General features: G+C 39.4%; 1 protein-coding gene across 1 annotated transcript; it reads left to right on the forward strand.

Annotated features, from left to right (window-relative positions):
• The first annotated feature begins 57,882 nt into the window (after window positions 1-57,882).
• On the forward strand, window positions 57,883-105,280 carry SRD5A2 (steroid 5 alpha-reductase 2). The gene is made up of 5 exons (XM_044262526.1): window positions 57,883-58,163; window positions 93,556-93,719; window positions 97,747-97,848; window positions 100,469-100,619; window positions 103,805-105,280. Exons 1-5 carry the CDS (start codon window positions 57,883-57,885, stop codon window positions 103,869-103,871), a joined length of 765 nt encoding a protein of 254 aa, XP_044118461.1. The 3' UTR covers window positions 103,872-105,280.
• Window positions 105,281-132,556: the final 27,276 nt, after the last annotated feature.

Below are 132,556 nucleotides of genomic sequence, written 5' to 3' on the forward strand. Positions count from 1 at the left end.
GCTGAGGTCGGAGAGGTTGCTGCCAGTGTTCTCCTCAAGGATTTTGATGTATTCCTGTCTCACATTGAGGTCCTTCATCCATTTGGAGTCTATTTTCGTGTGTGGTGTAAGGAAATGGTCCAATTTCATTTTTCTGCATGTGGCTGTCCGATTTTCCCAACACCATTTGTTGAAGAGGCTGTCTTTTTTCCATTGGACATTCTTTCCTGCTTTGTCGAAGATTAGTTGACCATAGAGTTGAGGGTCTATTTCTGGGCTCTCTATTCTCTTCCATTGATCTATGTGTCTGTTTTTGTGCTAGTACCATACTGTCTTGATGATGACAGCTTTGCAATAGAGCTTGAAGTCCGGAATTGTGATGCTACCAACTTTGGCTTTCTTTTTCAATATGCCTTTGGCTATTCGAGGTCTTTTCTGGTTCCATATAAATTTTAGGATTATTTGTTCCATTTCTTTGAAAGAAATGGATGGGATTTTGATAGGGATTGCATTAAATGTGTAGATTGCTTTAGGTAGCATAGACATTTTCACAATATTTGTTCTTCTAATCCAGGAGCATGGAACATTTTTTCATTTCTTTGTGTCTTCCTCAATTTCTTTCATGAGTACTTTATAGTTTTCTGAGTATAGATTCTTTGCCTCTTTGGTTAGGTTTATTCCTAGGTATCCTATAGTTTTGGGTGCAATTGTAAATGGTATTGATGCCCTAATTTCTCTTTCTTCTGTCTTGTTGTTGGTGTAGAGAAATGCAACTGATTTCTGTGCATTGATTTTATATCCTGACACTTTACTGAATTCCTGTACAAGTTCTAGCAGTTTTAGAGTGGAGTCTTTTGGGTTTTGCACATATAGTATCACATTATTGGCAAAGAGGGATAGTTTGACTTCTTCTTTGCCAGTTTGGATGCCTTTAATTTCCTTTTGTTGTCTGATTGCTGAGGCTAGGACTTCTAGTACCATGTTGAATAGCAGTGGTGATAATGGATATCCCTGCCGTGTTCCTGACCTTAGTGGAAAAGCTTTCAGTTTTTCTCCATTGAGAATGATATTTGTAGTGGGTTTTTCATAGATGGCTTTGATGATATTGAGGTATGTGCCCTCTATCCCTACACTTTGAAGAGTTTTGATCAGGAATGGATGCTGTACTTTGTCAAATGCTTTTTCAGCATCTATTGAGAGTATCATATAGTTTTTTAAAAATTAAATTTATTTATTTTCAGCATAACAGTATTCATTATTTTTTCACCACACCCAGTGCTCCATGCAATCCATGCCCTCTATAATCCCCACCACCTGGTACCCAACCTTCCACACCCCCACCACTTCAAACCACTCAGATTGTTTTTCAGAGTCCATAGTCTCTCATGATTCACCTCCCCTTTCTATTTCCCCCAACTCCCTTCTCCTCTCTAACTCCCCATGTCCTCCATGGTATTTGTTATGCTCCACAAATAAGTGAAACCATATGATAATTGACTCTCTCTGCTTGACTTATTTCACTCAGCATTATCTCTTCCAGTCCCGTCCATGTTGCTACAAAAGTTGGGTATTCGGCCTTTCTGATGGAGGCATAATACTCCATGGTGTATATGGATCACATCTTCCTTATCCATTCATCTTTGAAGGTCATCTTGGTTCTTTCCACAGTTTGGCGACCGTGGCCATTGCCGCTATAAACATTGGGGTACAGACAGCCCTTCTTTTCACTCCATCTGTATCTTTGGGGTAAATACCCAGTAGTGCAATGGCAGGGTCATAGGGAAGTTCTATTTTTAATTTCTTGAGGAGTCTCCACACTGTTCTCCAAAGAGGCTGTACCAACTTGCATTCCCACCAACAGTGTAAGAGGGTTCCCCTTTCTCCACATCCCCTCCAAGACATGTTGTTTCCTGTCTTGCTAATTTTGGCCATTCTAACTGGTGTAAGGTGATATCTCAATGTAGTTTTAATTTGAATCTTCCTGATGGTTAGTGATGATGAACATTTTTTCATGTGTCTGATAGCCATTTGTATTTCTTGATTGGAGAAGTGTCTGTCCATATCTTCTGCCCATTTTTTTGATATGATTGTCTGTTTTGTGTGTGTTGAGTTTGAGGAGTTCATTATAGATCCTGGATATCAACCTTTTGTCTGTACTGTCATTTGCAAATATCTTCTCCCATTCTATAGGTTGCCTCTTTGTTTTGTTGACTGTTTCCTTTGCTGTGTGGAAGCTTTTGATTTTGATGAAGTCCCAAAAGTTCATCTTCGCTTTTGTTTCCTTTGCCTTTGGAGACATATCTTGAAAGAAGTTGCTGTGGCTGATATCGAAGAGATTACTGCCTATGTTCTCCTCTAGGATTTTGATATCGGAAGATAAACAGCTGGCTAGAACCTTGAGAATCGTCATTCTGAACTCTAGATCTGACATATTACCAATTTCTGTATTGATTAAGTCCTTAGCCTTCGGTACTGCTTCTTGTTCTTCTTCTTCTTTTTTTTTTTTGTGGTGAATTTTTCCGTCTTGTCATTTTGTCCAAATAAGAGTATATGGAGGAGCAAGTAAAATACTAAAAGGGTGGCAAAGACCCCAGGAAAATACGCTTTAACCAAATCAGAAGAGATCCCAAATCGTGAGGAGTGGAGAAGGGGGATAAAAAGAGGCTCAGAAAAAAAAAAAAAGAAAGAAACAATTAAGAAAAGAAGACGAATAAAGAGAAAATATAAAAAAGAAAAAAATATATATATTTGATAAACTAGTTAAAAAACGTTAAAAAAAAAAGAAAAGGGTAAAAGTTTAAAAAATTAGCAGAAGAAGAGAGAAGAAAAAAAAATTGAAAAAGAAAAAAATTAAATTAACTGCAAGACCAAAGAGTCATGGGGAGAAAGCCATGAGTTCCATGCTTTGTTTTCTCCTACTCTGGAATTCCGCAGCTCTCCTTGGTATTGAACCTGCACTCCTTGGTAGGTGAACTTGGTCCTGGCTGGATTTCTTGTTGATCTTCTGGGGGAGGGGCTGTTGTAGTGCTTCTCAAGTGTCTTTGCCCCAGGCGGAATTGTACCACCCTTACCAGGGGCTGGGCTGAGTAATCCGCTCTGGTTCGCTTTCAGGAGCTTTTGTTCCCTGAACGCTTTCTGTAGAGTTCCGGAGGACAGGAATGGAAATGGCGGCCTCCCGGTCTCCAGCCCGGAGGAGCCAAGAGCTCAGTGCGCCCTCAGAAAATAGCGCCCATTTACTTCCGTCTCCCTGGCCTCCAGCCACTCTCCAAGCTCACTCAGCCTGCGACCCGTTCAAGGTAACCCCGAGCTGGGAGCTCACTGCTTGGCTCTATCTCTGTAGCCGGCTTCCCTGTTCTAATACCTGCAAGCTCTGTGATACTCAAACACCCCCGATCTTTCTGTGACCCTGCAGGACCTGAGGCCATGCTGACCCCACTTGGGCTTCACCCTGGTTTAGCCTCCGGAGCGATGTCCCTCAGTGGAACAGACTTTTAAAAGTCCTGATTTTGTGCTCCGTTGCTCTGCCGCTTGCTGGGAGCCAGCCCCTCCCCCCGCACTCTATCTTCCCGTCACTTTGGATTCACTTCTCCGCCAGTCCTACCTTTCATATAGTGGTTGATTTTCTGTTTCTAGAATTGCTGTTCTTCTTCTCTTTGATCTCCCGTTGGATTTGTAGGTGTTTGCAATCTTTAGATAAGCTATCTAGCTGATCTCCTGCCACCTGAAGGAGTCTCAGCCTGCTACTTCTCCACCATCTTGACTCCTCCCCTCAATTTTTTGATACTGGTTGAGACCTGATTTATGGCCCTGGATGTGATCTATTCTGGAGAATCTTCCATGTGCACTAGAGAAGAATGTGTATTCTGTTGCTTTGGGATGGAATGTTCTGAATAAATCTGTGATGTCCCTCTGGTCCAGTGTGTCATTTAAGGCCTTGATTTCCTTGTTGATCTTTTGCTTGGACGATCTGTCCATTGCAGTGAGGGGAGTGTTAAAGTCCCCTACTATTATGATATTATTGTCAATATGTTTCTTTGATTTTGTTATTTTTTTAAAGATTTTATTTATCTATTTGACAGACAGAGACCACAAGCAGGCAGAGAGGCAGGCAGAGAGAGAGGAGGAAGCAGGCTCCCCGCTGAGCAGAGAGCCCGATGTGGGGCCCGATCCCAGGACACTGGGATCATGACCTGAGCCCCAAGGCAGAGGCTTTAACCCACTGAGCCACCCAGGCACCCCATATTTGATTTTGTTATTAATTGGTTTATATAGTTGGCTGCTCCCATGTTAGGGGCATAAATGTTTAAAATTGTTAGATCTTCTTGTTGGACAGACACTTTGAGTATGATGTAGTATCCTTCCTCATCTCTTATTATAGTCTTTACCTTATAATCTAACTGATCTGCTAAAAGGATTCCCACCCTAGCTTTCTTTCTTTTTTTTTTTTAAAGATTATTTATTTATTCATTTGACAGAGAGAGAGATCACAAGTAGGCAGAGAGGCAGGCAGGGAGAGAGGAAGGGAAGCAGGCCCCCTGCTGAGAAGAGAGCCTGATGTGGGACTCGATCTCAGGACCCTGAGATCGTGACCTGAGCCGAAGGCAGTGGCTTAACCCCCTGAGCCACCCAGGTGCCCCCCTAGCTTTCTTTTGATGTCCATTAGCATCGTAAATTGTTTTCCACCTCCCCATTTTAAATCTGGAGGTGTCTTTGGATCTAAAATGAGTTTCTTGTAGACAGTATATTGAAGGGTTTTGGTTTTTTATCCATTCTGATACCCTATGTCTTTTGATTGGGGCATTTCACCCATTTACATTCAGGGTACCTATTGAGAGATATGAATTTAGTGTCATTGTATTGCCTGTAAGGTGACTATTACTGGATTTTGTCTCTGTTCCTTTCTAGTCTAAATCTAGAAACTTAGATTTAAAATCTAGAAACTTAGATTTAAAGAGCCTAAACTACTTTTAGGCTCTCTCTTTTCATAGAGGACACCTTTCAGTATTTCTTGTAGGGTTGATTTGGTGTTTATAAATTCTTTTAGTTTTTGTTTGTCCTGGAAGCTTTTTACCTCTCCTTCTATTTTCAATGATAGCCTAGCTGGATATAGTATTCTTGGCTGCATGTTTTTCTCATTTAGTGCTCTGAATATATCATGCCAGTTCTTTCTGGTCTGCAAGGTCTCTGTGGAAAAGTCTGCTGACAATCTAATATTTTTACCATTGTATGTTACAGACTTCTTGTCCCTGGCTTCTTTCAGGATTTTCTCTTTGTCATTAAGACTTGTAAGTTTTACTATTAGGTGACGGGGTGTGGACCTGTTCTTATTGATTTTGAGGGGGGGTTCTCTGTGCTTCCTGGATTTTGATGCTTGTTCCCTTTGCCACAGGAGGGAAATTCTCTCCAATAATTTTCTCCAATATACCTTCTGCTCCCCTCTCTTTCTTCTTCTTCTGGAATCCCAATTATTCTAATGTTGTTTCGTCTTACAGTATCACTTATATTTCGAATTCTCCCCTCGTGGTCTAGTAGTTGTTTGTCTCTCTTTTGCTCAGCATCTTTATTCTCTGTCCTTTCATCTTCTATATCACTAGTTCTCTCTTCTGCCTCATTTGTCCTAGCAGTCAGAGCCTCCATTTTTTATTGCACCTCATTAATAGCTTTAAAAAATTTCAATTTGGTTAGATTTTAGTTCTTTTATTTCTCCAGAAAGGGCTTTTATTTCTCCATACAGCATTTCTCTAATATCTCCCATGCCTTTTTCAAGCCTGTTTAGAACCTTGAGAATCGTCATTCTGAACTCTAGATCTGACATAGTACGAATATGCAAATTGATTAATTCCCTGGCCTTCGGTACTGCCTCTTGTTCTTTTTTTTGTGTGTGATGAGTTTTTCTGCCTTGTTATTTTATCCAGATAAGACTGTATGAAGGAGTTTATAAAATACTAAAAGGGTGGCAAAGTCCCCAGGATATTGTGCTTTAACAAAATCAGAAGAAACCCCAAATCGTTGGGGGGAAGAAAGGGGTAAAAAGAAGTTCAGGAAAACAAATTTAAAAATGAAAACAAATAAAGAAAAAATATAAAAAAGAAAAAAATATATATATTTATATATATTAGACTGGTGAATAGAACAGGGTCACCAACTTAATTTAGGGAGTATTTTGGTCTCTTAGAAGAAACTACTTCCCAAAATTGTAAAGAATGAAAAACATATATAAGGGTAAACACAATGAAGGGATGCAATATGAGTATAAAGATAAACTTTTTTTTTAATTTCTAAAAAATGAGTTGATAAGATAAGTTGGTTGGGAGATTAAAGAAAAAGAAATTGGAGAGAATTTGCTCAGGCTGTAGACTAGAACAAAGCCCTGTGCTAGATTTAGGATATGTTTTGATCTATTAGAAGAAGTTTAACCCCAAATTTTTTTGGAAGAAAAAATCTCATGTGTATACAAAAAAATAAAGTTAGATACAATGAAAGATAAAATAGGACTATAATAATGATGGTTCAAAAAAGACTTTTTTAAAATGAAAGGTATTGTTAAGATAAACTAGTTAAAAAACATTAAAAGAGGTAAGGGTAAATGTGAAGAAAAAAAATTTAGCAGAGACAAAATAAAATTTAAAAAATTAATTAACTTTGCAAGACTAAAGAATCATGGGGAGAAATCCATGAATTCAATGCTTTGCTGTCTCCTCCTCTGGAATTCCGCTGTTCTCCTTGGTAAGTGAACTTGGTCTTGGCTGGATTTCTTGTTGATCTTCTGGGGGAGGGGCTGTTGTAGTAATTCTTTTTTTTTTTAATTTAAATATTTTTATTTATTTATTTGACAGAGAGAGAGATCACAAGCAGGCAGAGAGGCAGGCAGAGAGAGCGGGGCGGGGGGAGCAGGCTCCCTGCTGAGCAGAGAGCCTGATGCGGGACTCGATCCCAGGACCCTGGGATCATGACCTGAGCCGAAGGCAGCGGCTTAACCCACTGAGCCACCCAGGCGCCCCTGTTGTAGTAATTCTGAAGTGTGTTTGCCCGAGGTGGAATTGCACCGCCCTTACCAGGGGCCAGACTAAGTAATCCCCTCGGGTTGGCTTTTGGGAGTTTTTGTTCCCTGAAGGCTTTCCATAGAGTTCTGGAGGATGGGAATGAAAATGGAAGCCTCCCAATCTCAGGCCCAGAGAAGCCGAGAGCTCAGGGCCCCACTCCTCAGTGAGCCCTTGGAGAAAAGCGCTCAATCACTCCCATCTCCCTGCCTCCGGCTACACTCTGAGCTCACTGAGCCTGTGACCAAGAGTCTCTATCTCTGACACATGGCCCCACCTGGAGTCTCTGGACCCTGCAGATCCCTGAGCTCTTCCAGAGGAGTCTCCCTGGGTCTTGTGGGGTCCCTGCTCACAGAGCAGTGGTCTGTGCCATGGATCACGATAAGGTAACCCCGAGTTCAGAGCTCACTCCTCGGCTCTGTCTCTGTAGCTGGCTTCCCTGCTCTAATGCCTGTGAGGTCTGTGACACTCAGAAAGCCCCAATTCTTCTGTGACACCGTGGGACCTGAGGCCACGCTGTCCCCATGTGGGCTTGACCCTGGCTTAGCCTCGGAGCAATGTCCCTCAGTGGAGCAGACTTTTAAAATCTTTTTTTTTTTTAAATTTATTTGACAGAGAGAGATCACAAGTAGGCAGAGAGGCAGGCAGAGAAAGAGAGAGAGAGAGAGGGAAGCAGGCTCCCTGCCGAGCAGAGAGCCCGATGCTGGACTCGATCTCAGGACCCTGAGATCATGACCTGAGCTGAAGGCAGTGGCTTAACCCACTGAGCCACCCAGGCGCCCTGGAGCAGACTTTTAAAAGTTCTGATTTTGTGCTCCGTTGTTCTGCCACTTGCAGGGAACTAGCCCCTTCCCCGTGGTCTATCTTCCCATCGCTTTGGATTCACTTCTCTGCCAGTCCCTCTCTCAGAAAGTGGTTGATTTTATGTTTCTAGAATTGCTGCTCTTCTTCTCTTCGATCTCCTGTTGGATTTGTAGGTGTTCAGAGTGGTCTGATAAGCTATCTAGCTGATCTCCTGCTACCTGATGTCATCTCAGCCTGCTACTTCTCCACCATCTTGACTCATCCTCACCACATCTTCTTTATCCATTCATCTGTTGTTGGACAGCTAGATTCTTTCCATAGTTTGACTATTGTGGACATTGCTGCTATAAACATTCAGGTGTACGTGCCCCTTCAGATCACTATATTTGTATCTTTAGGATAAATACCCAGTAGTGCGATTGCTGGGTCATAGCTCTATTTTCAACTTCTTGAGGAACCTCCATACTGGTTTCCAGAGTGACCACACCAAGTTGCATTCCCACCAATAATGTAGAAGGGTTCCCCTTTCTCCACATCCTTGCCAGCATCTGTCATTTCCTGACCTGTTAATTTTAGTCATTCTGACTGGTGTGAGGTGGTATCTCATCCCAAGGTAATTTTTTGTTAGCTTACAAAAGTAACATTTAGACCACTAGCTCCCTGACCTTTTCTTTGACTATCAGAAGCTAATCTCCCACACCACAAGAGGCAAGAGGTATAATCTCTGGAGGAATAGAATCAGAGAGTCTCTGGACATGAGGCAAAGTGGGGATTCTGAACTGAAAGGATAAGAAGTGTTTTTAAGCAGTGAAACCATCATTCCCCTTTCTTTAACTGACTCTGAGAAAGCATCCCTAGGCAAGAGTTTTGAAGATACTTCTCTGGAAATAGTAATATCTTCAGAGGAAATATATACAATACAAACATACATGAGTGAGTCTCCAGGGAAAAGTGGACTAATTACATGATCACTTTATGAAGAAGACTTCCAGGAGGCATAACCTGCTCACACACATAGAACTCTTTACATTTTTTAGTGTGCCCCTCTTAAATAAAAATGGAAACCCAAGGATCACCAGACATTTTAAAAGAAAAATTTTTAAGAAGATTTCATTTATTTATTTGAGAGAGTGAGAGAGAGCAAGAGTGCAGGAGCTATGGTAGGGGGAGAGGCAGAGAGAAAAGGAGAAGCAGAGCCTGCTGAGTCAGAGACATCCTGACATGGGGTTCAGTCCCACAAGCCTGGAGTTATAACCTGAGCCAAAGACAGACGCTTAACTGACTGAGCCACCCAGATGCCCCTTTAGAGATTTTTAAGAATTTTTTTGAGATCTCAGAAAATTTACTTGCCACAGACATCTTATCAGGAATTTACCAGAGCATGTGATCCACCAAAATAAGTGAATAGACCAAGAAAGAGAATATACAGGATCCAAGAATCAGAGGATCCAATTTAGAATAGCACTAATGGGCAATCCTCAAATAATGCAGCTGTGCAGCTTTCTGGAGAAACAACCTATTCAGAGAGAAGCCAGAGAAGCTGGGCCTCTGGAAGAGTAGAGTGCACTTGACAGAGAGGGAGTGATATATTTACAAGACAGCCAAAGAAGAGTCTCCCTTATAAAATTGAAGACCGTGACAAAACAAAAACAAGTAAAACTAATATGTAAACATTATATTTCAAGAAAAAAATCTGCTGAAATAAAACCTGCATTTACATGTTGAAAAGTACACAGCGTGACTTTGATGGGGGGAGTCTCCTGTGACAGTTAACTCTAGACATATCTTAATAAATTGAGTAGGTCTTGAAGATAAAGGAAAAAAATCTTCCTGGCCTCCAGGTGAAAAACCAAAATGACTTACAGAAGGAAGAATATTAGGGATTCATCAAACTTTTCAATAATTATGTGCAATGCAGAAAGTTGTTGAGGAACTTCTATAGGATACCTAAGGAAATAAATATGAGCCAATGATGTCATAGCCAATCAATCTATTCTTCAAGTATCAAGTATACACAAAAGCTGTTTTGAACATTCAAGTACTTGTTGGCTTATCTTGTGTAATCTGCTGGAAGGTAGGCTTCAGCCAACCAAGTGATGATTGGAGAAATGTAGGCCAAATAATTGATGGTGAGCACTGGATACATTCAACTGTATACCTAACATTAAATCAAAGGAGGAAGTAAGAGTGGAAGAATAATATCTAAATGCTATGTGTATGGGAAAGGATAAAACATCAAAACTATAAAAATATGAGAGAAGCAAGAAAGGAGAAGGAAAATAAAACAAGCTAAATAATTGCCACACAGGCTGAAATAAAAGAATATAATTTAAACTTGTGAAATCTAATAGTATAAGCCAATATAAGGTTAAACATGCTGAGGTATGTACTAAAGATGTTATTCCATGACACCCCAGTAGCAGAGTACTCCCAGTGGCCTGATTTTGGTTTATCAATACCATTTTCCACAAAAAGAAGCAGGACTCCTCCGGGGAGGTGGCTATTTCAGGTCTGGGACAGAGAATGTATGAGATGAGCCAGGAATCACTTGTATTGCAGAAAGCAAGTAAGCATTCAAGTATAACAGAATCATGTCAAAAGGACACAGGAGCCAGCATAACAGAATCATGTCAAAAGGACACAGGAGCCAGCCTGGAGGCCTCCCACTGGCTGAAGTTGGGACAATTTGAAGATCCAAAAAAAGAACCAAAACAAAACCCCCACAAAAACCCCAATGACTGTAGAAGATTAAAACATATTGAATGTATGGGGAAAAAATCAGTAAATCTCTAATCATACTGAGAAAAATCCCAAAGCAAAACCTTGCTTACTAATCATTGGGGAGTGATTACTACAGCAAGTCAGCAAGTTCTTATTTTGGATGTAGGAATTAAAGGGAAAGAATGAAGCACAGAGTAGGGATTTATATCAGGACAACTGCATTATTTCAGTTTTTAAGGGAAAGTTCTTACTGAGAAATGTCTACTAAAAACTAAAAATAGTTGAGGAGCTAAATGGTTACAAAGTGTCACTGTCCAGATCAGAGTCAGGCCCAAGGGCCCAAACAGGAATTTACAGTGGAGGGATCTGGTAATTCCTACCTCACCCCAGTAATCAAATCAGTACCTGACAGTGGGATAACCAGATGCCACATGCTGTTTTCAACTATGATGTACAGTGACATGCATAGTATCATTTGTGATCATCTATTTCAAAAATGTTTATTATTTTTTAAAATTTTTATTTTATTTTTTCAGTGTTCCAAGATTCATTGTTTATGCATCATACGCAGTGCTCCACACAATACATGTCCTCCTAAACAAAATCTCATTAAGCTTTTAGATCGAACTTCAATTTTGAAGATTGGAATTATGATACAGAAGATACAGGAAAAAAATTAAAACCACAAGGAAACAAATAGAAAATCCAGGATGTGGCTGTTCTACAAGACTCTTTGGTCTATTCAGTAACAGAAGAAGAAAGGAAGAGGTGGTTGTTCTCACATAAAAGAGACCTCAGGGACGCACCAAATGTAGTGTGTGGTAGTTGACTGGACATAGGTTAAAATAAACCAGTTAGAAAAGATTTATTTTTTTTTATTTTTTTTTTAAATTTTATTTATTTATTTGACAGAGAGAGATCACAAGCAGGCAGAGAGGCAGGCAGAGAGAGAGGAGGAAGCAGGCTCCCTGCTGAGTAGAGAGCCTGATGCGGGCTTCGATCCCAGGACCCTGAGATCATGACCTGAGCCGAAGGCAGCGGCTTAACCCACTGAGCCACCCAGGCGCCCGAAAAGATTTATTTTTTATTTTTATTTTTTTTGAGGGATGTGGAAGTAACTGGGAGGTTTGAATATAGATTAGGTATTAGTTGATATTAGGAGAGTATTGTGAATTTTGTTATGTGTGAAAATTGCTATCGTGATTATGTAAACAGGTTCTTTCTGAGATGCGTACTTAGATATAGAGGGATGAGAGATTGTGATATCTGTTACTTGGAAAATACTTTAGCAGAAGAAAACAAGAAGAAGCAATAGTTGCAAAATATTTACAATTTTAAAATCTAGGTGATGGGTATATGAGTGTTTGTTAGATCATATTCTCTGCTCTTCTATATGTTTGAAAGTCAAAATAATAAAAATTTAAAAAGCATTTTGCAGTTCAACATGTCTGACAACTGAAATGTCTGGCTGCCTGAATATTCCTGGTTTGTCTTTGAGATTAGTGGAGAGGGAACTGGAAGTTATTGGCTATGGTGATAGCATTGTTCCTTCACTGGCCGTGAGCTTTGAGGCTCTTAATCACAAGGTTGGATAGTAACCAGCCAGACAACTGGCCAGGACATAGATCATAGGGTGTGACTGTCTGTCTGAGGACTTCTTTCTCAGTTCCTGCCTGCCCTGAGGCTTTGAGTACTGTCTTACTGGGGTCAAACTGTTCTGGATGAAGTTCCTTCAGCAGTGGAGCCATCATTCAGATGGACTTTCAACAGCTTGTAGCCTTCCCTGTACCCCTGTAGGGAGGCTCAATTGGGGTCAATTATTTGTTACCTTTAACCCCAAGAGTCATTTATCCTCACATCCTTGTATCTCTGGCTCAGAGTATGAAGCTCCTTTCTAAAATGAAATAACTGTATCTTTTCCTGAAAAAAACAGATTTGGGGGAAATAGAGACTTTGGTAATTAAATAGTTAATGTTCTAGTTTTTAACCTCACCAGATTATGTACAAATCCACAGTATAGATACCTAAGGATCCTAGATGATCCTCTTCCCTTTACTGATGAAGATACTGAGATGCAGAGAAAGTAAGGAATTCATTAGTGGTACTCTGGGGCTAGAACCCAGCTTTCCTCATTTCCAGTTCAAACTCTTTTCAACCTCCTGTATTTCCCACTGAGTTGCTCCAAATTCTTTGCCTCTTTTCGGACCTTCTCTGGTGATACAAGAAGTTTTTTTTAAATGTTTCTGCCCTCATGCACCTTGCAACATACTTGAATAAACATTTTCAGGATGAGATTGTGCTTTACTTGGAAAATTGGGGTGTCATGGCACCTGCAACATGGGGCAGCCTATGGAGGGGGCAAATGAGTAATGTGTGATGTCAGAGGTTGCTGCTGGGAAAAAGGCATAGAGGGAGGTTGGTTGAACCAGGTGATAGCTCAGTGAGATCCTTAAATCATAGTCTTGTAGGGCAAGAAACTTGGTTTTGTTTGTGTTCACAGAGAGCACAAGACTGTCCAGGCCCAATCCACCCAAGTGAAATTTGCAAGAAATTTCTGTTTAAGCCAGAACGCCAATTTTTTGGTTTTTGGGAGAGGACATCCCTCTCCAAGGCCCCAAATATTTGTGTCTGTATTCAGAGCATTCTGTCCTCAAGAGACAATCAAAACCATTACCAGCATTTTGCCTGGTGAATTTTGTATCAGTGCAAAGGATGTTGGGTAGGCTAGGAAGATAGAGTAACTTAATGTGATCAGATCATCAGCTTACCCAGTTCAGTGTCTTTTCTGTACCTCCTTTGGACCCGTGGGATTAACATTTGCTAAAACTTGCTCTTCGGCTTTATTTGTTCACATACATTAATATGATCAATGAGATTTCTTCCCCTCATGTTTTTTCATACCTTGATTTGCTTCCTAGAGCATTCTTCCTGCTTTGACCAAGCAATCATCATGTCCCTTTATGTAAAGATGTCATGAGACTTTTGCTAGCTCAACTGCTGGATGTTAAGTTAGTTCAAAGTCCCAGGAGCATTGCTCTGTAGCTACCAGCCAGACACTGAGCATATGAGGAGTGCTCTTGGCCAGTGGTTCCCAGACAGGAAACCCCACTGGGGCTATGACAGAGAAAGTTTTCTCTGGTCAGAAGTTATTTAAGAAGCTTTTCTTAAGGCTGTGGTGTCTCTGTCAGTCATTCCTCCATGGCTGTTGCCATGCCTCCCTCTCTGAAGGACTATTTTGAATAAGACTTTCATGTCATCCATCACCTTAACAGAGTTGTCTTCTCTCTAGGTGCTCATGTGGAACAAAATTATCCATTAAAAGCACATAGAATAGCATGCACTTTTGGAGCAATGGCTATATCACAAGTGGGCTTCTAGGATTATTACCCTGACCTCACAGACAGCAAGCTTGAGGCACATGGATATGAGGTGAAGTGAAATAGTGTAAGGTGGTAATACCCAAATATAATACCACAGATCAATGGAGGGGTTGACAGTAGAACTTATAAATATATGTCCACATATTTTCAGCTACAAATGTATTTCTAGAAGCTAGGAAGAGGTCAAGGTTTCTCATGGTTAGTTTATGGTCAGGAAAACAGAAATGAGGGCCAAAGCAGACTTATGTGATCTTGACTAAATAACACCTGGGAAAGAGAGGAAACTCCTTGACCATCGTTTAACAGTGGCCTTTACACATTTCCCATCCTGATGCCCAGCATCTGAGCCCACCCTGCCTCTCAGGGGCTGTCCAAAACCTCTGCTGGCCTAAGTGCCTCTCATGTTGGTCCAATGAGATGCCAAAGGGTGTTTGAAACATACCTTCAGTGGGACACCTGCCCACATGCTCTATCTAACTTGTGTCTCCCACTGGTTTATCGCCTATGGTTAGAAGCCTTTCTTCCTGAAAGAATGAGTCACACTGGGAAATAATAGCCACCTTTGTGCTTTGAAAATCCATCTCTCCCTGGGTTCAAGCCAGGCTCTCTCTTTCAGGATAAGAGTTACTCTCCAGGTAAGAACCATCTGATATCAGTCCCTTTCTGGGCCAAGTTCTGCTTGAGGTCTGAACTCACCACAAATTCTGATTAACATCAAAAGTAGAAGTTTAAGGGAAGTCGTATTAGAGAAAGCACAATGAGGCCCATTGTGGAGGTCCAAAATGACCACAGCCCTCTGTTCTAAGAAGCCATAGGGACTCCTCCTAACCATAAAGCTAGTCCAGATTTCTGATGTCAAACATGGCCCCGGGACAGTGAGCCCAGAGTTTGAACTTTGTTCTGGAACAGAGTTTCTAGCGGCTCACTTCCAGTACCATGCCAGTCCACAGTGACGTTTCCATTGGGGTGCCACTAAATGTCAGTGTCAGCTGTTACTTATCGAATGAGAAGGCTCTCCTTTATCATGTAATTGTGTTTCTCTACTTTTTTGATGTCAAAATAGTACTCTGTTATGTGAAATTATTATAATGATAAATATTAGGTTTTTAAAAAATATGTTCAACTGGCAAATTAAGAAGTTGGCAATTCATGTATCCCGATTTAAAAAATTAATTGTAGTCTGTGAAATTTCCAAGTGTAGGAACCACTGTTTTTTGATATTCCAAGGAAGAACTGGTTTTCCTGAAGTTTGGGATTTGAAGTGAGTGTTTTTTAGAAGAGGTGGATTTAAAGCTCTTTGCTTCTAGATTCACTCAGTTCCTACTCCCCATATGCACAATTCCTTTATTAGACCTCATCTGCCCTTACTCTTGACCCAGTTTCCTCCTTATGTGGACCTGCTTCTCCAAGAACACAGTGAACTTGGCCTAGCAGAGCTGTGGTGTGTGTCCACTCCCATAGCTTATATCCTTTGATGTTTGTACTTCTGCCTGACTAATGGCCTGTCCATTCCCCTTCAGGACACAGAAGGGGATATCTCCTGTTCTTTCTAATGATATTTTTGGCTGACTACTGGGGAATGGATTACATTAATTCCTAAAGTGTCCCATGGAACAGATTCTAACTCGGTGATATGATTTGAAAGCCCTGTGTAACCCTTAAATATCTTTCAGAAAGATCTGCTGCCATGTCTAAAAATCCTCACAGAGTCATTCTTCAGAGGTTTTGCAGGAAAAAAAAACCACTAAAACTCCTTGAAGCTTGATATCACCTGGGAGTGGTAGCATATTAGCATATTTTAATATAGCTGAGTAGTTGACTATCATAAAATAATTTATTTACTCATCATTTCTTTATTATTTTGTATTAGTTACTATACAGTACATCATTAGTTTTTGATGTAGTGTTCCATGATTCATTGTCTGCATATAACACCCAGTGCTCCATGCAGTATATGCTCTCTGAATACCTATCACCAAGTTAATCCGTCTCCCCTCTGAAATCCTTAATTTGTTTCTCAGAATCCACAGTCTCTCTTGGTTCTTCTCTCCATCTGATTCCCTCCCCCCTTCATTTTCCCCTTCCTTCTCCTAACATCCTCCATGCTACTCCTTAGGTTCCACAAATAAGTGAAACTGTGTGGTAATTGATTTTCTCTGCTTGACTTATTTCACTCAGCATAATCTCTTCCAGTCCCATCCATGTTGATGCAGAAGTTGGATATTCATCCTTTCTGATGGCCGAGTAATATTCCATTGTATATATGGACCACATCTATATCTACTCATCTGTTGAAGAGCATCTTGGCTCCTTCCACAATTTGGCTATTGTGGACATTGCTGATATGAACATTGGGGTGCATGTGGCCCTTCTTTTCACTACATCTATATCTTTGGGGTTAATACCCAGTAGTGCAATTGCTGGGTCATAGGGTAGCTCTGTTTTAAATTTTTTGAGGAAAGACAATACTGTTTTCCAAAGTGGCTGAACCAACTTGCAGTCCCACCAACAGGGTAAAAGAGTTCCTGTTTCTCCACAGCCTCTCCAACACTTCTTGTTTCTTGCCATGTCAATTTCTGCCATTCTAAATGGTGTATGGTGATATCTCAATGTGGTTTTGATATGAATTTCCCTGATGGCCAATGATGAACATTTTTTCATGTGTCTGTTAGCCATATGTATGTCTTCTTCTGAGAAGTGTCTGTTCATGTTTCTGCCCACTTTTTGACTTGATTATTTGTTTTTTGGGTGTTGAGTTTGAGAAGTTCTTTATAGATCTTGGGTATCAGCCTTTGTCCGTAGTGTCATTTGCAAATATCCTCTGGGTTGCCTCTGTGTTTTGTTGACAGTTTCCTTTGCTGTGCAGAAGCTTATCTTGATGAAGTCCCAAAAGTTCATTTTCATTTTTGTTTCCCTTGCTTTTGGAGACGTGTCTTGAAAGAAGTTGCTGCGACCGATGTTGAAGAGGTTACTGCCTGTGTTCTCTAATATTTTGATGAATTCCTGTCTCATATTGAGGTCTTTCATCCATTTTGAGTTTGTCTTTGTGTATGGTGTAAGAGAATGGTCAAGTTTCATTCTTCTGTTTATAGCTGTCCAATTTTTCCAACACTATTTATTGAAGAGACTTTTTTCCATTGCATATTTTTTTCCTGCTTTGTCAAAGATTATTTGACTGTAGAGTTGAGGGCCCACATCAGGGCTCTCTATTTTGTTCCATTGGTCTACGTGTCTCTTTTTGTGCCAGTACCATTCTGTCTTGGTGATCACAGCTTTGTAACATAGCTTGAACTCAGGCAATGTGATGCCCCCAGCTTTGTTTTTCTTTTCAACATTTCCTTGGTGATTCAGGGTCATTTCTGGTTCCATACAAATTTTAGGCTTGTTTGTTTCAGCACTTTGAAGAATGCTGGTGGTATTTTGATCAGTATGGCATTTAAAGTATAGATTGTTCTGCGCAGCATATTTTTATTTTAACAATATTTTACAATTATTTTTCTTCTGATCCATGAGCATGGAATGTTTTTCCATCTTTTTGTATCTTCTTCAATTTCTTTCATGAGTGTTTTGTAGTTCCTAGAGTATAGATCCTTTACCTCTTTGGTTAGGTTTATTCCAAGGTATCTTATGGTTTTTGAGATTGTTGTAAATAGAATTGATTCTGTAATTTCTCTTTCTACAGTTTCATTGTTAGTGTATAAGAAAGCAACTGATTTCTGTGCATTGGTTTTGTATCCTGCACATCACTGAATTGTATGAGAGCTAGTGATTTGGGGGTAGAGTCTTTTGGGTCTTCCACATAAAGTATTATGTCATCTGTGAAGAAAGAGAGTTTGACTTCTTCTTTGCCGATTTGAATACCTTTTATTTATTTTTGTTGTCTGATTGCTATTGCTAGAACTTCTAGCACACTGTTGAACAAAAGAGGTGAGAGTGGGCATCCTTGATGTGTTCCTGATCTCAAGGGAAATGCTCTCAGCTTTTCCCCATTGAGAATGATAGTTTCTGTGGATTTTTCATAGATGGGTTTTATGAAATTGAGGAATGTTTCCTCTATCCCTATAATCTGAAGAGTTTTAATCAGGAAAGGATGCTGTATTTTGTCAAATGTTTTTTTCTGCATCAATTAAGAAGACCATGTGGTTCTTGTCTTGTCTCCTATTTATGTGTTCTATCATATTATCATATTGATTGATTTGCAAATGTTGAACCACCCTTACATCCCAGGAATAAATCCCACCTGGTCGTGGTGGATAGTACTTAGATCCTATTAGCTAGGATCTTGTTGAGAATTTGGCATCCATAATCATTATGGATATTGGTCTGAAACTCTCCTTTTTAATGGGAGCTTTGCCTGGTTTGGGATCGAGGTAAGGCTGACCTCATAGAATGAGTCTGGAAGGTTTCAGTAAAATAAGTATTATTTCTTCTTTAAATGTTTGGTAGAATTCCCCAGGGAATCCATCAGGTTCTGGACTCTTGTTTTTTGGGAGGTTTTTGATCACTTCTTCGATATCATTACTGGTTATTGGTTTACTCAGGTTATCAATTTCTTCCTGTTTCAGTCTTGGTAGTTTATAGGTTTCTATGAATGCATCCATTTCTTCCACGTTGCTTAATTTATTGACATATAGCTGTTGATAATAATTCTGGTAATTTTTTTTTATTTCCTTGGTGTTAGTCGTGATCTCTATCCTTTCATTCACAATTTTATTAATTTGGATCCTTTCTCTCACTCTTTTTTTTTGGATAAGCCTGGTTTGTGGTTTATCAATCTTATTAATTCTTTCAAAGAATCAGATTCTAGTTTCATTGATGTGCTCTACTGTAATTTTGGTTTCTAAATCATCGATCTCTCTCATTGATCTTATCTTAATTATTTCCCTTCTTGTGTGTGGGTTAGGCTTAATTTGTTGTTGATTATCCAGATCTTTAAGGTATAAAGACAGTTAGTGTATTTGTGATTTTTCTACTTTTTTAGTGATGCTTGGGTGGCCATGTATTTCCCTATTAGGATTGCCTTTGCTGTATCCCATAGGTTTTAGACCAATGTGTCTTCATTTTTATTGGTTTCCATGAATTGTTTAAGTTCTTTGACTTCCTGGTTGACCCAAACATTCTTGAACAGGATGGTTTCTAGCTTCCAAGTGTTTGCATTTCTTCTAAACTTTTTCTTTTGATTGAGTTTCAGTTTCAAAGCATTGTGGTCTTATAATATGTAGGGAATGATCTCAGTCTTTTGGTATCAGTTGAGACCTGATTTGTGATGCAGGATATGTTCTATTCTGGAAAAAGTTCCATGTGTGTTCAAGAAGAATGAGTGTTTTGTTGTTTTAGGTAAAATGTTTTGTGTATATATCTATGAGGTCCATCAGGTCCAATGTGTCATTCAAAGCTCTTGTTTTTTTGTTGGGTTTCTGCTTAGATGATCTGTCTATTGTTGAGAGTGGAGTCTTGAGGTGTCCTACTATTAATGTGTTATTATCAATATGTCTTTTTATTTTGGTTAACAGTTGGCTTATGTAGTTGGCTGCTCCCATGTTGGGGACATAGATATTTACAGTTGTTAGCTCTTCTTGTTGAATAGACCCTTTAAGAATGATATAATATTCTTCTGTATCTCTAATTTCAGTATTTAGCCTAAAATCTTACTTGTCTGATATGAGAATTGCTATCCCATCTTTCCTTTGAGTCCATTGGCATGGTTCTCCATCCCTTCACTTTCAGCCTGGAGGTATCTTTAGGTTCAAAATGAGTCTCTTGACAACAACATATGGATGGGTCCTGTATTTTTATCCAGTCTGCAGCCCTATAGCATTTTATGGGTGCATTCAGGCTCTTCACATTGACAATGATTCTTGAAAGATATGATTTTATTGTCATCATGTTGCCTGTGAAGTGTTTGTTTCTATAGTTTGTCTCCCTATATTTCTGTTCTTTTAAAAAAATTTTCAATTAACATATAATGTATTATTAGCCCCAGGGGTACAGGTCTGTGAATCGCCAGGTTTACACACTTCACAGCACTCACCATAGCACATACCTTCTCCAATGTCCATAACCCCACCACCCTCTCCCTTCTCCCCTCTCCCCGGCACCCCTCAGTCTGTTTTCTGAGATTAAGAGTCTCTTATAGAATGTCTCCCTCCCGATCTCATCTTGTTTCATTTATTCTTTTCCTACCCCTGAAACCACCCATGTTGCATCTCCACTTCCTCATATCAGGGAGATCATGATAGTTGTCTTTCTCCAACTGACTTATTTCACTAAGCATAATACCCTCTAGTTCCATCCACATTATTGCAAATAGCAAGATTTCATTTCTTTTGATGGCTGCATAGTATTCCATCGTATATATATATACACCACCTCTTCTTTATCCATTCATCTGTTGATGGAAATCTAGGTTCTTTCCATAGTTTGGCTATTGTGGACATTGCTTCTATAAACATTCGGGTGCACGTGCCCCTTCAGATCACTACATTTGTATCTTTAGGGTAAATACCCAGTAGTGCGATTGCCAGTTGTAGGGTAGCTCTATTTTCAACTTTTTGAGGAACCTCCATGCTGTTTTGCAGAGTGGTAGCACCAGATTGCATTCCCACCAACAGTGTAGGAGGATTCCCTTTTCTCCTCATCCTCCCCAGCATCTGTCATTTCCTGACTTGTTAATTTTAACCATTCTAACTGGTGTGAGGTGGTATTTCATTGTGGTATTGATTTGTATTTCTCTGATGCTGAGTGATGTGGACCACTTTTTCACATGTCTGTTGGCCATCTGGATATCTTCTTTGCAGAAATGTCTGCTCATGCACTCTTCCCATTTCTTTTTTTTTTTTTTTTTAAAAAGATTTTATTTATTTATTTGATAGACAGAGATCACAAGTAGGCAGAGAGGCAGGCACAGAGATAGAGGAGGAAGCAGGCTCCCCGCCGAGCAGAGAGCCCGATGCGGGACTCGATCCCATGACCCTGAGATCATGACCTGAGCCGAAGGCAGCGGCCCAACCCACTGAGCCACCCAGGCGCCCACTCTTCCCATTTCTTGATTGGATTATTTGTTCTTTGGGTGTTGAGTTTGATCTGTTCTTTATAGATTTTGGATACTAGCCCTTTATCTGATATGTCGTTTGCAAATATCTTTTTCCATTCTGTCTCTTGACTTTTGGTTTTGTTAACTCTTTCCTTTGCTGTGCAAAAGCTTTTGATTTTGATGAAGTCCCAATAGTACATTTTTGCCCTTGCTTCCCTTGCCTTTGGTGATGTTCCTAGGAAGAAGTTGCTGCGGTTGAGGTCGAAGAGGTTGCTGCCTGTGTTCTCCTCAAGGATTTTGATGGATTCCTGTCTCACACTGAGGTCCTTCATCCATTTGGAGTCTATTTTTATGTGGGGTATAAGGAAATGGTCCAGTTTCATTTTTCTGCATGTGGCTGTCCAATTTTCCCAACACCATTCGTTAAAGAGGCTGTCTTTTTTCCATTGGGCATTCTTCCTGCTTTGTCAAAGATTAATTGACCATAGAGTTGAAGGTCTATTTCTGGGTTCTCTATTCTCTTCCATTGATCTATGTGTCTGTTTTTGTGCCAGTACCATACTGTCTTGATGATGACAGTATTGTAATAGAGCTTGAAGTCCAGAATTGTGATGCCACCAACTTTGGCTTTCTTTTTCAATATTCCTCTGGCTATTCGAGATCTTTCCTGGTTCCATATAAATTTTAGGATTATTTGTTCCATTTCTTTGAAAGAAATGGATGGGATTTTGATAGGGATTGCATTAAATGTGTAGATTGCTTTAGGTAGCATAGACATTTTCACAATATTTGTTCTTCCAATCCAGAAGCATGGAACATTTTTCCATTTCTTTGTGTCTTCCTCAATTTCTTTCATGAGTTCTTTATAGTTTTCTGAGTATAGATTCTTTGCCTCTTTGGTTAGGTTTATTCCTAGGTATCTTATGGTATTGGGTACAGTTGTAAATGGGATTGACTCTTTAATTTCTCTTTCTTCTGTTTTGTTGTTGGTGTAAAGAAATGCAACTGATTTCTGTGCATTGATTTTATATGCTGACACTTTACTGAATTCCTGTACAAGTTCTAGCATATTTGGAGTGGAGTCTTTTGGGTTTTGCACATATAGTATCATATTATCTGCAAAGAGGGGTAGTTTGACTTCTTCTTTGCCAATTTGGATGCCTTTAATTTCTTTTTGTTGTCTGATTGCTGAGGCTAGGATTTTTAATATGTTGAATAGCAGTGGTGATAATGGACATCCCTGCCATATTCCTGACCTTAGCGGAAAAGCTCTGTTTTTCTCCATTGAGAATGATATTTGTGGTGAGTTTTTCATAGGTGGCTTGGTGATATTGAGGTATGTACCCTCTGTCCCTAAACTTTGCTGAGTTTTGATCAGGAAAGGATGCTGTACTTTGTTGAACCAACCTTGAACCCCTGAAATAAATCCCACTTGGTCGTGGTGAATAATCCTTTTAATGTACTGTTGGATCCTATTGGCTAGTATTTTGGTGAGAATTTTCGCATCTGTGTTCATCAAGGATATTGGTCTGTAATTCTCTTTTTTGATGGGATCCTTGTCTGGTTAGGGGATTAAGGTGATGCTGGTCTCATAAAATGAGTTTGGAAGTTTTCCATCCGTTTCTATTTTTTGGAACAGCTTCAGGAGAATAGGAACTAATTCTTTAAATGTTTGGTAGAATTTTCTTGGGAAGCCATCTGGCCCTGGGCTCTTGTTTGTTGGGAGATTTTTGATGACTGCTTCAATCTTCTTACTGGTTATGGGTCTGTTCAGGTTTTCTGTTTTTTCCTGGTTCAGTTGTGGTAGTTTACACATCTCTAGGAATGCATCCATTTCTTCCAGATTGTCAAATTTGCTGGCATATAGTTGCTCATAATATGGTTTTATAATTGTTTTCATTTCTTTGGTGTTGGTTTTGATCTCTCCTCTTTCATTCATGATTTTATTTGGTCCTTTCTCTTTTCATTTTGATAAGTCTTGCCAGGGGTTTATCAATCTTATGAATTCTTTCAAAGAACCAGCTCCTAGTTCCATTGATTTGTTCTACTGTTTGTTTGGTTTCTATTTCATTGATTTCTGCTCTGATCTTTATTATTCCTCTTCTCCTGCTGGATTTAGGCTTTCTTTGCTGTTCTTTCTCCAGCTCCTTTTGCTGTAGAGTTAGGTTGTATACTTGAGACCTTTCTTATTTCTTGAGAAATGCTTGTATGGCTATATACTTTCCTCTCAGGACTGCCTTTGCCATGTCCTAAAGATTTTGAACAGTTGTGTTTTCATTAACATTTGTTTCCATGAATTTAATCCTAAAATGAGTTTCTTGTAGACAGCATATTGATGGGTTTTGTTTTTTTAATCCTTCTGATGCCCTGTGTCTTTTGATTGGGGCATTTAGCCCATTTACATTCAGGGTAACTATTGAGAGATATGAATTTAGTGCCATTGTATTGCCTGTAAGGTGACTATTACTGTATATTGTCTCTGTTCCTTTCTGGTCTACTACTTTTAGGCTCTCTCTTTTCATAGAGGACCCCTTTCAATATTTCCTGTAGGGCTGGTTTGGTGTTTATAAATTCTTTTAGTTTTTATTTGTCCTGGAAGCTTTTTACTTCTCCTTCTATTTTCAATGATAGCCTAGCTGGATATAATATTCTTGGCTGCATGTTTTTCTCGTTTAGTGCTCTGAATATATCATGCCAGTTCTTTCTGGTCTGCCAGGTCTCTGTGGAAAAGTCTGCTGCCAATCTAATATTTTTACCATTGTATGTTACAGACTTCTTGTCCTTGGCTGCTTTCAGGATTTTCTTTGTCTCTAAGACTTGTAAGTTTTCCTATTAGATGACGGGATGTGGACCTGTTCTTATTGATTTCGAGGGGGGTGGTTCTGTGTGCCTCCTGGATTTTGATGCTTGTTCCCTTTGCCATAGGAGGGAAATTCTCTCCAATATTTTCCTCCAATATACCTTCTGCTTCCCTCTCTCTTTCTTCTTTTTCCAGAATCCCAATTATTCTAATGTTGTTTCATCTTATGGTATCACTTATTTTTCGAATTCTCTCCTCGTGGTCCAGTAGTTGTTTGTCTCTCTTTTGCTCAGCTTCTTTATTCTCCGTCCTTTCGTCTTCTATATCACTAATTCTCTCTTCTGCCTCATTTATCCTCACAGTAAGAGCCTCCATTTTTGATTGCACCTCATTAATAGCTTTTAAAATTTCAACTTGATTAGATTTTAGTTCTTTCATTTCACCAGAAAAGGTTTTTATTTCTCCAGACAGGGTTTCTCTTATATCTTCCATGACTTTTTTGAGCTCAGCTAGCACCTTGAGAATCATCGTTCTGAACTCTGGTTCTGACATATTACCAATGTCTGTATTGATTAGGTCGCTAGCCTTTGGGACAGCCTTTTTTTTTTTGTGGTAAGTTTTTCTGCCTTCTCATTTTATCCGGATAAGAATATATGAAGGAGTGAATAAAATACTAAAAGAGTTGCAAAGACCCCAGGAAATATGTTTTAACCAAATCAGAAGAGACTCCAAATCATGGTGGGGGGGAAGGGGGCAAAAAGAAGTTCAGAAAAAAATAAAAAAAAAAGAAATATAAATAAATAAAAAATATAAAATATATATATATATATATATATATATATATATATATATATATATATAAGACTGGTGAATAGAACAGGGTCACCAACTTGATTTGGGGAGTATTTTGGTCTCTTAGAAGAAACTACCTCCCAAAATTTTGTAGAATGAAAAACATATACAAGGGTAAACACAATGAAGGAATGGAATATGACTGTAAAGATGAAAAATATTTTAAAAATTTCTTAAAAAGGAGTTGATAAGATAAGTTGGTTGGGAGAATAAAGAAAAAGAAAGTGGAAAGGATTTGCTCAGGCTGGATACTAGAACAAAGCCTTGTGCTAGATTTATGGTGTATTTTGATCTATTAAAAGAAGTTGTATCCCAAAATTTTTTAGAAGAAAAAATCCTATGTATTTACAAAAGATAAAGTTAGATACAATGAAGGATAAAATATGACTATAATAATGAAGGTTCAAAAAATATTTTTTTAATGAAAGGTATTGTTAAGATAAACTAGTTAAAAAACGTTAAACGAGGAAAGAGGAGAAGTTAAAAAGTTTTAGTATAAGAAAAAAATTAAAAACTTTAATTAACTTTGTAAGACTAAAGAATCATGGGGAGAAAGCCATGAATTCCATGCTTTGTTGTCTCCTCCTCTGGAATTCCACTGTTCTCCTTGGTAGGTGAACTTGGCTTGGCTGGATTTCTTGCTGATCTTTTGGGGGAGGGGCCTGTTGTAATGATTCTCAAATGTCTTTGCTGGAGCTGGAATTGCACTGCTCTTACCAGGGGCCAGGCTAAGTAATTCGCTTGGGTTCGCTTTTGGGAACTTTTGTTCCCTGAATGCTTTCTGCAGAGTTCCAGAGGATGGGAATGAGAATGGCGGCCTCCCAATCTCTGGCCCGGAGGAGCCAAGAGCTCAGGGCCCCATTCCTCAGTGCACCCTCAGAGAAAAGCGCTCAATTACTCCCATCTCTATGGCCTCCGGCTGCACTCTGAGCTCACCCAGCCTGTGACCAAGAGTCTCTGTCTCTGGCACACAGACCCACCCGGAGTCTCCAATCCCTGCATATCCCTGTGCTCTTCAAGGGGGGTCTCCCTGGATCTCGTGGGGTCTCTGCTGACAGAGCAGTGGCCTATGCCACGGATCACAAAATAAGGTAACCCCAAGTTGAGAGCTCATTCCTCAGCTCCATCTCTGTAGCTGGCTTCCCTGCTCTAATAACTGCAAACTCTGTGACACTCAGGCATCCCTGATCCTTCTGTGACCCCCACAGGACCTGAGACCATGCTGTCCCCGCATGGACTTCACCCCAGCTTAGCCTCTGGCGTAATGTCCCTAAATGGAGCTGACTTTTAAAAGTTCTGATTTTGTGCTTCATTGCTCCACCGCTTGCTGGCCCCTCCCCCCGTGGTCTATTTTCCCATCACTTGAGATTCACTTCTCTGCCAGTCCTAGCTTTCAGAAAGTGGTTGATTTTCTGTTTATAGAATTGTTGCTCTTCTCTTCGATCTTCTGTTGGATTTGCAGGTGTTTGGAATTTTTTTTTTAAAGATTTTATTTATTTATTTGACAGACAGAGATCACAAGTATGCAGAGAGGCAGACAGAGAGAGAGGAAGGGAAGCAGGCTCCTGGCTGGTCCTCTTTGTTGGGGGTGGCAGTGGTGGTGGCATCCACCAGCCCTGGGTCTGTGGGCTCAGGTCTGTGCCTCCAGCTGCTGGGTCCTACCATTTGCCCCTTAAGCTCCTGTGTTCTGTTTGAGCGCTCTTATCAGTCCCTTCCTGCCCCACCATCACTGATCTCCAAGCTATTGCTGATCCCCAGGCATAGGACCCTTTTGTACTTGGTATTTCTTTCCATTGGCTAGCTTCTGGTGGTGCTCTCTCCCTTCTTTTATCCTCTGACATTTGTCCATGCAATCACAACGCCATCCTTCATACTTCTCGACTGATGATCCTCTGTCTCCATAAAGATCCAGATATATAATCTTATATCTCAGGCTGATTTTGTGGGTTTTCAGAGTGGCTTGGTAGATATCTAGCTAAATTCAGAGGACGAGTTGAAATGGAGGCCTCCACTCCTCCACCATCTTGCCTCCACTACTCATCCTTTTCTTATCGAGCCTCTCATAGGGTCCTGAGGGAATGTCAATGGCAGGTAGGTTTTGATGTAGGGATAATATGGAATGTCAGTTTTCTTTTCTAACTAGCTTAGGCTTGTTTCCATTCCAGGTAGAGTAAGGTTCTGAAGAAAGTCGTGATGCATAGGTGAGTGTGTAGGGGTGTGTGTGTGTGTGTGTCCTCAAGGATAGAGAGTTAATGATGGTTATGAATAAGGAGACAGGAGTTAAAAGAAGGTATTACATCCCCCCAAAATGTACAGATGAAAGGTATTAGCCACAAATTCTGTCTGCTTCACAGTTCTAACTAGGGCTGGCCCTTAGGTGAAGAGCAGGCCCTCCCCTAACATCTGGGCAAGAGTCAAGTTGAAGTCCCAATTCCATATGTCTAAATATTTAAAAGTAATAAATCAAGCCAATGAAGTATCAAAAAATATGTTCTGCCTTCTAACTTGGCAAATATATAGTTGATTCTCATTATTGTGGAGTCTGTATTTTCAAATTTGCCTCCTTCTAAAATTTATTTGTAACCCCCAAATCAATACTTGTAGCACTTTTGTGGTCACTCAAAAGCTTGTACAAAGAGTGGTGAAAAATTTGAGTTGCCCGATATGCATGTTCCCAACTGAGGTCAAACAAGTTCGTCTTCTTCTTTTTAAAAATAAAGATATAATTGACATGTAACTTTATGTAAGTTATGTTACATTATGGATAACATAATTATTTGAAAGTTGTATATATTGTGGAATAATCACCACAATACATTTAGTTAATTTCTATCACCACACATAGTAACAAAAAGTTTTTCTTGTGATAAGAACTTTTAAGATATATTTCTTAATAACTTTCAAATATACAATATTGTAGTATTAACCATAGTCACTATACTCTAGTTTACATCCTTGGGAATTATAAATTTCACAACTGGAAGTTAGTTATCTTTTACCCACCCCTAGATCCTGCCCAAACTCCTCTGTATCCATTAATTTATTGTTTTTTAAAAGAAGATTCCACATATAAGTGAGATCATACAGTTTTGTCTCTCTCTGTCTGGCTTATTTCACTTAACATAATGCCCTCAGGGTCCATCCACCCATGTTGTCACAAATGGCAAGTTTTCTATCTTTTTATGACTGAACAATATTCCTAAATATATAGAGATAAAATTCATTTTCTTAGTTTTCTTCCATATTTTGGCCCTTGTAGATAATGTTGCAATGAACATGGGGGTACATATGTCTTTTCAGGTAAGTGTTTTTTTTTTTACCTTCAGATAAATACTCAGAAGTGGGATTGCTATCTACATGGTTTTCCACAGTGGCTGTACCAATTTACATTCTCAACAACAAAGTACAGGGTTGCCTTTTGTCCACATCCTTATCAAGATTTGTTATTCCTTTATAACAGCCCTTCTAACATAGCTGAGGTGATATCTCATTGTGGTTTTGATTTCCCTGATAATTAGTGATGTTGAGCCTCTTTTTGTGTACCTATTGGCCAGCTATATCTCTTTTATGGAAAGAGGTCTATTCAGGTTCTCTGCCCATTTTTTTAATTGGATGATGATGATGATGATGATGATGATTTTGCTATTGAGTCCCATGATTTTTTTCTGTATTTTGGATATTTAGTCCCTTATCAGTAATATGATTTACAAATATTTTCTCCCACTGAGTAGGTTATCTTTTCATTGTGTTGATGAATTCTTTTGCTGTACAGAAGCTTTTCAGTTTGATGTAGTCCTACTTGTATATTTTTGCTGTTGTTGCCTCCACTTTTTGTTTCAAATCTTTTTTAAAAAAATTTATTCAACAGACAGAGATTACAAGTAGACAGAAAGGCAGGCAGAGAGAGGAGGAAGCAGGCTCCCTGCTGAGCAGAGAGCCCGATGGGGGGCTTGATCCCAGGACCCAGAGATCATGATTGGAGCCGAAGGCAGAGGCTTTAACACACTGAGCCACCCAGGCACCCCTGTTTCAAATCTTTTTGTTTCGGATCATAAGTATGGCTGATGTTAAGGAGCTTGCTACCTGTGTTTTCTTCTAGGGGTTTTATTGTTTCAGGTCTTATGTTCAAGTCTTTAACCCATTTTGAGTTAATTTTTGTGTAAGAGATCTAAGAAAATGTTTCAGTCTCATTCTTTTGCATGTGGCTGTCCAGTTTTTACAACACTATTTATTAAAGAGACTGTCCTTTTTTCATGCTATATGTTTGGCTCCTTTGTCATAAATTAATTGATTGCACATGTGTGGGTTTATTTTTGGAGTCTCTATTCTGTTTCACTGATCTATATTGTGTTTTTATGCCAGTACTATACTGTTTGATTACCATAACTTCATAATATAGTTTGAAATCAGGAAGTATGATGTCTCTAGATTTTTTCTTCTTTCTCAAAATTTCTTTGACTATTAGGGATCTTTTGTGATTCCATATAAATTTTAGGACTGTTTGTTCTAGTTCTGTGAAAAATGCTGTTGGAATTTTTTCTTTCTTTTTTTTTAAGGTTTTTATTTAAATTTAAATTCCAGTCAGGTTATCAGCATAGTAATATTAGTTTCAGGTGTAGAGTTTAGTGATTCAACAATTACACACAACACCCAGTGTCCATTACAGGTGCCTTCCTTAATCCCCAACCTCTATGTATCCCATCCCTCCACCCCTCACCCCTGTGGTAACCATCAGTTTGCACTGCTGCACCAAGAGTGGGGTTTAAGATGAGATTATGATTCAGCCTCTCTTACCCATTTTAATATGGGACTTTTTTTTATTGGTAGCCTGATGTATAGGATTCACTTAGCTAGTTTTGGGGTTTGTTTCAGAGGAAATTATTCTATATGTAGCTATAGATTTGATGTGTCCATGAGAGAAGGCATGTTCAAGATCTTCTATGTCACCATCTTCAACCCTTGCTCTGATCTTTATTGTTCTTTCATCACTTTAGTGACCCAACCCCTTATTCTCTTAAGTTTTCCCTACCCTTTCCTAGTTTTGCCCTTCTCACTACTCCTTTTTTGTTTATTTGTTTGAGCAGCCATATATGCCCTACTAAAAAGCAAGGTTTTTCTCCCGAAAATTTTACCTCAGAAAAGAGTTTACCATACTTAAGACATCCTCTTAATGGCATCATTTTGAATAACAGACTACTGTTCAGGGCCCACAATGAGCTGAAATAACCTTAATCTAGCACTAGTTTTGAATGCTGATAGAGTGTGTTTGTTTAGATATGATTTAAAAAAGAGAAATTTAATACAGTTTTAGTCATTATAATAATACAGTAAAATGTTACTTTGGGGCTTAGAAATATATACTTCTAGGATGAATGCAGGAAAAACTCTCCTGTTCTACATTATGTGATAATTCTTGCAGATTGGGATAAAACTTCCAGAGATAATATCATATACAGATACAAAAGAATTCTAAATCTGAAAAACCTAGAAATGATGATATACTCTGGGAAAATGGTGTTGAGTGACTTAGTGATAATAATAAGAAGCATCAGAGGAATTTAAATAAAGTGGCTTAAAGAAATACATAGAATGAAAATGAACAAATAAAAAGAAATACATACAATGTCTTTAAAAATATTTAACAGTAATTTCTATTATAAATTTAAATAAAAATGTAATAAAAATAAGTCAAGTATTATACATAGATATTTCACTATTTTAATTTCTAAAAGCAAATATATTCATGTGGGCTAAAATTTATTTTTTTAATATTTAAATGCTCTCATTGGAAAAATAGGAGCCTACAGTTGATTATACAAGGCAGTGGGAATTGGGTATCAATTGCGTCCAACAAGAATCATCCTAATATATCAGGAGTCAGTGGTGATGTATCTCTACAATGTAGGTAAGCAATAAGGTACTGAGTCAAGTGATTATCATTCTTTCTCTTCCATGAAATATGGCTGAGTAAAAAAGTCATCCTTGTCTTAAAGTCTTAAGGTCAAGATCAAGGGAAATGGATTAGCCAAGAGCTGCGTAGACTGTGGGAGAGATAGAAACACTGATCAGCAATCCACTCCAAATTAGAAATGTTGTGTACTAGAAAATATGTTGGAGATATGGTTGGGTTCTAGAAATAAGTTAACAGTCAATCTGTGGAATTGATGCACCTGTTTGTTTAGAAGACTGTGAATTCTAGTCGCTGACCAAAGTGGGAAACCCAAGAAAGAAAAGCATATCTAAGAGGGCATCCAACAGTATTTGGTTTTCTGCTAGTCTTTCCTAAGAATGTAGGTGCCATGGCAACTGACACATGTAAAAATGTACAGAAAATATTACACTTAAGTGTTCAGTAATGCTACCTAGAGTGTGAAGGGTATTTTCATGTTGTGAATTAGAAGTTTCAAATAGAATTAAAGCTCAGAAAAGTTTATATGTCTGAAGGAAAGGAATACAGTATTCCTAATGATATTTAGGTCCAAGTTCGTAGGTGTTCAAACCAGAAATGGTCATAAAGCATCCATTAGTTAGCTGCTCTCTTTTGAGGAAAGTGAACTGGAGCAGTATTTTTCTTTTTAAGAAGATTGGCTCTGGCCTAACTGGTGGTCCAATGACTGTGGTATGTGTCAAAGAGAACTCACATATGGGCTGAAAGTAACAGAGTCTGTCTGCCTTTGATGTGGCCTGGCATGAAATTGGGCCCATAACAAGCAACAGAAACCAACTGTGGCTAGTTCAAGGTTCAAACTATGGGTGTTACTCCTATGGTGAAATGTGGTTTCTGGGTGACTTTACTAGAGTCACTTGTTTACTAAGGGAATCACCCACTTGCACATAGTTAGACTAGACCTTTATTGGGTTAACTGTTGACATATATTATGTCTCCTCATACCTGTAATTCAAATAGAAAGCAGTATTGTCACAAAATCTGTAAAGTTTTTATTTTTTTCATGATGATTATTTATTTTTTTTCCCCAATTTATTTATTTTCAGAAAAACAGTATTCATTATTTTTTCACCACACCCAGTGCTCCATGCAAGCTGTGCCCTCTATAATACCCACCACCTGGTACCCCAACCTCCCACCCCCCCGCCACTTCAAACCCCTCAGACTGTTTTTCAGAGTCCATAGTCTCTCATGGTTCACCTCCCCTTCCAATTTACCCAAATTCCCTACTACTCTCTAACACCCCTTGTCCTCCATGCTATTGGTTATGCTCCACAAATGAGTGAAACCATATGATAATTGACTCTCTCTGCTTGACTGATTTCACTCAGCATAATCTCTTCCAGTCCCGTCCATGTTGCTACAAAAGTTGGATATTCGTCCTTTCTGATGGAGGCATAATACTCCATAGTGTATATGGACCACATCTTCCTTATCCATTCATCCGTTGAAGGGCATCTTGGTTCTTTCCATAGTTTGGCGACTGTGGCCATTGCTGCTATAAACATTGGGGTACAGATGGCCCTTCTTTTCACGACATCTGTATCTTTGGGGTAAATACCCAGGAGTGCAATTGCAGGGTCGTAGGGAAGCTCTATTTTTAATTTCTTGAGGAATCTCCACACTGTTCTCCAAAGAGGCTGCACCAACTTGCATTCCCACCAACAGTGTAAGAGGGTTCCCCTTTCTCCACATCCTCTCCAACACATGTTGTTTCCTGTTTTGTTAATTTTGGCCATTCTAACTGGTGTAAGGTGATATCTCAATGTGGTTTTAATTTGAATCTCCCTGAGGGCTAATGATGATGAGCATTTTTTCATGTGTCTGATAGCCATTTGTATGTCTTGATTGGAGAAGTGTCTGTTCATATCTTCTGCCCATTTTTTGATGTGTTTGTCTGTTTCGTGTGGGTTGAGTTTGAGGAGTTCATTATAGATCCTGGATATCAACCTTTTGTCTGTACTGTCATTTGCAAATATCTTCTCCCATTCCGTGGGTTGCCTCTTTGTTTTTTTGACTGTTTCCTTTGCTGTGCAGAAGCTTTTGATTTTGATGAAGTCCCAGAAGTCTATTTTCGCTTTTGTTTCCTTTGCCTTTGGAGACGTATCTTGAAAGAAGTTGCTGTGGCTGATATCGAAGAGATTACTGCCTATGTTCTCCTCTAAGATTCTGATAGATTCCTGTCTCACGTTGAGGTCTTTTATCCATTTTGAGTTGATCTTTGTGTACGGTGTAAGAGAATGGTCGAGTTTCATTCTTCTACATATAGCTGTCCAGCTTTCCCAGCACCATTTATTGAAGAGACTGTCTTTTTTCCACTGTATATTTTTTCCTGTTTTGTCGAAGATTAATTGACCATAGAGTTGAGGGTCCATATCAGGGCTCTCTACTCTGTTCCACTGGTCTATGTGTCTGTTTTTATGCCAGTACCATGCTGTCTTGGTGATCACAGCTTTGTAATAAAGCTTGAAATCAGGTAAGGTGATGCCGCCAGCTTTATTTTTGTTTTTCAACGTTTCCTTAGCGATTCGGGGTCTCTTCTGATTCCATACAAATTTTTGGATTATTTGCTCCAGCTCTTTGAAGAATGCCGGTGGAATTTTGATCGGAATGGCATTAAAAGTATAGATTGCTCTAGGCGGTATAGACATTTTAACGATGTTTATTCTTCCGATCCAAGAGCATGGAATGGTCTTCCATCTTTTTGTGTCTTCTTCAATTTCTTTCATGAGTGTTCTATAGTTCCTCAAGTATAGATCCTTTACCTCTTTAGTTAGGTTTATTCCCAGGTATCTTATGGTTCTTGGTGCTATAGTAAATGGAATCGATTCTCTAATTTCCCTTTCTGTATTTTCCTTGTTAGTGTATAAGAAAGCCACTGATTTCTGCACATTGACTTTGTATCCTGCCACGCTGCTGAATTGCTGTATGAGTTCTAGTAGTTTGGGGGTGGAGTCTTTTGGGTTTTCCATATAAAGAATCATGTCATCTGCGAAGAGAGAGAGTTTGACTTCTTCATTACCAATTTGGATACCTTTTATTTCTCTCTGTTGTCTGATTGCTGTTGCTAGGACTTCTAATACTATGTTGAACAAGAGTGGTGAAAGTGGGCATCCTTGTCTTGTTCCTGATCTCAACGGGAAGGCTGCAAGCTTTTTCCCATTGAGGATGATATTTGCTGTGGGTCTTTCATAGATAGATTTGATGAGGTTCAGGAATGTTCCCTCTATCCCTATACTTTGAAGCGTTTTAATCAGGAACGGATGTTGGATTTTGTCAAATGCTTTTTCTGCATCAATTGAGAGGACCATGTGGTTCTTCTCTCTTCTCCTATTAATTTGTTGTATCACATTGATTGATTTACGAATGTTGAACCATCCTTGTAGCCCAGGGATGAATCCCACCTGATCATGGTGGATAATCTTTTTAATGTGTTGTTGGATCCTGTTGGCTAGGATCTTGTTGAGAATCTTAGCATCCATATTCATCAGTGATATTGGTCTGAAATTCTCCTTTTTGGTATGGTCCTTGCCTGGTTTGGGGATCAGGGTAATGCTGGCTTCATAGAAAGAGTCTGGAAGTTTTCCTTCTGCTTCAATTTTTTGAAACAGCTTCAGGAGAATAGGTGTTATTTCTTCTTGGAAGGTTTGGTAGAATTCCCCAGGGAATCCGTCAGGTCCTGGGCTCTTGTTTTTTGGGAGATTTTTGATCACTGCTTCAATCTCGTTATTAGATATCGGTCTATTCAGGTTGTCGATTTCTTCCTGGTTCAATTTTGGTAGTTTATATTTTTCCAGGAATGCATCCATTTCATCTAGGTTGCTAAGCTTATTGGCATATAACTGTTCGTAGTAACTTCTGATGATTGTTTCTACTTCCTTGGTGTTAGTTGTGATCTCTCCCCTTTCATTCATAATTTTATGAATTTGGGATTTCTCTCTTTTCTTTTGGATTAGTGTAGCCAGTGGCTTATCGATCTTATTGATTCTTTCAAAAAACCAGCTTCTAGTTTCATTGATACGTTCTACTGTATCTCTGGTTTCTCCCTCATTGATCTCAGCTCTAATCTTGATGATTTCCCTTCTTATGTGTGGAGTTGGTTTGATTTGTTGTTGATCCTCCAGTTCTTTAAGGTGTAGAGACAGCTGGTGTGTTCTGGATTTTTCAATTTTTTTGAGCAAGGCTTGGATGGCTATATATTTTCCCCTTAGGACCACCTTTGCTGTATCCCATAGGTTTTGGACCGAAGTGTCTTCATTCTCATTGGTTTCCATGAATTGTTTCAGTTCTTCTTTGATCTCCTGGTTGATCCAAGCATTCTTAAGCAAGGTGGTCTTTAGCTTCCAGGTGTTTGAGTTCCTTCGGAACTTTTCCTTGTGATTGAGCTCCAGTTTCAAAGCATTGTGATCTGAGAATATGCAGGGAATAATCTCAGTCTTTTGGTATCGGCTGAGTCCTGATTTGTGACCCAGTATGTGGTCTATTCTGGAGAAGGTTCCGTGTGCACTTGAGAAGAATGAGTATTCTGCTGTTTTAGGGTGGAATGTTCTGTATATATCTATGAGGTCCATCTGGTCCAATGTGTCGTTCAATGCTCTTGTTTCTTTATTGATTTTCTGCTTCGATGATCTGTCTAATTCTGAAAGAGGCGTGTTAAGATCACCTACGATTAGTGTATTCATATCAATATGACTCTTTATCTTGATTAACAGTTTTCTTAAGTAATTGGCTGCTCCCATATTGGGAGCATAGATATTTACAATTGTTAGATCATCTTGGTGGATAGTCCCTTTAAGGATTATGTAGTGTCCTTCTGTATCTCTGACTACAGTCTTTAGTTTGAAGTCTAATTTATCTGATATGAGAATCGCTACCCCAGCCTTCTTTTGAGTCCCATTGGCATGAAAGATGCTTCTCCACCCCTTCACTTTCAGTCTGCGTGTATCTTTAGGTTCAAAATGGGTCTCTTGTAGACAGCATATGGATGGGTCCTGTCGTTTTATCCAATCTGCAACCCTGTGCCGTTTTATGGGTGCATTTAGGCCATTCACATTGAGAGTGATTATTGATAGATACGTTTTTATTGACATCGAGTTACCTTTGAAGTCTTTCTTTCTGTAGACTGTCTCTATATTTCTGTTCAATGCTATTCTTGGGATTTTTCCTCTTTTATAGAACCCCCCTTAGTATTTCCTGCAGTATCGGCTTGGTGGTTGCATAGTCTTTTAAGTCTTGCCGGTCTTGGAAACTCTTTATCTCTCCATCCATTTTGAATGTCAGTCTTGCTGGATAAAGTATTCTTGGCTGCATGTTCTTCTCATTTAGTGCCCTGAATATATCTTGCCAGCCTCTTCTGGCTTGCCAGGTCTCTGTGGACAGGTCTGACGTTATTCTGATGGGCTTCCCTCTGTAAGTAAGGAGCCTCTTTGCCCTGGCAGCTTTCAAGAGATTATACCTACAATTATAATTTCTCAATTTGACTATCAGGTGTCGTGATGTTTTTTTGGAGTGTATAATCTTGGGTGGAGACCGTTCAGCCTCTAGTACATGAACGCTGGTTTCATTCGCGAGATTCGGAAAGTTTTCATGAAGGACTTGTTCCACGACATCTTCTAGACTTCTTTCTTTCTCCTCCCCTTCAGGAATTCCAATAATTCTGACGTTGGAACGCTTCATGGCATCACTTATTTCCCTAATTCTGCTTTCGTGGGATCTAAGCTGTTTGTTCCAGGCTTCCTCCTGATCCTTTCTCTCTATCTGTTTGTCTTCCAGATCACTAATTCTATCTTCTGTCTCAGTTACCCTAGCTTTGAGAGAGTTTAGATTGGATTGGAACTCATTGAGAGCATTGTGGACCTCCTCCCTGGTAGCTATAAGCTCCGCCCTAACATTGTGAACATCCTGTCTGGTCGCTTTCAGTTCGGCTCTAATCAATTCTGTTTGGTCATCCATGGCTTTCTCCAACCTAGCTATTGCCTGGATAATTGTTAGCCTGAATTCTCTTTCCGACATATTGTCTATGTTGATAGCCGTTAGCTCTGTTGCGGAAGGTCCATCCTCTGTATTTTTCTTCTGTTGGGCATTCCTCCTCCTAGTCATTTTGGTGGGAGAAGACTGAACAGATGTAGCTGGATGTATCAACTCTGGTGCAGTCAAGGTGCACCCTGGAACACTTCCTGATCTCCGTCTCAGAAGCCTCAGTCTGGGTGCAGAAGCTGAATAAATTCCCCCTTGGACGCTGGCAGTGCAGGTTCCAAGTTAAAGACCCTGGGGGCCCAGGATCTTTTGCTCGTCCCCAAAGCCAAGGCAGTGGCGGCTGTCTGGGAGCTCCTGACCGCCAGAGAGGTTCCAAGCAGCGATCGCACACTGAGATTTTGCCGCTGGCCGGGGCTGGGAGTGCCCGGCTTGCGCGCACCTCTTTTCAGAGGCGGCTGTGGGTCGGGCGCGAGTCTGGGGCACTGAGAACGGGGCGCTGGTCCGTAAGCCGCAGGCTGGGCTTTTGCACGCCTCTGTCCGGGGAAGAGTTTCGCGGGCGCGCGGCTTAGACTTTGAAACAATGGCCCGGGTCAAGAAGCGCCCCAGGGCCTTAGAAACCCAGGAGAGCTGGAGCGACGTGCACGCGCATCTCAAGCTTTGTGGTAGGGCTAGCGCGCGTTCTGCAGACCGGCTCCCATCCCCTCACAGGAGCCGGAACCCCGCGCTCTGGGGCACGCTGGCGGCTTAGGGACCAGGAGCCGGTTTCTCCGCCGCACTCTCTCTGCCTCCGCGCCGGGGAGGCCGTCTGGGACCGGGGACTCAAGCCCCTGTCCCTAGCCGCCCCGATTCCCACAATTTGCCCCCGCGATCCTTTGCTCTTTTGGAGTGCTTTCAACCAGTCTCCGAGTTAATGCTGGTCCCCAGACGCAGGGCACTCTCGCTCGTATCGGGGTATTACTTTTGCACCGGTCGCCTCTGGTGGCTCCCTCCCCCTTTTGTTTATCTTCCGATATCAGTCCGCTGTTCCCATTCCGCTTTACCTGCTCACTGGCGTCTTCTGCCCCTGTAGAGATCCAGACGTGTATAATTCTGATCTCAGGCTGATTTCATGGGTGATCAGAGTTCTTTGGTAGGTAATCAGCTCACTTTGGGGTACCAGCTGAAAAGACGCCTCTTCCTAGTACCCCGCCATCTTGTCCCCCCCTCATGATGATTATTTAAATGCATTTTTTGAAAATTCGAATAACAGATTTCTAAAACCTTTTTTTCCCTCATTTTTAAATGCCTTTACTATGCTGGTGCATTTGGCACGTGCTGAATTTACATATTGGGCAATTTAACCCTCCTCACATAGTAGTTTCATAGTGAATAATCCCCATATGTTGCTGAGGATGGGATGTAAATTGTTAAAAACCTGTAAGGAGGGCAATTTTGTACTGTGAGCAAAAACAAAGCAAAACAAAACAATAACACACAAACACACAACAAACAGCAATAAAAAACAAAACAGGCATGCCACTTTGGTCCAGTTCTACTTCTAGGAATTCATCCTACAAACACAGTCATACTTGTGCAAGGTAATATGTACACATGGATACACAAGGTTATTTGTAATAGAAAAATGGCAGAAATGGTCTTCATGTACATTAAAAAAAAATTAGGCACATCCATAGAATAAACCCTGATGCATTTATTAGAAAGAATGAAATAATTCTGGAGTGACATTAGCAGGATGGTCAAGTAAGACATCTCTTACTCATATTCTCCCTCAACAATAATAACTGAACATCCATCTATGGACAAGAGTGCTTTTGTGGGAGTTTTGGGTTCCAGGTAGGAGATTGCAAAACACTGGGGCAGTTTAAGCTAAGGAGAGCCATTTTTGAGAAGCCACGCCCACACCCATATGACTGACTTGGCAACCATGGTTCTGGCTACAGATTCAGAACAGCTCCATACCTCCTGAAAACTCAACTACAATCATATTTGGCTTTTGTTCTGTCACCAGCACCATGTACCTAGGGAACTGGGTGGAGTCATGCCCATCTGTGCATCAGGAAATACACATACAAGCCTTGGTCTCAGCTGTAAACCCTGTAATGGCCTATGAACCAGGTTTGGTCCCACATAGCCATAGTCTGGGAAACCTTGGAAGTATGCCCACTAAACTTGGTCAGACTGTATTTTTTTTTTTTTTTTTTTTTAGTTTCAGAGAGAGAATGAGAGAGAGAAACTCAGTGAAATGCAAGAGAACAGATAGACAACTAAATGAAATCAGGAAATCAATGCATGAACAAAATTAGAGATTTAATGAAGTACAAATCATAAAACAGAACCAAATGGAAATTCTGGAGCTGAAGAATACAATGACAGAACTGAAGAATTTAGTAGATTGCTTTAGTGACAGACTTGATCATGCAGAAGAAAGGCTCATCAAGCTCAACGGCAGATTATTTGTAAGTAGCCACTTAGAGGAGCAAAAAGAAAAAGGAATGAAAAGAGTAAAGAAGGCCTATGTTACCTATGGGACATTAAGGAAATGAATATTTGCATCATGAGAATCCCAGTAGGAGAAGAGAAATCATAAATCTTAGAAGAGCTACCCAGGCACAAGAAGCTAAAAGGACCCTGAGCAAGATCAACCCAAAGATGATTACTCTGAGGCACATTATAGTAAAAAACATTAGAAGTCAAGGACAGAGGGGTGCCTGTCCAACCAACTCAGTTGGTTGAATGCCTGACTTTTGATTTTGGCTGAGGTCCTGATCTCATGGATGTAGGATTGCATCCTGCATTGGGCTCTGAGCTTAGTGTGGAGTCTGCTTGAGATTCTCTCTTCTTCTGCCCTCCCCCCAACTCTACACATTCTCTTTCTCTCTCTCTAAAATAAAAAAAAAATTTTTTAAGTCAAAGACAGAGAATTCTGAAAAAAGTGGAAAAAAAAATGACTCATCACATACAAAGGAGCCCCTATAAGGCTATTTGTGGATTTCTCTGCAGAAACCTTGCAGTCCATGAGGGAATATGATGATATATCCAAAGTGCTGAAAGGGAAAAACCTGCCAGCCAAAAATACTGTACTTGGTAAACCATCTTTCACAAATGATGGAGAAATAAAGACATTCCCAAACAAACAAAAGCCAAGGAAGTCCACTGCCACTAGACCTGCCTCACAAGGAACGCTAAAAAGAGTTCTTCAAGTTGGAGCAAAAGGACACTAAATGACAACATGAAAACATATAAAAGTGTAAAACTCACTGGTAAACGTAAATATATAGTCAAATTCAGAATGTCTTAATACTGTAATGGTGGTTTATAGATCAATTTTATCTCTACATATTTTTCTGGTATTATATATCTCTGGCATATATATTTTATAGTATAAAAAGTAACTATAACTACAATAACTTGTGAATGGGGGCACAATATAAAAAGACATTAAGTGTGACATGAGTAGCATAAAGTATGGAAGGAGGAGAAGTAATAGTTTAGAGTTTTTGTATGTAATGGAAGAAAAAAATATCAGCTTCAAATAGACTGTTAAAACTATGTTTATGTAACCCTATGTCCAAGCTCAGTAATTTTTTTCTGGGAATCCAGCCTACTAATAAGCCTATCAAAACAATTCTTCATTTCTATTTTCATATGTTTTATTGTAGCATTCCATTTAACTTCTTGTAGTTTCTATCACTCTTCTGAAAATTTCCTTCCCATTCATACTTTTCATCTTTTCCATGATAGACTAGTACATTAATTGTAGTTAGGTTAACTTTACTGCCTGACACATTCAACACCTGAGTTATCTCTATGTCTATTTCTGTTGGTTGCACTCTCTCTTCTTGTGTGTTGTTTATTTCTTGCATTTTTTTGTGTGTCTCAAATTTCTTTTTTTTATTTTTTATTTATTTTCAGCATAACAGTATTCATTATTTTTGCACCACACCCAGTGCTCCATGCAATCCGTGCCTTCTTTAATATCCACCACCTGGTTCCCCCAACCTCCCACCCACTCCCGCCACTTCATGTTTGACATGTATGTAGAACACTAGAATCTAAGGTAAATAATATTTATGCCTGGAAATGAGACTATATCTTATTCTGCTTGGCTGTTCATGTTTGTGAGTTGAGTCAGTCTGTTCAGAAAATGAGGTTTGGCTATCGTTGCTATTGTGGCTTCCTTTAGTGCCACTTTAGTGCTATCTTTTCAAATCCCTCAGTGTTATTCTGTGTGTTGAGTGAAGGCTAGGATGTGATTAAGTTTATGCTGATGTTTCTGGTCCAGTCTCAGGTTCTAGCTTTTCTATATGTCTATACCACAGAGCATATCTCTTTATACACTGTTACCCTTTTCCCATTGGTGGACTGCTATTGCTTATAATTCAGTGCTTGCTAGAGTGGTGTTGCGGCAGTCTAGTATAAATAAGTTTTCCCAGCAAGGCTTTTTATTTTTTATTTATTTTATAAAAATTTTGTTTATTTATTTGAGAGAGAAAGAACATGAATGAGAAAGAGAGAGAGCGCACAAGTGGGGAGAGGGGCAGAGAGAGAGAGGGAGGAGCAGACTCCCCACTAATCAGGGAGCCAACACAGGCCTTGATCCCAGCACCCTGGGATCATGACTTGAGCTGAAGGCAAATGTCTAACTGACTGGGTCGTGCAGGCATCCTTACCAGTAAGGCTTTTAATTTTATTTGAAATTGGGCAAGGAACATCACACAATTAAGAACTGTATGAGTTTAAAATATAAATAAAGTATAATTTGAGACTAATATTATCTAATACTAATAAATCCCTTACAATGTGTCAAACCCAGTTCCAAGTACATTAGTTCATTTAATTCTTGAAGTAATTCTATAAGGCAAAGGTAATTTTCTAACTGCAAGTGAATTTGCTGAAATTGTGTGCTTTGGGCTTCTCGATAATAGACTTAGCTTACACAACTGTTCAATTAAGGACATTGGGACATAATGTTGAAAATATAGACTGCTCTTTGGATAATTTTTTGTATATATTTTCACCATGAAGCACAGTAAGTAAATGCTAAGAGGTAATATTTCAACATTATGATCTTGGGCAAAGATTCATCAATGTACTTGACAACTATTTCTAATCAAGAAATAGCATTCAGAACAGATTTGAATTGTACAACAATGTTTGGATGAGCCCCTGACATTTTGCTATTTGTGTACATGCCATGCAAAATGGGTGAAGAAGTAGCATGATTTTTCAAGTCTCATGTACATGTACATGACTCCATGCATTGCAAAATGTTCTTATGTTTATTTAATTCTATTTGTTTTTATTTATATTAGGTTTATTTTGAATATAAGATAGCCACAAGCCACCCAAAGGTTGAAATATTTATGAACAAAATGGTGCAGAGGAAAAAAATGTGCCCTCCAAAGAATCACTCTGTTTTAGCCCCCTTTCTACATCAATTACCACCTCTTACAAGGTTTTCTTTACTTTCTTTAGTAAGTACAATAAATCTTCTTTAAATTTAATTTTATGTCCAAAATTCATTTATTCATTTAAAAATTGCTATGTGTTATGTATACAAAGTTACTTCAGTGTTCAGTAGACTTTTTTGGTCAACTTTTTTCCAATCTTCATTTGGAATTCATCTTGATTTTTCTTGTTAAAATTAACAGAATTTTTACCCATTAACAACTCTTAGCACATTTTTCAGGAACAAATTAAAGTTGTTTTTTGATATTCTGATATTTTGATTTATAATGATTGTTAACTATTATGTAATAATAACCATGGGAACAAAAATGTGAACTCTTCCCCCAAACTGAAAATACAGTAAGAATTTAGAATTATACATGGAAAAAATTAGCAATTATAGTTCATATGTTTCAGCTGCTCAAGTATTAAACTGTGAAGTGTGCATTAAAATAGATACTGCAAACCTGGTATCACTTTTGGTTGCCAGTGTTAAGTGTTATTTATTGGTAGTCAGTTTCCATATCCGTCCCTCCTGTGATCTCCTTGTATTACAAGGAGTAGTCTAACACTTCCTTGCAATTAGGGTTCTAGATGTGATTTAGTTCCTGCTAGTGAGATGTACTCCCACAAGGCTTAGCATGTGAAAGGGAGGTGAAGGTCAGCCTGTTTGTCCTGGTGGTAGCTTTTGGAGTGCTCTGCAGAAGTGAATCTCTTTAGCTGCCAGAATCCACTTTCCTTGGACCACCTAGGTGGCTCAGTTGGTTAAGCGTCTGCCTTCAGCTCAGGTCATGATCTCATAACCCTGGAATACAGCCCTGCATTGGAATCTCTGTTCAGGGGGAGCCTGCTTCTCCTTCTCCATATGCCTTTTGCTCTGCCTACTTGCGCTCTCCAACTCTCTGTCAAATAAATAAAATCTTAAAAAAAAAAAAATCTTTAAAAAATCTTAAAAAAAAAAAAAAAGAGAGAGAGAGAGAGAACCCACTTCCCAGTGTATGTTCACTGACTTTGTGGACCACACTAAGATGCTGATCTCTGCATGTCAGCAGTGACTTTGAAGTCAATGGTGAGGTGAAGCCCAGCAGCAGTATCTTGACTTTAGTTATAGCAGGCCTTCCAACAACTTTGTAATTCCCTGCAAGACAGGCCTTTCTACTTGAACGAGTTTGAATACTATTAGTTTTTGTGCTAAATTGTGAATAACTCCCACGCCTGTATATGTGCACGTGACACACACACACACACACGTGCACACACAACCATGTGAATTCTAGGTTTCATGGGATTATCAATAGAGGCCTCCAGGCCATAGGATGAGCATAAAAATGTACCCCATTAGGAGTAGCCTATACCCAGGGGAATTCTAACAAGCATTTAAAGAAGAATCAGTACCTATTCTTCTGAAGCTGGTTCAAAAAATAGAAATGGAAGGAAAACTTCCAAACTCCTTCTATGAGACCAGCATTACCTTGATCCTGAAACTAGACAAAGATCCCACAAAAAGGAAAATGATAGAACAATGTCTTTGAACATGGATGCAAAAGTTCTCATCAAAAATTAGCCAATAAGATCCAGCAGTACATTAAAAGGATTATACACCATGACCAAGTGGGATTTATTCCTGGGTTGCAAGACTAGTTGAATATCTGTAAATCAATGTGATACACTAAATAAATAAAAGAAAGGGCAAGAACCATACAATCCTCTCAAAAGATACAGAAAAAGCATTTGACAAAGTACAGCAACCTTTCTGATTAAAACTCTTCAAAGTGTGGGGATAGAGGGAACATACCTCAATATCTTAAGAGCCATGTATGAAAAGCCCATGGCAAAATCATTCTTGATGGGGAAAAACTGAGAGCTTTTCCCCTAAGGTCAGGAACATGACAGGGATGCCCATTCTCACCACTGTTGTTCAACATAGTACTACAAGTCCTAGCCTCACCAATAGACAACAAAAAGAAAACAAAAACCATTCAGATTAGTAAAGAAGAAGTTAAACTCTAACTCTTCACAGATGACATGATACTTTATGTGGAAACCCCAAAAGATTCCATCCCCAAATTGCTATAACTCATACAGTGATTCAGCAACATGGCAGGATGCAAAATCAATGCACAGAAATCAGTTGCATGTCTATACACTAACAATGAGAAACAGAGAGAGAAATTAAGGAGTTGATTCCATTTACAATTGAACCCCAAATGATAAGATACCTAGGAATAAACCTAACCAAAGAGCCAAAGGATCTGTAAGCAGAAGACTATAGAACTCTCATAAAAGAAATTGAGGAAGACACAAAGAAATGGAAAAACATTACATGCTCATGGATTGGAAGAACAAAGATTGTGAAAATGTCTATGCTACCCAGAGCGATCTACACATTCAATGCAATCCCTATCAAAATACCATCCACTTTTTTCATAGAGCTGGAACAAATAATCCTAAAATTTGTGTGGAAACAGAAAAGATTCCAAATTGTCAAAGAAATGTTGAAAAGAAAAACAAAGCTAGTGGCATCACAATTCTGGACTTCAAGCTCTAAGACAAAGCTGTAATCATCAAGACAGTATGATACTGGCACAAAAACAGAGACATAGGTCAGTGGAACAGAATAGAGAACTCAGAAATGGACCCTCAACTCTATGGTCAACTAATTGTCAACAAAGCACGAAAGAATATCTAAGGGGAAAAAGACCATCTTTTCAATAAATGGTGTTGGGAAAATTGGACAGTCACATGCAGAAGAATGAAACTGGACCATTACCTTACACCATACCAAAAATAGACTCAAAGTGGTTGAAAGACCTAAGTGTGAGACAAGGCTCCATCAAAATTGTAGGGGAGAGCACAGTCAGCAACCTATTTGACCTTGGCCACAGCAACTTCTTGCTAGACATGTCTCCAAAGGCAAGGGAAACAAAGACAAAATTGAACTATTGGGACTTCATCAAGATCAAAAGCTTGGAGAGCCTGGGTGGCTCAGTGGGTTAAAGCCTCTGCCTTCGGCTCAGGTCATGATCCCACGGTCCTGGATTCGAGCCCCACATTGGGCTCTCTGCTTGGTGGGGAGCCTGCTTCCTCCTCTCTCTCTGCTTGCCTCTCTGCCTACTTGTCATCTGTCTGTCAAATAAATAAATAAAATCTTTAAAAAAAATCAAAAGCTTTTGCACAGCAAAGGAAACAGGTGAGAAAACCAAAAGACAACTGACAGAATGGGAGAAGATATTTGCAAATGACATATCAGATAAAGGACTAGTACCCCAAATCTGTAAAGAACTGATAATCCAATAAAGAACCAAAGAACAAATAATCCATTCAAGAAATGGGCAGAAGACATGAACAGACATTTCTCCAAAGAAGACATCCAAATGGCCAACAGACACATGAAAAAATGCTCAACATTACTTGGCATCAGGGAAATACAAATCAAAACCACAAAACTACCTCACACTAGTCAGAATGGCTAAAATTAACAAGTCAGGAAACAACAGATGTTGGAAAGAATGGAAGAAAGGGGAACCCTCCTACACTGTTGGTGGGAATGCAAGCTGTTTCAGCCATTCTGGGAAACAATATGGAGGTTCCTCAAAAAGTAAAAATAGAGACATCATATGACCCAGCAATTGCACTACTAGGTATTTACCCCAAGGATACAAATGTAGTGATCTGAAGGGGCACATGCACCCGAATTTTTCTAGCAGCAATGTCCACAATAGTAAAACTGTGGAAAAAGCCCAGATATCCATTGACAGAAGAATGGATAAAGAAGATGTGGCGGGGGGGGGGTGGGAGGTTGGGGTACCAGGTGGTGGGTATTATAGAGGGCACGGCTTGCATGGAGCACTGGGTGTGGTGAAAAAATAATGAATAATGTTTTTCTGAAAAAAAATAAATTGAAAAAAAAGATGTGATTTTATATATATATAAAAGCACATCATATATATATGATCACATCTTTTATATATATAAACTATATATTTATATATACTTATATATATACTCTATATATATATATAAAATCACTATATTATATATATAATGGACTATTGCTCAAGCGCCAAAAAAAAAAAAAAATCAAAATCTTGCCATTTACAATGACATGGATGGAACTAGAGAGCATAATGCTAAGTGGATAAGTCAGTAGGAGAAATACAATTATCATATGATCTCACTGATATGTGGAATTTAAGAAATAAAACAGGCTCATAGGGGAAGTATGGGAAAATAAAACGAAAAAACCAGAAAGGAAGACAAATTCTAAGAGACTCTCTTTAAAAAAAATTTTAATTTATTTATTTGAGAGTGAGAGAGAAGAGAGCTTGCGGGAGGAGGGGGTTGGGTAGAGGGAAGGGGCAGAGGAAGAAGCAGACTCTCGCCACTGAGAAGGGAACCTGATGTGGGGCTCAATCCCAGGACCCTGGGATTGTGACTGGAGCCAAAGGCAAATGCTTAACCACTTAACTGACAGAGCCACCAGGCACCCCATGAGGATCTTAATCATAGTAAACAAACTGAGAGTTGCTGAAGGGCAGGAGGGTAGAGGGATGGGGTAACTGGCTGATAGACATTAAGGAAGATGTGATATAATGAGCACAGGGTATTATATAAGTCTGATGAATCACTGACCCGTACCTCTGAAACCAATAATACATTGTATGTTAATTAAAAAAATAAAGTTGGTTAAAGTAAAAAATAAAATAAAATAATATAAAAAGAGTAGCTTTTATCTCTTCCAGGAATATGATCTAAGCAGGGGTAGAATTCTCTTAGTGAAATAACTTCTTCATAGAGGAATCTACTTAGATTGCAAGAAGTAAGGCCTGAATGAATCTGGAGCTGCTAGAAACCCATCCTGAAAATGAAGAAGAAATTAGAGTTAGTAAATGACAGATTGGAAAGTCTAGTGACAATGTTTGAACCCAAGATCCAGTCTTGCCTTTTAACCACTTTTTGAATTGAATTGAATTTCCTACTTATAAACACACACACACATGCACATGCACATACACGCTCACACACAGTATTATTTTGGGGTTTTTTTGGTTAAGATATTTTGAGTTAGGTTTCTGTCACTTTTTATCTTAAAAACTACTGTTCATTGTAGTATTATTATACCCATTCTACTGATGTAGGAAACCATCAGAGAGTTTAAGTCTGATGCTCAGGGTTATACGGCTCTTTATAGTAGAAAAAAGAATCAGCATTCGACTCCAAGCCAATTTTCTTAAGTTATGCACACTACCCTCAAGGGGCTCACATTCTTCAGGGGAAACAGCAATATAAACAGAAACTAATGAAGACTCTTTCACATGTGGCTGTACATTTTTCCCAACACAATTTGTTGAAGAGAATTTTTATTTATTTTTATTTTTTTTTTAAGATTTTATTTATTTGAGAGAGAATGAGTGAGAGAGAGCATGAGACAGGAGAAGGTCGGAGGGAGAAGCAGACACCCCAAGGAGCTGGGAGCCTGATGCGGGACTCGATCCTGGAAGTCCAGGATCATGACCTGAGCCGAAGGCAGTCACTCAACCAACTGAGTCACCCAGGTGCCCTTGAAGAGACTTTCTATAAAAGATTTATTTATTTATTTATTTATTTGAGAGAGTGCGAGAGAAATCAGGGGGAAGGCAGAGGGAGAGATAATCTCAAGCAGACTCTCCTCTGAGTCCAGAGCCTGATGGGGAGCTCCATTCCACGACCAGGAGCTCATGACCTGAGCCCATACCAAGAGTCGGACTTTCAACTGACTGAACCATCCAGGCACCCTGAGACTGTCTTTTTTCCACTCAATATTCTTTCCTGCTTTGTCAAAGATTAGTTGACCATATGGTTGTGGGTTCATTTCTGGGTTTTCTATTCTCTTCAATTGATCTTTGTGTCTGTTTTTGTGCCAGCATCATACGGTCTTGATCACTACAGCTTTGTAATATAACTTAAGGTCCAGAATTGTGATGCCTCCAGCTTTTCTTTTCTTTCTTTCTTTCTTTCTTTTTTAAATTTCTTTTCAGTGTAACAGTATTCATTGTTTTTGCACCACAGCCAGTGCTCCATGCAAGCCATGCCCTCCCTAATACCCACCACCTTGTTCCCCCAACCTCCCACCCCCCACCCCTTCAAGACCTTCAGGTTGTTTTTCAGAATCCATAGTCTCTCATGGTTCACCTCCCCTTCCAATTTCCCTCAACTCCCTTCTCTTCTCCATCTCCCCATGTCCTCCATGTTATTTGTTATGCTCCACAAATAAGTGAAACCATATGATAATTGACTCTCTCTGCTTGACTTATTTCACTCAGCATCATTTCTTCCAGTCCCGTCCATGTTGCTACAAAAGTTGAGTATTCATCCTTTCTGATGGAGGCATAATACTCCATAGTGTATATGAACCACATCTTCCTTATCCAATTGTCAATTGAAGAGCATCTTGGTTCTTTCCACAGTTTGGTGACTGTGGCCATTGCTGCTATAAACATTGGCGTACAGATGGCCCTTCTTTTCACTACATCTGTATCTTTGGGGCAAATATCCAGTAGTGCAATTGCAGGGTCATAGGGAAGCTCTATTTTTAATTTCTTGAGGAGTCTCCACACTGTTCTCCAAAGTGGCTGCACCAACTTGCATTCCCACCAACAGTGTAAGAGGGTTCCCCTTTCTCCACATCCTCTCCAACACACGTTGTTTCCTGTCTTGCTAATTTTGGCCATTCTAACTGGTGTAAGGTGATATCTCAATGTGGTTTTAATTTGAATCTCTCTGATGGTTAGTGATGATGAACATTTTTTCATGTGTCTGATAGCCATTTGTATGTCTTGATTGGAGAAGTGTCTGTTCATATCTTCTGCCCATTTTTAGATATGATTATCTGTTTTGTGTGTATTGAGTTTGAGTAGTTCTTTATAGATCCTGGATATCAACCTTTTTTCTGTACTGTCATTTGCAAGTATCTTCTCCCATTCCGTGGGTTGCCTCTTTGTTTTGTTGACTGTTTCCTTTGCTGTGCAGAAGTTTTTGACCTTGATGAAGTCCCAAAAGTTCATCTTCGCTTTTGTTTCCTTTGCCTTTGAAGACATATTTTGAAAGAAGTTGCTGCAGCTGATATTGTAGAGGTTACTGCCTATGCTCTCCTCTAGGAATCTGATGGATTCCTGTCTCACGTTGAGGTCTTTTATTCATTTTGAGTTTATCTTTGTGTATGGTGTAAGAGAATGGTCGAGTTTCATTCTTCTACATATTAGCTTTGCTTTTCTTTTTCAAAATCACTTTGGCTATTCAGGGTCTTTTGTGGTTCCATACAAGTTTTAGGATTGTTAATTCTAGTTCTGTGAAAAATGCTGATGGTATTTTCTCAGGGATTGCATTAAATGTGTAGATTCCTTTGCAAAAGAATGAAACTGGACCACTATCTTACACCATAAATAAAAACAGACTCAAAATGGATGAACGTATAGATTGCTCTAGGCAGCATAGACATTTTAGCAATGTTTTTTCTCTCAATCCATGAGCATGGAATGTTTTCCATCTTTTTGTGTCTTCAACTTCTTTCATGAGTGTTTTGTAGTTCCTTGAGTATAGATCCTCTTTTGTTAAGCTTATTCCAATGTATTTTGTGTTTTTTGGTGCTATTGTAAATGGAATCAATTCTCTAATTTCTCTTTCTACAGTTACATTGCCAGGGTATAAGAAAGCAACTGATTTTTGTACATCATTGTATCCTGCCACACTACTGAATTGTTACATGGGTTCTGGTAATTTGAGGGTGGAGTCCTTTGCATTTTCCACATAAAATATAATGTCATCTGTGAAGAGAGAGAGAGAGTTTGACTTCTTCTTTGACAATATGAATACCTTTTATTTATTTTTGTTGTCTGATAGCTGTTGCTAGGACTTCTTTTTTTTTTTCTTCAATTTATTTATTTTCAGAAAAACATTATTCATTATTTTTTCACCACACCCAGTGCTCCATGCAAGCCATGCGCTCTATAATACCCACCACCTGGTATCCCAACCTCCCACCCCCCCGCCACTTCAAACCCCTCGGATTGTTTTTCAGGGTCCATAGTCTCTCATGGTTCACCTCCCCTTCCAATTTACCCAAATTCCCTACTCCTCTCTAACGCCCCTTGTCCTCCATGCTATTTGATATGCTCCACAAATAAGTGAAACCATATGATAATTGACTCTCTCTGCTTGACTTATTTCACTCAGCATAATCTCTTCCAGTCCCGTCCATGTTGCTACAAAAGTTGGGTATTCATCCTTTCTGATGGAGGCATAATACTCCATAGTGTATATGGACCACATCTTCCTTATCCATTCATCCGTTGAAGGGCATCTTGGTTCTTTTTTTTTTTTTTTTTCCTAGTGCTATGTTGAACAGTAGTAGTGAGACTGGGCATCACTGTTGTGTTCCTGATCTTCAAAGTGCTAGAACAAAGACACCTAAAGTTTGTATGGAGCCAGAAATGACCCTGAATCACCAAGGAAATGTTGAAAAAGAAAAACTATACTGGTGGCATCACGTTGTCTGATTTCAAGCTATGTTACAAAGCTGTGATCACCAAGAGAGCATGGTACTGGCACAAAAAGAGACATATAGACCAATGGAACAGAATAGAAATCCCAGATATGGACCCTTAACTCTATGGTCAAATAATCTTCGACAAAGCAGGAAAAGTATGCAATGGAAAAAAGACACTCTCTTCAATAAATGATGCTGGGAAAATTGGACAACAATATGTAGAAGAATGAAATTCAACTGTTTTCTTACACCATACACAAAGATAAACTCAAAATGGATGAAAGACCTCAATGTGAGACAGGAATTCATCAAAATCTTAAAGGAGAGCATAGCAGGTAACCTCTTTGACATCAGCCACAGCAACTTCTTACTAGACATGTTTCCTGAGGCAAAGGAAACAAAAGCAAAAATAAACTATGGGGACTTCATCAAAATAAAATCTTCTGCACAGTGAAGGAAACAATCACCAGAACTAAAGGGCAGCCTTTGAAATGATAGAAGATATGTGCAAATCACATATCTGACAAAAGGTTAGTATCCAAAATCTATAAAGAACTTACCAAACTCATTACCCAAAAAATCCAAACAGTTAAAAGATGGGCAGAAGACATGAATAGACATTTTTCCAAAGAAGACATCCAGATTGCTAACAGACACATGAAATGATTTTTATATCACTCATCGTCAGGGAAATACAAATTAAAACTATAATGAGAGATCACCCTACACTAGTCAGAATGGCTAAACTTAACAATACTGGAAACAACAGGTGTTGGTGAGAATGCAGAGAAAGGGGAACCCTCCTGCTATTGGTGGGAATGCAAACTGGTGCATCCACTCTGGAGAACATTATGGAAGTTCCTCAAAAAGTTAAAAATAGAACTACCATATGATCCAGCAATCCTGCTTCCGGGTATATAGTGAAAGGAAATGTAAACAAGATATCAAGAAGATTATCTGCACTCCCATGTTTATTGCAGCATTGTTTACAATAGCCAAGATATGGTAACAATGTAAGTGTTCATCAATGGATGAATGGATAGCAAAGATGTGATAATGGAATATTATTCTGCTTTGAGAAAGAAGGAAATTCTGACATTTGTGACAACGTGGTTGGACCTTAAAGATACTCTGTTAAGTGAGATAAGCCAGACAGAGAAAGACAAATATCGTATGACATTACTTATATGTAGAATGTAAAAAGACTAGACGGAGGAACAAAGAGTAGAACTGTGGTTATCAGGGACTGGAAGGTGGTAGAAATGGGGAGATAGTGTTAAAAGGTACAAAGTTGCAACTAGTAAATAAGTAAGTTCTGGAGATCTAATGTACAGCATAGTGACTTACCTTTTCACTTTCTTGGTGGTGTTACTGGCAGAAACGTTTTTAGTCTTAATGAAACCAGATTGATCTTTTTTTCCCTTTTGTTACTTGTGCTTTGTGTTATATCTAAGAAACATTGCCTAATTTCAGGTCATGTTAATACCTAATAATTTAAGGTCATGTTTTCTTTTAAGAGTTTTATAGTTTTAACCCACATTTATGTGTTTGACCTATTTTAGGTTAGTTTTTGTATATGGTGTGAATTAGGAGTCCAATTTCATTCTTTTACATGAAGCTGTTTATTTAAACCAGCATCAGTTTTTGAAAAGGTTATTGTTTCTCCATTGAATGATCTCATCACTCTTATTGAAAATCAGTTTGCCATAAATGTATGCATTTATATCTGGACTCTAAGTTCTATTCCATATATATATGTGTGTGTGTATCCATATATATATATATAGATATATATATAGATAGATATATATCTGTATCTATATCTATCTATCTATATATATCTCCATATGCTGGTACCACACTGTCTGGATTACTGTTTCTTTGTGGTAAGTTCAGAAATCAGGATGTAGAAGTCCTTCAATTTTTTCTTCTTTTAAAAGATTGTTTTGTCTATTCTTGGCTCATTGCATTTGCATATGAATTTTAGGAACAGCTTTTCCATTTCTGTAGTCAGCTTGGATTTTTGATAGGAATTGAATCAGACTGCTATAACAAAATACCATAGACTGGGTGCCAATAAACTTAAATTTATTGTGATAATTCTGGAGACTAGTAATCCAACATCAGAATAATAGCAAGTTGATGTCTGGTGAGAGTTCTCTCCTTGGGACATAGATGTCTGCCTTCTCACTGTTTCTTCACATGAGAGAGAGAAAGACAGAAAGAGAGAGTGAGAAAGAGAGAGAGAGAGAGAGAGAGAGAGAGATCTTTTCCTTATAAGGCCATAGTCTTTCATCTGATTACAGCCTGATCCTTATGACCTCATTTGACCTTAACTCCCTCCTAAAGACCCTACTTTCAGGTACAGATACAGTCTCATTAGGGGTTAGGGCTTCACTATACAAATTTTAGGGGAACACAATTCAGTCCATAGCAGGGAGTATGACATCTCAACAATATTAAGGCTTCCAATCCATGAACATAGGATATCTTTCCATTTATTTAAGTATTTTTAAATTTCTTTCAACAATGTTTTATAGTTTTCAATGTTTAAGTCTCATTCCTTTTTTTGTTTCATTCTTTTATTTTCTCTAAGTATTTTAGGGGTTTTGGTGCTATTGTAAATGGATTGCTTTTGTAATTTCATTTTGGATTCTTATCATTAGTTTTGATTGATATTTGTATATTGATCCTGTATCTTGTAACATTGGTGCACTCTCTTATTTGTGCTAAAAGCTTTCTAATATTTTACATATAAGATCATGTCCTTTGTGAATATATAGTTTCAGTTCTTCCTTTCCGAGCTGTTACAACCATTTCACATTTCTGTGTTTTGTTATTGTTAATCTCTTCCTGTCCTCTCCCTCTTATTATTTTATTATCTTTTTGGATTTTTATTTTAATTTTACTGTTGAATTTGTAGTTATTCTTTTTTTAAATTGAGGTTTAATTTACATATGACATTATGTTAGTTTTGGGTGTACAACATAATGATTCAATGTTTGTATGTATTGTGAAATATCACCACAGTAAATCTAGTTAACATTCAACCTTGTATGTAGTAGTTATTCTTTATTAAATTTTTTATAGGGTTGCCCTATAGATTTCAACATTCATTCATAACTGCCACAGTATAGTTATAATGGCAATGTACTACTTCACTTAAAAAAATAGAAATCTTGCAACCTTATAAACTTGTATCTCACCAACCTTTCTTTTTATCAGTTATATTTTCCCTTCAGCCACAAGAACTTAACCATTTATTATACTGAAGATATGAATGCTCATAGTTTTTGTTTATTTGCAAATATCCATATTTCACCTTCATTATTGAAAATACTTTTTCTGGATATAGGTAGAATTCTGGGCAGAGATTTTTTTCTTTCAGCATTTTAAAGATGTTCTACTCTCTTCTGATTTACATGTTTCTGATAAGAAGTTAGTTGTTAATCAGATTTTTGTCCTCCTCTATAAATATGTTTTTTTATTGCTATTTTTAAGATTCATTCTTTATCTTTCACTTTTAATAACTTAAATATTGTTTGCTTTGCCTCAACTTGGGCCTTTTTGTTTTCTGCTTATTTCTCATTGAATAATTTGAATTTGTAAATTTCTGCCTTTTATCAAATAATCTATCTTCAAGTTCACTTATTCCTCCTTCCATCTTCTCTGTTCAATTTATGTCTATCCCATAATTTTTTTATTTCATAAATTGCATTTTTGGTTCTGGAATTTCCATCTTTATTTAAAATCAATTAATTAACATGTAGTATACTATTAGTTAGAATTTCCATCTTTTTTAAAATTCTATTTTATTTTTTCAGTGCTCCAAGATACATTGCTTATGCACCACACCCATCCTTTAAAAAATCATTGCAGTATCTCATCATTTCCCATTTCTGTACTGTAATTTCATGCATTGAAAGCATGTTTTGTTTTATACTTTATTGAAGTTAATTGTTGCTGTTGGTTAAATTGTGTCTTCCTCAAAATTTCTTCTCGCTCTCTCTCCTTATTTTTTTTTCTTTTGAGAGAGAGAGAGAGAAAGAGCATGGGTGGGGGGAGGTGTGCAGAGAAAGAGGGGGAGAGAGAATCCTAAACAGGTTTCACACTCAGCACAGAGCCTGATGTGGGGCTTAATCCCATAACCCAGAGATTATGACCTGAGTTGAAACCAAGAGTACAATGCTTAACTGACTGAGCCATGCAGGTGACAGGTGACCCTCTCCCTCAAAACCTCTATAGTGAAGTTCTAACTCCAAGCTCTTAAGAATGTGATCCTATTTGGAAATAGGATCATGGAAGATATAATTAGTTTAAATGAAACTGTGCTGGAGTGGGGTGGGCCCTTAATTCAATATGACTGGTGTCCTTATAAAAAGGAGAATTTGGACACAGATAAACACACAAAGGGTGAAGGCTATGTTGAAGATAACAGGCAGAAATTAGAATGAAGTTTCTTCATGCCAAGGAATGGCAAAGATTTCCAGCAAATTACCAGAAGCTAGAGGAGAGGCATGGAAAGATTCCCCACTGCCCTCTGAAGAACTAGCCTTCATGACACCTTGATCTTGGACTTCTAGCCTCCAGAACTGTGTGGCAATAAAATTCTGTTGTTTAAGCCATCAAGTTTGTGATACTTTTTAAAGCAGCCCTAGCCAACTATTGCAATTATAATAATTAATTTAAAAGCCTTGTTTGTTAATTCTGAGGTGTGGTTCATCTTAGTATTGGACTCATTTGATTTTTGTTTCTCTTGAGAATGTGTTTTATTCAACTTATTTTTCCTGTATCAGGTAACTTGCACATTATGCATGCTAAGTAGTAGAGATTATGGGCTATATTCTTTTCTCTTATGAATATTATTTGGTTGACTTTAGCTGGTAATTTCCTTGGCTGGGAATGAACTTCAGACTTTGTTTCTTGTGTCTGTTCAGAACTTTTGTCTGAGCTGAGTTGCTTTGAGTCTCCTTTGAGTCATCCAGAGATATGGGTAGATAGAGTTTGGGATTCCCTCTCTGGCTCTTTCTAAGACTATAGTAAGTTTTTTTTTTTTTTTTTTTTTTTTTTTTTGCCTGTGTCTCTGCTGCTGCTTTGTACATTATTCAGACTGCAATTAGCCCAGGCTGAAAGTCTCAAAAAAGGAGAACTTATGCCTACAGTTTTCCAAGTTCTCCTGCCATGTGAAGGTGATTTCCCCATCGGCATCTGTTTGCTGCTATTCATTCCCAAGTAACTTCAGGTAGACTTTTTTCCTCCCTGGTTTTGTCATCACCTTCTGCGTGTGTGTGTGTGTGTGTGTGTGTGTGTGTGTGTGTGTGTGTGAAAATCTTAGTCCATCATGTCTGGAAGCCAGTCTCCTCACCATCATTTTTGAGGGATATTTTCATTAGATGTGAAATTCATTCATTCATTTATTCTTTCTTTCTTTCAAGATTTTATTTATTTGAGAGAGAGAGACGAGAGAGAGAGAGAGAGAGAGAGAGAGAAAAGAGGAGCCCTAGAGAGGGGCAGAGAGTGACTCCCCAGTGAGCAGGGAGTCTGAGGTGGGACTCCATCCTAGGACTCTGGGATCATGACCTGAACCAAAGGCAACTGCTTAACAGACTGAGCCCTTTCCCCACTCCAGCCCCCAGGCACTCTAGATGTGAAATTCTTGGTTGAAAAAATTTTCTTCCTTTAGCACTTCAAATGTAGCATCCCATTTTCTTCTGGTTTGCATAGTGTCTGAGAAATCTGTTGTACTTATTATCTTTGTCCCTCTAGGTCTTTTTTTTTTTTTTTCTTTTTCTTTTCTTTTTACTGGCTGCTTTAAAGATTTTCTTCCTTATCACTGGTTCTCAGCAAGTTGATTGTTGAGTGTTAGGGGTGTGTGTTCATTTTGCTTAGGGTTTACCAAGGTTCTTAGACCTATAAGATGGGGTTCTCATCAAGTTTGGAAAGCATCCCAGATATAAGGGGACAACTTCAAATTGGGCAGATGGGACAGTGTGCCTTTCATTGGAACAGCCAGTAGGACAGGCAGGAGTGGATGGGGGAAGGAGTGGGGATCCTGAGGCAGTGACTTGGGGCTAAGAGAGAGGATAAAGAAAGAGCCAAGGAACGGTGTGGTGTGGAAGGCTGGGGTGGAGCCTGAAGTAGGGCCCGGGGGAGAAAAATAATAGGGATAAAGTAATCCCTACTGGCGGGACAGGAAGATGGAATAATGATGCAGAAAGAGAAGGTCGACCTGCAGGAGAGAGCCAGGTCAAAGAAAGACCGAAGAGATTAAATAGGGCACACATCTTCGGAGGAAGGCAGCTAAGAAGGTCTGGATACTGATTCAGAGAAGGGAAGAAGAAATAGATCATGTACGAGTGGGTGAAGGATGAGAGGAGGGTGGAAAAATGGAAGAAAGAACCACGTCTGGATGTTCAGGGCACAGTAGCATCCCCAGTGGGACCACCACGTGTAACCTGACTTGTCTGATCCAGGAGTGGGGAGAGGGAGGGCTTCAGGGGGCAGAAACCGTGGACTTCAGTCTGGGGCGGCTGCCGGGGTCCCGTGTTGGAGGACAGGCGAGGGCGGACTGACAGGATCATTACTAGCCGCAGTACTTGCTCGTGCGCCCGCGTTTAGGGGATGAACCTCTTTGACTCAGGCGGGAGGCCCAGGGGCGCACCCAGCAAGGCAGAGAGAAACGGCGGAGGAATGAGGGCCCTGGGGGCGTGGTGGGGTAGTGGGGGCACTGGCTGAGATGGGGAAGGTGCAGGAAGCCCCCAAGCAGAAGGGCTGGCGGGCGCGAGAAGTGCCTGGATGCCTGGCCCAGGGTCGTAAGAAGAATCCGACGGGGAGTGAAGGAGCGTAGGGAAGCGGAGGGATTGGGGAGATCCAGGCTTGGGGTGGTCTGAGGGTGGAGGCTGCGTGGCGGCCGCGCAGGAGTGTTTTGGGGACGAGAGGTCGACCCCGACTAAATTGTCCCTGTGGCTTTTCTCTTCTGATTTCCTAGTCCTAGAAGCTGCGGCATCAGAGGGTGATGGGTGAGAACAGGTCTTCGAGGAGCAAAGGGGAGACCAGCGGCAGGCGGTGGAAAGGCGGGCGCCGGCAGAGGGGCGGATGTGGTCTAGTCCCAGGTGGGGGAGGGAGGACCCCAGGACACATTTTTGGCCCTTGGATCCTTCCCCACGCCTCGGCTGCCTCCCCAAGCGCCAGCCGAGCGAAACGGTCACTGATGCAGCGCCAAGCCAGGGCTGGCCTCGCCGAGCGAAAGCGGGATGGAAGGGCGGGAGCCAAGGCCGAAGGGGCGGACGCAGGGTGGCGTCTCGCGCCCCATAAAGGGGCCGCGGAGACGGCGCTCTCCTTTGCGCGAGCGGCAGCCACCAGCGGGGAACACGGCGCGATGCCCCTTCCCTGCCAGCAGAGCCCGGTGCTGGCAGGCAGCGCCACTCTGGCCGCCCTGGGGGCACTGGTCCTGTACCTGGCGAAGCCCTCCGGCTACGGGAAGTACTCGGAGAGCCTACTGCCCACCGCTACCCGCCTGCCCGCCCGCGCCGCCTGGTTCCTGCAGGAGCTGCCCTCCTTCGCGGTGCCCGCGGGGTTCCTCGCCCGGCAGCCGCGCTCGCTCTTCGGCCAGCCTGCGACGGTGCTCCTGGGCCTCTTCTGCGCACATTACTTCCACAGGTAGCGTTTGACCCCGCGGGCGCGGCGCCCGGCCAGGTTCCCAGGGTCCAGGAGCGCGGCGCACCCGGGATCGCAGACCGGAGCGGAGCCGCGTTCCAGGGGAGCCAGCGGCGCTGCAGGGCTGCGGGCTGGACGCCGGTCAGGCGGGAAGCCGTCGCGGGGCAGACGCCTCTCGCACTTTCCCGGCCCCGCGCGCCTCTCCTGCCGGCTGCAAACGCTCTGGCTGCTGCGGGGAAGGAGATGGAGCGGGAGGGAGACGAGCCGCCTGGCTCAGGCTGGGCAGACTGTTCCCCTCCCCAATTCCGCCCGCGCCGAGACACCTGCGGCGGCTCGCCATCTCCCTTCCATCTCCCTTCCCCTTTCCTTTGCAGGGCGGGGGCAGGCTAGTTCTGGGAGCCCGAGAGAGTCCACATCTGGGCATCTCTCGGAGAACACCCGGCTCAGACGGTCGAGAACTTAATCTTTGCGGTTCGGAGGGAGGTGGGCAGAGTCTGACACGGACTCCCACCGTGGGAGAGAGAAGGGGATGGGAACCCACGGGCTTGAGCGAGAACCCTACTTCTCAGCACCCCTCCCCGCAAAGGCGCTGCGCTCGCTACCAACTCCTCTACCTGGCGGGTTCCCTGGGACGTAAGCGGGAAGGAGTCGAAGTTAATGTAGAAATCAAATGCTCCTAATTTAAGAATCCCAACCAAGAATCCAGGACAGCTATGCCTTCTGGCCTAAGGAAAGACTGGAAAGAAACCAAAGGCTCTCGAAGAATGACTGTAGACCCTCGAAAAAGACTCTCAGGGGAAGGGAAGAACACCTGAGTATAAGTCGCCTGTAGTGTCCAGGCAGTTGTTGTCGCCCCAGTGTAACCGTGTGAGATCTGTGTTGATGATGCCCGCTTTGTAGACCAAGAAACCGAGGCTGAGTGAGGGTCAGTGACTGAAGGTGATGAGCTAGTGCCCAGCCACGTTCCAATCTAAGCCCGTGAAACTCCACGGTCCAAGACGTTTGCATCGCCTTAAGCAGGCAGAAACTCCTTGCAAGAAGAGTCTATGACAGAGAAAAGTTGCCAAACCAAGTCAAGAAGAACCAGAAGCACAACCTTATTTTGAGTAGAGAATTTTCAAGATCAAAAGATCAAGGAAATCTAGATTAGAAATCAAGGTAAAGAATGCTGGCAGCTGAAAGGCACCGTTCTTTTTCATCAGGATGCCTCATTTCAGAAGTTGTAGAGAAACAAATTTTAACCTGTCTTACTTTCTGGATCTTCTTTATTGGTCAAGATTTCGTATTTATGCAATGTGAACCAAATTTTCATTCTTTTAAAAAGATGAGTATTGGCAAGCAATAAGAACTAAAATTTCCGAAATGGGTGTCCTTTCTGGAAATATATATATCAAAAGTCTGTTGTGGACAAGGTGCAGTCTTAATGAACAACCATATTATCTTACCCAGATTTAAGTGGCTTAATTTGTACAGAAAAGAAAAAAATGTTGGGTGCAGGAATTAAGAGACTAACTTTTCATTTCATAGCTTTTGAAAAAAAACATGATTCTATCAGACTATTAGTTTTACCTTCAAATAACACCTGTCAGTACTATAAACAGTATTTTTATGAGGTCATTTCATCTTAAAGTAATGATTAGTGTTTTCTGATGGTACTATTAACATAATTTTCAGACTTGTTTTTAAAATTAAAAGTCACTGTGTACAATAAATGATGACCAATCAGTACATTAAAAAAAAAAAAAAAAGAAAACACCCAAGGAAGTAATTACCCATAAAATGAGTATCAACATACTGTCCATCTTCTTCAGAGGAAAATTTACAATGTAAGTTAAGGATTTGGGGATTGATTCTGACTGAGGGAAAATTGCCCACTGAATTTAACTGTTTCTGAGACATGAAGATGTGATGTTTGCCCACCTTTCCCCCTTGTGTGAACTCTTTCTTTGAGGCCACTGGAGTACTGGATCTGTTATTTTGAGTGCTTATGGGTTATGATGCTCTGCTGAACAACTTTTTGTGAATTATCTACTAATTCTCATACCAACCTATGTAGATAGGTACTATTTTCATCCCCACTTTGCAGGTGACAAACTACAGGGAAGGAAGGCTAAAAAATCTGCCCAAAGTCACACAATAACTTGGGGAACCATGGTTCAAACCCAGGGGGTTTGAATTCAGATCTCAGGCTCTTAGCTACCAAGATAAACTCTTCTATACTTTTTCTTGCCTCCTTGTCTTTGCCTTTAAAAAAAACCAAAATTGTATATAGGCTTAAAGTTATTATTTTTTTAATTCTGAAAATAATAAATGTTGACTTAATAAAAAGAAGAAAATAGAAAAAGTAGGAAAACACCCATAATTTCAACACCTAAGTATATCAGTGGTTAATGTTTTGGACATTTCCCTCAAAGCTTTTATTTTTCTTAGTAGTTTTTTATATAGGCTTGTTATATGGAATATATTTAGTTTTGTTCTGTTTGGTTACCTAATATTTTATAATAAGTGTTTTCCTTCATTATCATTAGAATGTTTGTAAGTACAATCTTAATGGCTGCATATGATTTCATCTCATGTAAAAACAATAATTTACCTATCCATTAATTTATAGTTGGGCATTTAATTTGCCCCCTTATTTTGTAGGGGGGAAGCTAGGTTAAAGTGCATTTTTGCAACCTAAATTCTATTCAGAAGTTAGGTGTGTTTTTCAGTTGAGATTCCCAGAAGTAGTTCAAAGCCTATGAACATTTTTGTTTTGAGGCTTGAGGAGTCGTGTGGCTTGATAAATGAGGGTACATTAAGAAAAAAGCATCAGGCCCTCTTCTGTAAATTGCTGTGACACAGAGACCAAGATGAAGAGACAAGGGATCAGGGGGAAGGCTGGCTCAGGTGTGGCTTAGACTCCTGCAAAATGTCCTTTCAGGACTGTTCAGAACAGCAGTATGTTCTATTGGATAGTAGTTAAAACTCTGCGCTTTTCTCGGTACCAAGGTGCCTCTCCAGAATTTAAGTTCCACAAGGCCAAGGATTTTTGTGTCCTCTCTTCATGATTGTGTTCCTAGTGTATAGAAAAGCACTGGTGCCTAATTAATACTCACTAAATTTGTTGAATGCATGAATGAATTCTACCTCTGACATCAGTACAGGCGGTTGGATTATGGGAGAGCCAATGATTACTTAGAAATCACCACTGAGATTGCATGGCTGGGTCAACTGACATAATTCTCCTCCCTTCAGAATCTATTGTTGTGAATGTTTGGATGGTTTAGCCACATGAAAATGATTGCTATGTAAGCATTTTTCTAATCCCACTGCCAAAGTTGTTCCAAGTCAGAGTTATCTCTTGTTAGCCTTGCCTGCAGCCCTGGAATGATCCTTTGCTAACACTCTGCTTGATTCTCTTCCCAAGAAGTCTTTGTGTCCTGTGCAATGACCATCACACCACCTATGCCCGTGGTGGTTGATGTCTCTTTCAAGACTTGGATGTGACCTTGGTATTTAGCTGAAGAAGGCAAAGAAACATGTTTTCACACAAAAAAGGAGATTTTATTGTGAAAAGTTGCTTGCGGAGTGACTTTCCATGATGTGTATCCCGAAGCACAGTGTAACACACACATTAGAGTTGGTCTGAATTCAGATCTTTTCTGGGGTTTAGATGTTGAAACAGATGACATTTCCTAATTAGCCAAGTAAAAAGGTGGCTTCCATAAGATGCATTTTTGCTTTATTGGGTAGTTCATTCTTCAGCAGCATGAATTCTTCCTTATTCTTCAAAACTCAGATCAGGATCACTTCCTCCAAGAAGCCTTCTCTGAATCCCTTCTCTGTTGTAAATCCAGGTGTGATACCATTCCTTGGGCTTTCATAGCAGCCAGTGTGGCCTTCTAGGATACACTTCACACTTGGGACCGTAATTATCTGCTCTATGGAAACTCCATCTTCATCTGTCCAGCCTCCTCATTTTACAAAGTAAAGCACCAAGAGGTTTAGTCAATTAGGGGCAAAGAAGAGGTTGGAATTTGAGTCCCCTGATGCGCCTCGTCAGTGCTTCTCCAATCTTGGAAGAGATGCTGATGTCTAAACTATTCAGAAGTAATCAAACCTCATGAAGGAAACAAACGGATGGTTGCCCGAGGAGGAGGTGGGTAGTCGATGGGCAAAATGAGTGAGGAGTGAAGGGGAATGGAAAATATAGGCTTTCCCTAATGGATGACTAAGTCATGGGGTTGAAAAGTACAGCACAGGGAATACAGTCGATGGTATTATGATAGCATCATATGGTTACAGACGGTAACAATGTGGTGAGCGTAGCCTAATATATAAATTTGTCAAAGCACTATGTTGTACACATGAAACTAATGTAACATTGTGTGTCAATAATACTTAAATTAAAAAAGAGAGAGAGAAATGTGTCTTTAAATATAAAACAAACTCATAGAAACTAAAAAACAAACAAACAAACAAACAAAAAAACCCTCCAAAAACCTCATGAAGAAAATTACTCATTAGCTAAGAATCAGAATATTGACTGATGCTTATAACAGAAACCACCTAGACAAATTTCTTTTCTTACAGATTGAGAAGAAAGACCATGCAGGATGAGCCACATTCTTGTGGTCGCTTAATTATGTGTTAAGGACATTATGAGGCTTAATTTGATCAAGTAGGATTAACTGAAAGATTCTTTAGCATGAGAGTTAGCGAACTTTTTCTGTAGAAAAGTCATACAGAGAACTACTGTTCTCTGATACTGTAGCATGAAAGCAGCCACAGATAATATATGCACATGAATGTGGTGTGTTCCAATAAAACTTTATTTACACAAACAGGGAGTGGGTACTATTTGGATTATGGCCCACAGTTCTTGACAGCCCCTCCTTAAGAAAACCGTGAATGGCATAGCTTTCTAGTTAGTAAACTGATGCATTCCTGGCAGTACTATAATAAAATTTTGTTAAATCCTATAACAAAGCAGTGGGCCAATTCTAGAATATTTCTGGTCCATTTAAACAGGAAATTGGTAGTAACATCATTTTCTGAGAATTCTCAGGTTCCAAGTCCTTTCTCTGAACACTTGTGGGAAATAGAAGGAGTCTTGGAGTTTACATTCTAAATGGGACAACATCATGAGCACGTCTTAAAAAAGTAGAGCTCTGTTTGCCAAAAATATAGACAAGCATTAGAGATCTTGGCCATTTCATTTATGCCACATTGAAGAAAAGCTGAAGTTCTTGCTCATAACGTTAAAGTTCTTGCTCATAAAGTTTTACCATAACGTTGCTTAAAAAGAACAAATAAGATGAGGCAACAATGATCCAAATTGGTGAAGTGATGTGTATGAAGTCACATGGCTAGGAAGGGACAGAGTGGGGCTTGAACCCAGTGTCCTGATTCTTTCTCATAGTTCCACATGCTCAGAACCATGCTAGGTCCTGCGCAAGACACCAGAGTACAACACCTTGACCTCCAGGATGAAGGCAAGAAAGAATCATTATGAATCATTATGTGTCTATCATTCTTTCTGGTGTGAAAGTGGGATTTGGCAATGTCAGTCTGAGAGGCATAGAGCAGATGGGAGGATGCAAACTGAGGGGGACCTATAGGGAGCCATAGTCATGCCACTGAACATGCTGTCTGTGGTGCTTATTTGTGCTTGAGTGTGTACATGGACCAGAGGGCACTCCTCTCTCCCACCCAAGTTCAGAACCAATGGAGAGATAAACCTAGGAATGCAACAAATGACCACCCTTATTCGAGTTCTTTAAAGCTGACTTGGGGCAATGTGGCTTACATATGGGCCTCCTAAGACTGTACCTCAGAAATACTCAGCAACACTCACAGCTGAAAAACCTCAGGCCTTTCCCCAGGGGAGCCTGTTCTGAAAAAGACAGCTGAGTGAGAGATGGGCTGAGCTGCACACACCTCTTGAGAGGGGCTGCTTTTAAGTTTACCAATCAGGCAATTCACTTCTCCTTCCCTGAGGAGGAGTGAGTAGGGGACAGTGGAAAGGCCAGGAGAGATACTCTAATGATGGGCCCTCAGCCAGCAGGAGGGCGGGCATAAATGCTTTCTATTTCTAGATGGAACAGAAAAGTTGTCTCCTTATGGATTCTTGCCAGAGCCTGGCAACTTGGTTCTGGAGCCTGGGGCCCCTTCCATTCCATTTCTGACTCTCTCCCACATATGGCAATGGGGTCATCAAAATCTGGAATCAAGTTGTTTAAAAGTCGCTGTGCTCAACCCAAGATCCTTTAATAAGAGCTCAGCATAGGAGCTCTAAATTTAAAAACCCTCTGAACTGGGGCCAGCAGTGCAATTTGCCTTCCATTTGGTTAGAGAAGGGGAAAAGGAAAGGGAAACCAATATTTATTGGGCTCTGGGTGTTCCAGGAATTATGTTACATGATTTACATTGGTTATCTTATTTTGTCTTTGGAGACAACCACTATCATTCATGCTATTTCACAAAAAACTGCACTCCATCTGACCACAGTGATTGGTAGGGGTGAGTGGGAGTGATGGGCTGGCACTTGAGCTGTCCTCAAAGCATGTTCTATCCCACACTTGGGGGTGGGAATGTGATGGTCAGTCAGGAAAAGGGGCCTGATGACCTATGACCTAAAATTGCCCAGTGCTTCAGATACTCTGACTTGGAGTGCTCCTCTTCCTTTTAATACCAAATAGCTTTTGAATATATGCCATAATAGCCAATCCTACTATCCAAACCTTAATCAGGTTCCATGACCTTTTCATAATTCTTCTATTATACTTGGGTTATGTGTTCAAGGCTGATCCTAGAAGTTAGCATGAAGAAAATAGGTAATATGCTTTTGACATTTTTCTATCTGATGTGAAACACCCTGTGTTCCTTTTCTGAGTGTGGTGTCTATTTCTCTCTCATGTCCCTATCTTCTCTCTTTAACAACAGTACAATGCCTCACTTCAGTCTCTCAGTGAATGTTCTTTACTTGCCCAAAGTTACATATCTGATAAACAATTCTAAGTATTAAAGTATTGGATCCTTTGTTTTTATATTATTGAGTTTCAAAAGTTTGTATATTCTGGATACAAATCCTTTACCAGGTATATGCTTTGCAAGTATTTTCTCTCAGTCTGTGTGCCTTTTATTTTTCATTCTCTTGATCATGTCTTTTGAAAAGCAGAAGTTTAAAATTTTGATGCTATCCAAGTTTTCTATTTGTTTTTGTGCTTTTGGTGTCATATCAAAGAAATCTTCACCTAATCTTAGGTCATGAGGGTTTTCTCTTACTTTCCTTATAAAAGATTTATAGTTTGGGGTTTTACATTTATGTATATGATTCACCTTGAGTTAATCTTTTTTATATGGGGGAAGGGAAGAAGGAGATGGAGAGAAAGAATCTTCAGCAGGCTTCACGCCTCACATGGAGCCCGACATGGGGCCCAGTCTCACAATCCTGAGATCATGATCTCAGCTGAATTCAAGTCAGACCCCTAACTGACTGAGACACCCAGACATCCTGAGTTAATTTTTATGTAGTGGTAGAAGTATGAATCAAAGTTCTTCTTTTGTGTATGGGTATCCATTTGTTTCAGTATCATTCATTGAAAAGACTGTTCTTTCTTTAATGAATTTCTTTTGCATCTCATGGTATGAACAGATACTTCAATAAAGAAAACATAAAGGCAAATAAAAGCATGAAAAGATGCTCAACATCATTAGGCATTAGGGAAATGTAAATGAAAGCAAAATGGGATACCAGTATGCAACCACTGGAATGGCTGAAATTAAAAAGTCTTACCATACTAATTTACCTACATCATTGATGGGAATGTACAATGGCAATCACTTCGAGAACACTTTGACAGTCTCTTAAAAAATTTAAACATAAATATACCATATGACCTAGCCATTCCATTGTTAGCTACTATCCCAATAAGAATAAAAGCATATATTTATACAGAGATTTGTATGCAAATGTTTATAGTAGCTTTAGTTGCAGCCAAAACCTGGAAACAACCCAAATGTCTGCCAACAGGTGAATTAGCAAAGAAATTGTGTTGTATCTATTTAATAAAATATTACTCATCAATAAAAATGAATTAACTATTGATGTGTGCTACAACATGGGATGAAATTCAAAATACTCTGGGTAAAAGAAACCAAGCCAAAAAGAGCGCATGCTTTATGATTCCATTTTTTTGAATTCTATGAGCTTGAAATTAACCTAGAGTACATAAAGTATCAGTGGTTTCCTAGGGAAAAAGAAGGATAGAAATGGGATTATGAAGGATATTAGCAAACTTTTGGTAGTGATGGATATATTCATGGTTTGAAACCATGATAGTTTCAAAATTTATCAGAGTTCATATTTTAAATACATGCAGTTAATTAATTGTTCCTCAGTAAAGATTAAAAAAATACTGTAGGTGGACTAGTGAGAAAATTATATGAATATGTGGCCCTGTGTCACTGAGAATTGCTCTAAGTTTTTGTGAGGCTAACCTGGCAACTTCTAATAATAGCTGAAAAACTGTTCACTTTTTTGTTTGTTTGTTTTTTGACTCAGGAATTTCATTTAGGGGAAATCCTCAAGGGAAATAATCTAAAAGAAAGAAATCAGTTTATATAAAGTTACAGTGTTACTATTCAGAACTGTGAAACAGTGGAAGTTATTTAAATGCTCTATAAATAGGTGATAATAATCAATATGATTGAATATCATGTATAGTTAAAAATATTAGTTTTTTGGACATATGATAAAAATAAGTATATAAAAACCTTTAGTGAAAAAAAGAGCATGTAGGTGTGCCTGGGTGGCTCACCATTAGACGTCTGCCTTTAGCCCAGGTCATGATCCCAGGTCCTGAGATTGAGACCCACATTGGGCCCCCTGCTCAGTGGGGAGCCTGCTCCTCCTCTTCTCTCTCCCCCTGCTTTGTTTCCTCTCTTGCTGTCTACCATATGACCTAGCCATTCCATTGTTAGTTACTATCCCAATAAGAATAAAATAAATAAATAAATAAATAATGAATAAAATCTTAAAAAAAAACCCAAACTGTACATGTTAGAATATTTGTTAAAAAAATAGCACATAAAGAGTACACTCTGAAAAATCCACATTAACATGTATGAGTTAGTATTGGTAATGATTGGAATACAAAATGATGGAAATAGCTGAAACTTCAGGTTTGTGTTTTTCTTTTCTTTTTTTTTTTTTAAGAGTCTGATGTGGCGTTTGATCCCAGGACCCTGGGATCATGAGCTGAGCTAAAGGCAGATGCTTAATGGTTGTGCCACCCAGGCACCCCTTTTTAAATAAAATTAAAAAAAAAAGATTTTATTTATTTATTTAAGAGAGAGACAGAATGAGAAAGAGAGAGAGAGGGCATGAGTAAGGGGGAGAGGCAGAGGGAGAAGCTGACTCCCTGGTGGGGGGAACCCAACATGGGGTTCTGTCCCAGGACCCTGAGATCATGACCTGAGCTGAAGGCAGACACTCAACTGACTGAGCCACCCAGGTGCCGCAGTCAGTGATCTTTTAAAGAGGTTTAAATAATAAAAAAAACTTATGTATTTACCCATGTAGTTGCTCCTTCTGATACTTTTCACTTTTGGGGACTGATCCTTATTTACATCTGGTGTTTTTTTTTATTTTGTCTGAAGAACTTTATTTCTTTCAGAACAGTTCTTTTAGATTTTGTATATCTGAAAATGTCTTTATGTCCCTTTGTTTTTGAAGATATATATTTCTAGGATATAGAACTCTAGAATGACAATGGTCCTCTTTCAGTGCTTTAAAGATGTAACTCCATTGTCACCTTGCTTGCATTGTCTATAAGAAGAAATCTGCTGTCCTTCATATCTTTGTTCCTCTGTACAGGTGCCTTTTTATCTCTGTCTACTTTTAGTATTTCTTTCTCATCATTTATTTTGAGCAATTTATTATATACTTTGGTATAGTTCTCTTCACGACTTTAGTGCTGGGGTTCTTTAAACTCCTTAGATCCATGGATTTAAGGTTTTCATTAAAATTGGACTATTTTTATACATTATTCTTCATTTCCCTGCTTCTCCCTCCTATTGTTCAGAAACTGTGATTACATATCTATGGGGCCCACACATGTATAAAACCATCCCAGAGCACACTGATGCTCCTGTCATTTTTTAAATTCTTTTTTTCAGTGTATTTCATTTTGAGTAGTTTCTATTGCTATGTTTTCAATTCATAGTCTTTTCTTCTGCATTATATTATCTTGTTGATTCCATCTGGGATATTTTCAATTCAGATGTTGTAGTTTTAATCAGTAGAAGTGTTATTTTGGTCTTTCTACTGTCTTCCATGTCTCTACTTAATTTTGTGAACATGTGGAATGTAGTTATAATAGCTGTTTCTTAAAAATTGAAGTCCTTTCAGGTGTACAACATAGCAATTCAACCAGTTCACACATTTTGCTGTGCTCACCACAGTGTAGCTACCATCTGTCACCATATAATGTTTTTATAATACCGTTGACTATACTCCCTATGCCATACCTTTTATCTCCATGACTTATTCATTCCAAAACTGGAATAGTCATAATTGCTATTTTTAAAAAGATTTTATTTATTTATTTGACAGACAGAGATCACAAGTAGTCAGAGAGAGAGAGAGGAGGAAGCAGGCTCCCTGCCTGCTGAAGGCAGAAACTTAACCCACTGAGCCACCCAGGTGCCCCATATTGCTATTTTAATGTCATTATCTGCTGATGCTAGCATTTGTATCATTTCTGTGTCAGTTTTGATTGATTATTCTTCCAGTTATGGTGAATGTTTTCCCATGTGTTTGCATGCCTGATAATCTTTGATTGGGTGGTCAGGTGTACCTTCTTGTGTGTTAAATATTTTTGTATTCCTATACATATTCTTGAGCTTTACTCTGGGATGCAGTTAAATAACTTGGAAATAATTTGATCCTTTCAGGTCTTGATCTGATTTTTCTAAGTGGTTTTGGAAGAGTGCTAGTAACAGGGCTAATTAATTCTCTCCTATGAGATAAGGCCTTTATGAATATTCTAACAAATGTCCCATGTATTATGACCTTCTACTTCTGGCTCTTAGGAAAGGGCTCTATTCCTGACCATATGTGAACACTGGGCACTGTTCCCTTTAATCCTTTTCCATAACCCTGTCCTTACATGAGTGCATTAATTAAGGCTCTGCTGAATACTTGAGAAGGATCCTTTGCAGGTCTCTCTGTATTGCTCTCATCTTAAGTACTCTGTCCTGAGACTTCTAGATGTCTTGATCTAGAATCTCAGTTGTGTTTCCTCAGTGCAGCAAGTCTTCAAACTTCGGAGATCCCCTTCCCTGAAAAAAAATTCTCTCAAAGAAGTAACCTGGATCAGTCTTTATAAAGCTTACATCATTTTTGTGTGTCTCTCAGGGTATCTTGTCTTTCATTGCCTGATATTCAATGTTGTGTAATAATATTTCATATAATTCGTCTTCTTGTTTTGTATTTTGTTTTTCAATCTGAAGGGTAGCTTGTTACTCCATCCTTGGTGGAAACAAAAGTTCCTCTGATGGGTTTTGGCATTTATCTTTGCTAATTTGATAATTTGTAGTGCTTGTTGACATGTTGGTTTTAGTAACCTCTGCTTGTACTCAGTGTTATTTTAAAACTCATTGGTTTGTGTTTCTAAACTTCCTACCACTTTGTTCAGAGTGTTTCTGTCTTAGCTAAGGTTGTTATAACAAAACACCATAGTTGAGACAACTGGGTGGCTCATTTGGTTAAATGTCTGCCTTCAGCTCAGGTCATGATCCCAGGGTCCTGGGATTGAGCTCCATATCAGGATCCTTGCTCAACAGGGAGGCTGCTTCTCTCTCTGCTTGCTGCTTGCCCTGCTTATGCTCTCTTTCTCCCTGACAAATAAATAAATAATCTTAAAAAAAATCCCACACCATACTCTGGATGCTTATCAACAATAGAAAGTTATTTCTCACAGTTCTGGAGGCTGAAAGTCTAAGATCATGGTGCTAGCAAGACCAGTTTGGGTGATGGCCCTTTTCTGGGTTTCAGATGACTGACATCTTATTGTATCCTTATGTGGTGGAAACAGGATGAGTTAGCTCTCTGGCCTCATTTTGTAAGGGGACTAACCTGTTCATGAAGGTTCAATCTTCAAGACCTCATTACCTTTAAAGGCCCCATCTTCAAATACCATCACATTGTGGAATAGATTTCAACATACGAATTTTGGGGGAACACAAACATTTAGTCCCTAACAGTTTCTTTCTTTTTTTTTTTTCTCCATTATAACCCTATTGCTTTTTCCATTCTCCGGCTTAATGTACAATGACCTTTAGGTCCCATGTTACAAGTTTCTAAACTTGTGGTGGGCTAAGCATGATAGGAGAATGGTGGCTTCCTTTACAGGAGTTACATGGCTCCATGTCTGTTGCTGGCAAGGTGGCCCTAAGACTTTAAGGTGGGGGATAGCGTGGGAGATATCAACAGGAGCTTATGAATGACAGGTCTGAAACTTTCACATGGTAAATTCTGCCAGAGACCTCAGAAACGAATTTTTCTTTTTTCATTAGTGTGAATAATGGAATGGAGATGTAGGAGGAAGATGTACTGAGGCAGATCCGGCAGATCCAGGGCTACTTAGTCCCAGGACAATATTTGTAGAATATATATATGAAAGTAGAAACTTCTCAGAGGTTCTCAGAATGATGGCATATATAGGCCTCATTGTCATATGGCTTTATAGAATAGTTTTCAAACAACAAGAGAAGCCCTATAAAGCTGGTCTGCAGTATGAATCCAAGGAGCTGGAATTAGAAAACCAGAAATTTCTTTTTGCAAACAAAGAGAAATAGAGACAAATTGCAGCTTAGGGAAATGGTGTGTTTGTGTCCAACAGTGAACGTGCCTTGCCCTGAGCCTACAATAATAGGCTTATTGAACTTTGTGCTTCAAGCTGAAAACCACCCCATGCACCATTTACAATTCGCTTATTTGGTCACGAGCAGTTAAGATGAGTGGTTGAGCTGGTGTGCCTATACAATGCCAAAATCCACCTCAAACTGATCAACTTAAAGAAAATGAAAAGTTAAACCAGTTATTCAAATTAACCTATCAGTTACTCAGGCCAACAGGTTGATCTGATTCTCTTTGTGTTTTTTACCTTTGAGGGTATAAATAGTGGTGAGTGGTAGTATGTCTTTTGAAAGATGTAGTAACCCAATGATGATTATCTTTCTATCACTCAGAGGAACACTCAGAATTCCTTAAAACTTTGGTAATTCATCATATATTCAGATTGAACTTCTGTGTAGGGGCAGAAAGAAAGAGAAGGGAGTTCCAGGGTCTCCTAATACAATCAGGACATAAATATAAAGATATAAAAGCACATGAATAGAATAGTTTAAAAAGAATTTTCTATATTTTAGGTCTTCATGAGCTAATCATCTCAATGTTTTTCATAATTTAAATAGATCTGCTGGATCATGACCAGTAGATAATTCAAACCAGATGACATTCTGCTGGACATTGACAATGGAACCTGACTATCCTCACTTACAGGGTGTCAGAGCAAGATGAGAAGAAGTCACAGTATCCTTGGGGAAACGTCACATTGAATTTTTCCCATGCTATGGCCCTTGATATGAAATGGTCAGCTACTCCCCTGCAGGAGAAAACAATGTAGTATTATTGAATTGGGCCTTTCACTAGGTTTGGCAATCTAATTTCTCTCTGTAGACATAGCTTCTGGAGAAGCCAAACATCTGGTCAATGCTAACTTGAAATAAAATTAGTTAAATCTACAATTGGAGGTTATTATGTCAGTGTTCTTTAGTCCTGGCTGCCCATTAGAATCATCTGGGAGAACTCTTAAGAACTGCTGATGTTCAAGATTCTATGCTGAAGATTATGAACAATTTATCTTCAGTGTGCTTCTTCCTCTTTAGTGCTCCTAAAGCCCTTTGAGTGATTTGAAAGTGCGACCAGAAATGAGAACCTCTGATGTAGACAAATGCCTATACAACTGTGTGTGTGTGTGTTTTTTTTTTTTTCCTACATAGCCAATGCAGTAGGGCAAAGTACTCAAGAGCATAAACTCTGGAACTAGTTCCACCTGGACTTAAATCCCAGCTCTGATATTTCATAGCTGTGTGACCCTGAGCTGCTTAATCTCACTGTGCCTCAGTTTCCTGATCTGCAAAATGGGGTAATAATAATATCTATCTCCTGGGGTATCTATAAAGATTAAATGAGTTAATGTGTACAAAGAACTTAGTAAGCACTATATAAATATTAGCTCTGTTGTCCTTTATTGGTATTTCCCTATCAAATGTCTGAACTGAAATTAATTTCAGTGGCCTAATATTATTCTAACAAGATGTATTATTTCCCTGTAGCTGCTATAACAAATCACCACAAAGTGAGTGGCTTAAAATAACATAATTTTTTTCTCTCACAATTCTAGAGGCCAGATGTCTGAAATCATGGTGTCAGCAGTGCTTTGCTCCCTCAGGAAGCTCTAAAGGAAAATCCATTCCTTGTCTCTTCTGTCTTCTGCTGACTGTCAGCATTCCTTGGCTTGAGGTCACATCTCTGCTCTCTGGCTTCACATTGTCTTCTATGTGTCTTCCTTCTCTTTTTCTGTCCCTTTCTTATATAAGGATACATGTGATAGCATTTAAGGTACACCAAGACTGTCCAGGATAATCACCTCAAGATCCTTAATTTAATCACATATTTTGCCATATAGCACAATCTTCACTCTTTTGTTATAAAGTAGTATTCACAAGTTCTGGGGATTAAGGCATGGACACATCTTTTCTAGGGGCCACCATTCAACCCATGACACAAGGTCCATAAAAAATGTAAGCTTGAATGAGATGCATCACTAACTCATTCCGTGTTTAGTCATCTTTGCTTTTGGCCTGCACATCCCACTCTCTAGTATATCCCAAACCATTATTTACAATAATAGGTATCATCTTTGTATATACAGACAAGTGACTGTTCATTGACAGTGTTTGTTATTTTTTGGGAAGGGCTCTGGGAAGTGAGCCAAGGATTCAGAGGACTAGTTGGCCAATGCCTTTGGCATGCAGAGAGGCTCCAACAAGGAAAGAACCTCTTGGTGGGTTTTACTCCGAAGGGAATAACTGGGGGAAAATTTGTTTTATGATTAAATGCAACCTAAAACCCTCACCAACTCTGGCTTTATATTTGGAAAAGTCTGATGCTTATTTCAAAAGAGAAGAGTGTGATTGTGCTTTCATCAGGTCTCTTTCAATTCCAAGCGACAGAGAAGTCAATTCAAATAGGTTGAAGTAAAATAAATTTATTAATGCTCATGACTGAAAAATTCCAGCTTTAGGTCCAGATTGATAGAGTGGTTCCAAAGATACCTTCAGGACTCGGTTTCTCTCTCTAGCTCTTGGCTCTGCCTTTACTGGTTCTGTTTTCAAAAAGGCTGTCCTTCAGTGGTAGCAAGACTGTAGCATCTAAGAGCTTGTATACTCTCTGATCTAGGACACGTGGAGAAGGACACTTCTCAAAAAAATGTACGTAAAACCTTATTGGGGTTTTTTGGGTCATGTGCCCATCTCTGAAACAACAAGGTTTTGATTGGCTGAGGGACCTGGAGATTGGTCTGAAATTCTTACCATTCAAGTGCTTTGCTTGATTTAAAGCAGTAAAGTTCCAGAGAGCCAGGTAAATGACCAAAATAGATCCAAAGGAGAGACAACACGAAATCCTGCATTCTTGACTGCTCCTTGTCTGCCATCATGGAAGGGATGAGCCAAGTCATCTTGGGAGGTGTTTCTCATTGCCACATGCAAGGCAACAAAGCAAGGCTGAGAAAAATGTCCTTTCACATTCATTTGAGCATTTTTTCTCACTACTCCTCCTGTCCTTCATGTTCCCTGGAGGTATCCAATGACAGGGAATCTCCACATTAAAAAACTCTATCTAGGGTTCTCCTTTTCCCAAGTAAGTCCAGTTTCAAAATGATATCTCTCCTTCATAATCACAATTCTCATTTTCACAGTGAAGTTGATGTTAGGTAGGGCAAGTGCCACCTGATTTGATTAAAGCATTCCTGTGAAGTGTGAATGAGTGACAGCCTCAACTTTCTTTCAGGGGGGTAAGGTTTAATCTTCAATCTTCTATTTTGTTTTAAGAAAAAAAAATTAGGGGGGAGGATAACTTGTGTCACATTTATACTCCTCTAAAATCAATTGCAAATGTAGTCTCAACAGGTTTTAACTCTGCTTCTGAAAGATTGTTGGCCATAGGTATTAGCCATCACTTAGATGGTAACAGGGAGTAGAGCATCCTGAGGAATTGGGACAAAAGAATAGTGGGTTTCATTAAAAGAGTTGAAAAACTGTCAAGATTGGGAAGTTTCCAGGAAAAAGAAATCTTCTGGGGTATGACCAAGCAGGTCTATGGTAAGCATGTTCTGGATCTTGAGATCCTGAGAGAAAGAGTGAATCAAGAGGAAAGGCCCGCATAGGGGGGATATTATGTGAACAGACACAAAGACTAAGGCCAAAGACCATTTCATTGTTTTTCTTATGCTGGTCCCAGCTGTATAGAGAGAAACTGATATATTCCCTTGGTTGGGGGAAAGAAAGAGTCATTAAGTTCTAATATGTATCAGTTCTATTCAATTATACCATTTAATTCTTCCAGCTACCTTCTGAGGTTGGCATCATTATTATCCTCCATTTATTAATGAAAAAACTGAGGTGTGGAGGAATTAAGTTGCCAAGGTCATTGTGGTAGTTTTTTAAACCACTGGTAGTTTTTTAAACATATTTTTAATATGTCCACACATAATTTTGACGCAATTTCCTTGAAAATATGGTACTTAATCACCCTCTCTTTGAATGGGGGCCAGAATTTGTGACTTGCTTCTGATGAATACAATGTGGCAAAGTGATGGTATGTGACTTTTGAGACTAGGTCACAAAAAAGTTTCTCTTGGCACACTATCTTGGATTGCTTGTTCTGGGGGATGCCTACCACAATGTCATGAGAATACCCAAGCTACCCTTTGTTGAAGTGAATGTGGAGAAGACCCATGTGTGGAGAAGATGAGGCCACCTGTCCACACCTAGCCCCCACAATCCAGCTATTTGAATGAGTCATCTTGGAAGCAGATCCTCCGGCCTCAGTCAGACCTTTTATGATTGCAGCCCTGGTCAATACCTTAACTGTAATCTCATGAGGGACCTTGAGTCAGGACTGCCCAGAGAAGCCACTCTTAAGTTCCGGAAACATAGGAACTATAAGTGAAAGCCCATGTTTATTGTTTTTTTAAAAGATTTTATTTATTTATTTATTTATTTATTTATTTGACAGAGATCATAAGTAGGCAGAGAGTCAGGCAGAGAGAGATGGGGGAAGCAGGCTTCCTACTGAGCCCAATGTGGGGCTCGATACCAGAACCATAGATCATGACCTGAGCCGAAGGCAGAGGCTTAACCCACTGAGCCACCCAGGTGTCCCTTTATTGATGTTTTTAACCATTAAGTTTTAAGGTGATTTATTGTGCAACAGTAACAAATAACTAATGTATTTTGGAAGTAGTACATCCACCATCCATTTTCACCTTGCCACAGTTATCCATATAGAAGCAATCAAACAGATGGTTCTATATACTTACAGGTATGTAAAGATAGCAGATATGTGCATGAAAAGATGAAAAGGTAAAACCACAAGGAGATATTATTGCAAACCTATCAGAGTGGCTAAAATAAAAACTGACTTACCTTTAAACAAAATGTCTCTTCATGTTTTTCGTCCACTTTATCTTTGAATTTGTTTTGTTTTTAATATTGAGTTTTGAGAGTTCTTTATATGTTCTAAATTCTAGTCTTCTGTAAGATATGGGGTTCCCCCCAAACATGTAGCTTTACTTTACATCCTTTTAACAGGGTCTTATAAAGAGCAAAAGTTTTAAAAGTTTTGATAAAGTCCAGTTTATGATTTTTCTTCTTTTATGAATGATACTTTGGTGTCAAGCCTAAGACCTCTTTGCTTAGCCCTAGATTATGATAATTTTCCAGTTGAAAGGCTATCTTTTGTTTATTTAATTGCTTTTGCACCTTTATAAAAATTAGCTGGGCCTATTTGTGTAGGTGTATTTCTTTGTTCTCTGTTCCATTGATTTATGTGTGTATCTCTCCACCAACACCACACAGGTTTGATCACTGCTGTTGTACAATAGATCTTAAAATATAGTAGGCAATTTCTTCCACTTTATTCTTTTTCAGAATAGCTTTAGTTATTGAAACTCCTTTTCTTTTCAATATAAATTTTAGAAGGATGTTTTCTATATTTATAAAAAAAATCTTGTTAGAATTTATAGGAATTTCACTACCAGTTTGGGGAGAATTGACATCTTAACTATGTTGAGTCTTTCAATCCATGAACATAGTATGTCTCCATTTATTTAGCTCTTTGATTTCTGTCATTAATGCTTTGTAGTTTTCACCAAACAAGTCCTTCTCATATTTGTTCAGATTTGCACCTAAGTATTTTATTTTTGAACTATTGTAAATATTACTTTGTATTTTTAATTTCAGTTTCCTATGTCCATTAATAACATATAGAAATATAACTGAATATAGTGTATCCTATAAACTTGCCTTATCTTATTGACTGACTAGAATTTTCAGCATTTTGTTAAATAAGAGTGGTGAGAATAGATATCTTTGTCTTGTTCATTATCTTAAAGGGAGAACAGTCATTGACCATTCAGTATAATGTTTCCTGTTTATGTGCTTTATTAAGTTCAGGAAGCTTTACTGTATTCCTCCTTTCTGAGTTTTTATCATTATTGGGTGTTGAATTTCATCACATATATGTATTTTTTACAATGACTGACATGACCACAATATTTCTCTTTTTGTTCTGATAATATATTTGATTCCATTGGTTGATTTTTGAATTTTGTTTATTTATTTGTCAGAGAGAGAGAGATAAGAGAGAGCGCACAATAGGTAGAGTGGCAGGCAGAGGCAGAGAGAGAAGCAGGCTCCCCGCTGAGCAAGGAGCTCGATGTGGGACTCAATCCCAGGACCCTAGAATCATGACCTGAGTCAAGGCAGTGGCTTAACCAACTGAGCCACCCAGACGTCCCTGATTTTTAAATTTTGAACTAGTCTTGCATCCCTGGAATAACCCCAATTACTCCTTCTGCATGGTTATTTATATATATTGCTGAATTCTATTGCTGAATTCTGTTTGTTAACAATTTGTTAAATATTTTTGTGTTCATATTTATCAGGGTTAGTGATCTATAGTTTGTTTTTTTTTTTCTTTGTACTATCTTTGGCTTTTGTATCAGGGTGATACTAGCTTTATAAAATAAAGCAATTATGTAGAATTGGCATTAATTCTTTAAACATTTTTTAGAATTCCTCAGGGAAACCATTTGGACGTGGGCTTTTTTTTTTGAGGGGGAGTTTTAAAATTATGAATTAAATTTCCTTAATAGTTATTGGGCTATTCAAATTATCTATTTCATTAGGGTGAGCTATGATAGCTGTGTTTTTCAAGGATTGGTTCATTTCATTTAAATTGTCAAATTTATGCATGTAGAGTTGTTCCTGGTATCTCTTTATTATTCTTTTTATGTATGCAGATTCTGTAATGGTAGCCCCATTTCATTCCCGATTGTGTCTTCTCTCTTTTTCTTTATTAGTCTTTTTAGAAGTATGTACATTTCATTGATCTTTCAAAAAAATACATCTTTGTCTTATTTGTTTTAGTTGTTGTTTTAATGTTTTGAATTTCACTGATATCTGCTTTATCTCTTTTTTTTGTAGAATTTAGATCTTTATATGTTACCTAAAATATCACATACATATTAGACAGTAGAAACATATTCAGTAGTAGAAACTTACTGGATGAGAAAATACAGTCCTGAAATATTCTACCTAAACTCTAACCAAGGTTGTATGCTATGAGAAATTTGAATTACAGTATTTTTTAAATGGAGTATTTTTTTCTCTCAGAAATAAGATCTTCCCTACAATGAATTTCCAAGTGACAGAGATGTCTTACAATATAAACTTCACTCTAAGGGAGCAGTGAAACATACATAATGGGGTGAAGGAAGACAACATAGGCCTGAAATAAGACATTTATGCCAAGCTACTAGAATACCGATATCCTATACCAATGTGGAAGCTTTACAGTACACAAAAGAACTAAAATGTCTGACAAATCCACTGACTTCAGACTGGGAGCACGCTTTAAAAAAAATAAGCTTAAGACTTTATAACAATGTAAATGTATCACTATGCTATGATCAATACTTTGACACAAGTAGGTCACACTTAAGCACAGCATTTCCCAAAAGATTTCATGGAATTATGAACTGCTAACATGAACTAATGATATGGTCTGTAAGACACATAACAAAGAATTATTTGGTCAAAAAATTTGGGAAATGGTGGAATTGAGAAAGGGTTTCCTTTACAATAGAATTTCTTTCTTTCTTTTTTTTTAATTTCTTTTCAGTGTACCAGAATTCATTGTCTATATACCACACCCAGTGTTCCATGCAATACATGCCCTACATAATATCTACCACCAAGCTCACCCAACCTCCCACCCCCCAACTCTTCAAAACCCTCAGATTGTTTTTCAGAGTCCATAGTCTCTAATGGTTTGTCTCCCTCTCTGGTTTCTCCCAACTCCCTTCTCCTCTCCATCTCCCCATGTCCTCTGTGTTATTTCATATGCTCCACAAATAAGTGAAACCATATGATAATTGACTCTCTCTGCTTGACTTATTTCACTCAGCATAATCTCTTCCAGTCCCATCCATGTTGCTGCAAAAGTTGGGTATTCGTCCTTTCTGATGGAGGCCTAATACTCCATAGTGTATATGGACCCCATCTTCCTTAACATTCGTCCATTGAAGGGCATCTTGGTTCTTTCCACAGTTTGGCAACCGTGGCCATTGCTGCTATAAACATTGGGGTACAGAGGGCCCTTCTTTTCACTACATCTGTATCTTTGGGGTAAATACCCAATAGTGCACTTGAAGGGTCATAGGGAAGCTCTATTTTTAATTTTTTGAGGAATCTCCACACTGTTTTCCAAAGTGGCTGTACCAACTTGCATTCCCACCAACAGTGTAAGAGGGTTCCCCTTTCTCCACATCCTCTCCAACACATGTTGTTTCCTGTCTTGTTAATTTCGGCCACTCTAACTGGTGTAAGGTGGTATCTCAATGTGGTTTTCATATGAATCTCCCTGATGGCTAGTGATGATGACCATTTTTTTATGTGTCTGTTAGCCATTTGTATGTCTTCATTGGAGAAGTGTCTGTTCATGTCTTCTGCCCATTTTTTGACTTGATTATCTGTTTTGTGTGTGTTGATTTTGAGGAGTTCTCTGTAGATCCTGGGTATCAGCCTTTTGTCTGTACTGTCATTTGCAAATATCTTCTCCCATTCCGTTGCCTCTTTGTTTTGTTGACTGTTTCCTTTTCTGTGCAGAAGCTTTTGATTTTTATGAAGTCCCAAAAATTCATTTTTGCTTTTGTTCCCTTTGCCTTTGGAGACATATCTTGAAAGAAGTTGCTGTGGCCGATATCGGAGAGGTTACTGCCTATATTCTCCTTTAGGGTTCTGATGGATTCCTGCCTCACATTGAGGTCTTTTATCCATTTTGAGTTTATCTTTGTGTATAGTATAAGAGAATTGTTGAGTTTCATTCTTCTACATATAGCTGTCCAATTTTCCCAGCACCATTTATTGAAGAGACTGTCTTTTTTCCACTGTATATTTTTTCCTGCTTTTCCAAAGATTATTTGACCATAGAGTTGAGGGTCCATATCTGGGCTCTCTACTCTGTTCCACTGGTCTATGTGTCTGCTTTCATGCCAGTACCATGCTGTCTTGGTGATCACAGCTTTGTAGTAAAGCTTGAAATCAGGTAACGTGATGCCCCCAGTTTTATTTTTGTTTTTCAACATTTCCTTAGCAATTTGGGGTCTTTTCTAATTCCATACAATTTTAGGATTGTTAGCTCCAGCTCTTTGAAAAATGCTGGTGGAATTTTAATCAGAATGGCAGTATAGGCAGTATAGAAATTTTAACAATGTTTATTTTATTTATTTTTTTATAAACATATAATGTATTATTAGCCACAGGGGTACAGGTCTGTGAATCACCAGGTGTACACACTTCACAGCACTCACCATAGCACATACCCTCCCCAATGTCCATAACCACACCACCCTCTCCCTACATCCCTCCCCCTGGTCCCCCTCTGTTTGTTTTGTGACATTAAGAGTCTCTTTTGGTTTGTCTTCCTCCCAATCCCATCTTGTTTCACTTATTCTTTTCCTACCCCCACAACACCCCGCCCCCTTGCATCTCCACTTAATATCAGGGAGACCATATGATAGTTGTCTTTCTTCAATTGACTTATTTTGCTAAGCATAATACCCTGTAGTTCCATCCATGGTGTTGCAAATAGCAAGATTTCATTTCTTTTGATGGCTGCATAGTATTCCATTATATTCATATATACTACATCTTCTTTATCCATTCATCTGTTGTTGGACATCTAGGCTCTTTCCATAGTTTGGCTATTGTGGACATTGCTGCTATAAACATTCAGGTGCATGTCCTCCTTTGGATCACTATGTTTCTATCTTTAGGGTAAATACCTAGTAGTGCAATTGCTCAGTCTTAAGTTAGCTCTATTTTCAACTTTTTGAGGAACCTCCATTCTGTTTTCCAGAGTGGTTGCACCAGCTTGCATTCCCACCAGCAGTATAGGAGGGTTTCCCTTTCTCCGCTGGGTTTTGCCAGCATCTGTCATTTCCTGACTTATTAATTTTAGCCATTCTGACTGGTATGAGGTGGTATCTCATTGTGGTCTTGATTTGTATTTCCCTGATGCTGAGTGATGTGGAACACTTTTTCATGTGTCTGTTGGCCATCTGGATGCCTTTGCAGAAATGTCTGTTCATGTCCTCTGCCCATTTCTTTCTTTCTTTCTTTTTTTTTTTAAGACTTTACTACTTTATTTATTTGACAGAGAGATCAAAAGTAGGCAGAGAGGCAGGCAGAGAGAGAGAGGTAAACAGGCTCCCTGCTGAGCAGAGAGCCTGATGTGGGACTTGATCTCAGGACCCTGAGATCATGACCTGAGCTGAAGGCAGTGGCTTAACCCACTGAGCAACCCAGGTACCCCCCTCTGTCCATTTCTTGATTGGATTATTTGTTCTTTGGGTGTTGAATTTCATAAGCTCTTTATAGATTTTGGATAGCCCTTTATCTGATATGTCGTTTGCAAATATCTTCTCCCATTCTGTCAGTTGTCTTTTGGTTTTGTTAACTGTTTCTTTTGCTGTGAAAAGATTTTGATCTTGATGAAGTCCCAATAGTTCAGTTTTGCCCTTGCTTCTCTTGCCTTTGGTGTTGTTCCTAGGAAGAAGTTGCTGTAGCTGAGGGTGGAAGAGGTTGCTGCCTGTGTTCTCCTCAAGGATTTTGATGGATTCCTGTCTCACATTGAGGTCCTTCATCCAATTGGAGTCTATTTTTGTGTGTGGTGTAAGGAAATGGTCCAGTTTCATTTTTCTGCATGTGGTTATCCAGTTTTCCCAACACCATTTGTTGAAGAGACTGTCTTTTTTCCATTGGACGTTCTTTCCTGCTTTGTCGAAGATTAGTTGACCATAGAGTTGAGGGTCTATTTATGCGCTCTCTATCCTGTTCCATTGATCTATGTGTCTGTTTTTGTGCCAGTACCATACTGTCTTGATGATGACAGCTTTGTAATAGAGCTTGAAGTCCGGAATTGTGGTGCCACCAACTTTGGCTTTCTTTTTCAATATCCCTTTGGCTATTCGAGGTCTTTTCTGGTTCCATATAAATTTCAAGATTATTTGTTCATTTCTTTGAAAGAAATGGATGGGATTTTGATAGGGATTGCATTGAATGTGTAGATTGCTCGGGTGGCATAGACATTTTCACAATATTTGTTCTTCCAATCCAGGAGCATGGAACATTTTCATGAGTACTTTAAGTTTTCTGAGTATAGATTCTTTGCCTCTTTGGTTAGATTTATTTCTAGGAAAAAAAAAAAGATTTATTTCTAGGTATCTTATGGTTTTGGGTACAATTGTAAATGGGATTGACTCCTTAATTTCTCTTTCTTCTGTCTTGTTGTTGGTGTAGAGAAATGCAACTGATTTCTGTGCATTGATTTTATATCCTGACACTTTACTGAATTCCTGTACAAGTTCTAGCAGATTTTGAGTGGAGTCTTTTGGGTTTTGCACATATAGTATCATATCATCTGCAAAGAGAGATAGTTTGACTTTTTCTTTGCCAATTTGGATGCCTTTAATTTCTTTTTGTTGTTTGACTGCTGAGGCGAGGACTTCTGGTTCTATGTTGAATAGCAGTGGTGATAATGGACATCCCTGCCATGTTCCTGACCTTAGCGCAAAAGCTCTCAGTTTTTTTCCATTGAGAATGATATTTGTGGTGGGTTTTTCATAGATGGCTTTGATAATATTGAGGTATGTGCCCTCTATCGCTATACTTTGAAGAGTTTTTATCAGGAAGGGATGCTGTATTTTGTCAAATGCTTTTTTTGCATCTATTTAGAGTATCATATGATTCTTGTTCTTTCTTTTATTAATGTATTGTATCACATCGATTGATTTGTTGAACCAACCTTGCAGTCCTGGAATAATTCCCACTTGGTCATGGTGAATAATCCTTTTAACGTACTGTTGGATCCTATTGGCTAGTATTTTGGTGAGAGTTTTCGCATCTGTGTTCATCAAGGATCTTGGTTTGTAATCTCTCTTTCTCTCTCTCTCTTTTTTTTTTTTTGAGAAGATTTTTTTCTTTCTTTCTTTTTTTTTTTTTTAAAGATTCTATTTATTTGACAGAGAGAGATCACAAGTAGGCAGAGAGGCAGGCAGAGAGAGGGGGAAGCAGGCCCCCGCTGAGCAGAGAGCCCAATGCAGGGCTCAATCCCAGGACCCTGAGATCATGACCTGAGCCGAAGGCAGAGGCTTAACCCGCTGAGCCACCCAGGTGCCCCTGTAATTCTCTTTTTTGATGGAATCCTTGTCTGGTTTTGGGATCAAGCTGATGCTGGCCTCATAAAATGAGTTTGGAAGTTTTCCTTCCATTTCTATTTTTTGGAACAGTTTCAGGAGAATAGGAATTAATTCTTCTTTCAATGTTTGGTAGAATTCCCCTGGGAAGCTGTCTGGTCCTGGGTTTTTGTTTATTTGGAAATTGTGATGACTGTTTCAATCTCTTTACCTGTTATGGGTCTGAGGTTTTCTATTTCTTCCTGGTTCAGTTTTGGCAGTTTATATGTCTCTAGGAATGCATGCATTTCTTCCACATTGTCAAATTTATTAGTGTAGAGTTGCTCATAATATGTTCTTATAATTGTTTGTATTTCTTTGGTGTTGGTTGTTATCTCTCCTCTTTCATTCAAGATTTTATTGATTGGGTCCTTTCTCTTTTCTTTTGGATAAGTCTGGCCAGGTGTTTATCAATCTTATTAATTCTTTCAAAGAACCAGCTCCTGGTTTCATTGATTTGTTCTATTTTTTTTTTTTTTTTGGTTTCTATTTCATTGATTTGTGCTCTGATCTTTATTATTTCTCTTCTCCTGCTGGGTTTAGCCTTTCTTTGTTGTTCTTTCTCCAGCTCCTTTAGGTGTAGGGTTTGGTCGTGTATAACAGTGTTTATTTTTCCAATCCATGAGCATGGAATGGTCTTCCATCTTCTTGTGTCTTCTTCAACTTCTTTCATGAGTTTTCTGTAGTTCCTTGAGTACAGATCCTTTACCTTTTTGGTTAGGTTTATTTCCAGATATCTTATGGTTCTTGGTGCTATAGTAAATGGGATCAATTCTCTAATTTCCCTTTCTGTATTTTCATTGTTAGTGTATAAGTAAGCCACTGATTTCTGTACATTGACTTTGTATCCTGCCACATTCCAGAATTGCTGTTTGAATTCTAGTAGTTTTGGGGTGGAGTCTTTTGGGTGTTCCTAAAAAGCACCATGTCATCTATGAAGACAGAGAGTTTGACTTCTTCATTGCCAATTTGAATACCTTTTATTTCTCTTTATGTCTGATTGCTCTTGCTAGGACTTCTAATACTATGTTGAACAAGAGTGGTGAGAGTAGGCATCCTTATTGTGTTCCTGACCTGAAAGAGAAGGCTGTCACCTTTTTCCCATTGAGGATGATATTTGCTGTGGGTTTTTGATAGATTTTATGAAGTTGAGGAATGTTCCCTATATCCCTATACTTTGAAGCATTTTAATCAGGAACAGATGCTGGATTTTGTTAAATGCTTTTTCTGCATCAATTGAGAGGACCATGTGGTTCTTCTCTCTTCCCTTATTGATTTGTTCTATCACATTGATTGATTTCCAAATGTTGAACCATCCTTGCAACCCAGGGATGAATCCCACCTGGTCATGGTAGATAATCTTTTTAATGTGCTGTTGGATCCTATTAGCGAGGATCTTGCTGAGAATCTTAGCATACATATTCATCAGGGATATTGGTCTGAAATTCTCCTTTTTGGTGGGATCTTTGCCTGGTTTGGGGACCAGGGTAATGCTGGCTTCATAAAAAGAATCTAGAAGTTTTCCTCCTGCTTCAAGTTTTTGAAACAGCTTAGGAGAATAGGTATTTTTTCTTCTTTGAATGTTTGGTAGAATTCCCCAAGGAATCCATCAGTTCCTGGGCTCTTGTGTTTTGAGAAGTTTTTCATCACTGCTTTAATCTTGTTACTAGATATTGGTCTATTCAGGTTGTTAATTTCTTCCTGGTTCAATTTTGGGAGTTTATAGTTTTCCAGGAATGCATCCATTTCATCTGGATTGCTTAAATTATTTGTATATAACTGTCAATAATTTCTTTTTTTTTTTTAAAGATTTTATTTATTTATTTGACAGAGAGAGATCACAAGTAGGCAGAGAGGCAGGCAGAGAGAGAGAGGAGGAAGCAGGCTCCCTGCTGAGCAGAGAGCCCGATGCGGGACTCGATCCCAGGACCCTGAGATCATGACCTGAGCCGAAGGCATCGGCTTAACCCACTGAGCCACCCAGATGGTTGTTTCTATTTCCTTGGTGTTAGTTGTGATCCCTCCCTTTTCATTAATAATTTTATTAATTTGGGGCTTTTCTCTTTTCTTTTGGATTAATTTGGCCAATGGTTTATCGATTTTATTGATTCTTTCAAAAAACCAGCTTCTAGTTTCATTGATGCATTCTACTGTATCTTTAGTTTCTATCTCATTGATCTCTGCCCTAATCTTGATTATTTCCCTTCTTGTGTATGGAGTTGGCTGAATTTGTTGTTGATTCTCTATATCTTTAAGGTGTAAAGACAGCTGGTGTATTCTGGATTTTTCAAGTTTTTTGAGGGAGGCTTGGATGGCTATGTATTTCCCCCTTAGGACCGCTATATCCCGTATGTTTTGGATTGAAGTGTCTTCATTCTCATTGGTTTCCATGAATTGTTTAAGTTCTTCTTTGATTTCCTGGTGGATCCAAGCATTCTTAAGCCAGGTGGTCTTTAGCTTTCCAGTGTTTGAATTCCTTCCAAACTTTTCCTTGTGGTTGAGCTTCAGTTTCAAAGCGTTGTGATCTGAGAATATGCAGGGAATAATCTCAATCTTTTGGTATTGGTTGAGTCCTGATTTGTGACCCAGTATGTGGTCTGTTCTGGAGAATGTTCCATGTGCACTCGAGAAGAATGAGTATTCTGTTGTTTTAGGGTGGATTGTTCTGTATATATTTATGAGGTCCATCTGGCCCAATGTGTCATTCAATGTTCTTATTTCTTTATTGATTTTTGGCTTGGATGATTTGTCTTCTACTGAAAGTGGCATGTTAAGATCTCCTATTACCAATGTATTCATATCAATATGACTCCTTATCTTGATTAACAGTTTTCTTATATAATTGGCTGCTCCCATATTGGGGGTATACATATTTACAATTGTTAAATCTTCTTGGTGGATAGTCCCTTTAAGAATTTTATAGTGTCCTTCTGTATCTCTGACTACAGTTTTTAGTTTAAAATCTAATTTATATGATATGACAATTGTTACCCCATCCTTCTTTTGAGGCCCATTGGCATGAAAGTTGCTTCTCCATCCTTTTACTTTTAGTCTGGATGTATTCTTAGGTTCAAAATGGGTCTCTTTTAGACAAAATATGGATGGGTCCTGTTGTCTTATCCAATCTGCAACCCTGTTCCATTTTATGGGCACATTTAGGCCATTCACATTGAGAGTGATTATTGAGAGATATGTTTTTATTGACATCATGTTACCTGTGAAGTCTTTGTTTCTATAGATTGTCCCCATATATTTCTGTTCAATAATATTCTTGGTTTTTTTCCTCCTTTATAGAACCTCTCTTAATATTTCTTGCAATGCTGGCTTGGTGGTCACATATTCTTTTAAACCTTGTGGTTCTTGGAAGCTCTTTATTTCTCCATCCATTTTGAATGTCAGTCTTGCTGGATAAAGAATTCTTGTCTGCATATTCTTCTCATTTAGTGTCCTGTATACATCTTGCCAGTCCTTTCTGGCTTGCCAGATTTCTGTGGACAGGTCTGATGTTCTTCTGATGGACTTTCCTCTGTACGTAAGGAATCTCTTCCCTCTAGCTGCTTTCAAGAGCTTCTGTCTAAAATTATGACGACTCATTTTCACAATCAGGTGTCTCAAGGTCTTTCTAGATTCTATGATCTTGGGGGGAGACCTTTTTGCCTCTAGTACATGAACACTGGTTTCATTCGCCAGATTGGGAAAATTTTCATGGAGAATTTGTTCAACTATATCCTCTAGTCTTTTTTTCTACTCCCCCTCAGGAATTCCAATAATTCTGACACTGGAATGTTTCATGGTGTCATTTATTTCCCTGAATCTGTTTTCATGGCGTCTAAGCTGTTTGTTCCAGGCTTTTTCCTGATCCGTTTTCTCTATCATTTTGTCCTCCAGATCACTACTTCTATCTTCTGCCTCAGTTACCCTAGCTTTTAGAGGATTTAGATTAGATTAGAGGGCAGAGTGCAAAAGGCTGTGGTTCTAGAGAGCGCCGGCTCACGTCCACACCAGACTCCCTCATGGTGCTGCCACCCAGATGCTCTCACGCGCACTGGTGGCTCAGGGACCAAGACCTGGCTTCTTCATTGTGCTCTCTGATTGCTCACCTGTGGTGGCAGTCCTGGGTCCATGGACTTAAGTCCCTGTCCCTAACTGCCCAATTCCACCAATTTCCCCTTAAGATCTTTTGCTCTTTTTGAGTGCTTTCAAGCAGACTCCAAGTTAATGCTCATCCCCAATCACAGTGCACTCTCATATTGGAGTTATTACTTTCCAATGGGTCACTTCTGGTGGCTCCCTCCCCTTTTTGTTTATCTTCCAATATCAGTCCTATGTTTCCATTCTGCTTTACCTGTCCACTGATGTCTTTTGCCCCTGTAGAGATCTAGAAGTGTATAATTCTAATATTAGTCTGATTTCGTGGGTGATCAGAGTTCTTTGGTAGGTAATCAACTTACTTTAGGGGACAGGTTGAAACAGAACCTCCTACTTCTCTGCCATCCTTTCTCCTCCAATGTCTGCTTTATCTTTATCTTTATTATTGCCTTTCTTCTGCCTCCTTTGGGAGTATTTGGTGTTATGCTTTTCTTTTTTCCTAGATTCCTAAGGTGGGAGCTTTGAGATCTTTCCTATTTTCTGTTGTATGCACTTAGAGCTATAGACTTCCCTCCCAGCACTGATTTAGCTGTGTCCTACAAATTTTGATATGTTGTGATTTTCATTTTTAATGAGTTCAATATCGTTTTTTATTTCCTTTGAGCTTCATCTTTGAACTATAAATTATTTGGAATTATCCAGTTAAGTTCCCATGTTTTGGAGATTTTCTTATTATCTTTCTGTTTGATAGAGTTGGTGAGAAGTAGTCTGATTCCAGAAACATTTTGATTGTGGAGCTGACAGGATTTGTTAATAGATTTAATATTGGGTATGAGAGAGAGAGAAAGAGAGAGAGAGAGGTCAACAGTGGTTCAATCTGCGCAATTGGAAGAATGAACTCGTCATTTACTGAGAAGGGGCAGACTTAAGGAGGTGCAAATTTTGGGGAAAGTGGGGGATCAGGGGTTTGGGTTTGGATGATTAAGTTTGAGCTATCCTTTTTTAAAAAGATTTTATTTACTTATTTGTCAGAGAGAGAGAGAGAAAGAGAGAGCAAGCAAGCACACACAAGCATGCAGAGTGGCAGGCAGAGGAGACAGAGAGAGAGAATCAGGCTCCCCACTGAACAAGGAACCCAATGCAGGACTCAATTCCAGGACCCTAGGATCATGACCTGAGCCAAAGGCAGCCAGTTAATGGACTGAGCCACCCAGGTGTCCCTTGAGATATCCTTTTTTATCTAGCTTTTAAAATCTAGTTTACTAGATGTCTAGTGGAACATTGGCTATATGAATCTGAGTTCAAGGAGTTGAACTCAGTTGAAATTTGGGAGTTTTCATTCTGTATATGATACTTAGAGATATGAGACTAGATGTGGTCCCATCTACAGTGGCTGGAAGTAAAGAAAAGCGTCCTGAGCCCTGGAGCACTCTAATATTTAGAGGTCAAGGAGATAAAGAGAAACCATCAAAGGAAAATGAAGAAAAAAATGATAAAGTAGAAGAAAAACCAACAGAACGTGGTGTACTGGAGGTTAAGTGAAGAAAGTGTTTCCAGAAGGATGGAATGATTAATTTGTCAAACAAGAAGAGAACAGAAAATTGACTCTTAGATATGGAAATGAGGAGATCTCTGGTGGTTTTGCCAAGATCATTTCTACAGCAGGGGAGGGAGGAAAGAAGAAGAGGAGAAGACAAAGAGATGGCAAGTATAGACAGCTATTTGAAGGAGTTTTGCTCTAAAGGAAAGCAAAACAATGCTGTGGTGGGTGAAGGGGGACATGGGTTGAGGGAGTCATTACTAGACATAACAAGTAAATATTTACATGGGAAACTTATATTTAAACATAGAGTTTGACTTTACTTTGATTGACAATGAAGTCTAAAATTTCATATAGTGAAAAGTCTTCAATAGGCTTGATAATCTTAGCAAGAGGATTTATATTTGAAGAAGACTTAGTTAAATATGAGTTGGTCTATGGAAGATGTGTAATTTTAAAGGTTGTTTCTTTGGTTTAATTTGGATTTGCAATTTCCGTTAACCCTTTCCAATAAGAGTCCCCCAAATGAATATTTACTTAGCAGTGATAGAAAACTTTATATTTACAGAATACTTATCAGTTTCTGTATCAGAACAAACACAAAAGAATGAAAATGTGGTTAGCAGTGTAGGAGGGAATTAAACAAAAGTGGTCCCAAACCAGGGAAACTGAGTCTCAGGGCATATGTGGGATCTGAAGGTGAGACTCACCAGCAACCCTCCACTGGTACTAATCTTTAAGCTCTCAGGCTGCTTGACTCTGTTTTCCTTTCTCGTCATTGTTTTTTTAATTGCTTTCTTCATTGAAACATCTATTTTGAACTGCTTCCAGCTTTTCAGCTATCGGGCAACAGAGTCATTTCTATCAGAAGGATTTTATTTGTTCTCCAGGGTTCCTGGCTTTCTAGAACCTATCACTTTTGCTCTGTTTCACCAATTCTCTTTTCCTTTTCCCACTGAGAAATCCAGTGAGGCTACATTTCCCCGCTTTCCTTAAGGTTGGTGGCCAGAGGCAGTGGCCAGAGGAGTGAGGGAGGAAGTCATCTCTATCCCACTTCTAGCTTGTGGCTTGGCCATAGGGAAAACCTGTACATACTCCCCCATGCTCCCTCTCTCTGTTTGCCTGCCAGAAGAGGAAGATGCTTAGGACAAGTGTGGGTCTTGAATGATTGTGGTGCAGAGCACCAGCCCTGAACAGCATTGCAACAGGGGCACCAACCAGCAAGAGATGAATTTTTATTATGTGGAAACTCTGATACTTTAGAGTTGTTTATTATAGCCATGAGCCTGTTCTGGTTATTATGTACTCCTTTGGATGAGATGCAGTGAGTTTTGGCTTTGCATTTAGACTTATAAAGTCCTGAAATTAGGGGTGCCTGGGTGGCTCGGGGTTTTGTTCTTGTCATAGTTGTTTGTTTACTTAGTGACTTTCCTGAACTCATTCACTGAAGTTTTAAAATATTTTATTTATTTATTTGTGAGACTAAGAGAGAGCATGAGTAGGGGGAGGAGGGGCAGAGGCAGAGGGAGAAGCAGGCTCCCCGCTGAGTAGGGAGGTCCATGCAGGGCTCCAACCCAGGACCCTGAGATCATGACCTGAGCTGAAGGCAGAGGCTTAACTGACTGAGCCACCCAAGCATCCCATCTCTGAAGTCTTGATTATTGTAGTCACTGAAGTCACTGCTTGGTTAGCTCAAGGATCAGTTAGCATGGGACAGAGCCTTACCTAAACACCTGGATCAAATGTCTCCCGGTTTTGCCAAGGGCCTCTGTACAGTATAATCACCCACGTAATTTATAGTTCTGCTTTTAGCCTCATTAGCTACTTGGGCAAACCCTGAGGTTAATCAGAGATGAGAGTTTAAGACATTTTCAGGTGTGTTTTTGAACTTAGGCATGGTCCTATGAATGTGCATGGCAGTCTAGATCCCAGAAATATACCCAAGATTTTCAAAACTCCTTATGGGTGTCTCATTCCTCTGTCTTTCCTTTAAAGATTTTTGGTGAGTTTATTATTTGTTCTACCTATTATCCATTGCTTCAGGCCACTGTCCTGGTAAAACATTCAAAAACATCCCCCTGGCCCAGAAACATTTAGCACTGGGTACATTTGAATGAGGTGGAGTAAGACTAGCCTTTTGAGCAGTCTTCTAGGGAACCACCAGACAGGTTGAAAGATGATTTCTCTTTGGGATTGAGGCTTTGAAAGAGATCCAGCCCCATTTGCCTCCCTCCAGTCCCAGGAATGTGGGCTGTTACCTTTCAGCTTCTGCCAAGCTGTAAAGTGGGAAGTGGGACTACGGTAAATGAAAAGGCCACAATGTTTGTTGCCCTTCCTGATGTCCAGATATTCTTTTGCTTAAATTCTCCCCAGGTTGCTGTAAGCCTTCGGCTGATACTGAGTTTTGAAAAAGTTGATTCTGACTTTTTCTTTTTTGGCCAGTTTTTTCTTTGCTTTTATGGAGGAGTGAACTCTCAGAGGTGCTCTTGCTATTTCACTCCCTTCATTAATTTTCACACTTAAGAGTGTTTCTGAAATTTCCTAAGTTGGTTTTAAAGTTCACATGAAGAAATAAATAAGGATAAACTGAAAATCCTCAAAAACAGTAATAATGTAAGAATGCCTCACCCACCCCTACCCACCCCATGTCTGGCTGGTTCAGTCAGTAGAGCCTACAACTCTTGATCTTGGGGTTGTGAGTTTTAGCCCCATGTTGGGAATAGAGTTTACTTTGAAAATAGTAATCCCACCTAGCCTTTTTTTGTTTGTTTTTTTAAGATTTTGTTTATTTACTTATCTGACAGAGAGTTAGAGAGAGAGAGCACAGTAGGCAGGACTACAGGGAGAGGGAGAAGCAGGCTCCTTATGGAGCAAGGACTCTGATGCAGGGGCTTGATCCCAGGACCCTGGGATTATGACCTGAGCAGAAGGCAGATGGTTAACTGATTGAGCCACCCAGGTGCCCCTCCCCCACCTGGTATTAAGACATATATTAAAAGTATAATTATTAAGACAGTATAGTAGTGACAGTAAATAGATCAATGGGACAGAATCAAGAGTCCAGAAAAAGAACCAACTTTTATAATTTAGTACATAATACCCATGGAAGTGCTTGTCAGTGAAAGAAGACAGTTTAGTAAATTTACTAGCATTAGGAAAAATATTATGTTGGATTCTTTTTTTTCTTTTTTTTTAAAAGATCTTATTTGTTTATTTGACAGAGAGATCACAAGTAAGCAGAGAGGCGGGGGCGGGGGGGGGCAGGAAACAGGCTCCCTGCTGAGCAGAGAGCCTGATGCAGGGCTTGACCCCAGGACCCTGGGATAATGACCTGAGCAGAAGGCAGAGGCTTAAACCACTGAGCCACCCAGGCGCCTCTTATGTTGGATTCTTATCGAAATTCTTACAACAAAAGAAATTCCAGATGTATTGAAGTTTAAACATAAAATATACAATCATTAAATAATGGGAAAATAGCTCTGAGAGGTTACAAGACTTTGGAACCAACCTAAATATCCATCAAAGTAAAATAGATAAACATATGTGGTATATTCATACTTGATGGTAATATAAAACAATGAAAATATATGAACTATAGCTTATATACAAAAGCATGCTTGAATCTGAGAAATATGATGAGTTAACGAAACAAGACATTAAGGGATACTCTAAGAATCATAGAATATCACTCCATTTGTATGGAATTAAAAATGAACAAAATAAACTATTTTTTTAAGGCATGCATTCAAATGTGGCAAAATTGTAAAGAAGTAAAAAGAAGTGGTTATTATAAAAAATCAGGTTGGTGCTTACCTCTGGGTAAATAGAGAGAATATATGGTGAATAGAGAAGCCTCTGATGGTGAAGGGAATGTTCTAGTTCTTGATTTGTTAAGTGACTACATGAGTGTTTAATAGTTATGCATTAAACTATTCATGTAGGTTTATGAGCTTACCTATATGATTGTTATATTGCACCATAAAAGAAGAAAAATTATAAAGAAAATGTAGCTGATTTCTAGTATTTAACATTGTATCTTGGGCAAATCTTATTTTGAGCCTGTTTATATATTTTTAATCCCATTTTCCTAGATTCCTCTAGAAGCATGCTTCCTAACAGGCAGAAGAATCTCTTTCTTTTCTCGAGAGAGTCTGCAGTCTACTTCCTAGGAAATGCCACAATATCGGTAATTAAATCATTTCAGAGCGACATATAGAAAGCTGTATGATCAGCTATCAAAATGTCATTCCACTGCTGCAAAGACGAGCAAGCCTCTCCCTTTTTCCAGTGTCATCTGGTTTTCATTTGTAGATTGATATAAAGCTGAGCTCCAATCCTGGGCTCATAGGATTGAATTTATTAACTGCCGAATGGAGATGAAATTTACCTTTCAAGGCTGGTTTGAGAATAAAATAAGGTAATAAATGGTGACTACTATGGCCTTTAATGAAGCAAGACAAATGATAGCATAAATGATTGCTCTAGAATGGAATAATAATAATGTTCTTTTTTTGCATAAGTTCAAGGGAAAATGATTTTTTAAAATGAGTTTGATGTAATTGTTATTTCGTTTAATTGATTTTTTTTTTTTTAACACTGTATCCTATCATTTCTTTTCCATCTATCTCAGGACATTTGTTTACTCATTGCTTACTAGAGGGAGGCCTTTCCCAGTTGCATTCCTTGTCAGAGGGTTTATCTTCTGCACGGGAAATGGACTTCTCCAAGGCTACTACCTGATTTACTGTGCTGAATACCCAGCTGAGTGGTACACAGACGGACGGTTTCGCCTGGGTAAGTAAATCTGGCCACTTCTTACCCACACCCCCGCCTAAATCCCCACCACTTTCCCCCACCCTACTGCAGTAATCCCCCATGGAATGCCATTCTCCTCTTCTCTCCCTGCTACCCCCCTCTTTTTTCTATAAAGTAGCCAGAGAGCCATTTGAAAAACATGTCACTCCCCACCTCTGACTCCTCCAGGGCGTTTCCACTAATCTCAGAATAAAAGACAAATTCCTAATGCTGCCTATGCCTGTGACACCCAGATGTGGTTGGTCTAGCCCCATTTCCTGACCCCATTTCTTGCCTCCAACTAATTACTATGCTGTAGCCTCTGTGGCCTTCCTTCTGGGGCCTGAAATGATCAAGCTGGTCCTGCCCCAGAGCTCTTATACAGACCATTCCCTGTATATGGAATATTCTTTCCACATACACTGGTGGAGGTTGGTCCCTGACTTTATTTAGGTGTCTAACAGTTTGTACCTCTTCAAAGGGACTTTTCCTGACCATTTTATCTAAAATAGTAGAAAACACTGTTGAAGTTTTTTTCATTATCTGCAAGAGGAACTCAAGTCTAGAAGGTTCAATTGTTTGTGTATTGTTTTGCCTTAAACCCCAATGCAGGGATTACCCTTAATTCCTTTCTTTACATCACACGTCAAATTCTATCAGTCCGCTTAGTCGGGCTGTGTGGCGCTCCATAAGATGTACCCACGAAGCATAACCAATAGCATGGAGGACAAGGGGCGTTAGAGAGTAGTAGGGAATTTGGGTAAATTGGAAGGGGAGGTGAACCATGAGAGACTATGGACTCTGAAAAACAGTCTGAGGGGTTTGAAGTGGCGGGGGGGTGGGAGGTTGGGGTACCAGGTGGTGGGTATTATAGAGGGCACAGCTTGCATGGAGCACTGGGTGTGGTGAAAAAATAATGAATACTGTTTTTCTGAAAATAAATAAATTGGGAAAAAAAAAAAAAAAAAAAGATGTACCCACGAGGCTCCCTTCCTCCCTCACTCCTCCGACTTCATCCTAGTCTGAGCCGTGATGACCTCTTGCTTTTGGACTGCCCTGGGGACCTTCCAACCAAGTTTCTTGCCACCATGGGGCCTGGCTTTCAGTAGTAGCCCCTTGTGCACACAGCCGTCAGACGGAACCTTTGAAAACACAGCCGACGGAACCTCTGAAAACAGAGCCGCAGAAACAAACAAACGAAACACAACAAAAACAAGGAGGACCTCTGTGTGCTCCCACCAGACATCTCCAGAATATGTGTTGTTTAAATAAAATAAAGTGTGACCATTGTATATCCAGTATGTTACTTTTCATGTAAAAATGATGGAAGGAAAATGTGTGTATGTGAAACTGGAAAAAGGAATATTCGTTTGAAAAAACCCTAATTTTAATAAGGTGGCATGGAGGGTCTGGGGGAAAGAGATTGGGATGGCAGGTAAAGCTTTTCTTTTAATATGGTTTTGTCCTTTGAATTATGAAATTTAATAATTTGGTTTAAAAAATCTAAATGGGTACCCTGGCTGGCTCAGTTGGTGGAGCAAGTGACTGTTGATCTTGGGGTCGTCAGTTTGAGCCCTGGGTGTGGTGTAGAGATTACTTAAATAAATAAAACTAAAAAAAAAAAAAAACCTAACTGGAAGAAAGTTTCCTAAAATGGAGAAAAAAACAATAAATGAACCTAATTATATGTTGAGCTGGTAATATAATTGTACAGGAAAATGGTTTGTCAGTTTACAAGAAATAAGGAGACTGAAGAAGTAAGTTGAATGCCACCATCAAGATGTGAGCCAGTCTTGTCTAGAAAGGGAGGTATTCTGAGGTACAACTGTCTGGTGTCTTTTTAGGAAGCCAGTGCCCTGAAAAAATTTTTAAAAAGATAAGGGTTAGGGCACCTGGACAACTTAGTTGGATGAGCGTCTGACTCTCGGTTTTGGCTTAGGTCATGATCCCATGATCCATGAGATCGAGCCCAGAGTTGGGCTCTGCACTCATTGCGGAGTCTGCTTGAACATTCTTTCCCTCTGCCCTCCACCTGTATGTGCATGTGTACCTCTCTCTCTCTCTTTAAAGTGAATAAAAAAATCTTTTTTTTTTTTTTTTTTCTAAGAGTATGGGTCTGGGCAAGATTAAAATGGCCTTAAAGGACATAATGTCTAGATAACAGGATGGTCCTATACTGGACTTTGGTTTTCACAAACCACCTATAAGAAGCATCTTGGGGCTATCTGGGGAAACTGAAATACGACCTAGATATTATGTAATATATAATAACCCTCCCCAATGTCCATAACCCCACCCCCCTTCTCCCAACCCCCCTCCCCCCAGCAACCCTCAGAATAATTAAATTATTGAAGTATAGTTGACATACAATGTTATAGTCCTTTCAGATGCATAATGTAGTAATTATGCAATTCTATGCATTCTTCAGTGCTCACCAAGATCAGTGCAGTCACCACCCGTCACCATACAATGGCCAATGATCTTTTGACTAGACAAGACTGCAAATCATTGTTTCCTGTCATAGCAAAGGAGGTGAGAGTAGATCTGTTTTTAATTAAAGTGTTCTTGCTTTTCACCTCTTGTATTTTGATAGCACAAATACACATTGTTGAGAGGTAAAGTTGGACATCTATGTGGAACAGTGAGTGTTTCTGGGTTGTCATGGCACCCATTGGGGTGCAAGACCTCACATCCCTGATCCTGGCTCTCCTCACCTCAGACCAGGGCTTCTTTCTGAGCTCATGAATGGGCAACAAGACTGTGGGTGTGACCTGATAGTGGCTGAAACCAGTTTGCTAGGTGCCAAGCTCCCCAGTCTGACTTATGTTAAGTTCCATGGGAATGGGTGTATCAATCCAGAATGCTCTCAGCAGTGAGTCACAGGAAACTAGTGCATATGACTTAAATAATTAAGAATGTCTATTTTTTACATAACAAGAACGTCCAAAGGTAGGTGGCTTCTGCGTTCCTTTAGTTGTTTACAGATATCATTAGGATTCCTGGAACTTTCTATACTTTCTATTCCGCTGTTTTTAACATGTTTACCTCTGGTCCCATTGTATTCACCTCATGATTGCAAGACAGTTGCTATATAGCTCAAGGCATCACCTCTGGCGATGAAAGAGGAGGGAGGCAGTAAAGGCACTGGTGCCATCTTCCCTTTTATCAGGAAAGTAAAAATTTCCAAGGAAATTTCTCTTTGTATCCTATGGCAGAAATAGGTCACGTGACTGCTTTCAGACTTCCAGCCTCTGTAGTGGGGGGAAGGCAAAGGAGGAGGGTTTGGAATTAGTGTTTGAGTTTGCCAACCACAATTTAATTATTTGGGAATGAGCCAAAAGTTCGCTATTGTTCATTCATTCATTCGTTCATTCAAGTATTGGACAATGGTGTTCTTCCCTTTCTCTCATCTCCCATGTTGTTCCATCTCATGTCAGTGTATACTGTCAGTCTTTTGATCTATGAAAATATGGCCTCTCCACACAAACTTGGAACAATGGCTGATTGGCCACCCTTTGCAATATCTTTGGAGCATTCTTAGAATTTGAAATTGAATGCCCTTCTTTCTCCTTTATTAAACAAAACAAAACAAAAGAAACTTAGCTTGTGAGAAAAACACCAAAACCAGGATACATTTAAAAATCTATTTTTAAAATAAATTATATGTAATAACATAAATAATATACAAAATTTACATATAATAAGTTCTATATTATATATAAATTCATACAATTTATATATAAATACAATTTATATAAAATAAAATAAAAAATTACATTTATTTGAGAGAGAAAGTGTGTGACAGCAAGAGCACAAGGAGGGGGAGCTGCAGAGAGAGAGGGAGAAGCAGGCTCCCCGTTGAGCAAGGAGCCCAGTGCAGGCTCAATCCCGGGACCCTGAGATCATGACCTGAGCCAAAGGCAGACGCTTAACTGAATTAAGCCAGTTAACTGGCTCAATGACTGAGCCACCCAGGCATCCCGCCAGGATACATTTGTAACTTCTTCCCTCTGTCTTCTTTGCTAAGGTGTCTTCTTATTTATTTTGGGAATGGGAGTCAACATTCATAGTGACTATATATTGCGCCAGCTCAGGAAGCCCGGAGAAGTCATCTATAGGATTCCACAAGGTAACACCTCCCCTATCCTCCAGATTTCCACTCTGCCTTGAGAGCCTGTCCCAGGGATTGTGCTATGAGCAGCAACTATAGAGGGGGCAGTGAGGGCCCAAATGACACAATATATCCCAATTTGCCTCTGTGTTCTCCTTCATATCCCCTTCTACCCCACAGCACTTTGGCGTTTATGGATCTAAACCTGGAAGTTCAGGTAGGGGCACCCTCAGGAAGGTGCAATGTCATAATACCTTGAGGGTGGGGGACAGCGAAGCTTGGGTTAAGGGGGGAATTGGCTGCCACCTCGTCACAGTAGGTAAGATTACCATGTACCGTATTAGGCTTCTCCAGAGAAGCAGAGCCAACAAGATATAGATAAAGATACAGTGATAGATACATAAAGAGATTTATTCTGAGGAATTGGCTCACATGATTATGGAAGCTGGGAAATCCCATGATCTGTTACCTGCAAGTTGGAGACCCAGGAGAGTAGATGGTGTGAGTTCTAGTCCGTGCACAGGAGGAGAGAGTGAAATCTCCCTTACTTGGCCTTTCTGTTCTATTCAGGCCTTTAGTGAGTTGGATAAGGTCCATCCACATTGGGGAGGGCAATCTGCGTTAGTCAATGTGTAGATTCAAATGTTAATCTCATCCAGGAACAACCTCACAGACATAACCCGAAATAATTTTTTTTAAATACATATGTTTTAAATATTTATTTATTTTATAAATTTCTTTTCCGTGTTCCAGAATTCATTGTTTATGCACTGAAATAATGTTTAATCAAATATCTAGGCATACTGTAGCTCAGTCAGGTTAGCACAGAAAATTAAGCATCATATGTACACACAGTGTTGGTTCTTCATGAGTCAGCCAATAAAGCTGAATTGTATATGACTTGTCTTCTCCAGCTGACCCAGACTTAATCTAGTCAGTAGTCGGGTAGCACTGTACTGGATCTACTTCCTGCCTCTTGTATTTTCTTAGTGGCAAAATTACTTAATCAAAAATTAAGATGGGAGGTCTTGCAAGTACAATGCATTCTCAGATATGAAGTCACAGAATATTTGAAATCTCAACTGTTTCCAAGAAACCATTGTGTGCAGTTGACAAACGTAAGCAGGTGAGAGTGATTAGTCCAAGTAATCTGTCACTATTTTAGATGCTCTTTGTGTGGGTTGATAGCTCCCACCCTTTTTGCTGTAAATGGGTGTAAATAAAGTAAATCTTATTTATTTACAACCTTTTTATTTTTATTTATTTATTTATTTATTTACTTATATTTATTTATTTATTTTTAAATTTATTTTAAATTTTAATTTATTTATTTATTATTATTTATTTATTTATTATTTTATTTTTATTTTTATTTTTTTAAATTTATTTTTATTTACACCCTTATTATTTACACCCTTTTTTGCTGTAAATGTGTATAAATGGGTGTAAATAAAGTAAATCTTATTTACTTTAAAATTTTTCCTAAATTACTATATGGTATTGATATTCATTTATTAATAGAATAATGGCAGAGCTACCATGAATCAGGAAAGCATTTAAATGAATTTAAGCATTGCTGACATCCTCATGATGTCTATATCAAACAAAAATGGAGCCATATATTGAGATATCCCATTTGCAATTTATAGACCCTCTGTAGGAGGTCAGTGGTTTCTCCCAGGGTCTGGGAAGTCACTGGTCTGGAATTGCTCATGCAGTGTCATCTTTAAGGAAGACAACTTGAAGGAGCTTTGGGATTTTAAATATTCACTCAAAAACTAGCCAAAGAAAAGCACAGAATTCTCTTAAAAGATAGATTGTCAAAGTTCATTTCTAACTATTAAGGTATGTTACAGAATGATTTAAAAACAAAATATTCTTTATATAAATATGGAAAGAAAAAATCAGTTTTAGTTTACTGTGGGGCAGAAAGTGGATACATTTACTGTCATTGGAAATGTATTGATTTCTATTTACAGGTCTGATGTTAGACATATATGGTTGGATAGAAAAGTAAACCTTGAACATCAGCAGAAGCAGACATCACCAGGCCCCCATGGGGGGCAAAACCTCTGCAGCTCCCACTCACTTCTTTCGACTTGAACAGTGTACATACACTCCCTTGGGGGTGGGGATGTGCAAATGCCATGGGAAACTCTCATTACTTCTGGAATCAGCTCAGGCTGTCACAGAACATGTTCATTTTGTCTGAAATACGTGAAATACGTGAAATACGCTGTACAGGTGTCCAGGGGAAAAGTGAGGTAGCTTGGAAACATTATTTAATGTTTCCAAACATTTCCAAACAAATGTTTTGTTTTGTTCCAAAACAAAAACCAGACCTCCTGCTCTTCATCATTGTCCAGCCCTGAGCCAGGGGTGCAGCAGTCGCTAGAGATTAGCTTGAGCCCATCAAGCAGTTGGCCACAGGATTCCAGGAAGTTCTGAGGGCAACAGGCTATTGTCACTGTGTTTACCCTTCTCTCCAAGAGGATTGCTCCAGACTGCGATGACCATAAGGAAGTCTCCAGCCCCACATTTGTCATAACTGCCTTTATGTGTTTTGGAACAAAGCAGTGGGGTTTGACTGTGGCCGTGATCCAGTTCTGATGATGGACTTTTCATTCTGCGCATGCAGGTGGCTTGTTTAAGTATGTTTCTGGAGCCAATTTCCTCGGTGAGATCACTGAATGGATCGGCTATGCCCTGGCCAGTTGGTCCCTCCCAGCGCTTGGATTTGCATTTTTCTCACTTTGTTTCCTGGGGCTTCGAGCTTTTCACCATCACAGGTAAATTTCTTGATCAGTTAAGTCAGAATTGGTAAACTCTGATTTTCTGGGCTTTCACTGAATTTGGATTTCAGCTGGGTGACAGTACCATAAATACTTTTTTTTTTGTTTTAAATGAGTAAAACGAAACCCATGTAGGGAGAGGCACACCCTCGGTTACTTGGGAAGCCACACCTGCTACCTTATGGAAGAAGGTTTCCTGGCAAGGAAATTATGAGTTAGTTGACCCAGGCTCTGTGCATTCCTAGTAGGGTCACTGGCAATGGGTTCTAAGTAAGGGTTGAGAGGTCCCTGAAGTATCTTCCATTTCCATGCTTCAGTTCAAGTGACCTCTGCCACATTTCCCCAAAGTGCGTCCCATGGGCAGCACAGTCTGCAGCTTCACAGATAATCCTGAGGTCCAGCCACGATATAGTACCACCAGGGGAAAAGCTAGCCCCTGGTCTAGTGTGGCTCCCATGTTTAATTCTGGCTTTGGTGCTAATAGTTCAGGTAATCACAGAGCCCTGCAAACGCCAGGATTAATCTCCCAGAATCTGTGTAACACCAGTGCTTACTCTGGCACTCCCCTTTATCCGCAACACCCACCCTCCATAAATCCAGCCAAGGTCATAGCTGCTTCCTGGGAAGTTACGATAAGTGAACGTTTATGTGGTGTGATTTCAGGACTGTCCCCTCATCTGGAGAATGCCAGGAATTATAGGGGCTTAGAACCCTTTCTCTATAGGTCTAGGCTAAAGCCTTACTAACTTCTACCTCCCTGCCAGACCCTGTACCTGGGATGGGCTGCGGACAAAGCCATTAACTAAAAGCATCACTGCAAGGGGGAAGAGTAATGTACTAAGCTGTTATCAGAATTTGCACCTGAACTTCAGATCCTTTCTGGCATTCAGATCCCAAATGACATTTGCGGCTGGAGAGACAGAGAGGAAGGGATAGCTCAAGGGGGAGCAGCTTTGGAATCAGGACCTAGCGGACCCTTTAAGCTCCTGCATGGGTGTTTTTTTTTTTTCCCCCAATTTATTTATTTTCAGAAAAACAGTATTCATTATTTTTTCACCACACCCAGTGCTCCATGCAAGCTGTGCCCTCTATAATACCCACCACCTGGTACCCCAACCTCCCACCCCCCCGCCACTTCAAACCCCTCAGATTGTTTTTCAGAGTCCATAGTCTCTCATGGTTCATCTCCCCTTCCAATTTACCCAAAAGCACATACCCTCCCCAATGTCCATAACCCTACCCCCCTTCTCCCAACCCCCCTCCCCCCAGCAACCCACAGTTTGTTTCGTGAGATTAAGAGTCACTTATGGTTTGTCTCCCTCCCTATCCCATCTTGTTTCATGGATTCTTCTCCTACCCACTTAAGCCCCCATGTTGCATCACCACTCCCTCATATCAGGGAGATCATATGATAGTTGTCTTTCTCCGCTTGACTTATTTCGCTAAGCATGATACGCTCTAGTTCCATCCATGTTGTCGCAAATGGCAAGATTTCGTTTCTTTTGATGGCTGCATAGTATTCCATTGTGTATATATACCACATCTTCTTGATCCATTCATCTGTTGATGGACATCTAGGTTCTTTCCATAGTTTGGCTATTGTGGACATTGCTGCTATAAACATTCGGGTGCACGTGCCCCTTTGGATCACTACGTTTGTATCTTTAGGGCTGCATGGGTGTTTTAGTCAGGCTAATTTTGTAGTTTTGAAGGTTAAACCAAGAATCTTTTCCTCAGAGTGGACTTTATGCAGATGTGTCGGAGATGAACGAAACAGTAGCTGTCCTCAGAAAGAGCATCTCCAGCCTGTCAGACCGTCCACATTCTCCCTTGAGGCAGAGTCTGTTGCCCACCAGAAGCAGAGGGGAAGAGGGCAGAGTGCCATCAGCCAGCAGTTGGAGGGGTCCTGGGCAGTAGTCTCAGGTGATGCCAGTCAGCGGAGGGACAGCAGTTCCACCAGAGGTTTCCAGCTGATGCAACAGCAAAATTCAAACCATGGCCCTGTCCTGTGAGATGAGATGGCTCCAGAAGGAAGGCCAGGCACCTTTCCTGTAGGGCTAACTGGCCTTTGTGAGAAGAAACTCCTTACCCCTTTCTGAGCATAGCACGAGAAACCAGCCACGTCTTGTCACATATTACTACTGTTTGTCCCCGGTTCACATCAAGGTACCTTAACAGAGTGCATCATCGTGATTATCACTGGAGAACTATCAGCTTCAACTAGCTAGGACAGCCTGGTCACTCAAGGAGAAAGCCATTTCACAATGTGTATTAATCTTCCAGGCCTGCCAAAGCAGATGACCGCAAACCGAGTGGCTTAAAACAGTAGAAAATTATTCTTTCAAGTTCTGGAGGCAGAAGCCTGAAATCCAAGTGTTTGCAGGGCCATATTCTCTCTGAAGGTTCTAGGCAAGGATCTTTCGTTGCCTCTTCTTGGCTTTTAGTTAGGCCCCAATCTGAGATTCCATGGTCTACAGCTCCATCCCCATTCTCTGCCTCCATGTCCGCATGGCCTCCTCCCCTTCCTGTCTCTGTCTTGGTGTCTCTTGTTCTCTTTAGTCATTGGATTAAGGGCCTTTCCTATTCTAGTATGCCCTTGTTTTACCTACTAAATCGTATCTGTCATGACCTTATTTCCAGGTAAGTCTTCCAGGTTAAGACTTCAAGCATATATTCTGGGGGGACACAATTCAACCCAGAATACGAGGTAGCATTTTCTTGGCATTTCCAAGGCTTTGTGAGGGGGTATTTTCCTGGGAAATTGCCAGTTCTCTAGGATTAATCTTGCCCATGATCTTTGGGGACTCTGGTTCCTTATTTCCCAATTGAATCCACTGAGTAGTTCCTTCTGGCTTTTCCCTTTTTTTATTGTCGTAAAATACACATAACATAAAATTTACCATTTTGGCTATTTTCAGTGGTTCATTTAGTGGCATCAGGTACATCCATAATGTTGCGCAATCATCACCACTGTCCTCTGGCAGTTACTTTTATTTCCCAACCCAAGAAGTTTCAACATTTATGGGAGGAGATGCAGGAGGGAGAAGGGAAATGGACAGAGGGTCATCTGCAAGTGTCAGGCCCTGAGTAACTGTAGGTTGGTTTGGAACAAGGATCTCAGACCCAGCAAACCTCAATGGTTGACCACTGCTTATTATAATTGTTCCTTTCTTATCTTTTAGGTTCTACCTCAAGATGTTTGAGGACTATCCTAAATCTCGGAAGGCCCTCATTCCATTTATCTTCTAAAGAAACCAGATAAAAAAGAAGCTAAAAGCTCCCACATGACTTTTGAACACCATCAAGCTGCTGAGCTTGTAACTTGGAAAGTTCCAGTGTGTATATAAACCAGGAGGCCTCTTGTGTTCTGACAGCCGGCCTGGAGATCCTGTGGGGTGGCTACTCCGTGTGTCTCTGTGTGTCTTTCCAGGGTCTCTTTCCTGATCTCCTGTTGAAGCTTTGACAAGGCTCTTCTCTGCATGGAGACATCTATCTGCTCTTTATCCAGTCCTCCTAGAAAGTGCGAAACTTCCCAATGTCTTTCCTTCTTTGGGTGATCTAAGTATGTGTGGCTCTCTGTCAGTGCAAGACAGCCCTGTAGCCAAGACAGTTTTCAGTTGAGGGCAGTGCTTGTAGAATGTATTAAAGGTACATATTTTACACCTATACAAATGAGCAATATTGAAATTCTGGAGCTGCATGAACCCTGAGCAAATCTCCCAAATGAAAACCCAGGCATGCTTTCCTCTCCCTCAGTTAATTATGAAGGATGTGAAGTGATGACATGGGCTTTTAATAGAAGAGCCCTCTCTTCATATGGCCGAAGGTGGAGGCATTGACCCCATTTCAAATTTGTGCGTGGTCTCGCACCTTTGTCCTCCTGAAGTTTCCCAGATCCCTGTCAGAGATATCTCAGAAAACTGGTTTGGGTTTGTTGAATGTCAGGTTTTCTTGACCACAGAGGGAGAGACATGACTCTGGTTGGCTAGTGAGAGAGTGAAAAAGCCTTTTACGGTAGACACTGCCCATTCCAATATTCTCAGAAACCTGTGGAAATACCCAAATGATGAGAGAGTGTCAAAAAAGGAAAATGACTGAGCAAGATCATACGTTGTTGCTTGCCTGGACAGGACATTTGCAGTGACATGGAAGCATTCCAGAAGTGCTTGGCAATTTTCTGCAATTTCTTCACGGCAGTCTTCAGGATCTGCTGAGAAATGTATTTCCCAGCGGCAGCCTGAACATGGGTCCTCCAAGTCCCTGAGCGCACAGGCAGGGCAGAAAACATCTTTTGTTCGGCTCAGACAAGGATTCACACACAGTTTGACTTTCTCTGTTTTTTGTTTTTTTCTTTAAACATTGAAAGTTTTCAAAATTTCAAAGTTAGATCTTGCATTCCAGTTTCCCTTAAAGCATTGGAGGCTGTGGGCCCATGGAACCCCCTAAGAATGTGGACTGATCAGCTAGTATGTATTAGAATTTGCAGCCTTGGTGGACGGGTCACCCTAGACTGGGTGCTCAGATGCTGGGCTCTCTAAGGGAGGGACTAAAGACTCAGAATCAGAATGTAGGAAACTATTTGTCCTCTCGGATCTAGGTGTGTGGCAAGCGTTGGAAATGTTTAGCAAGCCCTTTTGGGAAAGGTACACCAATTTGGTCAGGTGAGGTACTAAGTACAGAAATTCACTGTATAAGAAACAAGACGTTTGAAAGGTCTGAGGATGATGTATGTTACTAAAAAATACAAATTGTAGTCATGTAAATGTTTTCTGTTTTCTTTTTATTAAATGCCTCTCAAATCATGGATGCTAAGTAATTTTGTTTGAATTGAAAAATTCCTGGGCTCATGAAGATTTTTATAAGGTGTTGAGCTGCGGGTTTTTTGTTGTTGTTATTTTTTTAAAAGAATTTTTAAAAAGATTTTATTTATTTATTTGACAGAGAGAGAGAGAGAGACCACAATTAGGCAGAGAGAAGGGTGGTGGGAAGCAGGCTCCCCGCTGCGCAGAGAGCCCGACACGGGCCTCACCTCAATCCCAGGACCCTGAGATCATGACCTGAGCTGAAGGCAGAGGCTTAAACCACTGAGCCACACAGGTGCCCTGTTGTTGTTGTTATTGTTTGCCTCCCTTTCTTCCTTCCTCGCCCTCCATCCCTCCCTTCCTCACTTTCTTTCTTTCTTTAAAAGTATTGCTTCTTTTTTGCTCTCTGTCTTCATTTTGTCAACTTGAAATTAGGGGCTCTGAGTTGAAAACAAAAGAGAAATATAACTTATATGATTTCTCAACCATAGCTCAGAAGTGGAAGCAGGTGCAGGCAAGGTGCTGGAGAATGTGCTAAGGCCAGATGCCACCCCTAATGTTTAGGAATACACAGATGGCGAGATATTCTCAGTGACATAAATCTTAAGGTATAGCTTGGGCTCAGTGAAATAAAAGTCTTCCAGTTCTCTCCATGACATTGAAAATTGGCTTTATTAAAACCTTTATCTTATTACCATATAAAATATCTGGGCCAGTCCTTGAAATGTAATAAGCGCTCAATGAATGGCAGCTCCCTTTTGACCAGGAGGTGCAATCTTGGGACAAAACTGCGGCCATTCAGCGACTGCATTTTTTTTTTTTTTAATTTGCTACAAGAGGGCGCTCTCTAGAATTTATAGGCCAACCCTGATTTAATATGGTAATATACATATATTTGGAAATTGAAAAAACCCTATTGTCATTTCAGATTAACATGATCATAATCCTGGGTGCCTGGCTGGCTCAGTTGGCTAAGCGACTGCCTTCAGCTCAGGTCATGATCCTGGAGTCTCAGGATCGAGTCCTGCATGGGGCTCCCAGCTCCATGGGGAGTCTGCGTCTCCCTCTGAACTTCTACCCTCTCATGCTCTCTCTCACTCTCTCTTTCTCTCAAATAAATAAATAAATAAAATCTTAAAAAAAAAAAACATGATCATAATCCTTCCTTTTTATTTTTCTTTTTTTTTAAACATTTTTTTTTCTTTTGTCAGAGAGAGTGAGCACAGGCAGACAGAGTGGCAGGCAGAGGCAGAAGCAGGCTTCCTGCTGAGCAAGGAGCCCAATGCGGGACTCAGTCCCAGGACACTAGGATCATGACCTGAGTCAAAGGCAGCTGCTTAACCAACTGAGCCACCCAGGCGCCCAGTCCTTCCTTTTTAAAAATTTATTTATGTTTAGTAATCTCTATATCCAACATGGGGCTTGAACTCATGACCATAAGATCAAACCTGCTAAGCTCTACCAAAAGAGCCTGCCAGGTGCCCCTAATGTGCACCTTCTTAATTTAAACATAGTGTGAAATAAACTTCACACAATCTTAACTCTTCCCTTGAAACAGAGGTATTCTCCATGCTCTGGGACCATAGTTTTCAACCCGTTTTCTCTGTCGGGACTGGAATATGTATGCAGATTGAGTATAGTAAAAGTCTGAAGGGAAGGTGTGCCCATCCCTAAATGTATTTCCCTTTTCTCCTAAAACTAGAGTGCTACAAAAAATATGGTAAATTTAGGTTTCTGGGGGAGTGGTTTTTGAAACCAGAGAGTAAAATATGACAGTGGCTTAGCTAACAAGATAGTCTGTCTCAATCTTGCTATAATTTTCACGGAGGGAATGTTTTCTTATTGACCTTGTAGAAGATGTTGTAGTGTTGTTTCAGAATGAAAGAGCAGAAGCACATTTAAGACATCCCCTAGTTCCACCTCTTCACACAATATATGGAGACACTGAGACCTGCAGAGTTGAAATATAGCTGGTCAGAACAGTTATCCTACCTTATCCCTTTAAGGATCAGAAGTCTGTCTTTCTTCATAGGGGGCATAGCAGGCTTTTAGAAGAGAGACTCAGCATAACCTATTTGGATGAGTGTGAATTTAAGTCCCGAACACACTCGTTCCCTCTAAAGTCATTTATTATTTAAAATATGGAAAATGGTAAGGGGAGGAGGGAGATTGTTGAGTGAGACATGATTCTTGCCTTTTAAGGGCTGCCATTCAGATTTCTGAAGAACTCATGCAGGAGAAAAATAGCCAGAGACTGAGAAATCCACCAAATGTTGTGTCCATTTTGTGGAATGTGTTTCTCCCACTCTGTGGAGAGGATCAGGCTATGCCCTATCATGAACCTAATTCATAAGACAAAGGTGTAGTAGAGATCACGGTGTAGAAGAGATGACATTTGTGCTCAGTCTAGAAAAAGCTTCAAGTCATGAGTTCCTCCTGCCCCTAATGCTTATCTCCCTAAGGCTCATCATTGGCTGCTCTGTATTTGAGAAGGAAAAAAAAGAACTCTAATAAGTACTTTGCAGTTAAGTGGTCTGACCCTTTCAGGAACAAATAAACAAACCTATGATTTTACTGCCTTGAAGTTTTTCAACAGCTGCCTTGACTTTTTGTGGTAACCTTATGGTAATCTCACCAAGAATCAAAGGATAAAGCTGTTGGCTCGTGAAGGAATGGACTCATGAAGAGTCGTTTCCTTTCTTCCCTGGCCTTTGATTCTCTAATAGACTGTGGGCTGAGGTCCAGGCATGGCAAATAAGCTAGGGTAACAATAAATGTTAAGCAAAACCTTCTAGAAAAGGCTGTTGATTGTTTTATAGCATCTATAGTATCCCATGATAAAAGAAAGAGGCATGGTGCCAGATGGTAATGTGGGTGCTTGGATGATTTAATAGCCACCAAGTGGATTTAATTTCTGAGTAAGAGATTTGCTCATTCTCTCTGTAAGTCCATTAAGCTGCGACCTTAAAAGTTTCTGTCTTATCATATCGTGTCTCATTTCTTCCCACCAACCACAGTTTGGGATTTGGATGAGTGAAATACATTGTTGAAGAAGGTTAAATATGTACTCACCTGTATTCATTCCTTTTGTCCTAACCGTCATGGCTTCAGGGTTTGGCTTTGCTCAGGGTAGGTGGAGGCTAGGTGAGGGATATCCAAGATCCTCTCCCACATGGCAGGCTGGCTGGGAGCTGGAGGAGAGCAGAGAGACGAAGCAGAGGAGGGTGGAGAGTTATGCAGGAGGAGGGGGTGGAGGAGGGGAAGGTGGCAATGAAGTCAGGGAAAGGGCCCTGGGAGAGGGAGGCCTCTCCTGACAGAACGAGCTTCTTCCCCTTCCCTTGCATCTGCATAAATCTGACGCCTTCCTTATCCTCCCAGGGAAAGAATTCCTCTGGGAGACAGATTAAGCTCTTCTTAGAGCTCCTTTTTCACCAGGAAAGATGCTGAGTTTCTTTAAACACAAGCCATATGGTTGTGCCTCCCAATAAAGAATTTAATTGTATTTCTTTCCACTCACCTCATAAAGATGGTTTTATGTCTGTACAGAAGTGACACTTGTGAGAAAGAGGTGAAGGAATTGTTCTGAGAAATGTGTGACTGCATCCAAGGTCAGTGAGGCCAGCGGGGAGACCAGAGCCTCCAGAGGAGTGAGCACCCACAGGCTTTGCCCTTTTCATGGTCTTTGTTTTCCTCGATTCCAGAGGCCCCAAAGAAAAGGATCCTTCCTTAGAAGGATGCTTTTTTTTCAGCATTGACTAGAAGACAAATGTCATAAAATCAATTAAATTTCATTAATTGATTCATTAATGCATGTAATTATTAATGTAAGATTCTGATGCTATATATAGAATCTGGATACATATATACATATATATGTGTATATATAAATGCTATATTCCTATGCTATATATAAATCTTAATATAAACTCTGTTAAGTTGGGCACCTGGGTGGCTCAGTTGGTTAAGCAACTGCCTTCGGCTCAGGTCATGATCCTGGAATCCTGAGATTGAGTCCCTCATCAAGCTCCCTGTTTGGCAGGGAGTCTGCTTCTCCCTCCGACCCTCCCTCTTCCCATGCTCTCTCTCTCTCATTCTCTCTCAAATAAATAGATAAAATCTTTTTTTTTTTAAATAAACCATGTTAACTTAAAGACAAACATCATATAAACTCTGGAGCAATAATTCAAAAAAGATACAAGTAATAAACTAATAGTGGAAATGGAAAGGAATCATAAAAAAAATTCAATCCCAAAATCATGTAGGGAAAGCAGAAAAAATGAACATAAAACAGATGGAGAAACTAGAAAATAGTGAGATGGTGAATTTAAATCCAATCATATCAGTAATTACATGAAATGTAATGGTATAAAGAGTCGAATTAAAAGGTAGAAATTTTCAGACTAGATAAAAAAGCAGGGTCCAAGTGTATGCTATATACAAGAAATCTGCTAGAAATACAAATATCCAGGTTAAAAGTAAGTGGATGGAAATTATATATTATGATAACATTAAAATAAATCTGGAGTGGCTATATTAATAGATCAAGTAGATTTTAGAGCCAGGAATATATTTTTTTAAAAATTTAATTCTAATATAGTTAATATGCAGTGTTATATTACTTTCAGGGGTACAATATAGTGATTCAGTAGTTCTGTACGTGACTTAGAGCTCATCCTGGTAAGTATGCTCTTAATCTCCTTCATCTATTTTACTCACTCTAACCCCTACAAGCCATCAGTCCATCAGTTTGTTCTCTTCTGTCTCTCTCTCTCTCTCTTTTTTTTTTTGCTTTGTCTCTTTCTTTTTCTTTTATTTCTTAAATTCCACATATGAGTGAAAACATATGGTATTTGTCTTTCTCTGACTGATATATTTCACTTAGCATTATACCCTCTAGGTCCATCTATGTTGCAAATGACAAGATTTTATTTTTTTTAATGACTGAGAAATATTCTGTATTTTTAAAATATTATTATTAACATATATTGTATTATTTGTAATATAATGTATTATTTGCCCCAGGCGTACAAGGTTTGTGAATCATCAGACTTACACATATCGTAGCATTCACCATATCACATACCCTCCCCAATGTCCATAATACAACCCCCTCCCACCCTCCCATGCTGCCCTCCCCCCAGCAACCCTCAGTTTGTTTCCTAAGATTGAGTCTCTTTTTTTTTTTTAAAAGATTTTATTTATTTTATTTGACAGACAGAGATTACAAGTAGGCAGAGAGGCAGGCAGAGAGAGAGAGAGGAGGAAGCAGGCTCCCTGCTGAGCAGAGAGCCCAATGCGGGACTCGATCCCAGGACCCTGAGATCATGACCTGAGCCGAAGGCAGCGGCTCAACCCACTGAGCCACCCAGGCGCCCCAAGATTGAGTCTCTTATGGTTTGTCTCCCTCCCGATCACATCTTGTTTAATTTTTTCCTTACCTATCCCCCAACCCCCCCACTCTGACTCTCAAATTCCTCATATCAGGGAAGTCATATGATATTTGTCTTTCTCTGATTGACTTATTTTGCTCAGCATAATACCCTCTAGTTCTATCCATGTCATTGCAAATGGCAAGATTTCATTTTTTGATGGAGATATAGATAGATATGCCACTTTTCTTTATCCATTCATCTGTTGATGGACATCAAGGTTCTTTCCATAGTTTGGAAAGAACTTTTTCAAGGTTCTTTTTCAAGAACCTTTCCAAGGTTCTTTCCATATTATGGACATTGCTGCTATAAACATTTGGGTGCATGTGCCCCCTGGAGATCACTACATTTGTATCTTTAGGGTAAATACTTATTACAGCAATTGCTGGGTCATAGCGTAGCTCTATTTTCAACTTTTTGAGGAATCTCCATGCTGTTTTTCAGAGTGGTTGCACCAGCTTGCATTCTCACCAACAGTGTAGGAGGGTTCCCCTTTCTCTGCATCCTCACCAACATCTGTCGTTTTCTGACTTGTTAATTTTAGCCATTTTGACTGGTGTGAGGTGGTATCTCATTGTGGTTTTGATTTGTATTTCCCTGATGCCAAGTGACGTGGAGCACTTTTTCATGTGTCTGTTGGCCATCTGGATGTCTTCTTTGCAGAAATGTCTGTTCATGTCCTCTGCCCATTTCTTGATTGGATTATTTGTTCTTTGGGTGTTGAGTTTGATAAGTTCTTCATAGAGTTTGGATACTAGCCCTTTATCTGATATGTCGTTTGCAAATATCTTCTCCCATTCTGTCAGTTGTCCTTTGGTTTTGTTGACTATTTCCTTTGCTGTGCAAAAGCTTTTGATGTTTATGAAGTCCCAATAGTTCATTTTTGCCCTTGTTTCCATTGCCTTTGGTGATGTTCCTAGGAAGAAGTTGCTGCAGCTGGAAGAGGTTGCTGCCTGTGTTCTCCTCAAGGATTTTGATGGATTCCTATCTCACATTGAGGTCACTCATCCATTTTGAGTCTACTTTTGTGTGTGGTGTAAGGAAGTTTCATCTTCTGTTCAGTTTCATTCTTCTGCATATAGCTGTCCAATTTTCCCAACACCATTTGTAAGAGACTGTATTTTATCCATTGGACATTCTTTCCTGTTTAGTTGAAGATTAGTTGACCATAGAGTTGAGGGTCTATTTCTGGGCTCTCTCTTCTGTTCAATTGGTCTATGTGTCTGTTTTTGTGCCAGTACCATACCGTCTTGATGATGACAGCTTTGTAATAGAGCTTAAAGTCTGGAATTGTGATGCCACCAACTTTGGCTTGCTTTTTCAACACTCCCTGGCTATTTGGGGTCTTTTCTGGTTCCATATAAATTTTAGGAGTATTTGTTCCATTTCTTTGAGAAAAATGATGGTATTTTGATAGGGATTGTGTTAAATGTGTAGATTGCTTTAGGTAGCATAGACATTTTCACAATATTTTTTCTTCCAATCCATGAGGATGGAAAGTTTTTCAATTTCTTTGCATCTTCCTCAATTTCTTTCATGAGTATTTTAGTTTACTGAGTACAGATTTTTTTTTAAAGATTTTATTTATTTGTTTGACAGAGAGAGATAGCAAGTAGGCAGAGAGGCAAGGCAGGCAGAGAGAGAGAGAGAGGGAAGCAGGCTCCCCGCTGAGCAGAGAGCCCAATGTGGGACTCGCTCCCAGGACCCCGAGATCATGACCCGAGCCGAAGGCAGCAGCTCAACCCACTGAGCCACCCAGGTGCCCCCTGAGTACAGATTTTTTGCCTCTTTGGTTATGTTTCTTCCTAGGTATGTTATGGTTTTGGTTGCAATTATAAATGGGATCGACTTCTTAATTTCTCTTTCTTCTGTCTTCTTGTTGATGTCATGCAATTGATTTCTGCACACGGATTTTATATCCTGACACTATTGAATTCCTATACAAGTTCTAGCAGATTTGGAGTGGAGTCTTTTGGGTTTTCCACATACAGTATCATATCATCTGCAAAGAGTGAGAGTTTGACTTCTTCTTTGCCTATTTGGATACCTTTAATTTCTTTTTGTTTTCTGATTGCTAAGGCTAGGAATTCTAGTTCTAGGTTGAATAGCAGTGGTGATAGTGGACTTTGCTGCCGTGTTCCTGAACTTAGTGGAAAAGCTCTCAGTTTTTCTCCATTGATAATGATATTTGTGGTGGGTTTTTCATAGATGGCTTTGATGATATTGAGGTATGTACCCTCTATCCCTACCCTGTGAGGAGTTTTGATCAAGAAAGGATGCTGTACTTTGTCAAACGCTTTTCAGCATCTACTGAGAGTATCATATGGTTCGTGTTCTTTCTTTTATTAATGTATTGTATCACATTAATTGATTCGCGGATGTTGAATCAACCTTGCAGTCCAGTAATAAATCCCACTTAGTCATGGTGAGTAATCCTTTTAATGTACTGTTGGATCCTATTGGCTAGTATTTTGGTGAGATTTTTCGCATCTGTGTTCATCAAGGACACTGGGTGTAATTCTCCTTTTTGGTGGGGTTTTTGTCTGGTTTTGGGATCAAGCTGATGCTGGCCTCATAAAATGAGTTTGGCAGTTTTCCCACAATTTCTATTTTTTGGAACAGTTTCAGGAGAATAGGAATGAATTCTTCTTTCAATGTTTGGTAGAATTCCCCTGGGAAGCCATCTGGCCCTGGGCTTCGTTTGTTGGGAGTTTTTTGATGACTGCTTCAATCTCCTTACTGATTATGAGTCTGTTCGGGTTTTCTATTTTTTCCCAGTTCAGTTTTGGTAGTTTATACATCTCTAGGAATGCATTCATTTCTTCCAGATTGTCAAATTTGCTGACATATAGTTGCTCATAGTATGTTTTTATAATTGTTTGTATTTCTTTCGTGTTGGATGTGATCTCTCCTCTTTCATTCATGATTTTATTTATTTGGGTCCTTTCTCTTTTCTTTTTGATAAGTCTGGCCAGGGGGTTATCAATCTTTTTAATTCTTTCAAAGAACCATCTCCTAGTTTCATTGATTTGTTTTATTGTTTTTTTTTTTGTTGTTGTTGTTGTTGTTTGTTTGTTTCTATTTCTTTGATTTCTGCCCTGATCTTTATTATTTCTCTTGGGCTTTGTTTAGGCTTTCTTTGCTGTACCTTGTCCAGCTCCTTTAGGTGTAGGGTTAGGTTGTGTATTTGAAACTTTTCTTGTTTCTTGAGAAAGGCTTGTATCACTATGTACTTTCCTCTCAGAACTGCCTTTGCTGTGTCCCACAGATTTTGAACACTTGTGTTTTCATTTTTATTTGTTTCAATGAATTTTCTCAATTCTTCTTTAATTTCCTGGTTGACCCATTCATTCTTTAGTAGGATGCTGTTTAGCATCCATGTATTTGAGTTCTTTCCAACTTTCCTCTTGCGTTTGATTTCTAGCTTCAGAGCATTGTGGTCTGAAAATATGCAGGGAATGATTCCAATCTTTTGGTACTGGTTGAGACCTGATCTGTGACCCAGGATGTGATCTATTCTGGAGAATGTTCCATGTGCACTAGAGAAGAATGTGTATTCTGTTGCTTTGGGATGGAATGTTCTGGATATATCTGTGATGTCCATCTGGTCCGGTCTCTTCATTTAAGACCTTGAGTTCCTTGTTGATCTTTTGCTTGGATGTTCTGTCCATTTCAAGGAGGGGGGGGTGTTAAAGTCCCCTACTATTATTGTATTATTGTCAGTGTGTTTCTTTGATTTTGTTATTAATTGGTTTATATAATTGGGTGCTCCCATGTTAGGGGCATAGATAGTTTAAATTGTTAGATCTTCTTGTTGGACAGACCCTTTGAGTATGATATAGTGTCCTTCTTCATCTCTTATTATAGTCTTTGGCTTAAAATCTAATTTATCTGATATAAGGATTGCCACCCCAGCTTTCTTTTGATGTCCATTAGCATGGTAAATTCTTTTCCACCCCGTCACTTTAAATCTGGAGGTGTCTTTGGGTCTAAAATGAGTTTCTTGTAGACAGCATATTGATGGGTTTTCATTGTTTATCCATTCTGATACCCTGTGTCTTTTCATTGGGGACATTTAGCCCTTTTACATTCAAGGCAACTATTGAAAGACATGAATTTATTGCCATTGTATTGCCTATAAGGTGACTATTACTGTATATTGTCTCTGTTCCTTTCTGGTCTACTATTTTTAAGCTCTCTCTTTGCTTAGAGGACCCCTTTCAATATTTCTTGTAGGGCTGGTTTGGTGTTTATAAATTCTTTTAGTTTTTGTTTGTCCTGGAAGCTTTTTACCTCTCCTTCTATTTTCAATGATAGCGTCGCTGGATATAGTATTTTTGGCTGCATGTTTTTCTCGTTTAGTGTTCTGAATATATCATACCAGTTCTTTCTGGCCTGTCAGGTCTCTATGGATAGGTCTACTGCCAACCAACTATTTCTACCATTTTATGTTACAGAGTTCTTGTCTTGAGCTGCTTTCAGGATTTCTCTTTGTCACTAAGACTTGTACGTTTTCCTATTAGATGATGGGATGTGGACCTATTTTTACTTATTTTGAGGGAGGTTCTCTGTGCCTCCTGGATTTTGATGCTTGTTCCCTTTGTCATAATTAGGGAAATTCTCTCCAATATTTTCCTCCAATATACCTTCTGCCCCCTCTCTCTTTCTTCTTCTTCTGGAATCCCAGTTATTCTAATATTGTTTCATCTTATGGTATCACTTATCTCTTAAATTCTCCCTTCATGGTCCAGTAGTTGTTTGTCTCTCTTGCTCAGCTTCTTTATTCTCCATTATTTGGTCTTCTATATCACTAATTCTCTCTTCTGCCTCATTTATTCTAACAGTAAGAGCCTCCATTTTTTATTGCACCTCATTAATAGCTTTTATGATTTCAACTTGGTTAGATTTTAGTTCTTTTATTTCTCCAGAAAGTCTTTTATTTCTCTAGACAGGGTTTCTCTGATATCTTCTATGCCTTTTTCAAGCCTGGCTATCACCTTGTGGATCATAGTTCTGTATTATAGTTCTGACATATTACCAAAGTCTGTATTGATTAGGTCCCTAGCTGTCAGTACTGCTTCTTGTTCTTTTTTTTTTTTTTTTTTTGAGGTGAGTTTTTTCTCCTTGTCACTTTATCCAGATAAAAATATATGAATGAGAGAATAAAATACCAAAAGGGCAGCAATGACCTCAGAAGAATGTATGCTAACCAAAGCAGAAGAGATCCAAAACAAGGGGAGAATAATGGGGGAAAAATATATATAATATATATATATATTAGACCGGTGAATAGAACAGAGCCACCCACTTGATTCTGGGTTTAGTTTGGTCTCTTGGAAGAAACTGCCTCCCAAAATTTTAAAGAAAATAAAACTTAGATATATACAAAAATAATGGTGAACATAATGAAGGGGTGAATATGACTGTAAAGATGAAAAATTAAAAAAAAATTTTAAAAAGGTATTGATAAGTTAGTTGGAAAAAGAAAATTAAAAAAAAAAAAAAGGAGGGAATATGCTCAGGCTGGAGACTAGAACAAAGCCATGTGCTATATTAGGGTATATTTTGATCCATTAGAAGAAATTATATCCCAAAATTTTTAAGAAAAAAATTCCCTAAAAGTATACAAAAAAATAAGGTTAAATACAATGAAGGGATAAAATATGACTATAACAATGAAGGTTTAAAAAGATTTTTTTTAAGGAAAGGTATTGTTAAGATAAACTAGTTAAAAAATGTTAAAAGAGGAAAGAGGAAAACTTAAAATTAGAATAAGAAAAAAATAAAAATAAATTAACTTTGCAATACTAAAACTTATGGGGGGGGGAAACTCATGCATTCTATGCACGGCTTTCCCCTATCTCTGGAGTTCCATTGTTCTCCTTGATCTGTGAACTTAGTCTTGGCTGGATGTTCTTGTTGATCTTCTGTGGGAGGGTCCTCTTGTTGTGATTCTCAAATGTCTTTGCCTGAGGCAGAATTGTGCCACTCTTGCCATGGACCACGCTAGGTAATCTGCTCAGGTTCGATCTTGGAGCTTTTATTCCCTGAATGCTTTCCATAGAATGATAATGGCGGCCTCCCAATCCCTGACCTGGAGGAGCTGAGAGCTCGGGACTCCACTGCTCAGTGCAGCCTCAGGGAAAAGTGCTCAATCACTACTGTCTCCCTGTTCTCTGGCCATTCTCCGAGCTCACTCGGCCTGTGACCGAGCATTTCTGTTCGTGGTGCACAGCCCTGTTTGGAGTCTCCAACTTCCTCCAGAGAAGGAAGGTGTTTCTCCCTGGATCTGCCACTTGTGGGGTCCCTGCTCAAAGAGCAGTGTTCTCACTGTGCCACGGATCACAGTTTAGGGTAACCCCAAGCTGAGAGCTCACTCCTAGGCTCTGCCTCTGTAGCCAGCTTCCCTGCTCTGATACCTGCAAGCCTGCTATACTTAGACACCCCTGATCCTTCTGTGACCCCTCAGGACTTGAGACTACACTGTCCTCGCTTGGGCTCCACCCCAGCTTAGCCTCTGGAGCAATGTCCCTCAGTGAGGCAGACTTCTGAAAGTTCAGATTTTGCACTCCGTTGCTTGGCCGCTTGCTGGGTGCCAGCCCCTCCCTCCACGGTTTATCTTCCTGTCACTTCAAATTCACTTCTCTGCATGTCCTACCTTTCAGAAAGTGGTTGATTTTCTGTTCCTAGAATTGCCACTCTTCTTCTCTTCTATCTCCTGTTGGATTTGTAGGTGTTTGCAATGGTTTGATAAGCTATCTAGCTGATCTCCTGCTACCTGATGTCGTCTCAGCCTGCTACTGCTCTGCCATCTTGACTCTAAACTCAATATTCTATATTCTGTATATTCTCTATATATCTACACATGCACACACACACACACACACACACACACCCAACATCTTCATACACTCATCTATTGATGGACACTTGGGTTGTAGAGTAAGGAATATTTTAAGTGACAAAGAAAGATATTACATCATGATAAAGAAGTCAATTTATCAAAAAGACAAACTTAATTTGTATGCATCAAATAACAGAGCTTCAAATTATATAGGTAAAAACTTACATAATTGAAAGGACAAATAAATCTACAACTGTAGTCAAATTTCAACACCTTTCTTTGTGGACAGTATGCATACACTTTCAAATTGATGGGGTCTGTGATCAAAGGAGTGAGACTGATACAAAGCAAAGGTCAAGCAAAGATTTATTTTGTGCCAGCACCGAGAATCAAACCGTCTGGCCAGGGCCATCTCTTACAGAGAGAGTGACAACCCCCAGCTTTACAGACTAGCTTTTATAGAGCAAAGGCCATGTGGTTGAGCCTGGCCAATGAGACTGTCTCCACCTGGCCTGACTCGTCCTTGCATTCTGGGCTCTGTTATCTCCACCTGACCTGACCTGTCCTTGTATTTGGGCTCTGTTATCAGGGACTGATCAACCATATTTTACTGGTTCCTGGACTTGCTTCTAACTAAGTTCCTCTGGGAGAGGGGAAGCAGGGTCAGTTTAAGTTTTACTGCATAAACAATAAAATGGCTGTTCAACTGAGATGGAGTTGCCCTGGCTAAGTAGGCCCTTACAAAATTACCTATACATCAAAGCAGAGCTTGCACAGTAAATTAGAATGTTTTGAATCAGGGGTGCCTGGCTGCCAGGCTTGTTCTCAGGGTTATGAGTTCAAGACCCTTTTTTCAAAACGAAAATGAAAAATATGACATATCAAAATCTGTGATATGGGACATCCACAAATGGTCAAGATTTAAAAATCAGGACTGAATCTATAACTAAAATACAAGAAAAATATATGAAACAATGTTCCAATGTTGAATAATAGACAGTGCCTGACAGTGGTCACTGAACATAGGGAAATAAACAAGACGAGCCCACAATTTCCTCAGCTTATTGGTTAAAAAATATTTTTCCAAGCCACAACACAGGGAAGGGAAACCCAAACAGAGCCTGATGGTCTCCTTGGGTTGATAAGACAGAGTTGAGGATTTGAGAAAGCCAGGGTAGCTGGAATTCTGAGGGCAGAATTATTTAGAGGAGTCTGGGAAGGGTTTGCAAAAGCAGCACATAAACTAGACCCTCCTTATGGCCCTTATGAAGCCAGAGATGAATTTTAAAGATGGACAAAACTCTCAATATATTTAGTTGCAAATTTGGGATAGGAAATTTTGAAGTTGGGGACACCTGGGTGGGTCAGTTGGTTAAATGTTTGCCTTCAGCTTGGATCAAGATCTCAGTGTCCTGGAATGGGGCTCTGCGTTGGGATCCCTGCTCTGTGAGGAGCCTGCTTATCCCTTTCCCACTCACCTGCTTGTGCTGTCTCTCTCTCTGTCAAATAAGTAAATAAAATCTTCAAAAAGGAGAAAATTTCAAAGATAAAAATAAGGACTGTTGTCATATATAGGACTGTTGTCCAATATATATATTTGGACCCTAGGGACTCTATGTAATTTTTATCTGGTCTTCTTAATTTGACTGAAGTCTGCTCTTTCCCCCAAAACAAAGCATTTTTCTTCCCAAATTTACAGGTGCTATGAGTACTCTAACCCTTCCTAAATGGGGGTACTTGGCTACTAGCTGAATTATTAGCAGAGCTTAATATGGCTGAAGTGCTGTCACACTTTGTCAACAGTTCTAATACACTCTCTTCTTCATTGTAAAAGTCTTAGGGAAAAAAAAGCCTTAGAAATATATTAGGTGGATTTGTTCTGTCTGGCACCAGTCAAATAGATTCCTTATTCTCCTTTAGCCTATAAGAATCATAGTTAAAACTTAGATGCTTGGTATCTTTGAAGACAAGTCATATCAAACATTCCATTCATTCGTTCAGCAAATCTATATTGAGACAACAGGATATCCACATGCAGGAGAATGGACTTGAACCCCTATCTCACACAATAAACAAAAATTAACTGGAAGTGAATTATGAAGGTAAATGTAAGCGCTAAAATATAAAAACATGTAGAAGCAAAACAGGAATAAATCTTTATGATGTTGGGTTAGGCAATGATTTCTTAGAAATGACATTAAAAATGCAAGCAATAAAAGAGAAGATTGGCAAGTGAGATTTTATCCAAATTACAAATTTGTACTTCAAAGGACACTGCCAAGAAAGTAAAATGGCAACCGAAAGGCTGAGAAGCAATATTTGCAAATCATATATCTGATAAGGGATTTATATCCAGAATACATAAAGAACCTTTACAACTCAATAATAAATAGACAACCCAATTAAAAAAAGATAAAAGATTTGAATCGACATTTCTTCACGGGAGATACAGAAATGTCCAGTAAAGATATAAAATATGCTCAACATCATTAATCATCAGGAAAATGCAAATCAAAACCACAGTGAGATACCATTTCACGCTTATCAGAATATCTCCAATTTAAGAAGACAGACAATAACAAGTGAGGAGATGGGAAGAAATCAGAACCCTCATTCACTGTTAGTGGGAACATAAAATGGTGCCACATCTTTGGAAAACAGTTTGGCAGTTGCTGAAAATGTTAAATATAGGGTTACCATATAATCCAGCTACTCCTAGGTAGCTATCTACCTTTATTTGGGTTTAAAGCGCTAAGTAATCTGAAATGACAGTTATGGATCTCTTGGCAGAGGTTAGGTGGGCTGACACTATCATAGGGCAGAGAAGATGCCCAGGAGCCTGCCCAGGAGGGACTGAGTAGTGCTCGGAGTGCCCTCTAGTGGGAGTTTCCTAGATGTGCAGAAAGGGCCTTGGACCATGCGAAGTTGAATTGAGAACTCTGAGCATCCCCGCAAGGGGGGAGAGAGGCCAGAAAGGAAACAAGGAGTAAACTTCAAGAGAGAGAGATTTGATTCATCATAAGGAAGACAGGAAACCTGGTTGTCAGCTTCTCATCACTGGAGTGTTCGGGAAGAGGCTGGAAGGTGACTTGGTGGTGAGGTTCAGGTGGAATGGAAGCTGGGGACTGGACTAGTGTTCTCTCAACCCTGCTCTGAGTTTGTGACTCTTGAGTGCTAGGCATTTGGACAGGATTCTGGGCTGACAAATTTCCCTGGGCCAATCTGGCTTGGTCGTTCCAGGCGGTTTATGGGAATCCAAATAGGGTCTCTCCAGGCATCAATAATTCAGTTGCATTGAGCTCTGAAACTAATCGAGTAACATCTGGATATGAGTTGATGGAAAAATGCAGAATTGAAGAAGTTTAGTTCAATTCCAGGGAAAACAAAATCGCCTGAAGCACCAAATTCTGGGCAACAAAACTTAGCTACTTGCACTCAGGGGAGCTGGTGGAATAAAAAAGATGGAAAACGGTGATCCATGAGAGGAGAATTCTAGGAAGATGGTATATTAGCTGATGCAAATAAGCTTATTAGACAAAAATTTTTATGTTTTATTCATTTTTAGGGGAAGAACCACATCATAAGACGGCAAAATAATTATTAGAGCTTTTCATACTAACTTGAGGAGAAATACTTTATTTGCAATAAACTGGACCTCTTTGAAGTGTTAAATACCACGAGTTTGACAGTTACATACACCCATGAAATTGCCCCTTCAATCAAGATACACACTATCTCCTCATTCCCAAAAGATTCCTCATGCCTTTTTGCGAGCATCCTTCCCTCCACTCCTCATCACACAGTCACTGATAGGCTTTTTTTTTTTCACTGTAGGTTAGTTTGCATTTTACCCAAATGGAATCATACACTGTGCACTCTATTGTATGTGGTTTCTGTCACTCAGAGGAATGGTCCTGGGATCCATCAGTGTGATCAGTTGATTCCTTATTATTGCCAAGTAATTGCATTCAGTTTGCTCAAGTATATTGTGTTTTATTTACCATTTCACACACTGATGGATTTTCAGGCTCTTTCTAGTTTTGGACAGATATAAATAAAGCAGCTATAAATATTTGTGTACAGATTAGTGTGTGAACAGAAGTTTCAGTTCTCTTGGGTAAATACATAGGATTGGTTTGTGGATTATGCTACACAAATGTTTGTTAAGAAACTGCCAAACTGATTTTCCAAAGTGGCTACATTATTCTGTGTTGTAGGCAACAACGAATTAGAGTTCCAGTTCTGCATCTTCATTAGGACTTGATATTGTTACTTTAAAGAAACCAATTTTTTTTAAGATTTTATTTATTTATTCAACAGACAGAGATCACAAGTAGGCAGAGAGGCAGGCACAGAGAGAGAGGGAAGCAGACTCCTCGCTGAGCAGAGAGCCCGATGACCCTGGGATCAATCCCAGGACCCTGGGATCATGACCCAAGCCAAAGGCAGGGGCTTTAACCACCCAGGAGCCCCAAGAAACCAATCTTATTATGTATAGTAGTAGACCAATATAATAATATAGTAATAGTAATATCATAATTTAAAAAATGTTTTTATATTCGTATTTTCTAAATGACTAATGATGGTATCTTTCCATATGCTTGTTTGTCATCTGTTTTCCTTACTGGTGAAGCTTTTCAATCATTTGCATTTAAAAGAACTTGGGTTGTTCTCATTGTGGAGTTTTGAGGGTTATATATTGAGTTATATATTTAGACTACAAATGCTTGGTCAAAAGTATGTAATGAAAACATTTTCTCACAGTCTGTGGCTTATCTTTTTATTATTTTAAAAGTGTCTTTAACATAAAAAATTTTAGCTTTGATGGAGTCTAATATATTTTTTCTTTTATGAACCATACTTCTTAAATAGTACCCTAAGAACCTTTTCCTTAAACAAAGGATATTTTACCCCCTATGTTTTCTTCTAGAAATTTTATAGCTTTATATTTTTTTCATTTAGGTCCATAATCCACTTTGAGTGGATTTTTTTGAGGTTTTTTTTTTTTTCTCTAAGATGTGAGGTATGAGTTGAGGTTAACACTTTTTACATATGAATTTTTAGAAAATTTATAAATATCTTTCTGTTATTGGTTTCTAATTTCATTCCACTGTGGTAAGAGAACATACTTTGTATGGATTGAATCATTTTAAATTTATTGAAACTCTTGTTATGAGCTAACATGTGGTCTTTGCTTATAAATGATCCATGAGCCCTTGAAGAGAATGTGTATTCTCCTATCATTGGCTATAATGAGTTACAAGTAGAAATTAAATGTAAGTGATTAATAGTAGATCCTCTACTTTTCACTTTTTAAAAATCTAGTTGTTCTTATTCCACCAAATTCTGAGAAAAGAGTGTTAACTCCTCCTACTATGATTAGGTAGTAGGATTATGTATTATGTCCATTTCTGTTTTAATTCCTTATCTTTTTTCTTTCTGGTGATGAATATTAAAGAGGGCATGGATTACATGGAGTGCTGGTGTTATCCGCAAACAACGAATCATGGAACACTACATCAAAAACTGATGATGTACTGTATGATTAATATAACATAATAAAAAAATAAAGAAATACATTTATTTATTTTAATTGATTTGTTTATTTTTTGTTAGTTTTTTTGTATTTGTATTTTGTTATTTGTTAATTTTTTGTTATTAACATATAATGTATTATTTGTGTCAGGGGTACAGGTCTGTGTTTCATCAATCTTACAGAAGACCCAAGGTTCACTACAACACATACCCTCCACCATGTCCATCATCCACCCACCCCATCCCTCCCTTACCCTCCAGCAACCTTCAGTTTGTTTCCTGAGATTAAGAGTCTCTTAAGATTTGTCTCCCTCTCTGGTTTCATCTTGTTTAATTTTTTCCTCTCTTCCTCTTTCTCTGCTTTGTTTCTCAAATTCCCCCTATCAGTGAGATCATATGATAATTCTCTTCCTCTGATTCACTTATTTTGCTTAACATAATACCTTCTAGTTCCATTCACATTGTTGCAAATGGCAAGATTTCATTTTTTATGGCTGAGTAATCTAGCTAGCTAGCTTATTTGTCAGCTAGCTCGCTAGCTAGATAAATATCCCACATCTTTATCCATTCATCTGCTGATGAGCATCTGGGCTCTTTCCATAGTTTGGCTATTGTGGACATGCTGCTATAAACATTGGAGTGCGGGTGCCCCTTCGAATCACTACATTTGTATCTTTGGGGTAAATATCCCATTTCTATTTTAATTCTATCAGTTTCCCCTTCTATTTTGAGGACCTTAGGTATATATACATGATTGTTATGCCCTATGAAAAGCCAATAGATAACTAACATTATGAAATGCGTTTTCTATCCTTGGCAAAATTCTACTCTTATCTGAATCTGTTTTAGCTGATATTAATATATGCATCATGGCCTTCTTATTCTATTTACATGATATGTATTTTCCCATGTATTTATTTTCGATATTTCTGTCTTTCTATTTAAAATATGGCACTAGGTTCAAAAGATGTCTCTTATAGACAGCATAAATTTAATCTTGGCTTTAAAAAAATCCATTTTGATCATTTTTGGCACGTTTAGTCCATTAACATTTGATAGCACTAATATATTAGTTTAGATTTAGGTCTACTAATTTGTTACTTGGTTTGTTCCCTCTTTTCACTATTCCCTTATTGTCTTTTTTTTCCTGCCTTCTTCTGCATTATTTATATTCTATACATTTTAGAATTCCATTTTTTAAAATTTAACTTTATTTTTTCCATGTTCCAAGATTCACTGTTTATGCACCACACCCAGTTTTAATGTTATCCATTGGATTTTTAGTGATATATCTTTGTGTTATATTTTTAGTTTTAAGCTTTATAATATACATCCTTAGTTTTTCAGAGTCTCACCAGTTAATCTTAGAGGTAATTACTTAGAGCTAGTCTTATACCCCTTCACACATGTGTAATCCTTGCAATGATGTAAGTCCGTCTACTTATGCTCCTACCACACTTTATATTGTAGTTCTTATACATATTACATCTACGTGCTAGTAAACTCTATGAGACAATGTCAAAAGTTTGTCTTTAAAAAGCATTACAGGGGCGCCTGGGTGGCTCAGTGGGTTAAAACCTCTGCCTTCGCCTGGGGTCATGATCCCAGGGCCCTGGGATAGAGCCCTGCATCAGGCTCTCTGGTCAGCAGGGAGCCTTCTTCCTCCTCTCTCTCTGTGCCTGCCTCTCTGCCTACCTGTGATCTCTGTCTAATAAATAAATAAAATTTTTAAAAAAATCATTTAAAAATTAAGATTACATACTTATACACCATATATAATTTTATGCATATATAATTTTAAGCACAGATATATGATATCTATATAAAAACTATACAGAATATATATATACATATATAAACTATTCATGTGTATGTCTTTCTCTTTTTAGATAAAAGAGAGAGAAAAAACAAATGAACACTTTTTGTTTGCCTTAAATGTTAGGTTTAGGTGTTTGTCACATTCATTCATTCGTTCACTAAGTACGAGTAAGTAGGAAGCTAGTCCTTTCTGGGCATCATTCTCTTTCCTCTAAGAACATACAGTCTAGTTGGAAAGCATAAGCAAACAAAAAGCTGTGAACCAATCCTTTCATTGTTTCTTTGGGGCTCATGTTATGTATGCAGTGTGAACATATGAAGAGGGACGCTAAAGCTGGCTAATGATGATATCATACATCTGTGATAATTAATGATATCATACATTCTGTGATAAAACTGAAAGCATGTGCCAAAGTTTTCTAAGCGGACAAATTGGGTAAGAGCATTCCAGGCAGAAAGGACAATGTGTGTGAAGCTGTGGAAATATGATAGAACATCACAACTTCCTAGAATATTCGCCATTTTAAAGAATAGAACAAAATAAATATACTGGCTCCGAAAAGGAATAAAAGAAAAAAAGAAAAGAAAAGAAAAAGAAAAAACAAACCACCCTTCCCTCCCAAACAGTCCTGTGTATAAATCTCTGTACTTTCTCTTTCTGAATTTCCCTGTGGTGCTATTTCCCTTCAGCCTAAAGAGCTCACAGTAACATTTCTTGTAGAGCAAGTATGCAGGCAACGAACACCCTTAGTTTCCCACTACTTGAAAATATCTTTATCTTGCTCTCATTAATGGAAGATGTTTTTTTGGGGGGATACAGGTATTTTTCTTCTGTCTGTGCTTTAAAGTTAGGTCACTGCCTGAGGGCTCCTCAGTTTCTGTTGAGAAGTTGTAATCATTCATACAGATGTTGAATGTAATGTGCTATTTTCTCAGAAATAATGATTCCATGATTTTCCCTTTATCTTTGAGCATGATGACCTAAGTCTGATTTTCTTCGAATTTATTCTGTTTGGGGTTCATGAGCCTATGGAATCTGTAAATTTGACTCATTAACCAATTGGAAGCTTCTGTCCTTTATTTCTTGGGACCCTTTTTACTATCCTTTTCTCTTTCTCTCCTCCATCTTTAACTACATTTATGCATGTTAGACCTTTGGAAATTGTTCCATATATATCCATGAAGCTCTGTTTGCTTTGTTGTTGTTGCTGTTGTTTGCTTGTTTTTTTCCCCTGTCATTCAGATGATTTACTTTCTATTGACCCATCTTCAAGTTACTGCTTTTGGAGGAAAGCCACAAAAAACAGAGGCTTCCTTGTACAGATTTCAATGCTCCTCCAAATTCTGCCTGCTTTCCCTCTGTCTCCAGAGCATGAGGCAGGTGTTTTCCATTTTGTCCAGATCTTCTAACTCTTAACTTTCCGCAAGATCAGGTTTTTAGGTCTTCATTTCCTCATACAGTTAGCAGAAATGAAGGGTATTATTTTTCCTTGCAGCCAATGTAGGTTTAACGATTTATACAATTGTATTCACAGAATTAATAATCATAATGACCTAAGTCTGCAAAAATAACTAAGGAAAGATGAAAAACTATTCATTATAACATAGTTATTAGTGAAGAAAAGAACGCCTACCTTTATAATACTTTTTATTGATTTATGCCTGCTCAACTAGAAAGATCTTTTTGACTTTTGCTGCCTTGGTTTATCAGTCAAAAAAAAGAAAAAGAAAAAGAAAAGAAAGAAAGAAAGAAAAAGAAAAAAAAAAGCTAGATCGTATTAGCTTGTCCTGAAAAATATTCTACTGTTATATACGATGTTGCTTACAAATGACTGTGTGGTCAGATACATTGGGATCTGTAGGATTAAGCAAAGCTGAATAGGGTTCTTTTCTGCAGTATTCTTCAAAGCCTTTAATATGGTAATATGTGTTATGAGTTTCCAAAAAGAGACAAGATCAATATTACTTATTTTTGCTTTTGTCTTAGGTTTTAAGATGGATCGGCAAGTGTTACTGACCCTTGATATTTTGTTCTTCATGGAATTCCCCATTAATTTGTCTCTTAAATGCTACAATAAAATATTATTTATCTTGATTACTGAGTTTCTTGGTAACCTCTTCCATTTTGCACTGAAAGCAATACCTCTAATGCCTCGGTTTCGCCTCCCGCGCCCCCCCCGCCCCCGCCCCCTCTGGGTCTGGAGTGCCTGTGTCACCGAATTTCTGCGAGACAATGCTAGTCTAGAGACACTCCCACACGTCTACATACTCAAAATCACATGTCCAAGAATGCTCGTAGTCGCTTTCACAAATGCAATCACAAATTTAGAAATAGCTTCTATGTTTATCAACAGGATAATTGATACTTTGTCTCCGTGCAAGGACATTCTTATTTATATGGAGTTAAGATAAACCAATTTGTCGTCCTACATACATAACCAAGAAGAAAGCTCCAGTACATGGGGAGTTTGTTGAGCAGAAATACAGGTTGTAGAATGTTGTATGAAGTGCAGTACCAATTGCTCAGTGTTTTAAAAACACAGAAAAAATAACAAATGTTCTTTATGGATATATGTAAATATATGTATAAAAGTATAAGAACTATAGAAGTATAAAAACACAGACGTTGGGGAACCTGGATGTCCTAGTCTGTTAAGCGGCTGACTGGATTTTGGCTCAGGTCATGATCCTAGGGTCCTGGGATGGAGCCCTGGGGTGGGCTCCACTCTCCGTGAAGCTGGCTTGAAGATTCTCTCTCCCTCTCTCTGCCTCTCCTCTGTCTCTCCTCTGTCTCTTTCTCTCTCTCAAATAAATAAATAAGCAAATAAATCTTAAAACAAAACAAAAAATTGGGGCATGATAGAGGCCAATTTCAGAATAACCGCTGTTTCTGGGATGGTACATGGGATTAGGAAAAGTCATATTAGAGATTTCAACTGTATGGTTAATTTGCTTTAAACAAAAGACTGGGAAGAAAATGGCAAATTGTCAGAATTTGTTAAGTCTGCCAGTGGGGACGGAGATATATCTTGTGTTATTATTCCCCATAGTTTTCCCTACATTAAAAACAGTTTGCCATAACAAGTAAATGAGAAAAGTACATTATGTGAGAGAGGTTTTTTTTTTTTTAATAAAAAGACTAAGTTTCAAAGACTTGTTGACGCTCTTGCAATTTAATAAAAGTACCGGGAAGGTTCTATTCACCTTCACCAGTTGGAAATGTAGCCTGGTGTAATGGCAAATGCTAATTAAAGCTTTGGAGAGGGGTGAAGTCCTAACTTGGCTGCTTTCTAGCTGGGTAAGCTTGAGTGATGTTGTTAAGTTTTTGTTTTCCTGTCTGTGATATAAGGATTACAATATTTGTGGGGGTTGTGATGAGGGTCAAAGTGACAACTGGTCAAGTGTCGGGCATAGCTGACATTCTAGAAACTGCAGGCTTATGTACATTATTGCAGATTTTCGTTCTCTTCCTTTATATCTTTGACCTCCTGTGTACCCCCCTGGTTTTGTTTTTACTTCAAGGCCAGAGGAAGAGGAACTCTGTTCAAAGAAGAATAAAACCACAAGCACAGTTGACTATGTCCATGACAAAAGCAAATGGCTACCAACACAATGAACATATATATTTTGGCAGAATGAAATTTAATCAAAACTTTATTGTGCAATGGTACTACTGCTTGCCCAACTGATCTCGCAGAGAAGCTATGAAAACGAATTCTGTGATGAGTAAGAAAGCCTTCCCTGGACTCGGATGAATTCTTGCTTCTTCTGCAGTCGTCAACTTGGGGGACTTTTCCTCCTTTTGGCAGGTTTGGAGTGGAATACTCATAGTCCCAGAGACCTCGGAAGCCCAGAGCTGGAACTGCAGGGGTACTGGATGTATATTATCAGGATGACCTTAAACCAGTTCCCAATGAACACAAACTAGCTGTTAGAATTAAAATGATCTTCAGTGTGATTGTCTCAAGTGCTCCCCACAGAGGTGGAGAAGTGAGATAAGATATTCCTAAAGTATACATCATTCTGCTTATTGGGGTACTCCAAGGACAAGATTGCCAGAGTTCTTCCTTTAGTTGGTCAGTCCACACATCCATTTGTCCACCCAGACATTTACCCTTCCATCCAGTGAAAAGTGAAGGGAAACCATAAAGGAGAACCCACCATGTGTCCAGGATTATGTTAGAAGCACTTTACAAACAGTATTTCATGTAACCGGATTATTATGCGAGAGGTGCTATACTTTTCAGTATGAAGGTGAACGTGGCATAGTCTCTGAATCAGAAAAGTGTGATAGCGTAACTGGGGCAATAGTATAATTATACAAATAACTAATATAAAGCACAAACACAAAAATATGATGTTCAAAGAAAATGCTACAGGAATCAGAGGAAGAGATGTCAAACAGGGGATGGCGTTAGGAAACAAAGAGGGAAGACTTTGAACTGGTTAAAAGCGATCACGCAAAGCCAGTGCACAGGACAGGGTGAAGAAATAGGAGGTGGAGGAAAATGGTGAATAGAAGCGTGAAAGAAGGAAAGTTCAGGCTGAAAGAGAATGCCATAAAATCTGAACTGATGGAATTGGAATCATGCATCCATTTTTTATGGAATGACTTCATCATAGCCTGGAGAATGTCCTTCTATCATCACTCCAAAACATTGTGTCTCCACACCCTTAGACATTTCTAGCTCTGATCATACAAAATAACATGCCCAGACCAGAGCAGAAACTATTCATACTGTGGATTTATTCCTTTCTTACAGTTTGATACTAGGGCCCCTACTTTTCTCCTTGGGTGGAGACTTGGGAGCACATAAAAGATCTTGGAACCTGGAAAGACAGGCAACTTAGAGATGGCGTATTTATAGCAGTGGTCTAGAACCAGCAAGAGGTAGAGTCAAAAATGGCTGAGCTTTGGGGCACCCGGGTGGCTCAGTGGGTTAAAGCCTCTGCCTTCGGCTCAGGTCATGATCTCAGGGTCCTGAGATTGAGCCCCGCATCGGGCTCTCTGCTTGGCAGGGAGCCTGCTTCCCTTCCTCTCTCTCTGCCTGCCTCTCTGCCTACTTGTAATCTCTGTCTGTCAAATAAATAAAATCTTTTAAAAAAAAAAGGCTGAGCCATTAAGGTCCTGTTTCTTCCCTTTCACAGCTTTGATTCTCCATGCTTTCTCTGTCCTCCTGCTGCCAGAGACTGTGTCCCCTTTCCTCTGCCTCCACGAGGACACGGACGCATTGACATGCCCCCATGATCTTTACCACCAAACTCTTTTTCTCTCTTGTTTTTTTTTCTTCCCCAAATAAGAATATGATCAAACTTCTTCCATGAAAAAAAAAAAAACCAACCAACCATCCAACTCTTTCCTAATGCTAAATCTTTGCTATTTTTGTCAATCACCCACCCATTCCTTACAGTCAAGTTCTTGAAAGAGTTCATCTGCATTTCCCTTTTCCATTTCTTCTTGACTAAACCACTATTTAGCCTACTGTGTCTTGGATTCTACCCCAACCCTCCACCAAAATGGCTCTCACAATATTAGTTTCGTATTGCTGTGTAACAGATTACTTCAATACATAGCAGTTTACAACAACAAATAATTGCTATCTTACAGGAATCAGGACTTTGGAAGTGGCTGGGTGTTCTGGCTCAGAATTTCTCACACGCTTGCAGTAAGGGAGAGCTACAGTCATCTCAAGGGTCAACTGAGATGGAAGGAGCCTTCCACATTCCCTCACATGGTTGCTGGTCGGTCTTGTTAGTGAGCCTTCTTCATGGGGCTTTTGACAACATGGAAGCTTGCTTCCCCTGGAATTAAAGACTAGAGAGTGAGACAGAGAGAGAGAATGCATCTAATAAAGACAATGGAATGCCACAGTCCTCCATAACACAAACTTGGAGGTGACACACTATCACCTCCATGACATGTTAGCTGTCACACAGACTGTTCATGGCATGATGTGAGGGGGACTACACAGGGTTTTGCAAATAGCTGCAGGCTGGGTCAGTGGGGTTGATCTTTCAGCCTGTCCTCCGTGCTTGCTACAGTCACCACTGAGGACTTCATAATGGCCAAATCCAGCAGAACTTTTCCTGTCTCTACCAAGTGTTATGGACTGCATGTTTATGCCCCTCCCCAAAATTCATATGTTGAAGCCTTAATGCCCTCTGTGATGGTATCAGGGGGTGGGTCCTTTGTGAGGTGGTTAGGTTATGAAGGTGGAACCTTTTTGGTGGGATAAGAAGAGACGAGAACTTTGTTCTTTCTCTCTCCCTCCATCATGTGAAGACATAACCAGGTCCTCACCAGGAACTGAATGGGCTGTCCTTGTTCTTAGGACTTCACAGTCTCCAGAACTGTGAGTGAAATACATTTCTGTTGTTTAAGCCACCAGACTGTGGTAGTTTTGTTACAGTAGCCTACACTGAATACCAAGTAAAAGATTTTGCCTCGGTGTAACATTTCACTCCACCTGAACCTTCCCTCCTAACCACTCTTCTCTTTTATGTGTGTGATTTTCCCCCTCTTGGTTTTCCTCCTACTTCTTGGGATGCTAATTCTCAGTCTCTAGTTTGCCTCCTAGGCATGGGTATACTCCCCAGGAAAATGCCCTCAGGTCCCTGATTGCCTTTCCCAAACTTGGTGGTTCTAAGCTGAACTCATTATCCCCTTTTCATACCTTGTCTTCCTGTGGTCTCCATGTCCATGACTGGCATGGGACCTAACCTACTCCTAAAGATCAGGGGTATCAGCATTGTTAGAATGTTTGGCTTAATTAGAGTTTGCAAACTATGGAGTCTCAGGAATATTTTGCTTATTTAAACTAAATTATGTCTATAATTGAAAAAAATTTAAAAACTCAGATTTTTAAGAAAGATTTTATTTATTTATTTTAGAGAAAGAGAATGAGAGGGATGAGGGGCAGAGGGAGAAGACTCCCCACTGAGCAGAGAGCCTGATGTGGGGCTCAATCCTGGGACTTGGGGATCAAGACCTGAGCTGAAGGCTGGTACTTAACTAACTGAGCCTCCTAGGCACCCAACCTGGATTTTAGTATACTCTTAAAAAAAAAAAAAAGATTTTATTTATTTATTTGACACACACACAGAGAGAGAGAGATCACAAGTAGGCAGAGCAGCAGGCAGAGTTTGGGGGGAAGAGCAGAGAGCAGAGATCATGACCTGAGCTGAAGGCAGAGGCTTAATCCACTGAGCCACCCAGGCACCCCTAATATACTCTTAAAACCTGACAATAACCAAACTGTGGAAAGAGCTGAGATACCCTTCAACAGACGAATGGATAAAGAAGATGTGGTCCATATATGTAATGGAATATTACTCAGCTATCAGAAAGGATGAATACCCAACTTTTGCATCAACATGGATGGGACTGGAGGAGATTATGCTGAATGAAATAAGTCAAGCAGAGAAGGTCAATTAAATGGTTTCACTTATTTGCAGAACATAAGGAATAGCATGGAGGACCTTAGGAGAAGGAAGGGGAAAACGAAG

The sequence above is a fragment of the Neovison vison genome, chromosome 8 (assembly GCF_020171115.1).
Source record: "Neovison vison isolate M4711 chromosome 8, ASM_NN_V1, whole genome shotgun sequence".
Lineage (NCBI taxonomy): Eukaryota > Metazoa > Chordata > Mammalia > Carnivora > Mustelidae > Neogale > Neogale vison.

Bases quoted from the DNA above. Each gene is read 5' to 3' on its own strand.
- SRD5A2 (XM_044262526.1), top strand. From the start codon at position 57,883: ATGCCCCTTCCCTGCCAGCAGAGCCCGGTGCTGGCAGGCAGCGCCACT. The intron at 58,164-93,555 runs GTAGCGTTTGAC...CATCTATCTCAG, and splicing joins TGCGCACATTACTTCCACAG to GACATTTGTTTACTCATTGC. The intron at 97,849-100,468 runs GTAACACCTCCC...CTGCGCATGCAG, and splicing joins CATCTATAGGATTCCACAAG to GTGGCTTGTTTAAGTATGTT.